Here is a 144179-nt window from a genome sequence, read left to right on the forward strand (position 1 = left end):
ATTCCTCCTAAATTCAGCCATTTAAAGAAAATCTAGTATATTTTCTATCCAATTGAGTATCATTTAAAGAAAATCTAGTATATTTTTCATCAAATTGAAGTGAAAAAAGATTGTGCTCAATTTGATAGAAAATATACTAAAATAAGTATAATTCCTCTTAAAGTCAACACTTTATACTAGAATCGAGTATATTTTTTTATTAAAATTGCTCCTCATATTTTTAGGTACAAATAGTCTAAAAATGAGTATAATTTTTGTTAAATTCAGCACTTTAAACTAGAACTGAATATATTTTCTATTAAATTGAGCACGACTTTTTTCTTGCTTAATATAATTTCTCCTAAATTCAACACCATTTAAAGAAAATCTAATATATTTTCCATCCAATTGAATATTGATCTTGTCCGAAAGTCAAAGAGACGGATGCTAGGGACGTGGTGCTTTTGCTGACCTCTGGTGGACTCGGCTCCCACCTGCAACACAAGCAGTGTCAGTGCCGAGCCAGGGTAGGGGTCCCCGGTGATGACCCTCCGACGCTTAAGTCAATCTCCGGCGAAGCAAGAAGATGCAAAGAGAATTGTAGCGCAATAGAATAAATCGCGAGAAAAGCATACCTCCGCCAATACCTGGACCCCCCCCCCTTTATATAAGGCTCTTGTAGCATGTGTGCACGTTTCTTAAAGCGAGTACGCTATCCCAAGCTTTCCCTGAAGAGACATGTCAGTAAAATATCCCTGGCATAGTACCTTAACGGGTCGAGCATATCTCTAAAGTGACATTGGAAGTTTCCACCGTACGATCTTCTGTCTCTCCATGCCGCCTGTCAGCGGCACTAGCTCCCAAAAGGATGTCGAAGGATATCCCACTGTGTCTATTGCTCGGCTGAGCGGAATGGTTGCTCGGCCAGGATTCCGATATCCTTGCGTCCACTGCCACACCGAACGGGATAATCGCTCAACTGAAGGTCCCTTGTCCAAGTGTCGTCCATTGCTGGGCCGAGCGGGATGACCACTCGGCCGGAAGCCCACTGTCCACATGCTCTATTTCATGGTCGAGCGGGATAGCTGCTCGGCGGTAGTTCACTGTCTGTGTGCTCGACTGATGTCGAGTCTGCTGCTAGGCCGAGCGGATGAGCTGCTCGGCTTGGGTTATGCGCGTCCCATGAGCGTCAGTTTGATTACTACGTGTTGGAGATGGTGGGTTGGTGCTTAACTCACGGTCGGAATATGCCTCGCCCGACCTGCCAAGACCGTCCGTTCGACCGGCCAAGATCATCTTGACTTTGACCTCCATTAACCTCCACCATGGCAACGGGATGAGGCCCCTCATCATCATTGCATCAATTTAAAGAAAATCTAGTATATTTTTCATCCAATTGAGGTGGAAAAAGTATCTTGCTCAATTTGATAGAAAATATACTAAATTCTAATTTAACATACTGAATTTAAGGAGCTATACTTATTTTTAGATTTTTTATATTTAAAATATCATAATTAGGTAAATATATTTGATCCTGTCTGAGTGTAAAATACCGAAAATGGGCGAATAACCATAAGGGAATTTTTTAAAAGTTTTAGAAATTTTTCGAAAATTTTTCGGAGACCATATGGCTTCGATTACGGGGATAAAAATTGAGCCCCGGGAAAGCCTGTTTACGCAACCCCATTTAAGCGAGGAAATGTTTGATTTTTTTCTTTTTATTTTCCTTTTTCTTTTTCTTATTTTTCCTACCCCGAACCCGTGCCCTAGCCCTTGACGTCATCTCCCCTCCTCCCTCCCGTCGTCTCCTCCCTAGTCTTCTGTTCCCTTTCGTAACCGGCGTCGCACACGATGGTTTCCTCCCCTCACGTACAAAATCCATCGGCAAAGGGGATACATGAAGCCTCGCCTCTTCCTTTTTCCCTTTGGCTCCCGCGACGCCGAAACTCCTTGTTCCCTCTGCCTTAGCGTCGACCTTCATCTTGTCGATTCTCCTGTGCTGATGTTGTGCCAAAGCACCGCCGGCCTTGTCTCCCTTTCTCGGAGTCACCCTCTGCACGGAAGAGTCAAGCCCTAGACGAGCCCCTGCCGATCTCCCCAACTCAAGCCTCTGTCGATCTCACGGTAGGTTGTCGGTTGCCGCCGCCTCCATCGCTCCTGCGACCTCTGCTTTGTTGCCCTCTTCCTCTGTAGAGCACCACCGCCGCACGGAACATCGCCGACCGCTAGCTCCTCTGCCGGACTTCACTTCCATATCCTCTCCCGATTGCCACGAGCCACTGTGTTGAACCACTTCTTACAACAGATCTATTCTCGGGGATGTGCCAGATCTTGCTGCACAAATCTATGATGTTTTAGGTCGGAGGACAGCAACCCTAGTTTGCTCCGCCCACTGGTTTCCGACATTTTCCAACAGCAGGCACATCCGACAGTGACTCAACAGTCGAGCATTCAGATTTGGGTGAGTATTTGGATTGAGTCTTTGGGTTAAATGCCTTGATACAGATGCGATGATATTTTTTCGATTTAGGGTTTTTGGGATCTGCTGTGGCAATCTTGCTTCGGCTAAGGACATCAAGGAAGAGGTTGCTGAGATGAGTTTTCATGATAAGCTTTAATCCGAGCTATGAATGAAGTGTGAATTAGGTTTATGTTTATGTGTTGATTAGAGTTTTGCCCTAATTTAGGGTTAGAGATTTTATTTAGCTATTTATACGAATTTAGCTAAATAAAATATATATATATGTATTGTTTGACACAGGACTTTGACTCGAGACGGTGTCTCGACGAGGGATCTATTTCGGATACGATCCTCTTATTGGAGGCGGGTACTTTAACTTATCTTTTTAGATATGTCATTTGATATGCATATTAGTTTTTAACAAGTAGTAATGATTATATTTCATATCTGCATCAGTTTGTCACTATCAGATACCTGTTACATGATTATTTTTGCTTACCTGTTTTGCATTTCATGTTAGTACCCACCTGATTAAATATGCTTATAGGGGTAGTGACATAACCATGCTTTATTATGTTCAAGACCTAGGTTTTTATACCTTATCTGTCCTGTATACCTAGACCATTGATTGGATCTATTTATTCTATGGTACACATTATGTAGAGATGGACATGATCAGGATATTTCCATGTTTAGTGTCATGCACCATCTCGCATGATTGCATGTTGTGCGATAGTCAACTCCATTATTATTGAGCACATCACCAGTTACATAGATCTGCACACACCACCACTCATAGGTTAGTGATATGTCAGGCAGGGTGTGTGGCAGTTCTGCTATTAGGCTCCGCTGGTCCGGTGACTCGGCGTGGTAGCCGGCAGACAGTTCTGTTCTGTTAGGCTCCGCTGGTCTAGTGACGCAGCGTGGTAGCCGGCAAACAGTTTTGTTCTGTTTGGCTCCGTTGGTCCGCTCATGGGTAGTGTGACGCAGCGTGGTAGCCGGCAGGGATCCGTCTTCTGGACTGGCTCAGGGAGATGGGAGCATTGAGCTCCCCCACTTATGATTTGGGGTAAGGAGGATAGGTGTACTCCGACAGCATCCCGTCCACTCGGTCACTCATTAGGAGCAGTCATGGTAGAGTGCACGGTTGTCACAATCCTACCCACTCAGTCTCACCATCGTGTGTGAGACGGCTGACTGGTAGTAGGGGTGACCAAGACATGTCATTGGCATCATACGCATTGATGCATTTATTGCTTGTGTTTGTTGCATTTGTTTGCTACATATTTGGTTGATGCATATACTTGACATGCATACAGAATTTCTAAACCTCTCGGTCTATTATCCGTACACCATGTCCTAGTTAGTACAGTTTTTCTCCTATATGTTTCAGTTTGCATTTATCATTCCTATATCAGGAGACTATACGCATAATTATTGCTACTGGTTATTTTCTTACTATGCATGTTAGTAGTTACCCGCTGAGGAGTTGACTCACCCCGTTAATATTTCTATTTTCAGGTTGAGGCTGTCCGGGGAGTTTCAGTCACTAGTCCCCCTGCAGACCGCGAGGATATTTATTTGGACTTTTGGTTTTCTTATTAGACTATGTTTTAGACTTGTTCTGGTTTTGGCACTTGGATCTTGTATGATCCTTTATTATCGTTGTGATTTGTGTTTTATGTTGGTGCAATCGACCCAAGTTTGATCGGTACGATCATGGTTTTGATGTGTGTGTCAAAGAGTTTAAGTTAGACTTTCATATGTGTTTGATATGTGTGCTTGAGTCTTGCAGGACTTGGTGAAACACACATGAGGAGCTTGGTGCAACTAAGCTTGGGAAGCTCATCCTAGGGCTCGGATCCTTGAGTCGGTGAAGGATGGTGTGGAAGGCATCCGAGGGACCGCTGGACGAGGAGCAACGAAGTGGAGCCGAGGGAAGTGGACTTCAAGGCAACGTGAAGGATGGCATGGAGAGGAGTCGCGGGCTCGGGTGCATCTGAGGGACGAAGGCAGAGGAAGAGGACTTCAAGGGAGACTCCGGAGAGGATAAGTGTGTATGTGCAGTCTTAGCAATCGACTGCGCAGTCGACTGACAGCGAACAGAAGCATTCTGTTCGCTCAGCAAATAACTACCAGTCGACTGCTAGTTTTAGCAGTCGATTGGTAAATGACCGTTGGCAGACCGTTGGTGTTGCAAAGTAGTCGTTGGCTACCTCCAACGGTAGCACCAGTCGACTGATGGTTTTGCCAGTCGACTGGTGTCGAGATGAGTTGATATGATGATCAACTCTCTCCTCTTATTTATAGGAAGCTTTGGGGCTTGAAGGAGGTTACTAATTATTGTTGAATCACTCCTTGTCATTGCCCAAAGCTTCCAAGCCTACTCTCTTCCTCCTAAACCTAAGTTCATCTTGTAAGAGGAAAAAAAACCTTGTGAGAGGTTGTACTCCACCGAGAAGGAGTAAGCTCTAGCCGGAGATTACCGGGGATTGATCCACCGAAGGATCAAGGGTTCGTCCACCTCAAGAACACGCCATGGAGTAGGAGCAAGCAATCTCCGAACCACGTAAAGGATTTGTGTTAGCGTTTGTTCTTTCTTGCTTGTTCTTATTCTTTTTGTTTAGTATATTCCGCTACGCACTAACACCTTGTAGAGAAGAAAACGAATTGAGGGTGACCTAGCTATCCAACCCCCTTCAAGCCGGCCACTGATCCCTTACAAGTGGTATCAGAGCAAGGACGCTTTTCAATAGACTAATCGCCAAAAAGAGCACTTCATCAAAATGACTGGTTCAAATATTCATCCACCTAAATTCGGAGGAGACTTCTCTTGGTGGAAGAAGAAAATGAAGGTATTTTTCAATACCGATTTTGACATTATGCTAATCATGAGAAGTGGTTTTAAAGAGCCCAAGGATGAACACAATGAGATAATCGACATAACAAGATGGACCAAAAGGCAAAAAGAATAGCATCTAGCAAATTTCAAGGCAATCCATCACCTACTACATGTTCTTCCACAACAAGAAGTAACAAGAATTGGAAACTATACAAGTGCCAAAGACTTGTGGGAAAAGCTAGTGACTCCTAAACTATACATGTTCTTCCACTACACCATTCTGTTGGGGTGTACCAAGTGCAGTTAGTTGGGATTGAATCCCGACTTCTGATAAGTGACTCCTAAACTCTCCTAAGAGGTACTCGTCACTACGATCTTACCGTAGTGTCTTGATACTTTTACTTTGATGTTTCTCCACATCAGCCTCGTAATCTTTGAACTAATCAAAGCACTTAGACTTGTGGCGCATCAATTAAACGTATCCGTATCTCGAATAGTTGTCTAAAAAAGACGAAATATTCGAAATCACCTCTTGCCTGGATAGTCATAGGTTCACACAAATCAGAATGAACCAATTCCAACCCATCCTAAGCTCTATACCCCTTAGACTAAAAAGTCCTCTAGGTCATTTTTCCTTCCAAATAAGACTCACAGGTTGGAAAGTTTTCCACCACCAATGAACTCAAAAGTTCATCGGCTATTATCCTTTGAATCCTACTCAAGTTAATATGACCTAGCCTTAGATGCCAAAGATATAATTGGTTCATTTCCGAAGGTAGCTTTCTCTTATTAGATTTAGAAGATGTGTTATTAATTTTCATTTGTGGCATCGTGGGAGTTATTGGATTTTAAATTACCAACCAACGTACCAGAACAGATAACTTTCCTATTTTTCTTGATAACAACTTTGTTATCAAAATAGACAGAATATCTATTCTTTAATAGTTTAGAAACCAAAAAATAAGTTCCTTCTAAACTTGGTACGTAGAGATAATTTCTCAAAATCCATGTTTTATTCCTATTGAAGGATAAGCACCTCCCACTGCAACAGCTGTTACTTTTGCAGCAGTGCCCATATAGACGGTGATTTCTCTTTCATATAGTTGTTGGGTTTCTTGGAACCCTTGCCATGAATTGCAGACATGACCAGCGGCTCCTGTATCTACACACCAGGTACCGGTAGATAACACCACTAAACATGTATCAACTAATGAATAAAGTACACCTCTATTGTTCTCAATTCTGAGAGGACAGTCCACCTTAATGTCCAAGTCTTATTTCCAATCATTATAATTGGAACAACTAAGTCTATTCTATAGTATAACAACTAGGGTATTGACTAATATTTGAAATCCTAAGAATCACAAAAATATTTGGTCAAGACCAACACCTTAAAATTTCCGTGAATTTTGTATGCCACGATAGTGTGGACGTATACAAAAAGGAAGATTTTATCCATTAATTAGTATTTTGTCAACCTATCTTTTTGACAAATAAAATTAATAGTTGGTCTTTCTTTTGATCAAATATTTGGTCAAAACTTTGAATTTAAAATAATATTGATTCCTCAAAACAATATCATTTAAATTCACCAACACCTCAAACACCGTGAATTTTGCATGCCACGATAGTGTGGACGTATACAAAATTGAGCATTTGTAAGAGGAGGGTTATACCCATTAATAATCTTGTCAACCTATCTTTATGACAAATAAAATTACCTCAAATACTGTGAATATTGTATGCCACGATAGTGTGGACGTATACAAATTCAACATTTGTAAGAGGGGGTTTTAATTTTATTATCTTGTCAATTTATCTTTATGACAAATTAATTAATAGTTGGTTTTCTTCAGTCACACAAATAATAGCAGTGACTCCGATGGGGAGGATACTATTAAGTGTGCCTAAATGTATACCATTACTTGATACTTAGTTCATTAAGTAAAATTGTGCCCCTTCCGATGGGGAAGATCACACGCTCCTAAATAATTTCCTATAACCATCCAAATATGGAAGTTTGATCTAGTGATCCACAAACAAACTCATCCGATATGGAGGAAGGCACTTAGAGCCAACACGCAAGCTTGTTGCATCACTTACAAACCAGTAATGGAGACCATGAGATTCATATACTAATCCCTCTCCCACTTAATTATTTATGGTGAGAAATTTTAACCTATGCTAGCATACATCACATGCACACACACATCACAGTAAATAAAAACAATAAATATGGAAATTAATTTTCCAACTATCATGGCTTCTTCCATCACTGCCTATCGCGTGCTGCCAGCCCTCAGGTTCATGTCGTCGGGTCCATCGAGCTTCCTTTTTCCGCTGCACCTCTGGTCCTCCGATAGCACCACGCCTCGCAAGGATACAATCCGCGACAAAAATAGAATTTTTACATATATCGATCCTATATTCCATAAAGGAATGTATATGTAATCTAGATCGAAACAAAAATGTAAAATTCTAATAACTAAAACAGCTCCTGCTGTATTTAATTTTACAATCATGCACACACAATAAAATGCCCTTGACATGTCCAAGGGTCCAATCATACACAATATCTATATGTCATAATAGTTGGAGTCTGCAACCACAAAGTTAGCACATCCTACTATTATCCTGCCTAAATTATATATGACATGTGTATAATCTATTTAAAAACCAAAACACACAGAGGTAAACCCTAGCTCTGATACTAATTGTTGGTTTGTCGTAGGAAGATCGTACCGGTTCCACTGTACAAAAATTTTGTACAAGTGTCGAACCTTTCCTAAACAACCTATTGTTTTCTTTAGAAGTTAAATTAGGAATCGCAAACGAAACTTGACATTATTGATTCCAAATTTAACTTATATGTTCTTAATGGTTTAGATTTGGATCACAAGCGGAACTTAACACTATTTATCCAAATCAACCTATGTTATAAATTCAATTAAATATTAATTTTCAAAATTGGCTTCCGGGACTGCATGGCGAGGCACATGACCTTCTTGGGTATGGGAGCATCCACCATCGCCTAGACAAAGCCTTTAAAGGAAAGCTAATATTTAATTTCCTTATATAACTCTAGGTTTAACCAAAAGGAATAATCGAATCACAAATTCGAAAAATAAAAAACACAAACCCGATTAACAAATGCGAAAAACTAGAATCTAATGCCTCTTGTGTTTGGAATTCTTACAAAGAAAAATAACTAGTATGATGCGGAAAATAATTACTAGTTATACCTTCCTTTGTATGCAACAGCCTCTTGATCTTCTACCGTATTCCTCTTCTTATCCCGGACGTTGTGTGGGCAATGATCTACCGAGATGAGAACCACCAAAGCTCCTTCTTCTCCTTGCAAGATTCGGCCACCACAAGTACTCCAAGAATAGATGAGGTTCGGCCACCACCACCAAGCTCCAAGGGATGCTTCCTTTATCTCCTTCTTCTCCAAGCTAGAATTCGGCCACCTTCAAGCTCCATGAGATTATAAGGTCTGGCCAATGAAGAAGAAAGAAAAGGAAGAAGGAAAAACAATAGGGTCGGCCACCACCAAGGAGGAAAAGAGAGGAAGAAATAGAATAGAGTCGTTCCCCTTGAAGGTACCTCCACCCTCTCTTTATAATCGTTGGTCTTGGCAAATAAGGAAATTTAAATAAAAAACTTTCTTAATTCCTTTTCCATAAAAAGGAAAAAAAATTAATTAAAAAACAATTTCCTCTTCTTAATTATAATGGTCGGCCACCTATAAGCTCTAAACAAGAAGAGTTTTAATTAACACAAGAATTAAAACTTCCTAATTTGTTTCCGAAAATTTATAAAAAAATTTCTCCAATAATTTTTCCCTTCATAGTGGGTTATAAAAGGAAATTTTATAAATTAAAATCTTTCTTTTAAACATGTGGATGATTTCCAAAAAGGAAAGTTTTATCTAAAATTAAAATCTCCTTTCAATCTACAAATAAGGAAAGATATCAAATCTTCTCTTAATCTTTTGTAGATACTTATAAAAGAAAATTTTTAATTTTAAAACTTTTTTTAAAATCATGAACATGGTTACAAAAAAAAAAGTTTTATCAAAATTAAAATCTTCTTTCAATCTACAAATAAGGAAAGATTTCAAATCTTTTCTTAATCTTTTGTAGACACTATAAAAGGAAAGATTTAAATTTTAAACTCTCTTTTATAAAACCATGTTATCCACATAAGAAAAGATTTTAAATAAAATCCTTTTAATTTTATTAGGGTCGGCCACATCATGCTTGGGCTCCAAGCATTGGCCGACCCCTCCATCTTTGTTCAACCCTTTGCTTGGCCGACCTAAGCTTGGTCTCCAAGCTTGCTTGGCCAGCCCCTTTGGGTTGGGTAAGGAGTGGGTATGCGGTGGGTATAAATCTCTATATACAAGAGGCTACGATAGGGACCGAGAGGAGGAATTGGTTTTGGTCTCCCGATGAAATTAAGCTTCCCGTGTTCACCCCGAACACACAACTTAACTTCATCAATAATAATTCATACCACTAAAGAATTATTATTGAACTTCCGCACCAATCCCAAATTACATTTTGGGCTCCTTCTTATTATGAGTGTGTTAGTCTCCCTGTGTTTAAGATGTTGAATGTCCACTAATTAAATGAGTTACCGACAACTCTCTTTAATTAATATCTCAGTCCAAGAGTAGTACCACTCAACCTTATCGTTATATCGGACTAAGTCCACCTGCAGGGTTTAACATGACAATCCTTATGAGCTCCTCTTGGGGACATTATCAACCTAGATTACTAGGACACAGTTTCCTTCTATAATCAACAACACACACTATAAGTAATATCATTTCCCAACTTATCGGGCATTTTGATTTATCAAGCTAAATCTCACCCTTTGATAAGTTAAAGAAATGAATATTAAATATATGTGCTTGTTATTATATTAGGATTAAGAGCACACACTTCTATAATAACTAAGGACTTGTTCTTTTATTAAGTCAGTATAAAAAGAACTTTCCTTAAATGGTCCTGCTCAATACACTTAGAGTGTACTAGTGTAATTTATTAGTCAAGGTAAATTAATACCTAATTACACTACGACTATTCCAATGGTTTGTTCCTTTCCATCTTAGTCGTGAGCTACTGTTTATAATTTATAAAGAACCGATAACACGATCTCCTGTGTGTGACACCACACACCGTGTTATCTACAATATAAATTAATTGAACGACTACATTCAGTATATATAAATATAGATACTTGACCAATGTGATTCTTATTTCTAAATAAATGTTTATACAAAAGCTAGGCTTTTAGTATATACTCTAACAGACTGGTGCCGAGATGAGTTGATATGATGATCAACTCTCTCCTCTTATTTATAGGAAGCTTTGGGGCTTGAAGGAGGTTACTGATTATTGTTGAATCACTCCTTGTCATTGCCCAAAGCTTCTAAGTCTACTCTCTTCCTCCTGAACCTAAGTTCATCTTGTAAGAGGAAGAGAACCTTGTGAGAGGTTGTACTCTACCAAGAAGGAGGAAGCTCTAGTCGGAGATTGTCGGGGATTGATCCACCGAAGGATCAAGGGTTCGCCCACCTCAAGGACACGCCATGGAGTAGGAGCAAGCAATCTCCGAACCACGTAAAGGATTTGTGTTAGCGTTTGTTCTTTCTTGCTTGTTCTTATTCTTTTTATTTAGTATATTTCGCTACGCACTAACACCTTGTAGAGAAAAAAATGAATTGAGGGTGACCTAGCTATCCAACCCCCTTCAAGCCGGCCACCAATCCCTTACAATAGGTGTAGTTGAGTAGGATATAAGATTTGAGCTTTATGGGTGTAGTTGAGTAGGATTTTCAAGATGGTTTTTCCTTATCGTTGCATTAGTTTAGTTTTACTATTAAACTACGTGGGTGTTTGCCTTATTTTTATTATTATTGTTCTGACCGTGTTGGCCGAGGTATATGTGGCCCTGAGAGCATTGTAGAAAGTTTCAAATTGTCACCCGTACAAGGGAGATGTTGCCGAAATTTCTTCTGACAGAGACTCCAACTTATCAGCATCTACTTTCAGCACATGTGCTGGACTACCCCAAATCTGAATATGTCTTAGACTGGGCTCTCATCCATTCCACAATTCTATGGGAGTAGAGGGTACTGATTTAGAAGGTATCAAGTTCAGAATGTGCGTTGTTGTTTCCAAAGCGTACCCCCAAAATGAATTTGGTAATTCTGAATAACTCATCATCGATCTAACCATCTCCATAAGAGTCATATTCCTTCGTTCTGCCACACCATTCTATTAGGGTGTACCAGGTGCGGACAATTGGGATTGAATCCCGGCCTCTGATAAGTAATTCCTAAACTCTCCTAAGAGGTATTCGCCACCACGATCAGACCGTAGTGTTTTGATACTTTTACCATGACGTTTCTCCACATCAGCCTTGTACTCTTTGAACTTATCAAAGTATTCAGACTTGCGGCGCATCAAGTAAATGTATCTGTATCTCGAATAATCGTCTATAAAGGAGATAAAGTATTCGAAACCACCTCTTGCCTGGATAGACATAGGACCACACAAATCAGAATGAACCAGTTCTAACACATCTTTGGCTCTATACCCCTTGGCCTTAAAAGGTCTCTTGGTCATTTTACCTTCCAAGCAAGATTCACAGGTTGGAAAGTTTTCCTCCACTAATAAACCCAAGAGTCCATTAGCTATAAGCCTTTGAATCCTATTTAAGTTAATATGACCAAGTCTTAGATGCTAAAGATATGTTTGGTTCATCTCCGAAGGTTCCTTTCTCTTATTGGAATTAGAAGATGTATTATTAATTTCCATCTGTTGCTTTGTGGAAGAAATTGGATTTAAAGTATATAAATTGCCAACCAATGCACCAGAATAGATAATAACCCTATTTCTCTTTATAACCACATTGTTATTAAAGGAAATAGAATATCCATCCAAATATAATTTAGAAACTGAAATTAAATTCTTTTTAAAATTGGGTGCATAAAGACAATTTCTTAAAACCAAACTTCTATTCCTATCAAAAGATAAGTAGATGTCTCCCACTGCAACAGCCGCCACCTTAGTAGCATTGCCCATGTCAGAGCCACCGCGCAAGTTTGTTTACATCACTTACAAACCAGTAATGGAGAATATAGAATTTTAAAAATCTCTCTCCCACTTAGTTATTTAAGGTGAGAAATTTTAACCTAGCAAGCACACATCACACACATCACAGTAAATAAAAGCAATAAATATGAAAATTAATTTTTCAACTATTATGGTCTTTTCCATCACTGTCCTTCGTGTGCTGCCAGCCCTAGGGTTCATGCCGTCAGGTCCATCGAGCTTCCTTTTACGCTGCGCCTCTGGTCCTCTAATAACACCACGCCTCGCAAGGATATGATCCACGACATAAATGAAATTTTACATACATCGATCCTATATTCCACAAGGGAATATACATCAAGTCTAGATCGAACATAAATGTAAAATCCTAGGATTAATACAACTCCTGCTATATTAGTTAAATACAATCATGCACATACAATAAAATGCCCTTGACATGTCCAAGGGTCCAATCACACACAATAACCATAAGCCATAATAGTTGGAGCCTGCAACGATAAAGTTAGCATATCTTACTATTATCCTGCCTAAATTATGTATGACATGTGCATAATTAAATTGAAAACCAAACACACAGAGGCAAACCCTAGCTCTGATACCAATTGTTGGTTGATCCTAGGAAGATCGTGTTAGAGTGTATACTAAAAGCTTAGCTTTTGTAAACATTTATTTTAGAAATAAAAGAATCACATTGGTCAAATGTGTATATTTATTTGTTAAATATAGTTGTTCAATTAATTTATAAAGTAGATAACATGATGTGTGGTGTCACACACAGAAGTGTTAGAGTGTATACTGAAAGCCTAAGCTTTTGTAGACATTTATTTTGAATAAAGAATCACATTTGGTCAAATTATCTACTTTTATTTGTACTTGTTCAATTAATTTATATTGTAGATAACATAGTATGTGATGTCACATACAGAAGATAATGTTATCAGTACCTTATAAATTATAAACAGTAGCTCACGACCAAGATGGAAAAGAATAAACCATTAGAAGGTCGTAGTGTAATTAGGTATTAGTTTATCTTAACTATATAATTACACTAGTACACTTAGAGTGTATTGAGTAGGACCATTAGAGGTCGTTTCTTTTATACTGACTTTATAAAGGAACAAAGACCTCAGTTATTATGGAAGTATGTGTTCTTAATCCTAATATAATAACAAGCACATATATTTGATATTTATTTCTTTAATTTATCAATGGGTGAGATTTAGTTTGATAAATCAATAAGCCCGATAAGTTGGGAAATGATATCACTTATAGTGTGTGTTGTTGATTATAAAAGGAAACTGTGTCCTAGAAATCTAGGTTGAGAATTCCCCCAAGAGGAGCTCATAAGGATTGTCATGTTAAATCCTGTAGGTGGACTTAGTCCGACATGATGATAAGGTTGAGTGGTACTACTCTTGGACTAAGATATTAATTAAGTGAGTTGTCAGTAACTCATTTAATTAGTGGACATTCATTATCTTAAACACAGGGAGACTAACACACTCATAATAAGAAGGAGCCTAAAAATGTAATTTGGGATTGGTGCGGTAGTTCAATAATAGTTCTCTAGTGGAATGAATTATTATTGATAAAATTAAGTTGTGTGTTCGGGGCGAACACGGGATGCTTAATTTTATCAGGAGACCAAAACCAATTCCTCCTCCCGGCCCCTATCGTAGCCTCTTAATTATAGAGTACTATACCCACCTATACCCACCTTCACACCCACCTAAAGGGGGTCGGCCAAGCTTTGCTTGGAGCTCAAGCAAGGGCCGGCCAAACCATGTTTAGATGGGATTGATTGTGGCCAGCCCAAGCATGGGTTCAACCTATGTGTGGCTGGCCATTAAAAATAGAAAAGGAATTTAAATTTTAAATTTTTTCTTATGTGGAATACATGATTTAAAAGAGAGTTTAAAAATTAAAATATTTCCTTTTATAAGATTCTACAAAAGATTAAGAGAGGAGTTAAATCTCTTTCCTTATTTGTAGATTAAAAGGTTGATTTTAATTTTGGTAAAAACTTTCCTTATTTATAAATCATCCACATGTTGAAAAGATAAATTTTAAAATTATAGAAATTTCCTTTTATATCATCAACCATGAAGGGATTATTAAAGAGAAATTTTATTTTAAAAATTTTCTGGAAGCAAATTAGGAAGCTTTAATTTTTCTAGCGAAAAATTTCCTAGTTTGCTTGTTTGATGTGGCCGGCCATATGCATTAAGAAAAGGATTTTAATTTTAATTAATTAAAATTTTCCTTTTCAATGGCAAAAGAATTAAGGAAGGTTTTATTAAATTTTCCTTATTTGCCAAGGCTAAGGATTATAAAAGAGGGGGTTTGGGTGCTTTCATGAGACACAACCTCTATTCTATTTTCTCCCTCTTTTCTTCCTTGGTGTGGCCGGCTTCTTCAAAGTCTCTCTTCTCCTTGGTGTGGCCGAACCTCTCATCTTTCTTGGAGATCAAGTGGTGGCCGGATCTTAGCTTGGAGAAGAAGGAGAAAAAGCTTGCATCCCTTGGAGCTTGGTTGGTGGAAAAAGTTCTTCATCCTTTGGAGGTTTTGTGCTTGGCCGAAACTTGAAGGAAGAAGAAGAAGGTGCTAGATGGTTCTCGTCTCGGAAGATCGTTGCACACACAACGTCCGAGATTAGAAGAGGAATACGGTAGAAGATCAAGAGGTCATTATTCACAAAGAAAGGTATAACTAATAATTGTTTTTCGCATCATGATTAGTTTTGTTTCTTTGTAAAAATACCAAATACAAGAGGCATGCGATTCTAGTTTTTCGAATTAGTTTTCGAAGTTGTGTTCTTTTGTTTTTTTTCTTTTCCTTATGATTTGATTGTTCTTAGCGATTAACCTAGGGTTACTATAGGAAGGTTAAATATTTAATTTCCTTAAAAGGCTTTGTCTAGTCGGTGGTGGTTGCTCCCATATCCAAGAAGGCCAAGTGTCTCGCCATGCAGTATTGGAAGTCGATTTTGGAAATAGATATTTAATTGTCTTCGTGACCTAGGTGATTTGGATCGAACGTGTTAAGTTCCGCAGGAGATCCAAGTCTAAACCTAAAAGAACAAATAAATTAAACTTAGGATCAAACGTGTTAAGTTCCGCAGGCGATCCAAGTTTAATTTAAAAGAACACATGGTAGCTAGGAAAAGGTTCAGACCTTTGTACAAAATTTTTATACAGTGGAACCATTAGGTTTTCCGAGTAGCAACCAACAAGAAGATCATGTCATCAGCTCTTTATAAATTATAAATAGTTACTCACGACTAAGATGGAAATGAACAAACCATTGCTATAGTCGTAGTGTAATTAGGTATTAGTATATCTTGATTAATAAATTACACTAGTACACTCTAAGTGTATCGAGTAGGACCATTTTAGGTAAGTTCTTTTTATACTGACTTAAGAAAAGAACTAGACCTTAGTTATTATGGAAGTGTGTACTCTTAATCCTAATATAATAATAAGCATATATATTTAGTATTTATTTCTTTAACTTATCAAAGGGTGAGATTTAGCTTGATAAATCAATAGGCCTGATAAGTTGGGAAATAATATTACTTATAGTGTGTGTTGTTGATTATAGAAGGAAATTATGTCCTAGTTATCTAGGTTGAGAATGTTCCCAAGAGGAGCTCATAAGGATTGCTATGTTAAACACCGCAGGTGGACTTAGTCCGACATGACAATGAAGTTGAGTGGTACTACTCTTGGAGCTAGATATTAATTAAGTGAGTTGTCAGTAACTTACTTAATTAGTGGGCATTCGTTATCTTAAACACAGGGAGACTAACACACTCATGATAAGAAGGAGCCCATAAATGTAATTTGGGATTGGTGCGGTAGTACAACAATAACTCTCTAGTGGAATGAGTTATTGTTGATGAACTTGAGTTATGTGTTCGGGGCGAACACGGGATACTCAAGCTCATCGGAAGGCCAAAACCAATTTCTCCTCTAGGTCCCTGTCATAGCCTCATTAGTGCCTTATAAATCACTCATTAAAAGCCCTTCTTGGTGTCCAAGAAAGGAGGTCGGCCCATTGCTTGGTGACCAAGCAATGGTCGGCCATCATCTCCTCTTAAAGGGTCGGCCCTTTGTCCAAGCATGTAGGCATCGGCCACAATAATTCAAATAAGGAGGGGTGTTTTGAATTTTTAAAATCTTCTCTTTGTAGAAATCTACAAGTTGTAAAAGAGAGATTTTAAATTTATAAAACTTTCCTTATTTGAATTAGGCCACATGGTTTAAAAGAAAGTTTAAAAGTTTTAAAACTTTCCTATTTTTAACCATCCTCATGGTTTTAAGAAAAAAGGAAGAGAAGTTTTAAAATTTAAATTTTCAATTTTTCTAACCATGTTAAAAAAGGAAATTTTTAGAAGAGAAATTTTAAATTTTAAAACAAAGTTTTAATTTTTAAAACTTTTCTTTTTAACCTCCGCTTTAGGAAATTAAAAGAGAGCTTGTAAAATTTTATAAGAGCTTATAAAATTTTATAAAAAAAAAAAAAATTATTTCTTTCCTTGATGAGGTGGCCGGCCACCTTTCTTGGTGCCCAAGTAAGGGGCCGACCAAAATAAATAAAATAAATCATCATCCAATTAATATTTGATGATTGATTCAATCAAGAGGAAAGAAAAGGAAAATTAAAAGGGAAAAGGAAAAACAAGAGGAAGATTTTAATTTTTGTAAAAAGTCTTTCCTTATTTGCCTTGGACAAGTAATATAAAAGAAGGGGTGAGGAGGCTTCATGAGACATCAATTCTTATTCTCTTGCTTGGAGATCCTTGTGTGGTCGGCCCTCTCTCCCTCTCTTTTCCCTTTACTCTCTTTCGCTCCTTGGTGGTGATGGTGACCCGATTTTAGAGGAAGAGGAAGAAAGCTTTTGGGTGGTGTTCATCTTGGAGGATCATCGCTCACACGACGTCCAAGGCGAGGTGAGGAATACGGCAGAAGATCTCGAGGTCATTAGCATATAAAGAAAAGGTATAATTACCAATTGTTTTCCGCATCATGCTAGTTATTTCTCTTTGTAAGAATTTCAAACACAAGAGGCATTAAATCTAGTTTTTCGAATTTATTTTTCGAGTTTGTATTTTCTTTGTTTTTCGAATTTGTGATTCGATTGTTCTTTTTGGTTAAACCTAGAGTTATTTAAAGAAATTAAATATTAACTTTCCTTAAAAGGCTTTGTTTAGGTGGTGGTGGTTGCTCCCATATCCAAGAAGGTCATGTGCCTCGCCATGCAGTCCTGGAAGCCAATTTTGGAAATTAATATTTAATGGAATTTATAACATAGGTGGATTTGGATCAATAGTGTTAAGTTCTGCTTGCGATCCAAATCTAAACCATCAAGAACAGATAAGTTAAATTTGGAATCAATGATGTTAAGTTCCGTCTGCAATTCCTAATTTAACTTCTAAAGAACACAATAGGTTGTTTAGGAAAGGTTCGACACTTGTACAAAATTTTTGTACAGTGAAACCAGTACGATCTTCCTAGGACCAACCAACAATTGGTATCAGAGCTAGGGTTTGCCTCTGTGTGTTTTGATTTTCAAATTAATTATGTACAAGTCATACATAATTTAGGCAAGATAATAGTAGGATGTGTTAACTTTGTGGTTGAAAACTCCAACTATTATGACATTTAGATATTGTGTGTGATTGGACCCTTGGACATGTCAAGGGCATTATTTTGTGTGCATGATTGTATGTATCAAATACAGCAGGAGCTGTATTATTTTTAGAATTTTATTTTTATTCGATCTAGAATACATGTACTGTAAGGATCCACGGGCGAAATTAAAGAATTTATTTATGAAATTGTCTAAGGTCACACAAGCACAAGTTAAAGGATTAATTTGCGAAATATTCTATGAATTTTAGAAATTTTTCCAAATTTTAATTGAATTTATATGACATATTTTAAGGGGATATAAATATTAAATTTGATGGAAAGCATATGATACTCGGTTAGGTTGGGAGTTGATTTAGCTTAATTAACTTAAGGGTAGGAATATTAAACTTAGGTATTCACCTCTCGCCCGATTCCTCACAATTTTTCCCAAAGTCGCCGACATCACCTCCGCACGATGCTTCCCACCGTGCCCTAAGCTTCGATCAGGTGCCACTACACGCGGACGAGCTTCTGGAAACGGCTTCTCCGACGACGCTAAAGCCTCGGTGAGAGCTTCGAGCGGTGGTACGAGGGAGAGAAAGGCAAGTACTTACCCTTATGATTTGGCGAGATCCGTAAGGTATGGGGTAGGAATGTAGACGTTGTGAAAGGATCATCTATGGGCGTCAATCGGCGGTATGGTTCTTGACTGGTTTTTCTCCCTGTAGATTGGTGCTCGGATTGATGTCCTGTTGATGTTTTCATTTGAATCGCAGCGCTTCCGTATTTGTTTTGCTGGGATATTCAGTTTTGTTGGAGTCGTTTTCCTTGGAATGTTCTTTCTCGTGGCTTTCTGGTTTATGAATGGGCTGCAATCGAGTGTGGAAGCGAATTCTTCTGGGTTGACGAGGTTTCGAGTTTCAGCGTAACACATGTTTGTATAAATGCATGACTAAGATGTCAACTGGTGGATTGAGTTATGTTTCAAGTTTTCTTGCAAATTTTTAGTTCGGTTTGAAGTCCTGTGAGATTCTTGATTCCATTGGGCTTGGTGACGGAGTTTTAAACACGGTTCTGTGATGGTTTTGACTACATGTAATGGTGTCTGATTCATCTTTCTGTTGCATGGCTCGGGTTGCTTGAATTGTTGATAGTCTGGAGTGTTGGATTTTGGACGACGATATTTTTGTGGTTTTGGAATCACCGATCGAGTTCGAAATTTGGAGTCAAATTGATGTCACTGTGTGTGCCTGTGTATGGCTGTATTTGTTGTTATGCTTCTCATTTAATTGCAGATTTTGGGAATTAATTGAGAGGTCTGTAACGTGAGTCGTTTGTAGATCTGTTGACTTTGGCTAGTTCATGTTTGGTGTAGTGTGTTCTGAATTAAGTTTTTGTTTATTTCGATCATGGTTTCTTACTCAAGTCGGTTGTGAGTTTATGTATAGATTCCGTTTTGCTGTGGATTTCCAAGGTTTTAGGCATGGGTTTTTAGTGCACGTTTGGTGATTTCTTGGACTTACTGATATGTTTGAGTTCTGTGATGAGTTTCAGTTGTCAAGCAATAATCGATTGTAGTAGTTATTGCTTGAGTTTTATAAATGGCTGGGAAATTTGCATGGATTTAATTGAATATCATCGATCTTGTGTGGTGCTTAGTTGAGAATGTTCTGTTTTGGGGAAGGATAAGGGGTGTGATTCCTTTGTATTGTTCTTGGTTTATCTCGGAATTTTCCTTAGAGATCTGGAATTGGGTTGGGTGATTTCGGGCGTTTGATCAAAGCCATTTCATCTTTGCTATAGATTCTGCCTTATTGAAATGTTGCAGATTTCTTTTCCTTCAAACATATAGTAAGCTAGGGATTTGTTTTGTGATGGAGTTCGATTTCCAGTTGCGGATTTGGCGTTTGTGATTGTAATCGTTGTTGTGTTGTCTTTATTGGTTTGGTTTTGTGATCGTTTACAAATTTTGTGTGGTTTCTATTATAAAAGAATAGTTGACTGATTTGGTCTTGGTGGGTTGAAAAACCCTCACGATGAAGTGAGGTTTTTGTGTGAAGCAATAGAATTTAAGTTCTTATATGCTCTTGTTATTGAAATAGTTTTGAAACTGTTACAAAATATTATGAATACGGTTCGATTTTCTATGTTTAGCTATTTGCCTATGGGATAATGTTAATGTTGGTTATGATGCTTTAGTGGCTGTCCGAATTTTGGATAAATATAGAGTGTGATGTGTTGATTTTGATTTGTTCTTATGTGGTTCCGATGACTTTGGAATTTTGAATTTGGATAGATTTCTTTGCTTCTAATTATATTATGTCGCAGTAGGGCAAGTTTCCATGTTAGTTTATAATATCTGTGAACTATTCTATAGTTTTTATTATGCAAAGATGAATTTTGTTTTAGTAGCTCGTCTACCTATGCACGTATTTGGATCTGATAGGGTTTTGTGAATTTAACTGTTTAAGGAATGAATGAACTATACAACTATTATAAGGATGGATATGAAAGGATTGACTGGAAGATGCTATGAAATGAATGACTGGAAATTATTAAAATATAGTATCTATGTAGCTAGAAGGATGAATATGAGCATATGTGGTAGCAGTACGGGGTGGGTGACCCGGGATGAGCTCCGGGGAGGGCCCATCCAAACTTGACTGGTAATTTATTGTTAGCTTCGGCTATATGACTGAATGCATGTTCTCTAGTAGGGACGTCTCTAGGTTCATGGGACTGTTGACTGGCTCTAATTGTGGTTACCGGATATGTGACATATTCACCTTATTAGCTATGTAGGAACACTGTTGCATGTTATATCTCTCTTATATCGTACCTGGTTGTGATATGTTTTCTTTAAAATGCTTCTAGTTGCTATTTCTACTATCTTATGGATATCTTCATCCTCATTTTGGTATGTACTTGCTGGGTCGTAGACTCACCACATTTATATTACAGGTGAGGATGACTTCCAAGATATGCTGGAAGGCCCACGGACGGAGTAGTCGAGGAGGCGGGATGGACGCATAGTTTTGTCCGTTGTCCGGGAGTGCAGTGCATACGAGATCTACTGTGAGAGATTTTCATTTTCTTTGTCATTCGGGTGGGGAATATAAGAGGGGTTATTGTCATTATTGATACACATTTGTTGATATAGTCTTGTCTATTGGTTATGATAGTTCCGTTATGGTTCTACAATGTGATCATTTAAATCGTAGTTGTTGATAGAGATTGGTAAAAAAAAGAAACTTGGGATGTTTCATGTACATTCCTTTATGGAATATAGGATCGATATATGTAAAATTCTATATTTGTCGCGGATCGTATCTTTGTGAGGCGTGGTGCTTTTGGAGGACCAGAGACGCAGCGGAATAAGAAGCAAGATAGATGCGATAACTCGACCCGATGTCGGTGGCTAAAGATGGCAGCAGCTAGGGTTGGAGTATACTGAAGATAGTGATGGAAAAGGCCATAATAATTGGAAAATTAATTTCCAAATTTATTGCTTTTATTTACTGTGATGTATATGTGCATGTGATGTATGCTAGCATAGGTTAAAATCCTCATTTTTAAATAACTAAGTGGGAGAAGAATTTTAATAAATTCCACGGTCTCCATTACTGGTTTGTAAGTGATGCAACAAGTTTGCGTGTTGGCTCTGAGTACCTCCCTCCACAACTGATGGGTTTGTTGCGGATCACTTGATCAAACTCCCTTTATGGATGGTTATAGGAAATTATTTAGGAGCGTCTGATCTTCTCCAACTGAAGGGGCACAATCTTATTTAATGGACTAAGTATCAAGTAATGGTATACACTTAGACGCATTCAATAGTATCCTCCCCAACGGAGTCACTGCTATTGTTTTGTGTGACGAAAGGAAAACCAACTATTAATTTTATTTGTCATAAAGTTAGGATGAAAAGATAATAAAAGTAATGGGTTATACCCTCCTCTTACAAATGTTGAATTTGTATACGTCCACACTAACGTGACATGCAATATTCACGGTGCTTTGAGGTGTTGGTAAATTTAAATAGTATTGTTTGAGGAATCAATATTATTCTAAATTTAGAGTCCTGACCAAAATTTATTTTGTGATTCTTAGGATGACTTTCAACCCACTGGTCATTATTCTAAAAGAGAATAGACTTACTGGTCCAAACTATATTGATTGGAAAAGAAATCTGGATATTATCTTAACTGCTGAAAGTTATAAATTTATACTGTCAGAGGTATGCCCAAATATACCTAATGGTGACTCTACCCCAAAGGAGATTGAGTATCATAAGAAATGGGTAAAAGCAGATGAGATGGCGCGGTGTTATATTCTGGCTTCAATGTCAAATGTATTGCAACATCAGCATCAAGATTTATCAACGGCTTATGATATAATGAATAATCTCAAAAAACTCTTTAGGCACCAGAGTCGGACTGCTAGGCAAGAGGCAATGAGAAAGTTAATGGTAGCCACCATGTCTGAGGGGACACCCGTAAGGGATCATATCCTCAAAATGATGGCTTATCTGAACGAAATACAAGTCCTTGGAGGAGAAATCGATGGGGAAACCTAGGTCGATATAATTCTCCAAATGCTACCCAGAAGTTTTGAGCAGTTCCGCCTGAACTATAACATGGACAAAAGAGAGCATACGTTGGTGGAACTTCTGATAGAACTACAGGCAGCAGAAGGTATATTTCGTCACAGTTCTCAGATTCACTATACTAAAAATGGTTCTACTTCTAAGTCAAAAGGCAAGAAGAAGAAGAAACGGGTCTTTTCAGCAAAGAGAGTGAATAAACCTTAGGGTACAGGACAAAAAGCTCGAATGAAGAAGCTGAAGGGCAAGTGCTTCATCTGCAAGCAGTCAGGACATTGGAAGGCGGACTGTCCTCGTAGGATCAGAACAATAAAGGTATATCTCATGCTCTAGTAGTTGAAACATGTTTAGCGATGTTATCTACCAGCACTTGGTGTGTAGATACAGGAGCCATTGATCATGTCTGCAATTCTTTGCAGGGGTTCCAGGAAACCCGACGACTATTTGAAGGAGAGATAACCGTATATATGGGCAATGCTACTAAGGTGGCGACTGTTGCAGTGGGAGACGTCTGCTTATCTTTTGATAGGAATAGAAGTTTGGTTTTAAGAAATTATCTTTATGTACCCAGTTTTAAAAAGAATTTAATTTCAGTTTCTAAACTGTATATGGATAGATATTCTGTTTCCTTTAGTAACAATGTCGTTATAAAGAGAAATAAGGTGATTATCTGTTCTGGTGCATTGGTTGACAATTTATATACTTTAAATCTAATTTCTCCCACAAAGCAAAATATGGAAATTAATAACACATCTTCTAACTCTAATAAGAGAAAAGAATCTTCGAAAATGAACCAAACCTATCTTTGGCATCTAAGGTTTGGTCATATTAACTTAAGTAGGATTCAAAGGCTTGTAGTCGATGGACTCTTGGGTTCATTAGAGTTGGAAAACTTTCCAACATGTGAATCCTGCTTGGAAGGTAAAATGACCAAGAGACCTTTTAAGGCCATGGGGTATAGAGCCAAAGATGTGTTAGAATTGGTTCATTCTAATTTGTGTAGTCCCATGTCTATCCAGGCAAGAGGTGGTTATGAATACTTCGTCTCCTTTATAGACGATTATTCAAGATACGGATACATTTACCTGATGCACCGCAAGTCTGAATGCTTTGACAAGTTCAAAGAATATAGGGCTGATGTGGAGAAACGTCTTGGTAAAAGTATCAAGACACTACGATCTGACCGTGGTGGTGAATACCTCTTTGGAGAGTTTAGGAATTACTTATCAAAAGTTGGGATTCAATCCCAATTGTCTGCACCTGGTATACCCCAACAGAATGGTGTGGCAGAACGAAGGAATAGAACTCTTATGGAAATGGTTAGATCGATGATGAGTTATTCAGAATTACCAAATTCATTTTGAGGATATGCTTTAGAAACAACAGTGTACATTCTGAATATGGTACCTTCTAAAACAGTTCCTTCTACTCCCATGGAATTATGGAATGGGCGTAAGCCTAGTCTAAATCATATCCAGATATGGGGTAGTCCAGCACATGTGCTGAAGGGAGATACTGACAAGTTGGAATCACGTACAGAAGTTTGTCTGTTTGTGGGATATCCTAAGGGAACGAAAGGTGGTTTGTTTTATAATCCTAAAAATCAGAAGATAATTGTTAGCACCAATGCTTGATTTTTAGAAGAAGATTATGTAATGAACCATAAGCTCATGAGTGAAATAGTTCTAGAAGAAATAAGAGAGGACATGTCTACTATAGTACCAACAGTACAAGACGAAGTACCACAAGAAACTGCAACACGTGTCACACATGATACACAACCAAAGACAGCGTCTCGTCGTAGTGGGAGGGTTGTGAGGCAACCTGAGAGATTCATGTTTTTGGGAGAATCTTCAGATTTGATCCCGGGTAAACATGAACCTGATCCCCGGTCATATGACGAAGCACTTCAAGATATAGATGCAGTATCTTGGCAAAAGACAATGAATTCTGAAATAGAGTCTATGTATTCTAATAAGGTCTAAGAGCTTGTAGAACCACAAGATGGTGTAAAAGTCGTTGGATGCAAATGGATCTACAAAAGGAAAAGAGGGACAGACGGGAAGGTAGAAACTTTCAAAGCAAGACTTGTTGTGAAAGGGTATACTCAAAAAGAGGGAATCGATTATGAGAAGACTTTTTCGCAGGTAGCTATGCTTAAGTCTATCCGGATACTCTTATCCATTGCCGCTCATATAAATTATGAGATTTGGCAAATGGATGTCAAGACAGTTTTCCTTAACGGAAGTCTTGAAGAAAATATCCATATGAAGCAACCAGAGGGATTTATTAAAAAGACAAAGAGCATCTAGTATACAAGCTGAATTGATCCATTTATGGAATGAAACAAGCTTCAAGATCTTGGAACATCCGGTTTAATGAAGTAATTAATCCAGTCATATGGATTTATTTAGTGTCCGGATGAGTCTTGTGTATACAAGAAGTGTAACGGAAACGTGATGGTATTTCTTGTACTATACGTAGATGATATTTTGTTAATTGACAACAATGTCAAGGTATTATTGGACGTAAGGGTATGGTTGTCCAAACAATTTGATATGAAGGACTTAGGAGAATGTGCACACATTCTTGGGATCAAAGTTATAAGGGATCGCAAGAAAAGAATGTTATGTCAAGCTTTATATATAGATACAATCCTTGCTCGTTTTAGCATGCAGAACTCCAAGAAAGATTTCTTACCTTTTAGGCATGGAGTAATCTTATCTAAAGAGATGTCTCCGAAGACATCAAAGGAGATAGAGGATATGAAGGCAGTTCCTTATGCTTTGGCTGTAGGAAGCCTTATGTATGCAATGCTGTGTACGAGACCTGATATCTGTTTTTCTGTAGGCATGGTTAGCAGATATCAGAGTAACCCTGGACAAGAACATTGGACTGCTGTAAAGCATATATTGAAGTACCTGAGAATGACTAGAGATTATATGCTAGTTTAACAAGTAGACGATTTACTCCTTGTGGATTACATGGATTCAGATTTCCAATCAGATAGGGATAACAGTAAGTCTACATCAGGTTATGTGTTTACTTTAGGAGGTGGAGTCATTGCATGGAGGAGTGTTAAGCAGAAATGCGTTTCAGACTCAACTATGGAAGCTGAGTATGTGGCAGCCTCTGAGGCAGCCAAAGAAGCAGTATGACTCAGGAACTTTCTAATGGACTTAGATGTGATTCCTGGTTTGCCCAAAATCATCACAATTTATTGTGATAATAGCGGTGCAGTTACAAACTCAAAGGAACCACGAGCCCATAAGGCGAGTAAGCATATAGAGCGCAAGTACACCTGATATGAGACATCATCAAGCGAGGAGAAGTTGTTGTCGCCAAGATTGCATCAGCAGATAACTTGGCAGATCCTTTCACTAAGGCCTTTCCGGCGAAAGCTTTTGATCGGCATGTGGAGGAGATGGGAATTGGGTGTATAGCAGCAAATATGGCAGCTTAGTCTTTTAATATAAGTGGGAGATTGTTAGAGTGTATACTAAAATCCTAGATTTTGTAAACATTTATTTTAGAAATAAAAGAATCATATTGGTCAAATGTCTATATTTATTTGTTAAATATAATTATTCAATTAATTTATAAAGTAGATAACATGGTGTGTGGTGTCACACACAGAAGATCATGTCGTCAGCTCTTTATAAATTATAAGCAGTTGCTCACGACTAAGATGGAAATGAACAAACCATTGGTATAGTCGTAGTGTAATTAGTTATTAGTTTATCTTGACTAATAAATTACACTAGTATACTCTAAGTATATATCGAGTAGGACCATTTTAGGTAAATTCTTTTTATACTGACTTAATAAAAAAACTAAACCTTAGTTATTATGGAAGTGTGTACTCTTAATCCTAATATAATAACAAACATATATATTTAGTATTTATTTCTTTAACTTATCAAAGGGTGAGATTTAGATCGATAAATCAATAGGCCTGATAAGTTGGGAAATGATATTACTTATAGTATGTGTTGTTGATTATAGAAGGAAACTGCGTCCTAGTTATCTAGGTTGAAAATGTTCCCAAGAGGAGCTCATAAGAATTATCATGTTAAATCCTGTAGGTGGACTTAGTCCGAGATGACAATGAAGTTGAGTGGTACTACTCTTGGAGCTAGATATTAATTAAGTGAGTTGTTAGTAACTTACTTAATTAGTGGACATTCGTTATCTTAAATACAGGAAGACTAACACACTAATGATAAGAAGGAACCCATAAATGTAATTTGGGATTGGTGCGGTAGTACAACAATAACTCTCTAGTGGAATGAGTTATTGTTGATGAACTTGAGTTGTGTGTTCGGGACGAACACGGGATACTCAAGCTCATCGGAAGGCCAAAACCAATTTCTCCTCTAGGTCCCTGTCGTAGCCTCATTAGTGCCTTATAAACCACTCATTAAAAGCCCTTCTTGGTGTCCAAGAAAGGAGGTCGGCCCATTGCTTGGTGACCAAGCAATGGTCGGCCACCATCTCCTCTTAAAGGGTCGGCCCTTTGTCCAAGCATGTAGGTGCCGGCCACAATAATTCAAACAAGGAGGGGTGTTTTGAATTTTTAAAATCTTCTCTTTGTAGAAATCTACAAGTTGTAAAAGAGAAATTTTAAATTTATAAAACTTTCCTTATTTGAATTAGGCCACATGGTTTAAAAGAAAGTTTAAAAGTTTTAAAACTTTCCTTTTTTTAACCATCCTCATGATTTTAAGGAAAAAGGAAGAGAAGTTTAAATTTTTAATTTTTAATTTTTCTAACCATGTTAAAAAAGGAAATTTTTAGAAGAGAAGTTTTAAATTTTAAAATAAGGTTTTAATTTTTAAAACTTTCCTTTTTTAACCTCCGCTTTAGGAAATTAAAAGAGAGCTTATAAAATTTTATAAGAGCTTATAAAATTTTATAAGAGCTTATAAAATTTTATAAAAAAAAAATTATTTCTTTCCTTGATGAGGTGGTCGGCCACCTTGCTTGGTGCCCAAGCAAGGGGCCGACCAAAATAAATAAAATAAATCATCATCCAATTAATATTTGATAATTGATTCAATCAAGAGAAAAGAAAAGGAAAAATAAAAGGGAAAAGGAAAAAGAAGAGGAAGATTTTAATTTTTGTAAAAAGTCTTTCCTTATTTGCCTTGGGCAAGTAATATAAAAGAAGGGGTGAGGAGGCTTCATGAGATATCAATTCTTATTCTCTTGCTTGGAGATCCTTGTGTGGCCGGCCCTCTCTCCCTCTCTTTTCCCTTTGCTCTCTTTCGCTCCTTGGTGGTGGTGATGGCCGGATTTTAGAGGAAGAGGAAGAAAGATTTTGGGTGGTGTTCATCTTGGAGGATCGTCGCCCACACAACGTCCAAGGCGAGGCGAGGAATACGACAGAAGATCTCGAGGTCATTAGCATACAAAGAAAATATATAATTAGCAATTGTTTTCCGCATCATGCTAGTTATTTCTCTTTGTAAGAATTCCAAACACAAGAGGCATTAAATCTAGTTTTTCGAATTTATTTTTTGAGTTTGTGTTTTCTTTATTTTTTGAATTTGTGATTCGATTGTTCTTTATGGTTAAACCTAGAGTTATTTAAGGAAATTAAATATTAACTTTCCTTAAAAGGTTTTGTCTAGGCGGTGGTGGTTGCTCCCATATCCAAGATGGTCATTTGCCTCGCCATATAGTCCTGGAAGCCAATTTTGGAAAATTAATATTTAATGAAATTTATAACATAGGTGGATTTGGATCAATAGTGTTAAGTTCTGCTTGCGATCCAAATCTAAACCATCAAGAACATATAAGTTAAATTTGGAATCAATGATGTTAAGTTCCGTCTGCGATTCCTAATTTAACTTCTAAAGAACACAATAGGTTGTTTAGGAAAGGTTCGACACTTGTACAAAATTTTTGTACAGTGGAACCGGTACGATCTTCCTAGGAGCAACCAACAAATCGTATCGGTTCCACTATACAAAAATGTTGTACAAGTGTCGAACCTTTCCTAACAACCTATTGTGTTCTTTAGAAATTAAATTCGGAATCACAAACGGAACTTAACATTATTTATTCCAAATTTAACCTATCTGTTCTTAATGGTTTAGACTTGGATCGCAAACGATGCTTAACATTATTGATCCAAATCTACCTATGTTACAAATTCAATTAAATATTAATTTCAGAAATCAGCTTCCAGGTTAAACATGGTGAGACACTAGGCCTTCTTGGATATGGGAGCAACCATCACTTCCTAGACAAAGCCTTTCAATGAAATCTAATATTTAATTTCCTTATATAACCCTAGGTTTAACCAAAAAGAACAATCGAATCACAAATTCGAAAAACAAAAAAAAACACAAACTCGAATCACAAATTCGAAACCTAGAATTATATGCCTTTTGTGTTTGGAATTCATACAAAGAAAAACTAGTATGATGCGGAAAATAATTACTAGTTATACTTTTCTTTGTATGCAACGACCTCTTGATCTTCTACCATATTCCTCTTCTTATCTCGGACGTTGTGTGGGCAACGATCTACCGAGATGAGAACCACCCAAACCCTTCTTCTACCTCCTTGCAAGTTTCGGCCAAGCTCCTCTCCTTGAGATGAAGAGTTTTGGCCACTACCATCAAGCTCCAAGGGATGCTAGAAACAAAAACCTGCTTTCTCTCCTTCTTCTCCTAGCTAGAACCGGCCACCAATAAGAGGTCCAAGAGAGAGATGAAACCGGCCACTAAAAAAGAAGAGAAGAGGAGAAGAGCAAAGTCTAGGGCCAACCACCACCAAGGAAGAGAGGGATCGAAGGAAAATAGAATAGAGATGTGTCTCATGAAGGCACCCCTACCCCCTCTTTTATAATCCTTGGTCTTGGCAAATAAGGAAAATTTAAATAAAACCTTCCTTATTTCTTTGCCATGAAAAGGAAAATTTTAATTGATTAAAACCAATTTCCTTTTCTTAAACAATATGGTCGGCCACCTCATAACTCCAAACAAGGAAAGTTTTAACAACACAAGAATTAAAACTTCCTAATTTATTTCTGAAAATTTTTAATAAAAATTTCTCTAATAATTTTTCCCTTCATGGTTGGCTATAAAAGGAAATTTTATAAATTAAAATCTCTCTATTAAAACATATGGATGATTTCCAAAAAGAAAAGTTTTCTACAAAATTAAAATTTTCCTTTTAACTACAAATAAGGAAAGATATCTAATTTTTCTCTTAATCTTTTGTAGAAAGCTATAAAAGGAAATATTTAATTTTTAAACTCTCTTTTAAATCATGACTTCCACATTAGGAAAAATTTTAAAATAAAAATCCTTTTAATTTTTTATATGGCCGACCACCAAGCTTGGGCTCCAAGCTAGGGCTGGCCACTTCCAACTTGGCTCAACCCTTTGCTTGGCCGGCCCAAGCTTGGACTCCAAGCTTACTTGGCCGGCCCTTTAGGTTGAGTAAGGAGGTGGGTATAGGTGGGTATAATTCTCTATATACAAGAGGCTACGATAGGGACCGAGAGGAGGAATTGATTTTGGTCTCCCGATGAAAATAAGCTTCCTGTGTTCGCCCCGAACACCCAACTTAATTTTATCAATAATAATTCATACCACTAAAGAATTATTATTGAACTACCGCACCAATTCCAAATTACATTTTGGGCTCCTTCTTATTATGAGTGTGTTAGTCTCCCTTTGTTTAAGATGTCGAATGTCCACTAATCAAACGAGTTACTGACAATTCAACCTTATCGTCATGTCGGACTAAGTCCACTTGTAGGGTTTAACATGATAATTCTTATGAGCTCCTCTTGGGAACATTATCAACCTAGATTACTATAACACAGTTTCCTATTATAATCAACAACACACACTATATGTAATATCATTTTCCAACTTATCGAGCCTTTTGATTTATCGAGCTAAATCTCACCCTTTGACAAGTTAAAGAAATAAATACTAAATATATGCGCTTGTTATTATATTAGGATTAAGAGCACACACTTCCATAATAACTAAGGTCTTGTTCTTTTACCAAGTCAATATAAAAAGAACTTACCTTAAATGGTCTTACTCAATATACTCAGAGTGTACTAGTGTAATTCATTAGTCAAGATAAACTAATACCTAATTACACTAAGACTATTCCAATGATTTGTTCTTTTCCATCTTAGTCGTGAGCTACTGTTTATAATTTATAAAGAACCGATAACATGATCTTCTGTGTGTGACACCACATACCGTGTTATTTACAATATAAATTAATTGAACAACTACACTTAGCACATAAATGTAGACATTTTTGACCAATGTGATTCTTTATTTCAAAATAAATGTTTACAAAAGCTAGGCTTTTAGTATACACTCTAACATGTGGCACTCCTGTTGACCGTGCGTGAACCTCCGATGAGACTAACCTGCAAGTACAAAATCGTCAGTACCGAGCCAGGGAGTGATTCCTCGACGATGGCCCTCTGATGCTCAAGTCAGATCTCCGGCGAAAGCAGCAAGAAAGCAAAGAAACGAAAGTGACAGCATAACTGTAGCTACAGTAGAATCAGCATACCTTCATCGAAGCTTGGGATCCTTTATATAGGGCTCCCAGGTTGCGTGTGCACGCTCCTCGAGATGTGCACACATCTCAAAACTTTTCCTGATAGGACGTGTCAGAAAAGTGTACCTGACACCATACCTCAACAGCCCGAGCATATCCTGACAAGACAGTGGAAGCTTCTGTCATATGATTCTCTGCCTAATCATGCCGCCAACTATGTTGTCTGTCTGCGGCACGGGTCTCAAGGAGGATACCAGTCGATCCTGCCTTTGTCTGTTAGTGGACCAAGCGGGTGGGCCGCTCGGTAATTCTGCTGTTTGGGCCGAGCGGGGAGGCCGCTCAGCTATTTCCGATGTCTGGGCCGAGCGGGGTGGCCGCTCGGCTACTTCCACTATCTAGGTTTGCTGGGTTGGGTCTGCGCTTCCCTAGCTGTGATATGATCTGTGGCCGATCCGGATGTCCGCCCGACACATGCCCAGCCACTCAGCACATGACTTGTCGGTCGATGCCTGCTTTGGTGATAGTCTTTGAGCGTCGGAAGTTCGGTGCGAGAACGAGCTATAATAACGTCGGACCGACTATTTCTTTGTCCGACCTGCTGATGGAGTCGTCCGGTCGGACGCTAGCTTGGGGTAATTGATCGTCTTGACTTTGACTTTTCACGTGATGTTGACCTCCTATGGAACAAGGTCCGATTTTATCATCGGATCAATATTTAATTAGGGAGTGGAAATATATTTTTTTTCTTGAATAGTGCATGTAAAATTTTATTTATTAATGGACAAAAATACATTGGCATACTAGAGTATGATAATAAATGAGAGAGAAGCGTTGTTCTAAAGATTTCAAAAAAATAAACCTTTTGATTTTTTAATTATTTTTTTATATTCTCTGTTTTTTTTTTGTTCCCTTATATTCTTGCTCTTTTCCATCCCCCAAGTAAATAAATAATGTTTTTTCCATCCTCTTTTTCTTTCCTCTTCTATTTCCCGACGAATGGGACATGGACAAAGCTCGATTCCTAATGGGGCCGCTTCACCACTTCGGTCCACCGCCGACGCGAACGCCGCTCTCTAGCTCCGCTCGTCCTTGTTCCATGATCTTTCGGAGGCTCCTCACCTCCCTTGCTCGATCGCAGACCGCTCCATTCCCCGGTCTTCCTCGGCCTATCTCCCCTCCCGCTATCTCGAGGAACACCGTCCTGAGCCGGTTGGGGTTCTTTGCGAGACGTAGGGAGGGCATTAGGTCTCTTCTCATGTCCTTGTCCTCCCTTGCAGAGGAAGCGAAACGCACTCCCTTTGTTCCTCTTCCGCCTTCCACTGCCGATAAGGTTAGGGTTCTGAGTTTCCTTCGACCCTCGTTCTAGATCCCTTTCACTGTTTTATCTTCTTTTCAGTGTATATTGTACTGTGTACTGACAATTGGCGTTTGGATGATGTTTTTTTTTTGGTGTTATGCGTTTCCTCGTATTGATAAGAAGTGTGTTCTGGATGCCTAGTGTTAGTCTACTGACAAGAGTTTTATAACCTTTGATTGAAGAGTGATTCAGGAAATGGGTTCTGAGGATATAGGTTTATTGGTTGGAGGGCTCAGTGGTCATCATGATGGCAATTCCATCTGCGATCCCAGTTGATTCGTTTGTTCATTTATATCTCTGGTTGAATGTTGGCATAGTTGAAAGATAAAGGGAGGTAGGAAGTTATAATTGTATAATTTCGAAAGAACTATTTGATCTTGCTGATTCTAGGTAGCAATGGCTGGGTTAATCACTCTAGATTAGGAAATTGGCTTGCTTAAACATTCAATTAGAAGCCAATGCATCCCATGCAGGTTTTCCTCCAATTTAGAAAGTTTTCTGTTCTGACTAGTGAATTTGGATAGAAGTTGTAAACAAATTGGGTAATGTGGCTGCTACTAATATCCGATGGTGTATGTTGTAGAATCAACATGCATCAAACTATGTCACTAAACAACAATGAATTATGGAAATTCCTACATATGCTTGTTTAAGGTCATGTGCCGTTCATATTTTTACTTTTATTTCTCTTTCTTGCATGTTTGTTCACATTCTGAAACTGTGATATTAACTCATTGGTAGGCTGGCTTGTTCAAGCGACTTGAAGCCATGCTAGGTTCGCCTTTCAGTTCTGATCCTTTTTCTCCGCCGCCAAATCCCTTAATTCTTGTTATTAGTGGACCAAGTGGTGTTGGTAAAGATGCAGTTATCAAAGTAAGAATCTTCTTTACTTTGTCAACTATAAACAGCGCTTTTGCAATTCATTCTTTAGCTTAAATTTTATGCCGTTATCATAACAGTGCCTCCAATGTCTTATATATTTATGAGCCTGATGCCAAGTATGAGTTTAAGAGTCTAAGAGATCTGGGGAGTTTAGACAAATGATAAGAGTTGGATGGCAGATTCACCAATTTAAAGAATTTGGACTTAAAAAATCAAGACCAATTTTCTATTTATCTCGATAGGGTTGTCAATGGCACTAAGTTTAGTTTCTGTTTAGCTGCTTGTTATGGCAAATTATTATGTGTTGCTTTGGCATAGTGCTATTTTCCATCTTTGTTGGAACATTTAGAGTTAACATTTTCATTATTTTAGTTCAGAAAACATCTTGTTATAACTTTCTGTCCTACTCAGACATAACATGACAAGCATTTTCACAACTAATGACAACTGCATACTTAGAAAAATATCCGCTTCACTTTCTTGGATTTATACTGAATTTAACAACTAATGGTGACAATGTCAGTTGCAAGACATGCATTTGCATAAATATATATCATTTTCACAGATTGAAGTGAACAGCTTATCCCTGAAATCTTTCTAGCAAACCATATAAACAGAAAAGTAGTTGAATCATTAGTTAACATGCTTTTCATAGCTATGAAAATGATAAGAAGAGTTTGGAAGATATATTTAGAATAGTTTTTTTTTTTTTTTTGTATCGATCACTTTTTGCTAAATTTATTTGATTTATGATATAGAAATAATTAGGAATATCTTCTTTTTTTTATGCCTTGTATGGGCCTCTCAATTTTTGTGCTGCAGTTTGAAATCCTAAATATATAATTGAACAAGAAATCCACTTTATTTATTAGGTTGTTTGGTTTAGTTAATCTACTTGGGAAATATAGCAATTTTTAAGATCAATATATTATCAATTTCACAGAGGCTACTTGAAGTTCGGGATGGGCTTCATTTTGTTGTTACAGCAACCAGCCGTCCACAACGACCAGGTGAAGTTGATGGAAAGGACTACTATTTTGTCAGCAAAGAGGAGTTTCTCTCGATGATTGAAAGGGATGAGCTTTTAGAACATGCTATTGTTTATGGCGATTACAAAGGAATTCCTAAGAAGCAGGTGGGCACTTGTTTTGAAGTTCTATCAGCACTGTGTCTTGTGTTGTATACTAAATTATTTTTCACACTGCATTTTAATAACCATTTTTTAGAAAAAAAAAATCCCTGGTTTGGATTAAAGTGCATTATATTCTCATGCAAATCTTACTTCTGTTAATTCGCTGTCAATTTTCAGATTCGCGATTACCTGGCTAAAGGGTTTGACATTGTATTGAGGGTGGATATACAAGGTGCTGCTACATTGAGGTCAGTACTGGGTGATTCAGCAGTGTTCATCTTCCTGGTTGCAGAGAGTGAAGAAGCATTAGTCAAGAGGCTTGTATCTCGTAAGACAGAAACCCCAGAAATGCTTCTTATTAGAGTTGCAACCGCTAGAGAGGAGGTTAGGCATATGAAAGAATTTGACTATGTTGTCACAAATGCTGAAGGGAAGCTCGACAATGCAGTGAAACTTGTAGAGTCTATCATCGATGCTGAGAAGGCTAGAATCCATAGCCGCAACATTAGGATCTAGTTCCAGAGGTTTGGCATCATTTGGTTTGTTTTAAATTTCATTCTCTATTCTGGACTCGATTTTTTCCATCCCATATTTCATCCATGGTATAGATCCCAATGATGTTATTTAACATGAGTGTTCGACTAAGAATTTGACATACTTTTTTTCGTAGTTGATGCGAACAATTACTAGTGATTTGGTTTCTTTTAGCATAATTAAGATGCTCTCACTCTCACTCTCACTCTCACTCTCATTCTCATTCTCATTCATTTCCTATAATTTCTCATGAGTTGACTATGTCCTATAGTGTCAAAGAAGTGATACTTGATAAACAAGTAAATAGCGCACAGACAAACAACATTGCTGAATCAGTATCGAAGGGAACCAATATGGGCAAAATTTAAAAGGTGTCCGTTTTTATTGTTTTATTGGAATCGTAAAACAAAAGATGTCCCTTTTATTGGAATAGAACAAAAAGGCTAAGGATGTCTAATCTTGTCTCTTGGTATTTTTTTTAAAACTTTTCATATTAATATAGTAGCTACAAGATCATAGCCTATACCCAATTATAGTGCTATGGAATTGTAGTTATTATATAATTATTGATGCGGTGATAAGGGGAAGAGGCTCCACTCCGTCGTCATGGTGGAGGTCAAGGTCATGGTAGAGGTCAGAGTCAAGATGGTCAAACGCTCCTATAACATCGGTTGATCGGGTAGCATGCTCGTCCGATCGGGATAAAGAAGACTCGATCCGACATCATAACAGTTCGGTGAGATTCCGAGCTTCCAATGCTCAGAAAGACTGCCTAGGTGTCTGCAAGGGCACGTCGAGCGGCTTCCTCGCTCGGCCTTATATAGAGCTTCGAGAACAGAGCGGATTTACGATCGAGCTATGTAGAAATAGAAGAGCGGCCAAGCGACTTTCTCAAGACAGCGGAAGCGTCGCCCGAGCGGCCTTCCCGCTCGGCCAGATAACACACTCATCCGAGCTGAGCGGTTATCCCTCAAGCGGCTATCCCACTCGGTCCAGTAAAAAACACTGCTAGCTGGATATTATCTTTTTGGGAGCATGTGTCGCTGACAGACGACATGGTCGGTGGTTGGTTCAGACAGAAGATCATACGGCAGAAGCTTCCACTGTCACTTCAAAGATATACTCGGCTCGTTAAGGTATTGTGTCAGAGACACTTTACTGATATATCCTTCCAGGGAAAGCTTCGAGAAACGTGCACACCTTGGGAAGCGTGCACGTGCGCTACAGGAATCTTATATAAAGGAGAGGGGTCCAAGTTTCAACGGAGGTATGCGATAATATACTGTTGCTGCTACTATTCGTTACTTTGCTCTGCTTCCACACATCGTCGGTGACTTACTTGAGCGTCGAAGGGTCATCACCGGGAACCCCTTCCTTGGCTCAGCACTAATGCAGCTGTGGTTGTAGAATCTCTAGGAGTCAATACACGATCAATCGGAGTGTTACATCCCCAGCTTCCGTCACTTCGACTATTGAATAGGATCAATTATAGTAATTATAATTTCATAATTATTACAACTATATAATTTTAACAGTGATGATATCATAACTATTTTAATATAATATTGTAAATGTTATAATATGATATTCAGAAATAATTTTTTTTAGGATTCGTAATTGTTGTAATATGATGTTGATATGTGTTTGATCAATATTGATAAGTGTTGATTTGTGAATTATAGTTTTTACAATATAGTATTATTAATTTGATCAGAATTAGAGTGTTATTATAATATAATATTCATCAGTATTAAGTATTAATAAAAAATAAAGTATTATATTATAATAGCTATGAATTATAATTATTATAATATAATTATAATTACTATAATATAATTTTTTTTATGTTGATTATATTATAATAATTATGAAATCATAATAAAAAAATAATGAAGTTGACTGAGACGTTTTTTATATATGATAAATGAGATATTTTTTTTGATAATAAATTGAAAAAGGATCTTTTAATTTTTGCTCAACTAATATTACATATATCAATTAAGAAAATAAAAAAAAGGTGAGGTTTTAATTTTCTTTTTCTTTTTAAAAAGTTTGTTATCCATAGTCCATACCATTCACATTTGAGATTTTGCATATCTTCCAAATGAAATCGGATCGAATTTATTTGCTAAACGAAAAAACCCAACCGACCCGAACCCGTACCCAGCCCGACAATGATGTGGCCGCTTTCGTTTCGTATCGGTCGGTGGCTTTCAGTACTTATTCGGCCGCTATTTATTCATTCCAACATTGTTCCTTTTCTCCACGCGTAGCAGAGAAGCGAAGACCTCTCTCGTCCTCGTCTCCTCCAATCTACCTACCTTGCTTCCCAGGTGATCCTCATCTCTCCTTTGCCTCTCGATCTTCGTTGTTTTAGTTCACGTTATGCTTGATCTGCTTCTTCCGGCTTACTATATTAGATCGATCTAACTTTTCCCGCAACGACTCTTTGCTCGGAACCAGATTCGTTCAGATCTTGTTTTTTTTCGAAGCCTTCGTCGCCTTGATCTGTATTTTTATTTTTTTTGGGCTTTTGTATCAAGTTTCAACTCCATATCCTATTCTGCTCCATATCTGCTTCCTTTGTTGTTTGATCTTCGATTCGTGTGTTATTGCTTTATTTTACGATTTATTGATTTTTTATTTATTAAATATGATAGGTGAGGAACAATGGGGCTTTCTTTCGCGAAGCTGTTTAGTCGCCTGTTTGCGAAGAAGGAGATGAGAATCCTGATGGTCGGGCTTGATGCTGCCGGTAAGACGACCATCCTGTACAAGCTCAAGCTTGGAGAGATTGTAACCACCATTCCAACAATCGGTGAGCATTATTCCTCATTGCTCGCAGTTATCCTCTTTTCTGTCATATGATTAAGAGGCGGTTGCTAGATTTATTTAGGAACGCGATTGGTCTTTTACCTAATCTTTTTATCCTGTGAAGTATTTACCTAGCGGCTAGAACTTGTGAAGAATAGTATAATGTAGTCGCAACAAAGCAGGACAAATAGGGATATGGAATCCATATCATGAAAATTTAAACAGAATCTAAACAAACAACCTCAATATGAGAGTAAGGAATGAAATATGAACAAAATCCATTGCAATCCTTACATCCATGCTCAAAACATCGCCAACAACTTGAACTAGTGATAAGAGATAAGATGTGTACAGGGTTGCAGTGAATTAACATATTTCATGAACTATTAAACAAGCTGTAAAACATAAATTAAAATGCTGTCAAATGGAGCTTATATCTTGAGTAAAAAGGATGGAGGGGGAATGAGGGATTCGATCACTGGATGAACTCTAGTTAAGGAACTCTCCCCTGGATTTGCCATCCCTTGTCGTGCACAAGGGACCATCTCTTCTGTTTTTAAATTTTAATATTTTTCTGCATTCCCTATATCCATCCCTATTGTAGTATCAATATGTTTATGAGGGAAGATTCAAACTGTTAGTCATTTGATACATCCGCAGCCTCACCAATTGGTGATAGGTAAAACAGCTTCACATCTTAACCTAGCACCATTCCACATTACCAACCTAGTGCAACTTCTTTGAAGGCTGGGAACTTCAGCTCATTCAAAATGTCACTTGGTTGCAGATAAACTTGAGACTTTAAATAAATGGACACCTTGAGCATCAGATTCGTCAATTGATTTCTGCCTAGTGTTTAAAATTTTGTTTCGTGTCAGGCGGAATGAACGAAACTTACCCTTTTGCCCATACACCAAAACCGGCATTGGCGCTCCATAGGTTTCGAGGCCCACGACCAGCATTAGAGGCATCGTGTGAGCCTTGCGGTTGCGGAGGAGGTGTCACGCTAGCCCTGCGGCCATGGCGGCAGAGGACTCGTCACGTGAGCTCCGCGGCTGCGGCGGACTCGTTGCGTGAACCCTGCAGTGGCAGTGAGGCGGCGAGGCGGTGAGGTGGCGAGGAAAAATAAAAATCGGGAGCGGCGGCAGAATCGCGAAGGGAGAGGAAAAGTTAGGATTTATTAAATGTGTTAATTAAAATCATTATATTATATATATATAATATCTAATATCTAATCAATTATTATAATTATATATTATATAAAATAATAAATAATTAGATAAGCTGTTAATTAATTAATATAATTATAATACTTTTTTATTAAAAATTAAAAATTAAAGTAAAAAATAGATAATTTATATAATATATAGTTATATAATTTAAAATAATTTTAAAAATAAACTTTAAATTATTTTTATAAATTAAAAATAGATTAAAATTTTATAAAGATATTTAAAATTTTAAATAAATTTAAAATTTTATAAATAATTCTAAAAAAATAATTGTTAAGTTTTTTTAATAAATATATAAAATTTTTAAATAAATTTGATTATATATATATATAATTTAGAATATTTATAAACTATAATTATATAATTATATATTATATAAATTATGATCTTTATGTTAATTTATATAATTATTATAGATAATATTTTATTTATCTTATAAGCAAGATTTGGAACCTTAAATATTAACATATTTAGCTCTCTACTTTTTAGATTCTTGGTTCCTAATCAAAACACATTTTTGTTGATATGAATGTTTGATATTTACATCTAGGAAATACTTTAGATTACCTATTCTTTATTTCAGAAGTTTTGAGAAAGGAATGTCGTCAAGTTACATAAATTACTACAACAACCAAACCTTATATATATATATATATATATATATATATATATATATATATATATATATCGAAACCCTATCGGCACGATACGATATCGAAACAGTATCACTTTGGTTTAGGACCGAAACTTCGGCATGGGTCGAGATTTTAAACTTTGTTTATGCCTGATATTTTTGCCTTCCAACTACTGCATCGTCTCTTGAAATTGACCCTTGTACATGATATTGGTGCATAATTTCAATCCTAGCATGGAATTAACTAAAGATAAGAGTTAGATAGGTGTAGCAAGTCAAAATCAAATTTAACCAAGCGACAATGTATACTACGTACAATGTCATGATCCCCTTCACAAGCTAGGTTACCCAATACAATCCACTAAAAAGTCAAATCAAATAGGGTTTATCTTCAAACCAATAGGTGTGCATGGCAGGAGCTTCGTGCACCGGGCTGTCCTTTTTTTTTATCTTCTATAATTATTCTTCTAGCTACTTGGAGCATACCTTGAATTTGTGTTTATTAGTTTGTATTGCTACCATCCACTTTTTCCTGCGTATTAGAATGGCTGATTCCCTTTGTGAAAGGAGTACAAGAATTTTATGAGGAAAAGGGTTTTTATGCCAACCATTTTAGTTTTTAATGCTCTTGTTGAAATGAACTCTTAGGGAATTTCTATCAAAAACCAGTAGCAAACTTGGGACATAGACCTAATTTATGGCATATGCTTCCTTCTAGGTGATTTATGGCACTTGTATGAAACAAACTTTTCAAAGTTATTGTTCCAGTTGATCTTATTTCTCTTTTGTTGTACTGTGTCTTTGCCAATATATGAAGAAGCATTGCTGACACCTGTTTGTTTTATTTGATATTTGGTACTTCTAGATTCTGTTATGAGAACTAATAGTTGTTGCTAGTCTACTCATTATGCTTAGTAGTTGCAGTTATTATTGTTATGATTATCTTTTATATTTGAATATCACGTTTTCTTGGTGTCAATTGGAAACTAATCTTTCTACAACTTTTTTGGCAATATCTTGATGATTGATTAGATGATAATTGAGTTCATTAAAAACAAGCTTTATTAATAGGCAGTCAATGTGCAACTAAGGACTGTCATGAAAATACTTGTTTCTATGTATTAATGGCTGTCAATTGTCTAAAAGGTTTTTGTTGTTCTGAGCAGTTTGAGCTTGTTGCTATAACATTGCATTGTTAAAATTAAGCTAATGGTTGTTAATGCAGGGTTCAATGTGGAGACTGTTGAGTACAAGAACATTAGTTTCACTGTATGGGATGTTGGTGGTCAGGACAAGGTACTGACCCATTTACTAGACCATTTCTGATCCAAACAATTTCTTTGCTTTGGATGAGTTTTTCCTTTTGGTGACGACTTCGTTTCATATCCAAATGACTGCTTCACCCAAATGACTGCTTCACGTTTGATGAGTTGTTTTCTTTTGTTGACAACTTTTTTATGATGGTATCTTTATGTCACTTATGGTAATGAGAAAAAAACTTGAGTATTCAATATCCAAGGTTGTGTCACACTAAATATGACCTAGATGTCCTGGGTTTTAGATGCATATGGAACTTGCTTAATTCTCCGTCTATGATTAGTCTGTTAATTGTTACTTGTTTCCCTATTCCTCAATACTTATGATTCTGGTCATCAACAGATTAGACCTCTATGGAGGCATTATTTCCAGAACACACAAGGACTTATTTTTGTTGTTGATAGCAATGATCGTGATCGTGTTGTTGAGGCAAGAGATGAACTACACAGGATGCTTAATGAGGTAAATCTTTTAGTAACCATCCACCTCTCATGATTTATAAAATCTACTGTCTCTGCGTAATAAGATTCTGAAAAAAAGGTAGATTTCATCATTCAACTTCCCATTGTGTTCATAAGATCATTCATTTCTTTGCAATTATCTTTACTTGTATGGATCTACTGGACTCTTTTATAAGGTTTGATTTTTGACAAATAAATAACAAAGATAGAGAAACTTTACTACAACAAAGTACTTTAGTTTTCTTGACTTGCTATGATCCTTTGAATAGTTTGTTTAAAGTAGAAAGCTCCATAGTTGTCTTCATTGCCAAATAAACCTGCAAAAATTCCTTTTTAGAACTTTTTTATCTGATTGGTTGGGGTTCTGTACTGATAGGATGAACTAAGGGATGCTGTCTTGCTCGTGTTTGCTAACAAACAAGACCTTCCAAATGCAATGAATGCTGCTGAAATCACTGATAAGCTTGGCCTTCATTCTCTACGTCAGCGACACTGGTAAAGTGTCTTTGTTCAGCTATTGTTTTCTGAACTACTTTTCTGTTATATAAACAGTAAAATACTATGAATTTTTTAACAATTACTTTGTAGCCATGCGATTCACTCTTCATCTTCTCTTTATCCTTGTCAAATTTTGACAGTTGACATTTAAAATCAGGCACTGATATCTTGCACGTGAAATGTGTACAATTTTTTAGGCAATGAGATTCTGAAAACCTAGGTGCATACCTATGTTGAATGCTTGTAATGAAGTTAAGTAACATTAGGTCGTGTGCTGAATTTTTGAATCATTGAGTTATTGAATAATCTAGGCCTATAGCTTTTAGTGCTCAATTGTCGGAGTTGATTGAACAATACTCTGCTATTAGCGATCAGGATTGGATATTCATTTCACATACCTCATGCTAGATGCACTGTGTTCTCTAGTTGGAGTATCACTTGGATTATTTATCTATTTACGGTTAAAGTATGTTGGATTATTGTCTGTTCAATGTTAAGAAAGTTGGTTTGAAATCTGCTTTACAGAAACGAAGAAACCCAGGTTCGTAATTGGATTAGAAGATTACAAGTTTTTGTTGGTACTTATCGTATCTTCTCAAGTAATCACTGATCGATGAATAGAAAAGAAACAGAGGAAGCACATCATAGCTCCCTTCTTTTGATTCATCTGATCCACTGAAATTTGATGGTAGTGTCAGATATCTAGAATAGGAAGTCCATCTAATGGCAGTTCATTGTCAACCATTGACACTAGAGTACTTGCTATGTCTCTGCATAGGATAGAAGGAAAGTGAGAAGGAAAATCAATTTGATTTGTTAGGGCAGTCTGATGTGAGACAGATTAGCAGAGGTTGATCATTGATGGCCTCTATATAAGCAATAATTTCCAAGTGTCCTAATGCTTATTCTCGTATCCACACCTTGCAGTAACAGGCAAGTCAATTTCCTAGGCTCTCATCCTTTTGCATTTAGCACGTAACGATAAACCAAGTTAATTAACCAGGCTGAATTATAGTTTCAGACGCAAAGGCGCATGTTTCACCTTCTTTATTTGTATTAATGTCTGTATTTTGGATAGAAAGCAGATGCCCAGCATACAGTATCTCACTTGTGAAGTATTTTGATTAATTTTGGTGATATTCTTCAATCTCCGGCTTCAAATAATGCCTTACTGTTTATAAATTGGTTTTCTCCCAAGTTCGAGAAGTTGACTACCTTGATCTTTACAGATGTGTTAATTTTATTGTTCGCCTGAGCATTGTGCTTTGGTTGAAGCTCAGAAGTTTGATGACTCCATAAGATCCATTTGACTTGCTATACTATCTTAGGCATATATCTAGTGTTTATACACACTTGAATCTATATGTGGAGTATTCAACCTTTTGTCATAATTTTAGCACATCACTTCAAATCATACAACCTCGAGCATCAACTTGTTAAATTCCTTGTAACTGTTGCACAGGAAAACTCTATAAACAATCTCGTGCCACTTTTAGTTATACTTTATAACATCGTATAGTTCTCTATATAACCAGCCATATATTCTAGAAATTTGCACTCTTCCTCTACCTCTATACATATGACATCCGGTGACTCATCAGATCACATGTAAAATTTTTGGAAATAACTGCGTCAAACATGTGGGTCCACACCTCGTTGCTTTATCATATCTGGATCCAAGAAACACAGCTATAAAGTGCAATGTCAGGAAGATGTCCAAATAGTTGGTGTATTCATGGTTGACGTGGTTATAGCAGCTGTTTGTACTTGTTTCTAAAAAGATCTCTACTAGATACTTCGCAGATGATTTATAGAAAATAATGAAGTTGTTATTCTGCTGACTGATTTGTGCACTTTTTCCCAGGTACATACAAAGCACCTGCGCTACATCTGGTGAGGGGTTGTATGAAGGGCTTGATTGGCTCTCCAACAACATTGCCAGCAAGGTACCAACCTCGTGCTTTGTTTAACGTTCATAATGCTAAATTGTACTGTGTTTATTATGTTTAAATAAGACTACTTTACACAGAAAAAGTTAGTCGTAGTCTTTTATTGCATGCTTACAAAAAGTGTTTGTCTACAGTAATCAAAGCCTGCTTCGAAGGTTCATATCTTAACATCAGCAGTGTTCGCGTTTGATGCTTTTGTGACAACGGAAGCAAGGAGACTATTAATTTTCCACTTGGGACATCGTTTTCCCCTTTCCCATCTGCATTTAAAAACCTAATACAAGTCTGTAAAACAAATATATGCTTGATTACCCATTTTTCAATGTTTTGACGATGGACGCAGCAAACGACTGAGATTCTCTCGTTATATATTTTTTTTTTCGATATTGATTTTCTGCCTGCGCAGGCTGCAGCCTGCAAAGGTTCCTGTCGTATCCTAAAACATAAATCTTCGAAGCTGACGTTAAATTTTCTAGTTGCGTTGATAGGGCAATGTGGTGTTTGATGGAATACGTCTCAATCAATTTTCAGTGGGGGTAAAAATATTTTAAGTGTGGATTCTCACATGCAAAGGCCACTGTAATAAGGTCAATGTTCCTTATGATTTATCCTATTTCAGATTGTGTGGAATTTAGGGATGGTAATGGGAGGGAGTGGGGGTAGATTTGTCATCTTCACTCTCGAATTATATTGTCGTGTCTTAGAGGAGTTCTTGCTAGAGGAAAATTTGGCAACATCTTCCTTGTACGATTGTACTAAAACACAGAGAAAACAAAAGGAAAATCAAAAACGGAGATTGTTAGTTGGCTAGGTTTGCACAACCATAATAAAACAAATACAATTAAATAGCCACATTGTTAAACACCAATATCATGCCAAAACCATAAAGTATATATGAAAGAAGAATAAGAGCAAGGTAAAACCGTCCTCTGATGTGACGTGAGATCGACAGACAGAATATTTCAAGCGACACGACATATCTATGTGTTAACATGAAAATAACAGGAAAAATAAGGGGTAGTGAGTATAACATACTCAGCGGGTATCGTGCAGATATGCATAGTAAGATATATCTACCAGTAATAATCATGGAGTACAGTCTCCTGAACAATAACAGGTAATGCAAAACTGAAACAAGGGGAGAAGTTGTACTCACCAGGGTCTCCTATCCTGACATAAAGGTGTAAATCTCTCCAACAGATGCAGGGTCATCAGACCAAATACATAATGTATCCTATATGCATGTCAATCATATGCAATCACAAAAATGCAGCATCCAAAATGCAATAATCACAAGCAATAAATGCAATCCATGCATATGATGCAAATGACATAGTCACCCCTGACGCCAGTCAGCCATCTCACACACGATGGTGAGACCGAGTGGGCAGGACTATGACAACTGTGCACTCTGCCATTACTACTCCTGAGTGATCGAGTGAACAGGATGTTGTCGGAGTTCACATATCCTCCTCCCTCAAATCATAAGTGGGGGAGCGCAATGCTCTCATCTCCCTGTATCATAGTCAAGAGGAGGGATCCCTGTCTTGCTACCATGCTGCAATCACATTACCCATGAGCAGACCAACGAAGCCCTGACAGAGCAAACTGCACACATCCTACCTGATATACCACTAACCCATGAGTGGCTGTGTGTGTGCAGATCCATGTAACTGACGATGTGCTCAGCAATAATAGAATCGACAATCGCTCAGCATGCAATCATGTGAGATGGTGCATGACACTAAGCATGTAAATCCTGACAAATACCAACCTCTTCATAATGTGTACCAATAAAGAAACCAAGTCCAAATCAATGATCTAGAGACACATGCTAGATAGTAAACTTAGGTACACATGTCAAGTAATAAACAAGACACACATGCCAAGTAATAAACAAAGTACACATGTCAAGTATAACTAGTAGCTAGACTTGTATCGGTAATGAACTGTATGTCACTACATAAGCACACAATGCAAAAACAAAAGGACATAATCATAAATGCATAACAGATAAAAGTATGGGTATACTACGGGTATCAAGCAGTGATATACCAAACAGATATAAACATAACTATTACTACTAGTTATAACCTACTAAGCATATCAGAATGAAAATATCAAAAAGATAAGTCAAAGGTACCCCGTCTTTATACGTAGATCGTGTTAAATCAATCACATGTCAAGACGCTCGTCTTGAATCAAAGTTCTGCAATTACATAATGTATTTAGCAAATACATATATAGCAAATAGCTAAATAAAATTCTCAACCTAATTAGGGAAAACTCTAATAGAAATAATTAAGCTAATTCATGAATCTAATTAGGTTTAACTCAATCCACAATTTCTTCACTTCAATCCTACTCATGAGTTAATCAATTTAATCATGGTCATCTTCTAAGATCAATACACACTTAATTCGTCAACAACAATTCAATGATCCTAACATCAACCATGCATCCATCTAAATCAATCAACTACCAAATAACCACCATGAATCAAACCAAATTCACCCAAGTTGTATACTTCGTTGTTAATTTGTCGATGGAGCACCCGCTGCCGGAAATTATGGTCGAAGCTAGATAAAACTGATGATCTCCAAATCAAGCATCCTAGATCAAGATCAACACATCCACATTTAAGCATAAACCCCAAATCCAAATCCACAAATGTTAAACAAGAACCCTACCTTCCATTGATCTCTAGGTTCTGGTGGTATCGCTAATACCTGCAAATATTCTAGCCTAGATAGGGATCCCTGATCCAGATCAGTGAAGAGGAAGAAAGACTCGACACCCGGATGCTAGGCATGACGATGGAGTATCTGTGTCGGTGCAGCAACAACGTCGGGATCGAGAAGGCGGTAGCGCTAGAGTGGAGCTAGGGCAGGGCTTCGAGAAGAGTAGCCCGCTCTGGTGGAAGGAGAGGGTGACTTGAATCGGGGCAGTCTAGCAGCCAAGAGGCCTTGATAGTGGGGAGGCAAGCTGGAGGAGAAGGCCCCCATCGACGGTGAGCTCGTGGGCAACTGGCGATCAGGCGATGTCAAGCGATGGTAGGCGAGCGAGTGATGCCGAGAGGTTGCTAGCGATCAGGCGCCAACGGTCGCCTAGTCTGGGCGATCGGCGATTGGGGCTCATCGATGGCGGAGCCCGATGGTCAGCAGCAATGAGCGATCGGGAGAGGTGGCGAGTGAGGGAGAAGAGAAGGGAATCGGAAATGAGGAGGGAGCCGGAGGGATTCGACAAGATTAGGGAAGGAAGAAGAATCAGGATCATCATAAGGACCCGTGAGGGAGAGGATTAGGAACTCGGGAGAATGATATTAGGAAACTTAGGTATTAGGTTTATATACTTAGGTTTACTTTCATTAAACCCTAAGTTGTTTTCCCAAACAACTCCCACTTAATTGGGTATCTCAAACGGGCTTTCTCCTTGCCTATAAATTCATCCCCTCAATATACGCTATACGAGTTTCAAAAAATTCTCAGAAAATTCCTTAAATTTCTAAAAAAACCTGTTAAGGTTATTCATCCATTGAACCTTATTATATTATTATTATTTTGTTCCATATTTTACATATATCCCCATCCTTATCCCCATCTCTAATTATGTTTAATTGGAGAATTCCTATCCCCGACTCCACGGGGATTAAATTCTTATCCCCACTTCTTATCTTCGAAAACAAATCTAAAAGGATATTCATCCTCACTTCTCATTTAACATTTACCGTACTAATCGAAGAATCCATATCCTTGTTCCCATCCCCCTCTCTCATTGTGTCATTTCGGGGCGAATTTAGGGATGAGGATAACATCCTCATACTCGCTCCCATTCAAATGCGGGGATTTAAAAAATCCCCAAACCCGAACCCATGCTCGAAAATACTCTCCAAACCCGTTCTCATTTTGGATTTTCCTCACGGGACCTTGAACCTATGGGGAAAATTATTATCTCTAATGTGTCTGCCCTAGATGAGCTGCTAAAGTGACGGTTTTACGTTTGATGCAATAGTTGATAGGGCAATATGACCCTTCGAGACACAATATGATGGTAAAAGGTATGATGAACTTCTATACAACAAGAGTTCGAAACTCACGCAAGGCACCTTATATTCTCACAGTGTTTGGGATGACTCATGATACTGGGTCATCCACTAAAATTTATCTGTGCTTCTTGTATTTACTCTGATGATCAATGGAATCAGATCGGTCACATCCAAGATTAATTGATTTAAAGAGTTAGAAATCTGGATTAATAAAACAAATTATAGGACAAAATGGATTGGTTGGGTCAAGTTAGCTATGTGGATCGATTAAGTTGGATTGGGTTAGTGATCTAGTTAAGTAATATGGTTTGTCAAACTACTTAAGTTATGAGAATAGATGAAGAATAGGAAGGCAGTGTTCGGTAAAACTTCTGAGAAGCACTTGACTTCTAACTAGCTAGAAGTATTTGTGAATGCTAACTTTAACTTCTATAATTTTTAACCAAAAGCTATGAGCAAGTTTGTGTTACTTTTTTTATACATCTGTTTTTTTCTGCATGCATGCATAAGTTGTTATATTCTACGTTTGCATGCATGCATAATTACAATTTTACATTTCAATCCTATTTTATTAGAAGTATTATTTAAAATAATATTTTACATTTTATATAATTTTTGTTTCTAGAATTTTGTTATACATATTTTTTTAATATATTTATGCAAAATTTGTCATTTTTATATTTTATTTTTATTAATATTATATATATTTTCAAGCATTTTATAAAAACATAAATTAATTTTGATATAATATTTAAAATATAATAATTATTATATAAATATATTGTTAATGATGTATCACAATTTAGATAATTAAAAATTTTAATTTTATATAATTTAAGAATACTTTTATCATTTAACTAAAAATTAAGTTTAAAAGCACTTATTCTCTAAACATTCAAATTTTACATTGTATCAGCTTTTAGCTTACATTTTTAAATAGTCTATACTTTAACTTCTCACCAACTTTAAAATAATCTATATAAAAATTACTTTTAAATAAGAAAAAACTCTCCAAGACACTCTTTAAGTTAATGACTTAATTAAATTTAATAGATTAGGTGAATTAAATGACTATTTCAATGAGTAAACCAACCAAACAATAATTTTATTGGGTTGTTAATTTTAAACGAAGAGCTGTTTTTCCCACCTCTTCTAATATCCTCACCTACCAGTTCCACTTAATTTTTTTATCTTTATACCCTTTTCTGATTCTCACATTCACGTTTTTTTTAAGTTTTGTTTGGTTTTGATTTTTTAATCTGTTTTTTTTTATCAATTTTATTTATTTTTAATAATTTACTTTTTTATTATATGTTTATATTCTTTTATTTATTGTTTAGTTGTAGATTTTAGAAATTATTATTTGTAAGTGAATATAGCAAATGAACATATTTATTGGTTTAGCAAGTGAATTAATTTGTGCTCCACATTCTTATAGGAATATAGTAAATTTAGTGGTATTCTTCATCGACAAGAAATTGACAGGTGCATATTTGTCCTCTACTTTGACTGTCTTATCTATAGTTTCTCATATTACCAATTCATATATACATATATCTCATATTCTTGTGCAGAAATACCTGACTGTTCTGGTGGCTCCCAGTCATTGCTGCCATTAAGTGCCAAGGAAAAAAGATGTACAGAATGGAAATTCAGTAGATGCTACTGATTGGTATGACATATTTGATCAGAAATATTTCTTTCAAATGTACATGTACAGAATTTGTGGCTGCATATATTTGAGATGGGTGATATTTGTATGAGATGTTTATCTTATTTAAAGAAAAAGTCATGGTTAATGTCATTGTATGAGATGTTAATATTACTTTGCCACAGTTTAAAATTAGGAAGTCGTTTGTATAAATTATTTCATTAAATTAAAAATTTTATTACAGTAAAATATATTTTATTACATCTATACTACAATAAAGTAATATAACAAAAAATAGTTTCATCAATCCAAATTATATAAAAGTAAAAAATAAATATTTCCTACACCACAATATAAAAACTATGAAATCGTATCAATAATTTACTTCGTCAATTAATGTAATCTGTGAAGTCATATATGAGTAATTACTTCGGTACTTTTACAGAACTGATGAAGTAATAGAGTCTTTTTACTTCAAAAACGGTCTAGTTTTGAACCGGCGAAAGACTTCGGTACTTTTATGGCGAAGTAATAAACTGACTTTTTTACTTCACGTGCGTCTACTTCAGTAATTATCTGCTTATTACTTCAGATAATATCTGAAGTCTATTGTTTATTTTCACATAGTGTTTTAAACGAAGAGCTGTTTTTCCCACCTCTTCTAATATCCTCACCTCCCAGTTCCACTTAATTTTTTTATCTTTATACCCTTTTCTGATTCTCACATTCACGTTTTTTTTAAGTTTTGTTTGGTTTTGATTTTTTAATCTGTTTTTTTTATCAATTTTATTTATTTTTAATAATTTACTTTTTTATTATATGTTTATATTCTTTTATTTATTGTTTAGTTGTAGATTTTAGAAATTATTATTTGTAAAATTTTTTGAAAGTATAAAAATTTAAAAAAAGGTGTAGTATAGACGGTAGACGCATGGTATCTCTAGCGTAATGGTCAGGGCTCAGGAACTGATAACTTCTGAGGTTTACCCCACCATGCGGATCTACATTTTAAAAGTATAAAAATATGGATCAAAATAAAAATTATATACATTAAACGAATAAAAATATTAACAATTAATAGTAAACATATTTATACCTTACGAATTAAAAGAGATAAAATAAAATTATCAAAATTAACTAGATCAAATTACCAAATCAAATCATATTAGTATGACCAAATATTTTTTGAACATTATATATTATATTGTCCTTAAGGTAAATATCAATAAACAATAGATTTTATTGTTCTCATATTATTTCTTGCTCTCTCCCTATTTTTCTTGTCACATGGTATCAGAGCCATCTCTTTTTTATCTTCCCTCAATTTCTTAAGGCGGAGATCCTATAAACGACGAATTTTAAAATTTTCCCTCGGACCTCTTCTTTTCTCCTATGTGTTTTAATTTTCTTATTCTTCTCTACTTTTCAGAATAAACGAAAAATACTTATTTTCTTCCGCTGCCAACCCCTTTACTTCTCTTTCCTCTTCCTTAATCTCTATTTTTTTCGTCTCCGTGGTTTTTCTCCACTACCACCGGACAAGTTAATTTTTACTTTAGATGTCAAATACTTGACGACATCAAAGAGCCGAAAAGCAAAGCTCAGACCGATATCAGATTTGTCACATCGTTAGTCATACTGAAATATATGCCCTAAAAGACTTGATTGGTCTCGGGTAAAATGTCAAATTTATCTTGGAATTGGATATTTTGGTATTCAATGTTCTAGTCCATTTGACTCAAATTTCATTGGTGGTCTTACAGCCTCAAGACAACCATTTATTTCACAAGTATATCCTAAAGTCTTTTGTCTGTGCCTACTTGTGGTAAAACCCCAGAGTTTTCATCTACTGATTGGTATATTGACATTGGAGCAACTTATCATGTCACATCAGATTATAATATCATTACAGACGTAATGTCATATTATGACTCAGATACGGTGCAAGTAGGCGATGGTTCAGGTTTGCAAATTGCTAATCTTGAAAACATATATGTTCATTTATCTAACGAACTTTTTACATGCGTAATGTTTTTCATGTTTCATCTATCACTAAAATTTTACTTTCCACATATCAGTTTTGTCTTGATAACAATGTTATTTTTGAGTTTCATCATAATCATTATCTTACAAAGGATAGAGGAACAAATGCTATTGTGTTTTATGGGAGAATCAAAAATGACCTCTACTGTCTTCAGAGTTCTTCAATCAAAGCTTTTGTTGGTGAACGCACAAATAAACTAGCTTGATATGCTCGACTTGGTCATCCTTCCCTTCGTATTGTTCAGTCAATCATCAATAGGTATGGTTTAGCTACTTCTATTACCTCCTCTCAATCTCATTCATGTAAGTCATGCATGGAATCTAAAAGTCATAAGCTACCTTTCTCTTCATCTGATCATGTTTCTAATTTTTCACTTGAAATAATTCATTCTGATGTTTGGGGCCTTGCACCTATTTTGTCTAATCAAGGTTTCCAATTTTAATCAATTTAAAGGAGAGGCTCTGACATGTGTCAAGGGTTGGAAGGAGGGTAATTTAAAGGGAGATGGGTGTTTTGATATGTATTAAGGATCGAATGGTTGGTAATATAAAGGGAGGAGAGGTTCTGATATATGTCAGTTGGAGGATATGTAATTTAAAGATAGTGAGAGGTTCTGACATGTCTCATGTGTCAAGAGTTGGAGGGAGATAATTTTAAGGGAGAAGAGGTTTTGACATGTGTTAAGAGTTGGATGAGGATAATTTAAATGTTAAATTACGAAAGATTTAAAAAATAAAATTAAATAAAAATTAAATAAAATTGGAAAAAATAGGAGTATAAAATAAAAAAAAAGATCATAAAAATAATAATAAAATTGATTAAAAATAAAATTAAATAAATTTTTTTAAAAAATATATAAGTAAAGAAGTTAGGGGTATAAAGATTATTTATATGAGAGACAAAATCTGAAAATGGAGGGAGGCTGTGCAGGAGGGTGGGAGAAGAAATTTATAAAATTAAATAAAAAATTAAAAAATATATAAGTATTGATGACAAAAATAATAAACATAATTAATTAAAAAATAGAACTAAATAAAAATTAAATAGAATTAAAAAAATAATAAATAAAATTAATTTAAAAATTAAATTAAATAAAAATAAAATAAAATTAAAAAATATATAAGTATTGATGAAAAAATAATAAATAAAATTAATTTAAAATAAAAATAAATAAAAAAAACAAAAAAATCAAAGAAAAAAAAAAGGATAGAAATGGTATTTGACAGGGAGAGAGAGAGAGAACGGGACAAATGGACCATTTAAGTAAAATTACTTGAAAGAATTAATAAAAAAAACATAAATCAAATTATTTCACTTGTGTCATTCTATTATTATTGCAATTAAGAGGAATAAAAAACATGGAACTGGTTGGAATTTCTTGTGTAGACTATATTCTATTTTCTAATTCTATTTTTCCATTGGATCTGAACAGAATCCGAACCCGTTAAGAAAGGAGTTTGGTGAGGAAGGTCACTGTGTCCGTGTTGGAATACGATTAGGTCAAAGCGTTCTCGCTCCGAACACCGAACCAGCCACCTGTTCCGTCTTCTGATCCCTGATTCCTCCCTCGCCCTCTTTCCTTTTTGCATCGATTCCTTCCAAATTTAGGTTTTTTCCTCCATCCAACATGTCAACGCATCGTGTGGTGGGGTTGATTTGATCGAATCTCGGAGAGGTTGCAATTGGGGGGCGGTGTGAGGGGGGCGATGGAGGGCGGAACTGGCGGCGGCGGCGGCGGAGACGTGGAGTTGGTCTCCAAGACGCTGCAGTTCGAGCACAAGCTCTTTTACTTCGATCTGAAGGAGAACCCAAGGGGAAGGTACTTGAAGATTTCTGAAAAGACATCGGCCACTAGGTCGACAATCATCGTCCCCGTCGATGGCATCGTCTGGTTCCTCGAGTTATTTGGATACTACATCAGCACTGACGAGCAGGACGTCTTCAGCAAGGAGCTTAAGCTCGATTCCAAGGTTTTGTCTTTCCTTTCTCTTCGTTTTCGAAGGTTGGGTTTGAATAATTTAACCGATGGCTATCTCGTTGTTCCTTGGGAAGGCATTCTATTTTGACATTGGGGAGAATAAAAGAGGCCGTTTTTTGAAGGTACGTATGTGCTACGAAATCTCTTACTCTATTTTGGTATCTGCCAATCAAGTTTATAAAAGAAGGCAGAACAGGTAATTGACTTCCTCCGTTGACCTATTTGTTTTTTTTATGATTAGCAATGATTGACTAAGCTTTGATTACTCTAAATTTTGTGCTGAATTTATTGGTTGGAGATTTTCATAAATGACAAGTTTGGGCTGATAGATGGCTTAAGGTTTAGACCAATCGGCCTTCAAGTCTTTATTACTAATCAGTTTGATATGTGTGAAGATTCTTAAATTGAGCATGGGCCAGTGAGTTAGGACAATTGACAAAATTATTGTTTTGTGATAAGAATATTTAATTTTTGGTCTTTGATGAATGGACACATTTATAGCCACATCATATGATAATGAATGTTCGTAACAAATGGAACAAAGATAACTGCACTAATGATTGTGCTTTATAATTAAAGTGAACTACCGCATGCTATAACATATTGACATATTTATAGCTACTGATTTTTGCTTACATATTTTGCATAAGTTGATGCAAAAAAAAACAATTTAAATGGAGAGTTAGGTTGGGTTTTTATAAAATGAATTGGATAATAAAATAACCTTTGCCTATTTATGCAAAAAAGAGGATAAGAAATTTTACAAGGAGAAGATGGGACCCTTAGGTTCTTCTATATGGATCATTGTTAGATAAAGTATTTACAAATTAAATCAGCACACGTATTGGCGATTGGTTTACAATGACCATTTTAGCAATGTTTTTAAAAAAGTATTGTAGGAAGCCACATATTCAATTTGCCTATGTGTATGCAGCAAGCAACCATATTGCTGCTTATAGCATATTTGTCTCGCATATGTGGTTGGCTTTAGCACGCTGGATAAAGTGTTGTATGCAGGCCATATATCCTTATGTGTATGCATGAGACTTCAAAAGTTGAAAGATTTCAAACTTTTGGATTAAATCAAATCAAATAAAAATTCAAATTATTACATGTGCTCGCTCCTTCCCAAATAATTAAAACTTTTATGATGTTTTTTCTCCTCATAGATATTATTTGTTCTTGTGATTGTGAAACATTTTATTTACCTTTCATTTAGTAACCTTTAAGTATTTAGTTACACTTTTTTTTTTGGTACTGGTAAATTATATGCACATTATGTATTCATCAGCTATTCTACATTGTTTTTTTTTTAATACAGAATTATGCATTGTATAGATTGGCTAAACATATTTTATTGTATATATGGTTGATTTTTTTCACTTATGTTAATGAATTAGAATAGGTTAACTGCCTTCCACTTGTATTGTGTTTCCTGAACTTGTGATTGATTGTTGAGGCTAGTCAGTTAAGAATGTTCTTGGAGGAACTGGTTAATTTGTAACTTGAGTATTGGCTAAACTAGACAAGTATAATCAGCCTTGAACTCAATTTAATTTGTCTGATTAGAAATCAACACAGATGCTTCTGCGATCCATGGCATAAGCTGATGGTAACACTTAAGTTGCTTCAGTGTCGATTAACTATTGAGTTGGCTTTTACATTATTGAATGACATTTTAGAAATTAATAAACTGTCCGTTGAGGGAATGAGAAAAAAAAAGCTTGTTGCTTTTAAGTACTTTACTTTCTCCATGAAGTTAATTTTGGCATTTGGGAGTTTCTGTATAATTTAATTTCCTGATGCGTGTTTATATTAGTGAGTTAGAACTATTTTCATGTTACACAAACTTCACACTAGATTATCTTCTGATAACTAATCTGGATTATTAAATACTAAAAATTGTGAGCTAGTACAGTATAAAGTACAATGCATTTCATTAAAAGTGCATACTTTTGTTTGTTATACCTCAGAGACTATACTCATCGTCCCAGGTGAAAAATCATTTCTAGTTATAAAGTCAGCCATCGAGCTGAGGTACCATATGTAGCTCTTATTGGTCCTTTCACTTCTACAAAAAATAAGGAAAAACACATGTACCAATGAGCTTTTATTTATCATCTGTCATACTCATTGTCAACCAGGAAAGATCATAAATGGCAGTTAAAGTTTGCAATTTTAGTGTAAGATTATATTTTCATGGACTATTGGAACTGACAGAATTTGTTGTTATATAGATATCAGAGTCATCTGTTAATAGGAACCGGAGTACAATCATTGTTCCCGCTGGGAGTTCGGGTGAAGAAGGATGGGCAGCCTTTAGGAATGTGTTACAAGAGATACATGAAGAGGTCTCGCGACTTTTCATGGTTGCAAACCAGGTGAAAATTTGCACTACTGTGCCCAGCTTCATGGATGGATCTTGCTAGTAATTTTTTTTTTTTATCGTTCTCCTTTATTGCAACACAACAGCAGCAACATATGGAACCTCCTGAGCGACTCTCAGGTCTTTCAGATGATGTTGGTGCGGGATTCATTTCAGGGCACAGCACTAACTCAGCATCTGGCTCCGAATTGAATGTTGAGCGCCTGGTAGATATGCATGCACATGATGATATTGGAGGTATGGGGGTGTCTAAAGTAATTAGGGTCGATCAGAAGAGGTTCTTCTTTGATTTGGGAAGCAACAATAGAGGTCATTTCTTGAGGATATCTGAGGTAAAATAATGAGGAACAGACTGATATTAATTTAATTTTCCTGCACATGTATAAACCTAACTTCCTCATTGCAGGTTACTGGGGCTGATCGCTCGTCGATCATCCTCCCTCTCTCTGGTCTGAAGCAGTTCCATGAAATGGTAGGCCATTTCGTTGAGATAACAAAGGACAGACTCGAAGGAATGGCCAGCGCAAATGTCCGGACACTGGAGCCATCGCAGAGATGATTGGGCTTGCTCAATTTGAATCTCTGGTGAACTTCGGCCTTGCTGTTTCTATATTTGATATGCTTTCTTATTGTTTTATGGTGAACAATAATCGTTTTCTATGTTCCGTTGTGGGGGAGGGATAGACGGTTGTAAAACCTTTCTTAAGCGAAGAATAATGTAGGTCAAGATTGTAGCATGTATGTCAGTCCGAGCAGCAAAACTGCTGTTTGCGCGTCTCTAGTCAATAATCTCAATGATTGGTGTTATTCCTACAAAACTCTTGCATCAGCTCTGTTTCTTATTGTACTGTCTATTCAGTGTCTTGAATCTCTTGTTATGGGTCGGCATTGAGCTTTATGTTTTGACTGAATGAATGGTGTGTCGGGGCAGACATTACGACGATAGTTCTGTTACTAGATACCAAAAAGTTTGTGATAGTTGAAGCAATGTGGTTCCAAAATGAGGTATTTCAGGCTCATGATGAAGTAATGAAAAAGTCCAACATTTGCTTGTTAACTTGTTGCAATAACATTTGCTGGCTTTTATAATGCTTTGGGATATTCTAATTATAGAAATTTTAGTTAAAATTATAATCATATTGAAATAAGAATAATTTTAGGGATGAAATATTTTTTAATATTCTTTTAAAATAGGAAACCATCTTCATTTTTTTAAATATAAACTACTTCATTGAATCATGTGTTATTCAAGCAGGGATTCATTTTAAATTTTTAAAAAATATTTATAAGTTTAATAAGAATTTTATTGATGATGATTAATTTGTTCATATTTTTTATTTATAAATATTGATAAAATTGACATATATAAATAAATTTATTTATTTAATTTAATAAATTATTAACATTTTTTTTAATTAGCACTATATATCTGATCCTTAGGCCGACTAATTTCAAGATTAATTATCAAGGTAAATTTGCTTCCAGTTAACATTTCAGATTTATCATCCGAAAATACTGTGCATCATTATTATTTTGATGCACTCCCCATTGAAAAAATTTGCATGCAGTTCTCATTAGCAAACATAAGTTTGCATACACTCTCCATTGGAAAAAATCTTTCTTTTCACTCCCTAGTCTAATATACTTACCTAATTGCCCTTGATATTTTAAGTATAAAAAGTCTAAAAATGAGTATAAATCCTCTTAAATTCAGTACAATTAAATTAGAATCTAGTATATTTTCTATCAAATTGAGTACGATTCTTTTTCCACCTCAATTGAATGGAAAATATACTAGATTTTCTTTAAATGATACTCAATTAGATGTAAAATATACTAAATTTTCTTTAAATGATACTCAATTGGATGAAAAATATACTACATTTTTTTCAAATGGTACTTAATTTAGGAAGAATTATATTAAATAGGAAAAAAGTTGTACTAAATTTAATAAAAAATATACTTGATTCTAGTTTAAAATGTTGAATTTAATAGGAATTATACTCATTTTTAGACTATTTATACCTAAAATATATAAAGGATAATTTTAATTAAAAATATACTCGAATATACTAGATTTTCTTTAAATAATACTCAATTGGATAGAAAATATAATAGATTTTCTTTAAATTATACTCATTTTTGGACCTTTTGTACCAAAAAAATCTGAGAGGCAATTAGGTCATAATATTTGCATGAAGGAGTTGAAGCAAATAAAACTTTACATGCAGGGAGTGGAAATAAAGTTTTTTATGAATAGGAATTACATGCAAAATTCAAATTCTGATTGGGGATTTTTCTCTATTTTACTCTTATTTTTTTTTATTTTTTTTAATTGTAAAATAGAATAAATTTTTATTAAATTAAAAACCAAACTTATCTTAACAACTTAAATTATAGCACACGAAATATAATTTATATAATAACTGCTCCGCCCTTCTCCTCACACCCACCATCGTCCACAATGAGCTCTTCGTCGGTGCTCCTACTACCATTACTAGTTTTAGCAACCTTCTCTTTCTCTCCACCTTCGCAAGCGCTCGTCTTCCACCTCCCCTCCGGCCGCGTCAAATGCTTCTCTGAGGATCTCCGCACCGGCGTCGTGTCCCTCGCTAGCTTCCGCGTCGCCGACGACCCTCCCTCCGCCCACAACGTCTCCGCTAGCGTAATCCCTGGTTCGATGATCTGTTTGAACTCGTTGAGAAAATGCTTGATTAATAGGCGCCCTGGATGGTCTGATTCGGCCGCAGGTGATGGATCCGAATGGGGAGACCTTCCGCCGTGCTGATGGAGTTGAAAAGGGGGAGTTCTCCTTTGTGGCGGAGGAGATCGGGAAGTATACGACCTGCTTCTGGTCTTCCCATTTCCAGCTCGAGGCTGTGCTGACGGTGGACTTCGACTGGAAATCGGGGGTTGCCGCCAAGGTTTGGAACTCCGTCGCCAAGAAAGGGAAGATTGATGTAAGCCACTACTCTTACTTCTTCTTTTCTTTCCTTTTTTTCTTTTTCCTTTTTTACACTTTGTACTGTATTTTGATACTGAATTTGGGAAATTTCAAATGCGACCATGATCTGCTAGATCTAAACCTGTGCAATTATTGGGGATTGAGTAGGAAAGAAGTTTATTGATCAAGTTTAGCTCTAGTTTGTGCTGATGATTTGGAGATTTGTTTGATGATTCGTTTGCTGAAGTTGGGGTTTTGATGAAGAACTAGTGAAAAAATCTTTATTCTTATGCATGTTTAAGTAGAAGGAGAGCCTTGGTGTAACGGTAATATCTAGATGTCACGGATTCAAGTCTCTAAAACGACCTCTTGTAAAATAGGGTAAGACTGCATACAATAAATGCTTCCCTAGGAACTCACGTTGGCGGGAGCTTTGTCCACCCGGCTGCCCATGTTTAACTAAGGGTTCATTGCAACAAATGAGTAAAGATGGTGGTATTTAGACTAGGATGATGCACATTGGGACAGATGGTAACATACTGAAATTGTTATTCCTTAAAGCTTGTTGAAATTCTAAGAAGCATCATTGGTTGTGTCCTTAAAACATTGGTTGCCATTTGGTCATACATGTTGAACTGATATACATCAAGTAAACTTGAAAAGCTGATGCTTCCCTTAAATCTAGAGGGGACTTCATTGACTTTTAAAACTGATATTGGTTCCTTAACATAGCATCTCCGGTGATTTGAATGTCACTCTTTTCCGAATCTTGGAAATTCTGGTGCACGAACCTCATTGAATGCGGTGTGGTAAGAGAATTCAGAATCAAAATATGATTCCTAAAAGATGACTAAACAGTTGGGAGTTCAAAGTTGAGACATTATGCCTTATTGTTGTTCCTGTGACTAGAAAATGTGGCTTTAGAAAGTGACATGTTTTGAAATCAGAGTGGCAAATAATGGAAGCCTGACTTTAGCAAGCATTACCATGCTTGTAATGACCATTGTTTCTATATTACCACTTTGATTTTGGAAACTTCTAAGGGAGAGGAAAGTTGGGGAAAGGACAGGAGCAAAGAGGAGCGGAAATGGATTTAATCTGGTTCGAAATGAATTCAAAGATTTACAGTATACAGAAAGAGAGGTTATGTTTCCATCGACATTAAAATGAGTTATTGGTAAGGAAAGCAAATCCTTCTACCTTTTCCTCTAAACAAATTCAGTCGATCCAACAATTGATAGGGTTGAGAGGACAACTTATTTAAAAATATTCATTTTAGTTTGCGGATCGCTAGCCTCACGAGAATGAACTTAACCATAAATATCTAGAATTTAGTAGGAATTGTATGAGTAGCTGAATGTTCAAGTTCAACTACATTAAAATCAATTTCTCTGAGCTATTCCATAAAGTTTCCGCATTTTGCATCTGAAAATAGTGATGATGCTGCTTGCTAACATATTGCAATGTGATTGTGTTACTATAAGCTGCTCTTTAATCTAAATCCTCTAAATCATTTTGACAAGTTTGCCACTGTCCAGGAGATGGAATTGGAGTTGAAAAGAATGGAGGATTCAATCAATTCAATACACGAGGAGATGGTATTCTTGAGAGATCGGTAAGTTTATGTGCTAGAGTTAGTAATGTTATATCATCGTTATAATTTTATGTACCATTGAATTATTTTGGATCAAGGGAGGAGGAAGCAAGGAGTTTCAATGAAACAACAACGGCAAGAATGGGTTCTTTGAGTATTCTTTCATTCATCGTATGCATTGGAGTAGCTGGCGTACAGCTTTGGAATTTAAAGACATTCTTTAAGAGACAAAAAATTCTATAGCAAGGTGATGAAATGCTATGCGACGATCTCGATATCTCAGGTAATATGAACTCGAGCTTTCCTTGCACCATATGCATGCCCTTATGTACTTTAAGCTTCTCAATCACCCAAGCTTTTTTTTCTATTTCATTGGATGTTGTATCACTTCCAAAGATGAATGTGACTTTACTAAGTTTTAATGTGATATCAGATCCTAAATGTCATAATGATAACACGAGTACCAGGGCTCTCCTAAGGATTTGATTACTCTTGACAGAGGGATTCTGTATGCCAACTCTTTCATCATTATTTAAATGGAAATTAGCACCGTTGACGATCTAGTAGGTGAGCTTGTAGTTTTGCAGTTTCTTCAATGCCCTAAGTCATTGCATCAATACCGACAACAATCTTGTGTAGTCTTCAAACATAACTAAAGGTCAAGTCTCAAACTATAAATAGAACACAATAGGGTCCTTTCTAAGTGCGTTGTTACTTTCATCATTAGATAAATTCAGCTCATTGACTAACTCATATAATCACCAAAAAAAAGAGAAAAAAAAATAAGCATCAATAAAACAAAGCATATGTCTCGAAAATTAAAATGCCGATGATACTAGTTATTACATGCCCAAAAGTAACGCGCTGTAAAACAACTGGTAATGTCTGCAAAACTAAGCAGATTATAATAGAGAGAAATATGGAGCCACGAAACATGATGACATTCTTAAGAAGCTTTAGCAACAGCAGACTGTAAGAATGCTCTTCCAGGTTGACGTTTGGAAAGTGTCCCATGGCAGCCAAGTAACTACACAGTCAAAAGACACAAACCATATCATAACTTTCATAAGAACCATTTTATATGAGGATATCGATATTTGCTGATTCAAAGCATATGTAAAAAACATGTCTCTAGAATCGACAATACCTTCGCGTTGACTCCGTCCGGTACGATTCTGTTCTCGCTTTTCCACTTCACATAATCGTTGCGACTAAACTTAGTGAATCCCCTGAAAATGTGTTCATAATGTTAGATTTAGCAGCAACTTATCTGAGGTGAAGAACAAGCGAATTCTCATATAAATTGATACTCACCACTTCCCACTGACAATTATCTTCTGTCGGCCAGGGAACTTGAACTTTGCCCGGCGTAGTGCTTCTTGGGCATTTTGGCTATTGTTATCCTTGCAACGAACAGAGAGAAGCACCTGGCCGATACTTACCCTAGCACAAGTCCCTTGTGGCTTACCAAAGGCACCCCTCATACCAGTCTGGAGTCTATCGGCTCCAGCGCAGGAAAGCATTTTGTTGATTCGAAGGACATGGAATGGGTGGACTCTCACTCGTAGGTGGAAAGCATCCTTCCCGGCAAACTTTGTCATGTACTTGTTACATGCAATTCGGGCAGCCTCCAGAGCTTCACTTGAAACATTTTCCTTTTCCCAGCTCACAAGATGAACACAGAAGGGGAACTCATCAACCCCTTTCTTCTTCATTCCAACATCATAGATCCTAATCTTCGGATCAGGAACACCACGGCAGTAGCGCGATTTGGGATATGGTTTGTTCTTAATCTGGCGATAACAGCGCGCAGGTCCTGGATGAAGAATAACCATTCTAATTGTCATGCGAATTCAAACAATCAAAATTAGAACAGGCATAGGCGATCAACCTAACTTAAAAAGACGCCTTAAGGGATGATCTTACAATTTATTAAAAAAAAAACTAACCGAAAACAAGACGAAGCAAATGAAAACAACCGAATAACAAAGTTGAACTCAGATCCATTTGATTCTATGGTAAGTAAGACGAGAAGTCTACCAAAATCTATCAAATCTCACAGAAAAGCGTCAAAAAAATAAAATCTGACCAGCCACTGAAGGAGATCATGAACAAGACTAGATTCATTCTCATAAAAAAAACAATTGAAGATTAAATCATCGATGGAACGATCATGACACAGCGGAGCATACACAAAGGCATCTGGAAAAGAGACGGAAACGAGAAACTTACGTCGGCCCATTGCTGCAGAGAAGACGAGGCAGGAGATCGACGCCGAAGACCAACGAGGGGAAATGGCGGCTCAGTAGGTTTATATCATAGGAGATTGGAAACCCTAGGGGTTGATTTGGGCCGTGGGCTTAAAAATAGAGAACTTTACTTAATGGGCCATAATGGAAGAGTTAATGCACTCAATGACTGCAATCTAGGGTATGACATGCCAATATACCAGGGATACAAATAAGTTAAGCCGTTCGTACGGTTCAGTCAAAATTTGACTCGAATTCAAAGTTGAACGAGCTCAAACTGACTTAATTAGAAATTGAATTGAGCTTGAGTCAAATTATTACTAGCTCGGTCACTTGTCGAGTCAAACAAATCAGTATAATATATATTTTTATAATATATAATATATTAATTTATCTATTAAAAAATTAAGTTAACTCATAATTAAATATGAAACTTGAGCTCAACTCTACTACTCGAGTTCAACTCTACCTACTCGAGCAAGTTTGAACATGTATAAATCGAGTTGAGCCAAGCTTGAGCCTAGGCTAGCTCAAACTCAACTCAGCTCATTTGCAACCCTTTTGTAATGCAAGGGAAGGGGGTGCTCCAAGTCATAACAAGCTTTCGGATCTGTGTTCCATATGAATCAAATCTACGGGTATCAATAGTCCCTCCTCTAAATCAAACTGAGGAACAAAGTTGAACAAAGTTCAATTTAAAAAACGCAGGGTGCCTAGACTGTTGAGCAATATAAAAGTGATTCAAGAGATCTAATTGAGGAGCCGAGTCACTGAGAATAAGAACATCAGTTTCATCAATCGGGTGAGAGAAGTTTGATCCGAGATCAAAGAGAGAATAAGAAATTAAGAATATCAATCCTATCTCAGGTAGAGAAGCGATCGGGGAGAAAAGCTCTATTGAAACATCATTTCTATCACATATAGATTTGGCCCGAATGAGATTTCATACACTCAGATAGCATCCGGCAACCTTCGTAATAAGACCTACTTTGTTATGGAGAAGGATCATTGAATCTAAGCGTGTAAATGAATCGAATTGATCTGAATATGTAGAAATATTTGAGATTCGAATTCGACTCGAAATAGGTATATCGATTCGAAGTTCGAAAAATTAAAAATGTTGATTCGAATTCGGTTCGAATTAGGGTTTGGATTCGAGTTTGGTTCGAAATATTCAAACATATTCGTGAACTTTTCGAATTATTATTTGAAAATAAGTTCGAAAGGCTCGAAATTTATTTATTTAATATATATTTAACTTATATTAATAAATATCAAGACTCGCAAGCGACTCGAATAATATAATTTGGATTCAAATTCAGCTCGAAAAAAAATTCAAACATGCTCAACTACTATTCGAATTTGATAAATTTAAATACGAATCGAGTATTTTTCAAGTCGGCTCGAAAAACATGTGAACCAGCTCGATTCATTTGCCGCGCTAATCGATTCCTCTAATTGATCCACATTGGATCTAAACCGTCTCTTGATGTGATAACGTCATGTTTTCACATCAAGTCATGTCATAAGAAAATAATGAGCTAAATGAAATTTTCACGAACTGGGGTCATAATTTCAGAACCAGGGCGAACAAAACCCAATTCTTTGGCGACCTACACTTTTAACCCCACTCTATTGGCAAAACGGAGTGGGTCCACTATCGTGTGATCTAATTGTATGGAAGGTAAGTGATAGGGTATTCGTAATATACTAAATTAAGCCGACAAGACCCCATATAGCACTAACCGTTGCCTCTCTCGCCATTCGAATTCAAATCCCCAATTTCCCATCCGACGCTCCCTCCGCGGCCATGGACTCGCCAACAGACGCGCCTCCGCCGCACCGCCACCGCCGGAAGCCTCTCCAGATAAAGGACATCAATGTATCCACAGACGATGCCCTCAAATCGAAGTCCAAACCGATCTCCATGCGCATCCAGCGGCCGATGGGTTTAAGCTTCGGGAAGGAGAACCACTGCCCGATCTCGCCCCGGAAAGAGGAAGCGGAGCTGGAGTACGATCTCGCTCCTAGGGATCCTTCTCTGGCCGAGGAGCTTGCGTCAGTCCGGAAAAGGAGGGAGCGGCTGCGGGAGGAGAGGGAGAAGACGGAGAAGGAGCTGCGGGAGAAGGATCTGACGATGGAGAGGTGGGCCATGGATCTGGAGAAACGAGCAGAGGAGCAGAGGAACATGGAGCTGGAGCTCCGGTTGTTGATCAAACTTCAGGACTTGAGATCTTCTTCCTCTGTGAGGATTGCCTTCTTTTTTTTTTCTTTTTAGATCGAAAGTTATGTTTTCTCGATCAGCTCTGAGCTGTTCTCCTTGGCGAAAATTTACGGTTGCAGGTCCTGTCACCAGTTCAATCTCTACGAGATAAAGAACAAAAGAAGAACATGGAGGTGCAGTCGCAGGTATTTTTTTACAATCAAACTAGAGAGTGGACTCAGATTTACAATCTAAATGGTCTATTCCATCTAAACACATGTTCTGATTTATTGCAGATGTCATCGCCGGTTCAATCTCTTAGAGAGAAGGAACGTCTGAAGTGTGTCGACCTACAGCTGCAGGTATCAAAGCCTTACCAAAAAGTGGATGTTCAATATGATCTTGCTTTGTGGGATGAACAAACATATAAATTTGGCATAATTCTTCAAGATTATCAACATTTTAAATCTTCTATGCATCCTATTTTTCATCCTCACACATAAACTAGGCCATCGGTTCATAATATGCAATTAATCAGAAACATAACAAATGACAGACGCCTAAAATTTCCTCTCATTATGCAGGGACCAGATGATGACGAAGAAACTAATGAAGCCAGTGAACAATCCTCAGATGGAAAGGGCGTAAAATAGTAATTTTTCTTCTCCTTGTAGGCAAGTCTTATGTTATGTGTAACTGGTATTTTCCAATCTAAGGGCAAATTCCTTTTTTGCAATTGGAGTACTCTCTTCGGAAGGGCGCCTTTGTAAACATGTTTTTTTAAAAAAAAAATCGAATTAAATATTTTTGGGTATATTTTCTCCCCTTTGTTTAAAATTAAGTGTTAACTTCTCTGGTCTGTCTCTTTTCTTTTGGTGAGTAAATGAAGCATATCTTTGATAAAAGAATTGCAGCTCCAGAAAAACAAATAATACTAAACTAGCAATTGATATTTACTGAGCTCAGTGGAACATTTATTTCTGAGAGAGATGTGCATGCATTATGATAATTAAAGTCTCACTCCGATTGCCTACAATGATATTTTCTATGAACTTACCAAATATATTTACATATATTGTCATTTTTATCTGCATTACTTGCATCAAGCAACTCTTCTAGTGCACTCTATTTCTTTAACCAAACAACGAAGATATTTTCGACAAATCTCATTCTAGTAATACACTTGATGATCTACGTTGCTTACTATCTTACAACTCAAACTCAGGGGGTGTTTGGTTGGTGGATTTGGGAATGAAGGAATGTAATGATAGTAAAAGATAATATTTGGATTGTGGGTTTGAGAATGATAATTTGGGAATAATTTTAAATTTATGGGAATCAACCAAACTCATACCCATAGTCATTCTCATTATTTAATCAAACGACACCTCAAACTTTTTTCAATATAACCACCTTGAATTCATAGGATATTAGATAGTCCGGTGTGATAGTCGCATACTCTGTGTGATTTAACTGTATCATGAGTCATAACTAATCAATAAATCCCAAGCTCCCAATAAACATAGCAAATTAGTAGTCATACACTTGGCATAAACCAGGTTCCCTCCTAGTTAGAAACTTACATGCTCCATTATTAGCTTATTATATCTCAATAGTAAAGCATGTCTTCTGCTGAAGCTATGATAAGCTGACTTATATATCCCATATTGGAGGAACTTGTGAAGCTTTCCATGAGGTGAGGTCGATCACACAAGGCCATGTTGCTGCTAAAGCTGTTACTTGTAATGTTGTGTGACATCTTACTGAAATACTGAAGTTCACTGCTGAGCTTCATCAGCTGGGCCTTGAGAATGAAATTCTGAGCCTCCAAAGTGGAGTAGCGTCGCGTGGTGATGCTCAAGACTGTTAAGATTTGGCTGTTCTCCTTCTTCAGTTGGTTCACTTCTGCAATCAGATCGGACAGTTTCTTCTGCTTGCGCATCCGGGATCGCCTTGCTGATTCTCGATTCGATAACATTCGCTTCCGTTTCTTCCTGTCCATCACTGCCTGCATAACTGGTTTCGAACCGGAGTTATGGAGTAGGGAGGAGCCAGATGAAGTGCCACTAGTAGAAGCCATCAAAAGTTGTTGTTTTATAACAAATAAAATATTTTCAGCTGTATATTTTGGCAGAATTACAGCTGAATTTTGTAGATAGTTATTATAGTAGAAAACTAGGAGTTGTATGCAAAGATGTACAAGCTCCAGTAATCAATTCTTAGCACAAACCTCTTGGAAAACATAGAACCAGTAAAGGAAGGCCACAGAGAAGGATTGTGCAAGATTGGTCATGCGCAGTAGAGTATCAGTTATCATAAACAAAACAGGAGAATTTTTACTTCTGGGAGGAACAATCAGGAAAAAACATCAAGAGCTAGATGTCAAGCGAAAATCTCTGCACTTAGGATTTGCGACATAGTGAGGTAGGAATTAAGAACTTGAAGCAGAATAGAACCTCAAGAGAACTAAGCAAGAGAAGAGGAAGGGGGGGGAGGGGAAAGGGAATTGTAACATAGAGAATGAGGGTATTTATAGAACAAAATGGGAGCTAACAAGGAGAGAGACAAATAGTATTGGATTGCTGTGAGCACTTGTTTTTGATCATTTAGTAGGAGGTAGGCCAACAGTAGTATTCCACAGAGACTTCTGATTCCACTGGCATGAACTTGTTCTCTCCTCCTCTGCCAGCCTCTCCTTTTTCTTAGAGTTTCTTTTTAAAAAAGAGAAAAAGTAATGGAATCAAACCACTGCATTTGTCAAGTGTTAGCTTCTCGGTTCAAGATGTTATTTGACTAGCACAAGATAAAAGCATTACAATATGCTTCAGGGTGAGCCATCAATTTTAAGCATCCAAGAACAGGTTCACTCACTCAAACAATTCCATATAAAAAGATTGGCAAGGAGAAAGTAGTCCTGGATCAAGCTTTTGATGGATGGCTTAGGTTGGTTCTCTATGCACCACTAAATAAAATATTCTCTAATGTCCGTGACTAATTAATTAGGTGGGCACTAAAGTGGTGTTAGGTTTATTGTCAATTTAAGTGCCCATTCCATTAGCTCTTTTAAATCTGGGCAGTTGTGCAGTGTGTTGTAGCCTATGGACCATTTGGCACTGAAACAACCCCTTGTATCACCATGGATTCTCTTTACATTTCTCTGAAGCATTCCTCTTACATCTCGCCATGGTTCTGATCATATGTTTTGTTTTCCTGTCTTCCTAATTATCTATGCAACTTATCATTCTGAGATTGGACTACAGGCCTCATCATCTGATTACTAGCTAATGAGTAGACTCATGAAGGGTTTATTGCTGTGTTAAGGTAAGGTAAGGTTAAGGCAAGGTAAGGAAAAGTATTACCTATGTTCTAAGGTATTTATGTGGTTAAAATGTTACTCTGTATCAGATTGACAAGTTTTTAATGATGATTGTGTTGTTGAAGATATGGACTTCTGAGGCATTAAAAAAATGGATAGGAACCTAATGTTTCGCCAATGGTAAGAACTACTGAGCTCGGTTGTCAACATGTAGATCATTTTTGCATTAATGTAGCATTTGGAAGTTTCTGCACCACCACACTGATTTGCCCCTTGTCCTTCTCTTGCACTTCAATGCACGATGTGGAATGAGAAAGGAATATGATTCTACAATTCTACTGAAGTGGGGCCAAAATAAAATAAAATAAAGAAAGAAAAACGCCTCCCGACTATGGTGTGCACCCAGGGTTCAGAATTTAGGGAGGCTAAAAAATTCGCCTCTTGCATTATGGATTTATTTTGAAGGTCATTAGAAAATTTGTGTAAGACCGAATCAATTATAGATTGTAAAAATTAGATTAAGAAGTGGTGCTAAAATTAAATTGATATCTTAATATTATTTGGGATTAGGGTATCAAAAATGAACCTGACATACCAATTTAACCCAAGTCGATCTAAAAATATCAGATTCGAGTTGAAGGTTTTCGGATTTGGGTTAGATTTACGTTGAGGGGTTTTCATATTGTGTTAGGATTGGGTTGAATTTAGGATGATCCGGATTGATCTGAATTTAAGATTTAATTTTTTTAGGGTTAAATTAAATTTTATTTTGAAAATTATATATATAAATATCAAGATTAGTTTGATAATAATAAAGTATTGAGATAAAAAATAAAAATTATTAGAAAAATAGAAAAAAAAAAGTTTTAGATAGTCAAATTATCCAAGGCAACTCACCTCATTCTTGCGGCCAAAATTTAGGTCCTGTTGTGTTTATTGTAAGTACCCCCGTGGTAGTTTTGATGTGATCAATCAAGTCAAATTAGATCATGTTGTGTTTTGATCCTTGTGTCTAAGTGTGTAGAAACTTAGGAGGAAAAAAAGTCGAGCAAAAGATGCGACTAACGAAAAGGATGACATAGGAGAGAATTGACAGACTTGGTGCGTCCGAGGGACAAGGTGCTGTGGAAGAATACGCCGATAGACGAGAAAGAAGCATGCGACATTTCCAAGGGATGAGAAGCTGGAGCGGAAGGTTGTTCAAGGAGAAGGTCGGAAATTAGGTTCGGGTGAGTCATATTCTGGATGGTTGAAATCACCCAAGCGATCAGAGCTGCAACGGAGGAGAAATGGGCAATCAACATGTTGTTGACTATCCGAGCGCCTGGAACAAGTCAAGACACCCAGACGGTCCGAGCGCCCTGACGCCCAGGGGTATCCCGAGGTGTCTAGGTGAGGTGCCCCTGTTCAAAGGTGGTCTGGACGCCCGGAGCTGTTCCAAGCACCCGGACCAGATAAAAATTACGAAGAGATAAGATTTGCCACGCTAGGTGCCGGAGAGGCTCCGGGCGCTCGGATCATACCACAACATCAAATAGTCAATTTCAACTAGTGCGTTATAAATAGAGCTATGATCTTCTTCATTTTCGAACAACACATTTTGTACTTCAAGTTTCTTTTTGTTTTTAATTTCCGAGTGTCATTTTCATGTACAAGGCTTCTCTACCTCAGACATTTTGTTTGAGAAGAAGATTTTCTTACTGAGCTAACTTTCTTTGAAATAGTAATCCTCTAATTGGAAAATAAGTAAAAATCTGTGTTTCTCGTACTTTTTTAATTTCATTATATTTTGTTTAAGCATGTAATTGATAAAGTCTGATTGTTTGAAAAAAATATTTGTTATTTTTATATGGGCCAATTTCAGATTTAGGAGTTACGATTGTGTTTGAATTTTGATGGAATTCAAGTTAATTTTTTTTTTTTTTATAAAATCGATCCAAACTCACCTAACCCATCCAAATTAATACTTTGCTTAGGATAGATGGACCGACTAGTGGCTGCTCGTGCTGATCATGTAGGGTAGGTAGCGAGTTGGGTATGCCCGTTGAAGTAACTCAGGATAGATAGATTGGACTAGTTAGATAGTTGAATAGTTGGACATGATTAGTTGACCAACTAAGTTGGGCATGTTATATGGATCAACCAATTTAATGTGTCAAACAGACAGGAAATTGTTTATATTCGTTATATATATATATATATATATATATATATATATATATTACTATTTTATTAAAAATCTTCCCCTTTTACTAACTAATTTTGGCGAAGCCTAAAATGAATTTACGTTACTATCCTTTTTTCTATTCACACTAAAAATAATTCCAAGGTTTATTAGTAATTTTCTTTGGTTGTTTTATATAAAAAATATAGTTCTCTTTAGTCCCACATCTTAGAATTGACAACACTATGATCAAAGAGCTTCTATAAATATTTTAGGTCGACGATGTTAAAAAATATACTTTTCTTAGTTTCTTTTATTAAGATAAGTATAATATTAAATTAAAATAATTTTTTACATAGGGAAACTCATTACAATAGTTTATTGCTGGGATTTTCTAAAGTGACACTAGAAAATCCAAACAATTCGGATCGCAACGCGTGTGTACGATCACACTAGTATATATATATAGTTTTGATCTCCTGCGCTATAGTTTTGATCTCCTGCGCGATGCGCACAATGCGCGCAGGAGATCAATTAATAATTTTTTTTTCATAAAATTAATTAAAAAAAAATTAACATTTCCTTATATAAATTTTTAATATATTAATATATCCCCTCAACATATTATAACACTCAATAAATACTTAAATTAATTTTGTTTTAATATTTTTTTAAAATCAAACACTATAACCTAATTGGGAAGCTTAAACCCTAGAGGTAAAATCTAAAAAAAATAGCTTTGATATTATAACCCAAAGCCTGAACCCTTGAGGTAAAATCTAAAAAAAAATAGCTTTGATACTATAACCCAAAGTCTGAACCCTAGATGTAAAATCTAAAAAAAAAATAACTTTGATACTATAACTCAAAGCCTGAACCCTAAATAACTTTGATACTATAACCCAAAATCTGAACCCTAGAGGTAAAATCTAAAAAAAAAAAAAAATAACTTTGATACTATAATTCAAAGCCTCAACCCTAGAAATAAAATTTTTAAAAAATATTTTAATTATTTTTTTTTAAATTCAAAAATAAAAAATAAAAAAAAACTAAAATCAGTGATATCCTCTGCGCGCGCATAGTCGTGTACTGTACGGGCGCGCAGGATATCAACTTTGTGTATATATATATATATATATAAAAGTTTGGTTTATGAATAAAGTTCATAAAACAATTTATAAATAAATTTATTGATTAACTTGTATAAAATTTAATTGTAAATTTATTTTTTAAAATATTTTTAAGCACATAACAAATATAAATTTATAATTTTATTAATATTAAATTATAAATATATATATATATATATACCATGCATTGGAGGATCATATATATATATATATATATATATATACCATGCATTTTTTTTATTTAAGTTATCGTACCAAATCAAGATTATAAAGAATAAAATATAATTTACGACTTTAACCGCCATAACTTGAGGCTGCCCCTTCCCAGGCATCGACGCGGTCTTGGTGGAGCCCATGAGCATTAGTACCACCTTCTTGAAGGAAGGTCGTCATGTACAATGCCGCCTCACAGGCTTTGGGCATCCCCTTGTTTCAAGCAGCTGGAATAATTTGGGAACATTTCTCTATTAACCTCGGAATCGTCAAAAACATAACATTTCAGTGGTAATCTGATTCTGAGATTTGCTGACGTGGCAGAAATGATTGATTAATTACTTGGGAATCATTCATTACTTAAACTAAATAGGGTCATCAACAATAACCTTGAATCGATAATCAAGGTTATCCACGATAACCCTAACCGAACACACCCTAAATGGCTTAACTGTAAGTAAAAAAATTGGGTGCGTAGTTGTGCACAACTGTGCACTGTGTGTCTCCTAAGTATATATATTGGCTTTGTATCCTACATATCTTGTTTTGCATATTGGATTGATACACACGTGAGAGGGGGATGAATCATGTGGTTTTCAAAAACTTGTTTTCTCATTTTTAAAATCCCAAGTGTGAACGCAGCGGAAAGCAGATAAGAAATTGAAAACAAAAATCACAAGAAAACACAGTCAATTTACTTGGTTCAGAGCCTTCGGCGACTCCTACTTCAAGACCCAGGTCCCGCGGACCTACCGATGGTAATCCAATAAAAATCTCTTTTGGTACCTCCGGAAAAGATAATCGAGTACAAAAAGATTAGAACAAGTGCAACACACTGCACTTGTCCTTTTGCAAAAATTAAATACACAAACAAAATTCATTACCGACACTTAAGGATTGAAATGGGAGCGTTCGTGTGTCGTTGTCGGTCTACCAGCCATGATCAGAAGTCCTCAGAATAGTTGTAGGGCGCAGTAGCTTTGCAGCAGAAGCCTGTAGCAGTCGGAAGCACAAACGGATTTGTAGTAGCTCGTATATCAGCGTTCTTTCAAAGCCTTCTCGAGACTACCTTCAATAGGGCTTGGAAGGTGCCTTTCATAGTTGTTGAAGGTGCCTTCAACCTAGTAAATTTGATCCTGAGCAACCCAACACTTATCCGAGACTGCGTCCAAAATTTATCCTGTGGAAGACGCCTTCCATAGCTATGGAAGGCGCCTTCTATGAATATACAAAGGTGCCTTCACTGCTTGAAGGCGCCTTCAGACACTGTTCATCCGAAGATAAATTTTCTCCTTTATCCTGCAAAATAATGTTAGTTCAAATAACCCGTAACACAAGTATTAGGATAACAATAATTAATAATAAAGAGTAGTAATTAGTGTTGGAACCCCAAGGTTGTTTTGGTGTGATCAACAAGTTAAGTTAGGTCCTGTTTGTTTCTAACCTTGTGTCTAAGTGTGCAGGAGCTTAGGAACACAGGTAGTCGAGCGGAAGACGCAACTAGCGAGAAGGACGACAGTCCGAGGGACGAGGTGCTGCGGAAGAGTACCCCAGTGGACGAGAAGGAAGCGTGCGGTGGTTCCGAGGGACGAAAGTCGAAGCAGAAGATTGCTCGGGGAGCAAGAGACGTAGCTAGCGAGAAGGACGACACGCGGTGCGTCCGAGAGACGAAGACTGCGGATGAGTACGCCGACGGACGAGAAGGAAACACGCAGCGATTCCGAGGGACGAGAAGCCGGAGGGAAGCCTGCTCGAGAAGACCAGAAGTTGGGTTCGGGTGAGCCCTATTCCGGATGGCAGAGATCACCCAAGTAAGCAGATCCGGAACGAAAGACCCGGACCAAGGCGGGACTGAAACGGAGCAGAGGTCCTGGACGAAAAGTCAACCAGAGTTGACTTTCGGGGTCCGGGGCGCCCGGACCAACATTCTTGACCAGAACGCGTCTAATACGTTCTGAACGTTGGGGGATAAAGTTTTATCCCCCACCCCCAGGGCGCCCGGAACCCTTCCAGGCGCCTCGACCAAGGCTATAAATATAGCCTTGGTCCAGAAGCTTTTAAATGAACTCTAAATTGTAATTTCAAACACTTGTGCGCTTCTGTTCTAGTTTAGCTTCTGTTTTTTGCACTTCAATGTTGTACGAGGCTTCTCCGCCTGAAGGAGTTTTTAGTGAGCTTAATCTTCCTTGGATTAACAACCTCCCCGGTTGTAACCAAGTCAAACACGGTGCCTCGTTTCTTTCTTGTATTTCTGCTTAGCTAATTTTATACAAGTGTTAGTTTAAGAGTTCGAGAAGAGTCTTTGTTGTTTTTTTTTGCAGGATATCCAACCCCCCTTCCAGCCGACCCAATGGTTCTACAAGTGGTATCAGAGCTGAGTACGTCTCAGAAGGACAACCGCAGTCTGAAGCAACAAAACGATGGTCGGAGCTAGCGACTACCCACACTACAACAAAAACCTTCATAGACATCGGTTTTCCACCGGTGTCTATTTCATTTTCGACCGATGTCTATGAAGCCGATGTTAAAAGTCTGCCATTTTAGACATCGGGTTAAAACCGGTGTAGTATCACTTAACGACACCGGTTTTCGAATCGGTTATTAACCGGTGTAGTATCACTTAACGACATTGTTTCATCAACGGTGTAAAACCGATGTAATATTAGTTAATAACATCGGTTTTACAGTGGTGGAAAACCGATGTAATATCAGTATTTTTTAACAGTATAAATTTGATTTCCGAAATAGTAACAAAAAAATACACAAATATTAACAAATTACACATATATTCTTCATTCAACATTATCCATAAAATACACAAATATTCACAAATTACATAAATATTCTTCTTACAACAGTATCTATAAAATACACAAATATTCTTTTTACATCAAAAGCTAATAGATATCATAATCAAGGTAGAACATTCTTTTAACAACACATCAAAGTAGAACCGCACTTCAAATGTAATCTAGCATGCATTCAGCCCACTCGAACCGCACTTCATCAATTTTAACTCTGGAGTACTTGAGATTTGTAAACTGTAAAAACACATAAATAATATATTAGTAAACCAAGACCAAAAATCATAGTTGAAAAAGTAGTAAGAGCACCAGGTAACAAGCTGACTAATTTGAATGCTTAAAAAGAGACATATTCATCATTTATCTCAACCATATCAATGCTTACTTCAATGCTTGCAATAAGGATCTTCAGTGGTTCACAAGGTATCAGAAAGTTGAATTTGCAGTTACAAATGAAGTAAAAGAATCATATTCAGCTGTCAAAAGATAACTAGGTCCATGCTCTTAGAGAGAACCATACAAAACAAAATGAAAGGTTTTGAACATAAAAAAAAAATGTTAGTCATGCCAAGACTGAGATCACTCATCTATCTATCATTTCAACCTAATAAATTAGTTACTTTGGTTTTGCAAAGTCTCCCAATTGTGTAGGAAGATCACAGAAGAATATTCCTGATAAAAGTTAACTTTCTTTAGTAGAAACAACCAATAGCGCTATAACAAATCCAGGAACAGCAACCAACCATTAGTCACTAATATATGAAGAGATTGCAAATGGAAGTGAACTTAAAGAAACAAAAAGAGCAAATAAAAATCAACTAGACAGCAATGGATCCAACATAAAAAATTGTGCAAAAACTAATAAATAATAATAAGGGTTACAAATCACTCCTACACAATCAGCACTACACTTGCTTCCAACTAAGAGAGCCTATAATTAAACAATCAAAAGTGTACCAATAATTCTCCTTTCTGATAAATAGCTATAATAATAAATCAAAAGCATAGCATGTTGTGCTCATATAGCTAACAATAAAAGTGAAACAAAAAAATATAGCTCTTGGGAATTAACTGACACGTATGGTAAACATGACCACCAAATCAAAGATGAAGTGTGTGAAAAATACCTTTGGTTTCTCTTCCTCGTTTGGTTTCAGTAGCTCTTCCTTTGAAATAGCTTTCCCTGCAGAAAATAATTCAGTCACTCAGCAGTCAGAAACATGCAAATATAAAACTACAAAACCGGTAGAATCTGGGCTTCCAAATGTACATGAAAAAATTTCAAATTCAATGCTGTGTCAGAGAACTCAAACCTTTTGCATCACGATATACTGGTTCTGCACTTTTACCACTCAAACTAGGATCCAAGGATGCAAATTTGGGACAAAAAAACAAAGAATAGTGAACATATATATACCAGTCGTGAAGGCATACTTAGCCGATGTCGTATCCTTTTCCCAGTCCTTCCATCTGTGTATCTGCCCAAGAGAAGATTATCAATGCAAAGTGGATACTGCAACAGCTAAACTAAATCATCCTCAGGCAATGCTATGGAATTATTCAGAATGATACATAATGTAATCCACTACTCTGTCACTGCAGATTCACCTTTGCTCTTCCAAGGACCATTATAAGAACACTATTTACCACATGAAACACAGCCAAAAAGAAGATCAGAATGTGCAACTGGTGCAAACCTGTGGCAGTAATCAGTTGCACCTTTTCCTACAAGTGATCGCAACTGAACATTTTAGTGAAAGCTTCTTAGATTTTGTTTACAATAGATTATTTTCAACGAAACAATCAGAGAATTGGAAGTTGCTGTGCACTACTCACTGGGGGGCATTCAACCACTGAACCACCAGCAGCTAAAATCCTGCGCTTCAGGTGTGACTCCGTCAGCACCAGCGCGAGCAGCCGCCTTTTATTTCTGCCAGTTGACTCTGCATCAGGGCGACATGGCAGCATAGAATCTGCAACTGCCTTTGGCACGCATATTTTCGCGATCTGGTCCTGACTAAACGTCAACAGCAAGGAGATGAAGCCGAGAATCATCAACTCTGCGAAAACCACAATGGATCACAGAGTTACAGTAATTCATCTATTCCGGATACCATGCACGTCGAAAGAGTGCTCCAATTTAGGTATGAACTTTCTGGTTTTACCGGCTTTCACCTTCTCAAGAACTTCAAAAAGAGTTCTCTTTTGCCTCTTGATAAACCACTGACAACGAAGTCAAAGCAGATGTAACTGTCAGTCATATGAGAAAATGATGCTGATGCAGGACAAGATGGAGTAGCATAATTCCAAGCTAGGAAAAAGATAAGCCATTCAAGGATCTGAAGTATGAAATTATCAGGACAATTTCTTACTTGCAGCCCCAGACATTCCAGAAACTGAAAAATGATTAATCTTTAAGATATAAACTGAGAATTTATAAAACCATGCTTCCTCGTGAAACATGACTGATAACTCGTAAAGAAACCGCTTTCGCTTCATTTAATTTCTTGATGTTACTGATAACTCCCAAAGAAACAACAAAGCAAAACAACTTTTTGTATTCGCAAACCAAGTTCATCCTGATCAAGATAGTTTAGATTTTTTTTCCCAATACATACATACATAGATCAAGATTGAGACAAACGCCTCATAATTTTCCTTTAAAAATTATAGTAAAAAAAATAAATTCCTGAGCAACTTTCCTGTCAAGAAAAATACCCAAACACATATCAGACAAAGTGAAGCTCTGACTCACCTCCCGGACATGATGAAGTCCCTTCTCCAGCAATAGGGAGATGATGATGATGGCCAACTCAAAAATCGAGCAATCAACCTGCCTATCCGTGAGCTACGCCATAGGACTCAAAAATCGGCCCGGCGTCGAAGATAGAACCCTCAAACGCCATGCCTTTCTTAGGGTTAAATCAGCCGCCCATGTCGCCGCTCCACCGCCTGCCTTGAACGTGCATCGCCTCGTACCCCCTCCCCCTCGAACCACCGCTCCCGCTCCAGGTGGTGGCAAAGGGGGAGCCGTCGGAAGGGCGCCCACGAAGGCAAGGTCGTGATTGCCGGAGAGGTAGATCTGGCGCAGAAGGGGAGATAGCGGGAGGGGAGGGATAGGAGGAAGTAAGTCGATGCCCCTTCTGTGTACGAGCTCCTGGATCTCGGTGTTGTTCTCTCTTCCTTCGGATTTCCTCACGTTGCCGACCAACCGTGCCATGGTGGTCGTGGGCGTCCTCTCGCTGTTCGGATCTCGTCGGCCCTTACCTTAGCCGGGAAGGAGGAGGAGGAAGAGAGGATCGGACGAGCTTAGGACCGAAGCAGATGATTTTGATCCTGGGAGAGGAAAGGGCGTCGATCCAGGAAGGGGCGTCGATCGAAGGGGAAGAAGGAAGGGGCGTGGATCGAAGGGGAAGAGGGAGATGAGGCTGAGAGAGATGGTCGGAGGTTTAGGTTTAGGTTTAGGCTGAGAGAAGGGGCGCGATATTGGTTTAGGTTTGGAGGGAATTTTGTGAAGTGTAGCTAGTGGAAAAATTAAATTATTATTTTTGGTTCATTAACACCGGGTTTTAAAAACCGCTGTTAAAACCGGTGTCTATTAAAAAAAGAAAAGGCGCTCATAGACATCAGCTAAAAAACCGATGTCTATGAGCGAAAATCTGCGTTCATAGACACCAGTTTTTGAAAAAACCGGTGTAAAATACTCAAAGACATCGGTTTTTGCTTAAAACCGTTGTTGTTCCACCGATGTCTATGAGGGTTTTTCTTGTAGTGCCACCAGCATTCGAGGGGGAGTTTTCCGTCTGGAAACAAAAAATGGAGGTATATCTAAACTCAGATATTGGTATTTTTCTAATAATGAAATCTGGTTACGAGGAACCGAAGAACGCGAATGGTGAAGAACTCGATTTACGCTTCTGGAACAAGAAGCAACGTGACGAGTCAATGGCAAACGGTCGGGCAACATTTCACATTCTAACCGCAATACCAAATGAAGATTTTGATAGAGTCGACGAATACAATAATGCAAAAGAACTTTGGGAAAAGTTCTTAAAACTCTACGAAGAACTGGTTGAAGCCGTCCCCTCAAAAGACATCGAGCTGCCATCAGAAGAATCCGAGGTGGAAGAAATTATCGAGACAGCCCCAACAGTCGAAGTACATCCCGAGGACACAGAAAACCTTTCTTCGGTGAGCATCAATAAAGGGGGAGAGATATTGGAAGAAAGCAACTCAACACGGGGAGAACCAATGACCGATGAGGTAAGTAAGGTATGGACTCGAACCTCTGATCAATTGGTTCAATCAATCAAAAAATTGCCTGAAGATATTTGCGAACCAGAATTTGAATCATCGAAAGAATTTTTTGAATTACAAAATGTTTTGACGAAAGATTCTTGCAAGCTAGAAATATTATCGAAAGAGTTTTTTGAACTTCAAAATGTTAATTTTGACGAAAGATTCTTGCAAATTACAACTTATTTTGTCAAAAGAATTTTGCAAATCAAAAATATTGCCAAAAGATTCTTGTAAGTTACAAAATATTTGGTCGAACGAATCTTGCAAATTACGAAATATTTTTTCGAACAAAGTTATAGAGATATTATCAAAAGAGTTTTTCGGAATAGAAAATTTATTATCCACAGATTGTTGCAAATTAAAATTTATGCTGACAAAATACTTTTGCAAATTACAAAATATTTTGTCGAACGAAGTTTGCAAATCAGAAGTATTGTCGAAAAATTTTATCAAGTTTATATTATCGAAATATCTTTGCGAATTAGGAATTCAAAATACAATAGAAAATGACATATTACAATTTGTACAAATTTTCACATGTTCAAAGTTTCTTGCTTCAAAGTTAAGAAATTATGATAAATTAAAATGGGAATTTAAAATTTTCTGATAAAAGCATTAGAATATATAAATAAATAAATGCATAGAAAATTTCTTTTAATGTTATCAATTCTCTTAAATTTTCTTGCATAAATTTTTCGGCTTAGAAAGTTTTTAAATTGATGATGAATACTTAGAATTTTTTTTCAAAAGTTATTTCTTGACTTAGAAATTTTCCTTGACTTAGAAATAAATTTTTGTAATGTTTCTAAGTATCAACCCTTAGATTTTTCTTGCAACCCCAATTTTTTATGTGATCAAAGGGGGAGAAGAAAAAATATAAGTCTAGGGGGAGGTAGAAATTGAAAATTAGAATTTTAATTTTTTCTATCATGTTGCATGTTATTGCAATAAAAATTATTTCATTTTTCATATCTATTTTTGTCTCTATCTTAACTTGGGTTGATCACATCAAAAAGAGAGAGATTGTTAGAACCCCAAAGTTATTTTGGTGTGATCAACAAGTTAAGTTAGGTCCTGTTTGTTTCTAACCTTGTGTCTAAGTGTGCAGGAGCTTAGGAACACATGTAGTCGAGCGGAAGACGCAGCTAGCGAGAAGGACGGCAGTCCGAGGGACGAGGTGCTGCGGAAGAGTACCCCGGTGGACGAGAAGGAAGCGTACAGTGGTTCCGAGGGATGAAAGCCGAAGCGGAAGATTGCTCGAGGAGCAAGAGACGCAGCTAGCAAGAAGGACGGCACGCGGTGCGTCTGAGGGACGAAGACTGCTGATGAGTATGCCGGCGGACGAGAAGGAAACACGCAGCGATTCTGAGGGACGAGAAGCCGGAGGGAAGCCTGCTCGAGAAGACCGGAAGTTGGGTTCGGGTGAGCCCTATTCCGAATGGCAGAGATCACCCAAGTAAGCAGATCTGGACCGAAAGACCCGGACCAAGGCGGGACTGAAACGGAGCAGAGGTCTCGGACGAAAAGTCAACCAGAGTTGACTTTCGGGGTCCTGGGCGCCCGGAGCTGACCGGGGCGCCCGGAACCCCTCCGGGCGCCCGGACCAGCATTCTTGATTAGAACGCGTCTAATGCGTTCTGAACGTTGGGGGATAAAGTTTTATCCCCCCTAGGGTGCCCGGAACCCTTCCAGGCGCCCCGACCAAGGTTATAAATATAGCCTTGGTCCAGAAGCTTTTAAATGAACTCTAAATTGTAATTTCAAACACGTGCGCTTCTGTTCTAGTTTAGCTTCTATTTTTTGCACTTCAACGCTGTACGAGGCTTCTCCGCCTGAAGGAGTTTTTAGTGAGCTTAATCTTCCTTGGATTAACAACCACATCGGTTGTAACCAAGTAAACCTTTTGTGCCTCGCTTTTTCTTTATGCTTTTAATTTATCAGCTTACTTTATATATGCAAGTGTTAGTTTAAAGAGTTCAAGGAGGGTTTGTCTTTTTGTGTTTGCAGGATATCCAACCCCCCTTCTAGCTGGCCCAACGGTCCTACAATTAGTTCCTGTCCTCCTAGGATTAGGAACTAGTCAAGGTCTCAGTTTAAGAATCACAAATGAACCTAAACTAGATCGACGCCCACTGTCTCTTAACCGGGACGCGTCCTCACAAAGTCACTCCCCTCCAGTGACTTACCTTAACTTACCAACATGCCAGACATCCGGTCAGCCTGTCGATCTGTCTGGACTTCATGTCAACTATCCGGTCTACCAGTTGACCTAGCTAAACTTCTCGCCAGATATCTAGTCAACCCGTAGACCTATCTGGACTTTGTACCAGTTATTTGGTCGACCTGTTGACCTAACTGGATTTTCTGCCAGATATCCGGTCAACCCGTTGACTTGTCTGGACTTCTCCTGCACACTTAATCAAGTGATTAGATCACAACAAAACTTAACTTAACTTACTTGTCATTTATCAAAATCTGAGTTAGACCGTTAGTGCAAACTGCGCCAACAGTGCAGACTTGCACTGTGGACCTAAGAGTCGGGGCGCTTCAACGCAGCACAGACGTGGAAGCCCGGTCCATGCTATATCAAAGTGTGTGTGTGTGTGTGTACACACACACACACACTTTGATATTCTCTTTATTTATTTAACAAGTTGATAAGAGTTTTGTTCACGAACATTATTCACGAATATTGTTCACGAACGTTGTTCACAAATATTATTCACAAACGTTAACGAGTCGAATATATATGTGTTCAAATTTGTTCATTTAATTGATTGGGTGTATATTGAACGTGTAGGATCAAAACGGATGAGAGGGGGGGGGGGTGAATCTCGTTTTTAAAACTTTATGCCTTTTAAAAACTTTTCAGAAAATATGTACACAACGAAAAAAACAAAATACAAAAGTAAGAACATATTTGTTTTTTACTTGGTTCGTAGTCTCGTGATTGCTACTCTAAGGTCCACAATTCCTAGGATCATTTCGATTGGACAATCCACTAAATTCTCCTCGAAAAACCTTTGGGCAGAAAGGTTAAATACAGAAATGAAGAAAGTGTAACATACTAAACTTTCTTATGCAGCAATAATAAATATGAAGCAACACTTTAAATTTTACCGACACTTGTAGCTCGATGTAGTTGTAGTTCTTGCTGTAGAGGCTTGCTAAAGTGTCAGTTCAGTGTAGTAGAGTCGCTACACAACAGTTGCAAAGAGATGATGTAGTAGAATGAGCTTGAAATCTTGTAAAGAATTGGTGAAGTGAGTTGTGGCCGAACCTCCTTTTATACTGCATTGGGGGCACCTCTAATGTCTCAGGGCGCCTCTATGAATGCTGATTTGAGATTTGCAATCTTTATCCACTTGGGGGCACCTCAATTCGGCTGAGGGTGCCTCGAGTCAGCTTCGAGGTGCATCCAATCAACCCCAAGGTGCCTCCAACTGCTGAAACTTTATCCTTGAAGTTTTTCTTCTTTAGGGTGCTTCCATCCATCTAGAGTGCCTCCAATCCTTCAATCGGGGCGGCTCCAATCAGTTGAGGCGGCTCAAGCACTGTTCATCCGAACTTCATTTTTTTTGTTTTAAGTTTCTGTAAAATATGTTAGTCCAAAATAATAAAAATATTTGCAAAATAGAGTTAGCACACATAATAAAATTATGAATTAGATCTTGTTTGACATGACTAACATCTAGTCTTGGTCTTAATTTAAATTTTTAAAATATATCTAAGTTGGATCAGGGCCTACAGTCCCACTGGACTCTCTTCTCACTGAATCTCTCTTTTCTAGTTGCTTACCTAATTTATCATTTGCAGAATCACTTGACTCAACATCTGACCCATCAGGTCTTCTTGCCAGATGCTCTATCTAGACTTTGAACAATTGTCAAGTCTTTCAATCTTCACATTTGTAAATTTATTAGATCATTAGAAGATTTAACTTTGAACCTTTGACAACATCAAAACCTAGATTCGATTCTGATACTCCATGCACAAACAGAACAAACATAAACAAGCTTTTACCAAACTGAACACTAAGCTTGTTCACAAATATTTAGTTCATTTACAACCCTAGTTACGCCGCATGACCCGTGAGCACCTCAAAAAAAAAAAATTGTTTTAAATTTTTTGTACTTAATACTATAACTCGATCCCTAAACTATAATGGCAAAACCCTAAAAAAATTAAAAAAAAAACTAGGTGATGTGCCATCGCACACAAGTGCGCACTACGCGTCGCCCAGGATCTCTCTCTCTCTCTCTCTCACACACACACATGTGTGTGGATAGGGCCATGTGAGCCCCGCGGGCTGGATCAACCGGTTAAGGCGTGACATCCTTGCACAATGAGTCATAGGGTCGAAGGTCTACGGACGCGCACTGGATGAATAATCTGGGTCGGCTGTGTTAAATTCTGGAGACACCACGCTTTACCCGGGCCAGCATTCACCGTTGATTTACCTCCTCCTAGGATCCCTGAGGGGCCAGGCCTAGGGGGCCGCTGGGCGGCGGGACCCGCCTTTTTTGCACAGTGGATAGGGCCATGTGAACTTGCGCTGTGAACCTGAGAGTTGGGGCTCTTATAAATGATCCTACACATCCAATGGTGCATATTTTGTGAGCATCATATGTAATTTATTTTATTTTTTTTATTTCTATAATTTTAATACTATAACTCAATGTCTAAATTGTAAAGATCAAATCCTAATTCTAAACTATAAAAAAAATAAAGAAAAAATAAAATACACTTGGTACTGATAAAATGTGCAATATTAAGTGGGTAGGCTAATAATGTTGTATATATAAAAAATAAAGTTATGCTGCGCACGCTGCACTATTGTGCGTGACGGTGCGCAGCGTAACTTTTTAATCTATATCCAAATGGTTCTGCGTATGGGTGGGACGGTCAAACCTGGTTCAAGCCCCCGTTATCTTGAATTCAGATGACAGCTCACACATTCACCACTTAACGTATTAGAACGCACTACGTATTATTACTCCACGAAGTACCTTAATCACCTTAGCATATACGAGCCTCCAAAATTCGTCTAATGTGCGGGCCCTGTCGGCCATAGCGGAGTTAGTGAGCGTCAGTTTGCCCGCGGCGATAAACTTGATCCTATCTAAAAATTTCTACTATATAAGGCTCGCGACCCATTCCGAAGGAGTAATCAAGTTTTCGAGTCTCTTCATTTTGAATCGCTAGTGGAGGACTAGGGATGCGGCGACTCTTCTCTACCGGGCGCGCTGCGGGGATCCTTGGGCGGGAGCAATGGAGCAGGCAGAGGGCCTTCTTTTCCAGCTCTCTCCTCTTCGATGACACCCAGAAGCAGGTAAGATTGGGAGCATCTTGTCAAAACGAGAAATTGCTTGTTCTCTGTTTAGGAAGGGATCGGTGTGGTAGGAGATTATGTGGTTTCCGTCTGATTGGTTGACCCATCGCGGTTTTGTAGTTCAAAGAGAGTGTTAGTCAGTTTGCACAAGAAAACATTGCTCCTCATGCAGCCAAAATTGATGCTACGAATCACTTCCCGAAGGTTGTATTGCTCTAGCGTTCTATTTTTCGTTGAAGTTCTAAACTTGGCGTCTACTCTCAATGTAATCTCTTTGCAGGATGTTAACTTGTGGAAACTTATGGGGGGTTTCAATCTCCACGGCGTCACCGTACCAGGTAATGCTATTGTCTGCAGCTTGATCTGTTGCTGTCTCTAATAGTTTAATTGGTGTCCACTAGCTTAGTTGGTATGGCCTTGGACCTCGTCGCCAAAGGCTCGGGTCCGAGACGTGTTTGTTTTCATCTAAACGTGAGTGCTTGAGGGCTATATATTTTTTTAAAAGGCATTTAATCGATTATAAATTCTGTCTTGCTAATGTGATATTTTAACTCCTTTTTTGCATGTTGGAACAAAAAATGACGTTTTTTTTATCTCGTCTGTTATATTTGCTAGAAGGGGAGTCTTGACGCAATAGTAAAGTTGTTGCACGAGTTCGAGCCTTAGAAATAGCCTCATGCAAAGCAGGGTAAGACTGTGTACAATAGATCCTTCTATGAGACTGCACTGGTTTTTTTTTTTTTTTTTTCCTGTTATATTGGCATCAATATGATGATATAAACATGAGACTTTATATAGAGTGCTAATTTAATCAATTAATGGCTGTCTATACTAATGGAAATCCAGGCATCTCCACATAACAAAAAACTAGTTCATGGCAGAAGAATATAGAGGAACTTAGAATTGGTTACTTGTATCACTGTATTGCAATGGACCAAATTAATTGGCTTATAGCAATGAATTGTTTATAGAGGTGGTTTCCCTTGGAGTCAACTTCATATTCGACTAATTATTTAGTGAGATGAAACTGATCCTTGTGAGCTCATGCACTTGAAACTGAAATCAGGCCGAGAGATCAGGAGACCATTCAGAGAGTAGCTACATAGTCCATAATCTATAAAAATAGGTCTTATAATAAAGTCAACCAATATTCTGCTGAAACGTAGGCCAAAGAGACAATAATCCAGATGCAAGAAGGAATTTGCAAGTCCTTACATTTAAGAATACGCTTGCCCGAAAGACTTCACATAGGATGCCACTCTTGTATGATGGGCATTGATTATATCCACGTTTATGAGATGCTAACTTTAATTAATTTACATGGCTACATGAGGAATTTAAGTAGGTTAAATGAAGGTTTAGATGATTAACTTAACTTAGGTAATTTAAGTAGGTCGAATGAGTTTAAAAATTTAAATTTTTATCATGAAATTCAAACTTCAGAAATAGAACAAGTTTTAAATGGAATGCACAATGGAAAGGCCGTTGGACCATATGATATTCTGATAAAGATATGGAAGTGCTTAGGGAAATAAGGTATTGAATGACTTACAAAATTATTTAACATGATATTGAAAACAAAAAAATGCATGAGTAATGACGGGTACGTACTCTAGTTCCCTTATATATAAGAATAAAGGAGACTTAGAAAATTGTACAAATTATAGGGGTATTAAACTAATAAGCCATACCATGAAATTTTGAGAAAGAATAATAGAAAAAAGATTAAGGAAGGAGACCGAAAATCAATTTGAGTTAATGCCTAGAAGAGCAACAATTGAAGCTATGCATCTTCTCAAGCAATTAATTGAAAAGTATCGGAGTAAAAACAAGATCTACATATGGTATTTATTGACTTAGAAAAAGCTTATGATAGAGTCCCAAGAGAAATTGTACAGAGAATTTTAGAAAAGAGAGGTGTTAGCGTAACATATATTGAACTAATTAAGGATATGTATGAGAATTTAACGACTGGAGCGAAGACTTCAAGCAAATTAACTGAAACATTTCCAATAAAGATAGTATTACATTAAGGATCAACTCTAAGTCACTATCTTTTTATACTAATTATGGACGAATTTACTGGACACATTCAAGACACAATACCATGATGTATGTTATTTGCAGATGATATTATTTTGGTAGATAAAACACGTGAAGGAGTAAATGCTAAATTAGAATCTTGGAGGAAAATACTAGAAGTGGAAGGCTTTAGGCTTAGTAGAGTAAAGATAGTATATATGGAATTTAAGTTTAACAATATTAGATGTAATGAGATAATTGTTAAGATAAGAGATAACGAGTTGTCTGAACTGAGAGTTTTAAGTATAAAGTATCATCTTTGCAAAATAATAGAGCGATTGAGAGAGATATCTTACATAGAATACAAACAAAATGGTTGAAATGGAGGAGAGCATCAAGTATTTTATGTGATCGTAAAATACCTCTAAAACTTAAATACCTCAACTTAAAAGGAAGTTCTATAAAACGACAATTAGACTTGCTATGTTATATGACTCAAGCACATGAGTATAGTTGCAGAGATAGGGATGTTAAGGTGAATGTGTGGACGGATAAACAAAATAAAAAATGAGAGCATTAGAAAGAAAGTTTGCATCTATTGAGAAAAAATTCCAAGAGATATATTTAAGATGGCACGAACATGCGACCAATAAATATTCCAGTTAGCCAATGTGAAACTATAACAAATATGCACATCAAACGAGGAAGAGGAAGACCAAAAATAGACTTGATTAGCAACAATAAAATAAGATAAAATTTATTTAAGTATAGATGATGATATAGTAGGGGATAGAGCCCAATAACATAAAAAGATCCACCTAGTCAACCCCACCTAGTGGAAGTTTGGTTGTTGTTATTGTTGTTGTACATGGCTACATGAGGAATATATATTTATGCATCATCCCCTAACTAGAAAAAGGTTGTTTCATAGCAGAAGAATACGGAGGACTTGGTCTTGGTTACTTGTATCATTGTATTGCAATTGAAGAAATTAGTCGTGCTTCTGGGTCTGTTGGCCTCTCCTATGGTGCACACTCCAACCCTTGCATAAACCAACTGGTACAATGGAATTCTGCATCCATTGCTTGTAATATACGTATATGTTAAAATAGTAAATGTGACTAATCCCATGTTAGTTACTTTTGTAGGTGAGGCATGGGACAGCTAAGCAGAAGTATTTGCCAAAGGTTCTTATGTTTTTCCTCTTATTATAGATTCTTTTCCATGTTAGTTTTCTTATCAATCTTGTTATATTTTACACATTTTTTCATTAACCTGTGATAAAATTCGTTTGTAGTCTTTTCATGCTAATTCAATTATTTTGGATGGTGACATTATGATTCTCTTTTCCTTATTGGAAATGTTGGTCATACAATATTCAAATTTTGTGTCATGCTATGATAATAAATTAAACATGCACTCCTAACTTGTAATTTTGTGAATAGACCTTTCTCTTCTCTTCGTGCTGATTATTCTGCTTTAACCTAACGTGAAGCTAATTAGTGGGGAGCATGTTGGGGCGGTGGCAATGAGTGAGCCAAATGGTAGTTAGTCAATCTGATCATTTATCTCTTATTCTTTGGCCAGGATAAAAATTTTCTGCTTTTATGATTCATGACAAGTTTCTTGACAATTTCAGCTGGTTCCGATGTTGTTAGTATGAAGTGCAAAGCTGATTGAGTAGAACATGGTTATGTACTCAATGGCAACCAAATGTGGTGTACCAATGGTCCTGTTGCTCAGACACTGGTAATTTTCTGTGTTATTTTTAATTGAATAGATATATCAGTATGCATAATATTTATGATTTTCTTTATCATTGAGCCTATCTGTATATTAATATGATAACTTTTCCATCATAATAATATGATAATTGTTTGCCTCCAGAGTGTTTATTTCCTTAACTTTCCGATATAGAACCTTATCATCATTACCACAACAAAGAGTTCAATGCTCGTATGCATTTTGTGCAATGTTATGATATGTAATAGTTTATAAAATTCATGATTGCGCCAGTGTATTTGATGTTTTATTTTATTGAAATTTCTGCAGGTTGTTTATGCAAAAACAGATACTAGTGCTGGATCCAAAGGAATTACTGCTTTTATAATTGAGAAGGGGATGCCTGGGTATCTACAGTAGTCTCTTTTTTATATTATTTGAATGCTGATCTATCTTCGCATAAATTGTGATTTCGTCCTTGCAAACTTAAGCATAATACTATAGTATCTTTAGTTTAAGGTGGAGTTAAGAAAGAAGATTATATCAATGCCTTTCCCGATCATCACAAGTTTTGCCTTTTGAAAAATCCCACTTTTAAAAGATGGCATCAACTTTAATCCAGGGGTCAACTCCTTAAAGTCAATCAAATGCTGTGCTATCAAGCTTCTCAATCATTGCACTAGTGTCTTGTCTTCAGCTTCATCATTATGAAATGCCTTAGTTTTATTTTGTCTGTATGTGAGATTTTTTTCTAGTTCATGTTTGAAGCATAGAAACAATCTTTTCTCAAGCAAGAGAGTTTTTGGAGTAATATTTGTTGTTGATTTAGCCTGCTTTGAGTAATATGTCCTTTCAACTGATTTAAAAAAATCTTCTCTACCATTCCGTCTATGTAGTTAAGCACACATTGTAGAGATCTGAGCCATTTTCTATCCGAAATTACTATGGAAACCCTTCTGGTTATTATATGATAAGTTTTAATGCTTTAGTTCAGGTTTCATACTGCTCCAAAGTTGGATAAACTCGGTATGCGAGGAAGTGATACGTATGTTTAACCTCCAAAGTTTATCTGACATTAACAAGGTCAACGATTGTCTGACTGCTATCATGCTTTGCAGATGTGAGCTTGTCTTTGACAAATGCTTTGTTCCAGAAGAAAATGTTCTTGGCCAAGAAGGAAAAGGTGCTAAGTTCTTTAAGTACTCTCGCAACACAAGAATATTAAAGAAAAGGAATTGGAGATTTAGTAATATTTTTATATATTTTATTTCAAGATCAACTATTGAGTAATTGATCTTCCAAATTATTGGCATGGGTATACAAAAAGTTAATTAATGAGTCTAAATAGAAAGAAGCTAATGTTGTTGTGAACCAACCCTGTCTCATCAGAACAGCATGACCAATTATTGAGTTCTGCTGTTGAAACTGAAATATATGATCTATTAATTGATAACATATTTGGAATTTAGGCACTTGAAAAGAGTTGGAGAAGTTTCAAGATTGCACTAATTTTCATGGAGTATGCAATAAAGAAAATTGAGGGAATGCCTATACAATAGTGTTTGCTTAGTGAAACCAAGGATTCTGTGTTACTCTTCCATACCTTTTTTTTAACGCATGCAAAAGCTCTCCATTTTGAGTAGCAAGTATGTGCTTCTGATTAAAGTGCTTTAAGCGAAGCATCTACTTATAGACTTGGACACTAATGCAGGGGTTTATGTCATGATGCCAGGGTTTGATTTCGAAAGGCTTGTATTAGCTGCTGGCCCTCTTGGACTGCAAGCATGCCTTGATGCTGTTATTCCTTATGTTCAGCACAGAGAGCAGTTTGGCCGTGCAATCAGAGAGTTTCAGTTTATACAGCTTGGCAATCTTATTTAATATGCTGTGAAAAAGACGTGTGCTCTGAAGAATTTTTTGGGACTTAACAAATATATCGTCATGAAACTATAGGCGAAGTTGGCTGACATGTATACGTCCTTACAGTCTCCTCTAGGTAATTTTTTAACTTGCTTGATATCCACATTACATATTTAAGGTTTCTAGCAGATGGATGTTAGAGAGAATTGTCATCATCTTTGTTGGGCATTTGTGTATTCTGTTGCTCGAGATTGTGACAACGGAAACATTGACTGAAAGGTAATGCTCCAATTATTGTTTATAATCTTTGTTGCTACTAAAATTGCGAAATACCAATTGTATAGGACTGTGCTGGAGTTATACTTCTGGCTGCCGAAAAAGCTACACAAGTTGCCCTTCAGTTACTGGATGTATAAGTCTTGGATTTCCATTTTTTTTTTTCTTCTGTGAATTACACGTTAAGTTTTCTGTGCAACTACACAAGTTGCATCTTCTGTCTCTTCTATTTGATTCCATTTTCATAACCATCAAATTTTACAAACTTTGTAGTGCATTCATTAGTATGAGAAATTTGCGCTTTTGATTGTGACATTCAGGCCATCCAATGTCTTGGTGGCAACGGGTATGTAGATGAGTACCCCACTGGTCGTCGCCTGAGATATGCAAAATTCTTTGAGATCAGTGCTGGAACTAGTGAAATCAGGAGAATGATCATCGGTCGCGAACTCTTCAAACAAGAGTAGCTGCATATTCAGCTTCTTGGTAGGTTCAACTGCAGTACACTTCCAAGAAATTCCTGCTCAGTACATTCTATTGGAAACAATATCAGAATAGGCAATACTGAGGAAGCTGAGGAAATTGAATTAGTTTTATTAAATGACACAGCAGTCATTTTATCAGGTTGGCAATCTTGACAATAATATTTACTTCAAGAAACATGACTGAGTTGATCGTTGGAGATAAACTTTACTTACAGATGAATTTGAGGCGTGATTTAATCATCCATGTCACAAAAAAAAAAAAAGTGAGTGGATGTCCTAATGATCCTCTTCATTTTTTGTTTCTGCAACAGATAACCAGAGATATTAAATGTACTACAGCACTGTAGTGTTGCGTCCTAATGATCCTCCAACGAGGCAGGACGTTCCTTTATGATTCCAATAAAAAAAAATTGTCCTTTCGATTATTGCCCATATTAAATCTCACAAGGTGTTCAAGCTTTGATATCATGAAAAAACGGAGTATTATAAAATTTTTGGATTCCTTTTGCACCTGAGCAACAAGGTTTTTACATGATCTATCTTACAGTGAAGTTACAAGAATAGCACCAAGAATTTGAACAGATCAATTGTTGTTGATTTGACAAATGACAAAACATCAAACCCTATCTAGCTATTCTGCTTGGTCTTCATTTGCTACTGCTGTTGCCAAGCCTTGTTGAAGTATTCTGTGTTAACAGTTACATCACCACACAACTAAAATTTGATTTTACCTAGTGACATGAAGCTGTTAGATAGTGAGTCCACCAAAAGAAGCAACAAAGAAGAAAAAGATGGATTTCTGAGGAAGCATTTGCATTCGAGGTACCATCATTTAGAGAAGCAATGTCGTGGAACCGCGCTTAAACTTCAGCCTTAAATGCAGATCCCCATTCCATGGCCTCTGCAACTGCTCGTTCACGGCTTAAATCTCTTTTGTGATAAAGCTCCCTTTCATCTGGTCGCATAGGATTCGACTGATTAGACTGGCAGGGCGCATCGACAGCTGCTGTTGCAGCCGTAAGATGGCCCAAGGCCACGACAACATCGCACATGAATGGGCGAGCAGCAGCCTCCTCTTGCACACACATTGCAGCCACTGCAATGGCTTGGTTCAGGTCTCTCTCAGGGTAGTCCTCTCCGAGCAGTGGGTCAGCAAGCTTGCAGTAGTTCCTTTGATCCTTAAACATTGGTTGCGCCTGTACAAACCGAAACCATGTTAAACAGCATCTGAATCAACAAGGTGCATTGGTTCCTCTATCGACTTTTTGGTCATGGAGTTTATATATGAACCATACCCAAGCTACCAAATTCTGTTCGTTCATTGGCTTAGTGGTGTCGAGGGCTCTTCTCCCGGTAACTAGTTCCAGCAATACTACTCCGAAACTGTAAACATCCGACTTCAAAGTGAGTTCGCCGGTGCTAGCATACTCCGGTGCACAATACCCATATGTGCCCATTATCCTCGAGGGACCATGTAATTGATCTCCGACAGGGCCAAGCTTCGCGAGTCCAAAGTCAGATAGCTTTGCGTTGCAATTTTCGTCGAGTAAAATGTTGGAAGACTTTAAATCACGGAAGATGATCGGAGGGTTGGCTTTCTCATGTAAGTATTCCAAACCTTTGGCAGCACCAACAGCGATCTTTATTCTACTATACCAGGTCAATGGCTCCTCATCAGGACCAATGTCTGCAAATATAGTTCAGATTGTTACATTTGAAGCTCAATGCCAAATGCGAGGGTAAGGAAACAAAATGAAGGTTGGAAGAATTAAAGGACATGTGGCAAAAGGTAAAATCGCTCGCCCCCAGCGCCCCCACCGCACCCGACCCAAGACCATCACGAGGGAGGTAAATCAGGAAGAATTAAAGGACATGCTCCATACAAGAGTGATTTAAATTCGATAATTAACTAAAAGATGCACTTAAAGTTATGAAATTTTCAAGAGACACACCTAACTTTCAGATTTCCCAAAGGTGCACTTGTTTCACATTTTACCCTACTTGTTAATCATTATGGTGCTTAGGGCTGTAAACAAGCTGAGCCGAGCCGAGCTTTGGGGTGTTCAAGCTTGTTTGATAAGATAACCGAGTCGAGCCGAACCGAGCTTAAAATGAATCAAGCTTTTGAAATGAGTGTTCAAGCTTGGCTTGGTTTATTTTTTATGAGCTTGAGCTTGTTTGAAGCTTGACTTGAGCTTGGTTCATTTAAATATTATCAAGCTCTCAATTCAAGCTTGGCTTGAGCTTGCTTTGAGCTTGGTTCGTTTAGATGTTATCAAGCTCTCAATTCAAGCTTGTTTGATTGTTTGAAACTTTTAATTGTTTGATTGGTTATTAAGATTGATAATTTAAATTTATTTATTTATTTTATTTTATTTTATTTTATTGTTTATTTAACATATTGAAAAAAATTTTATTAATAAATATTGTTCGTGAACATTGTTCACGAAAGTTGTTTACGAATATTGTTCACGAACGTTAACAAGCTGAACACATATGTGTTCAAGTTTGTTTGTTTAGCTTAACGAGTTGTTCAAGCTTGTTTGTTTAATTAATCTAATATATATTGAACGAACATAAGCAAACTCTTACCAAGCCGAACACCAAACTTGTTCACAAATGCTTGATTCATTTACATCCCTAATGGTGTTACATTTAAAGAACAACACCACTATGGTACTGTATTTCAAAAATCAGCACCATTGGGATATTATATTTAAAAAATCAACACTATTGTGATGCTGCATAAATTCTAAAATCAACGCCACTATTATATTGATTTTTAAAAATCAACACCGCAATGGTGTCGATTTTTTAAATGCAATAACATCGCAGTGATGTTGTTCTTTGAAATTCAACATCAAAATGGTGTTTCTCTTTGAATGTAACACTACAATGGCTAGCAGGAGTGGTAAAATTAGAAACAAATGTGTCATTTGAGAAATCTAAAAGTTATGTACGCCTTTTTTGGAAGCTTCACAACTTTAGTTGTTCAAAATTTGGCAACTAAAGAGTAAAAGCCGTATCAGTAAAGCATCAAATGGCTGTGGTGGATAGAATTACCAAACAGATGATCTTCCACCGAGCCGAGAGGCATGAACTCATAGACCAAGAGCCTCTGAGTTCCATCTGCACAATATCCAATTAGGCTGACCAGGTTTTGATGGTGGAGGAGGCTGAGCATCAAAACCTCAACAAAAAACTCTTCGTGGCCTTGAACTCCACTTCTGTCCAGTTGCTTGACAGCCACAAGCTGATGTGAATGTAGAGAAAGATGACTTCCACATTACATATACAACTTCACTAAGAGAATTCATGACAAAATTAGAAGAGGAATTACCTGACCACCATCCCCAAGGGTACCCTTGTAAACTCTTCCAAACCCGCCTTCGCCGAGTAGGTTATCGGGGCGAAAATTCTTAGTTGCTGATGCTAGCTCACGAAATGTGTATGTTTGGGCAGCAATTTCTCCATTGGCAGCTGCTTTAGGTGTTGAAGCAGTGTTTCCATTGGTGACTTCTTCATGTGTTGTTATTTCAGGTGTGGCAGCTGGTGCAGCACTCTGCGTTGGAACTTCTGCAAATATATGTGATATTCAAATTTAATTCCAAACTCGAATGTATAAGTGATTATGGCACGAACTCGGCTTGAAATGAAATTTGAGCTCGAGTTCGACTCGAGTTGTTAGAACCTTGATTCGAGACTAATTCAATTATATCTTGAAATCAAAATGACTTCAATTCGAGTTTGATTCAAATTATTCAAATTTTGAGCATATTCATATTGAAATTGTGAAAACATAATAGAGTTCGGTTCAACTTCGTTCAAATTTGATTCGAAAAAATTATCGAATATGTTCGAATCTGACTCGAATTCGATAATTTCGATTTGTCAAATCGAATATTTTTCAATCCGGCTCTAAACACTCAGCTCAATTCATTGGCACTTGGCAGCAATAATCTACAGCTCGAGAGAACATATACAAGCCCTAACTTTTACAGATCCATACAAAACTCCAATCATCTTAAGATCCCTAATTGTAACAGTAAGGAAGGTGTTCATACTAGCAACGCTGACCTGGAGTTTTGTGGGGCTCGCTGCCTCTGTCAGGAGGCGGCGATGGTGGTTCTGGATCAGGAGGCCGTACAATTCTTGGTTCATTAAATTTTCCTGATCCCCTTCTCTCCGGCGATGAGAAACAAGAGAAGCACCCCATCTCTACTGTGGCGATCAGTGTAAACTTTTCGGATTCAAACCATCGTCGGGATCCAATGAATCAGTGTATATCTGCAGCAAAGAAAGAACTTTAGGCAGATTCAAGGCGCAAAAACGCTGAAGAAAAGTTCAGCGATTCCAAATGAATTAAACAAAGTGGCAGCGACCTAAAAGACGCCGTTTCTCGCGAGGGACGAACAAAAGAGGAGCGATTTGGTGGCTGTGGATGGAGGAGCCAAAGGCGGGGCCTCATTTCCTGGTCGGGGAGTGGATTTGAGCTCCGGAAACGGCGGGCGGCTAATCGAGGAGGAGAGAGGTGCATCTGATCTCACGGACGATCTGGCGGCGGCGAAGAGCGCGGCGGAGAAGGTGACGGATCTGGCGGCGGCGATGCGATTGTGCATTTTGGTTTAGAATTAGTTTTTTGCCGCTTTTTTTTTATATGAAAATTTCCTATTTTCATTCTAAATAATTTTTATAGTAGTCATTTTCTTTTGTAAAAAGTTAATACTCAACTTATGAAAAAAATTATAATCCACTAAAAATATAATTTAATACTCAACTAGAGTAGTACTTATTCTCCATTTATTTTTTTTTAAAAAAAGTACATAATCAACATTTATTTTTTAAAAATACATAATCAACGAGTATAAGTATTCTAGTTCTCTTGTTAGACGTATAAATTATATAAACTATAAGAATATTAAATTAATAAGTTATACTATGAAATTTAAAAAAAATAATAAAAAAGGATTAAAGAAAAAGATCACGATAATCGAAAATTAATTTTGGTTCATGTTTGAAAGGGTGACAATAGAAGTTATATATCTTCTTAAATAATTAATTGAAAAATATCGGGAGCAAAAACAAGATTTACACATGATATTCATTGACTTAGAAAAAACTTATGATAGAGTTCCAAGAGAAACTATATGGAGAATTCTAGAAAAGAGAGGTGTTAGTGTAACATATATTGAACTAATTAAGAATATATACGAGAATGCAACTGTAGGATCAAAAAGATGCTAAAGGAGGGATGAATAACGTTTGTTGGTTTTTCAATTATAATGAGTTAAAACAAACGCAGCGGAAAGGAGAAAGAACAAAGAACAAGCACTAACATAAGTATTTTTACATGGTTCAGAGCCGTCGATGATTCCTACTCCAAGACTCGCATTCGTTGAATGCTTTCGTTGGGCAATCACTATTAGTTCAAAAATACACTACAACAAAAATATTAAAAGACAACGGTTAAAAACCGTTGTCGTAGGCTCTTTAAAACCGTTGTAATTGGCAGTGTTGTTAAATGTGCGGTAAAAGACAACGGTTTAAAACCGTTGTCTTTGATCACATTAGACAACAGTCATGCAACGGATTTAAAGCGTTGTCTTTTAATACCAATGACAACAGTTCTGCAACATATAAAACCGTTGTAATTGCCAGTTTTGAAATAATTTTGATCGCAGATATGCTTTTGACAACAAATACACTGTTGTCTTTCTTCCAAATTTAGTTTTAAACCATTGTCTTTGCATACTTTTCACAACGGTTAAAAAATTGTTGTCTATGTTGATTAGAAAATACATCACAAATAGATAAAATAATTTTTTTGCACACAAACCTGTACAACATATATACATTCACAAAACCATTGTCAACATATATACATTCAGTTGCGTTTTATACATCTTGTCTCAACCAAAAACTGGTACAACATATATATACATTCACTTAAGTTAAGTTTATAAACTTCTACAATTACTACAAGCTAAGCTATCCAAACATGACCATAATTTCATGACAACCACAAAATTAAGGTTATCAAACCACAACCATGCAAATTAACTTATCCGTTTCTGAATAGATCAAGTGATCAGGATGTGCTAACAATCTTCACATACTGGTCCTTTTTCTGCATACAAAACTTCATAGACTTAGCTTGCAAAGCCAGCTTTATCCCTTTTCTGAAAATAAACGTCCTGAAGATTACTTTCCTTCAGGATGAAAAGAAGAAAAAAATATTAATATGATGTGCTAGATTTCTAAAGAAGAAAGAGGGGTCATTTCTTACCTCCTAATAAGTTGAGACTTAGCCAATATCCATGATCATGATAGAAGTTTGAATACTTAAATTTAGTCCCTCAAGTTTCATTTGAATCAATGAAACCTTTGGTATTTGGTTAAGTACTCACTATGGTCCTTCTCCAGACCGAACCTGGATTCGGAAGCTTAACCCATTATTTCATTGAACTACATGAGTTAAAAAAACAAAAAACACAACAGAAGCTAAAATGTTAAAAGACAACATATTTTATTTATGAATATGCAAAGATATGATAATTTAGGTTTTACCTTTATGTTTTGCATCAGTCGTTGACCTTATGTAGGGCAACACCGAAACAACTTTCAAGTAAATTGCAAGTGCTAACAATGGACAAGGTACAATCTACAATTATAGAAAAAAAATCATTAGATCTTGTAAAAACAATCATATAAATAAAAGAAATGTTTATTAGATCTTGTAAAAGCATGCAAGTTATTTATGATCAAAGGAGACAAGTTTCAAAATCTTGGACAATTCACTTCAGCGGGTTAAAACTGGAACCAGTCACTAATCTTGTCTGGTAGGATTGGATAGACTCTAGTTAACCTAAAATTTTCACAAGTTTAACTTGGAAAGAATAGTCAAACCTTCAAATGAAACCACAGTCCAGATTTTTCAATACAGGGGTCCTAACAATTTATAAGGTAAGGCACAAATCACGAAAAAACTTAAGAGCACTGCCTAACTTATCCACAGATATCGCAGTTGTACTCCTCTTATATTTGTACATTTGGACATAGAATAGGATATCTCAATTACAATATTAATCATTGGAGAACTAAAATATTAGTTACGTTTATATAAACAAGTACTTACACATGAGAAAGGGAATGAACAAGCTCATGTAGGAAATCAGTAATAAATCCATTCTCATCCATTAGCATATGGTAATGAGTGGGTCGGGTTGTACCCTATGAAATTACAAACACCAATATAAGAAAAACTTGAATTACTTATAACTCTTGAAATATTGAATTTATTTAGACAAATGGCAGAATTTAATCCACAAAGCGAGTTCCTGTCAAGAACATTGATAATTTAATTTTGAAAATATACCTAGTAATTCACAAAGCAGGTACTTGTAAAAAAGAAAGCACCCAAATAAAATTCACACCGACCAAGAATGCTAAAGATTTATAAATGTAAAGGCTTTAAATAGAGTACAACTTTTGAAACATAGAGCTTACAATCATGCCAGCATTAGAGCACATGTAGAAGTCATAATTCCTTGGATGACAAATTTGGTTAAAAATAATTGTCCCTGCATTTAAAACTCCATGGGAAAAAAGTAATGTCAAAACATACAATGCGCTTCATATTTGTGCATTTGTGCATGTCATGTATGAGGCTTGAAACATCACGTCGAGCTAAAAAATTAACAACAACCCAACGGGTGATTTGAGACGGCTCCATCAATTTCTGAAAGAGGTATATATTTTAACTACAATAATAAACTCATTGAAAGAAAAAAAAACACCTTTTGGTTAAAATTCCATCTCCCCCTTGATGGAATAAAGTCCTCTCCATTGCCAACTCTGAGCTGCAGCATTTGCTTTTGTCATAAATAACCTCAAATAATACGTAAAAATATAAATACAAAACATAAAACCATACCCGGGGAGGTTGCAATACTATGCCTTCTATTTGAGTAAAAGCAGTGGCAATGCTAACGCTACATGCATGTAGGAGTGGGTGAGCATCATAATTATTGAATCTCAAAGCCTATCTATCATCCAAGGATAAGCATGAAAAAACAGCATACATGTCATACCAACAAAACCAATCTTAAAGATCGACACATACCTCACTGAGGACACTTATTCATTCATAAGGCTTCAGCCTTGACTTTTCCACCAGGGAAGCTTGTTGAAATGTTGACAGTGATTTGGTATATCTTTGCAGTGAAACTAAGGAGCAGAACTGAATAGTTTGCCAAATTTGTCAGGATAAAAATAAAGGTTCTTTCAAAAAATTTTTTAAAAAAGTGAAGTAGAATAAGCTCAAAAACCTCAAGGCGCACATATGATGGTCCTTTTGGTTTTCCAACATTTAAGCAAGGAAAATCAGCAGAGTAACACAATTGAATTCTCTGTTGTCACAAAAAATAATCATAAACAATTACTTCAATTGTATATGAATTTTCATTTCCATTTCTCAAAGGAAGGAAGCAAGACCAATTCCAACCTTGAGGCAGATATAACACCATTATACAAACACTAATGGTTTTCAGAAAGCAAGATTAGTTCCAAACATAAGCAGAGAAAAAGGAGAATTCTACAGTTCTAAGCAGTAAATTCTTATCGCCAAAGGAAGAAACACAGAAGTTGTACAAACTCACATTTATATAAAAGCAACTTCTCCTAGTTCTTAAAATAATGCTTCATTACATATGCTTCAAAAATTCAAAGATTCTTATAAACCAATTGATTGCAAAATGCTGACAAATAATGAAACAACACAACCTGAAAAAACTCACATTTCATCTTTGCAAGCCTTGTCACTTACTCCAATGATTTTAAATATGTTTAATAAAATTATTTTTTTAAAAAAAAAATCACTTTTCCAAACAAAACCTAGGTGAGACATACCTTTTGCTCATCCTCACTGCCTCCATGTTCTTACTCATAATTGCTGCCATCCTCACTGCCTCCATGTCCTAACTCAAGGAAGTAGGAAGCTGGTACACTTTTTAAGGTTAGATGAGACAAGAAGGCTTATTCATTTGTTACAAAGTTGTTCAGCTGTTCCTCTAAAGGAAGGTGAAGCGAAACCATCACAATCAAATGCTTCCTCTGTTTGCATCTATGAATTAATTGTAGCAACTTGAGTAAAAACCTTTCTTGAAAAAACCAAAGAGTTGCTAATCAATTCACAGATCAAATAGAGATCCAAGAAATCTCAGAACTTCTTGTTTTTAAAGCAAACAGAACATGAAGTCAAAGGTTTTCTTTAGTTTTGATTGCAATCTTAGATTAATACGATTGCCTAAGGAAAAGGGAAAACAAAATTGAAATAGGAAGAGGTTGTTTGGCGAGATCAAAGATTATTCGATCTGTGAACATGTACAAAGAACAGCAATAAAGCAATTTGGGGTAGAAAATTTGAGATCGGCATATAATCAAACACCTTTGATGCATCTTGTTAATTACCAGCACTGGTCCATTTCCCACGTCCGCGGCTGGCGTCGGTCGGCGTAGAAGGAATACGACGATCAGGAAGAATGGAACGACCTCCATCTCCGATCGACGACGAGGACCCCTCGATCATACTCGGTGCGCTTGTCCGGGTCGGAGAGCGTCTCGTAGGCCGCGTGGATCCACATGAACTCGTCAGCCGGTCCGCCGCGACCACCGCGTCCGGGTGGCATGCGTCGGCGAGCCTCCAGTAAGCCACCATGATCTCGAGCCCCGATGTGGCAGCGGCGATGCCGAGCACGTCGTACAGAGTGCCGGGGCTGAGGGTGAAGTCGGGGGCACCGAAACGGCAGTGCGAACGGGAATCTGGCGATGGCGATGAGCAGAGGGGGAAAGAGGAGGAGGGAGCCCCTAAAATCCCTCCTCTCACCCCTTCTGAAGGTTTCGGTAGGAAGGTCGGGGGGGGGGGGGGGGGGAGATCGTATGAGGAGAGGGGTTTAGGGTTCGGGAAGGTTAAGGGGGGAAAATAGGGTGTCAAAAAATTTCGGAGGGAATGCAAAACACTGCCACAACAAAAACTGTGAAGGGAAAAACGACGAAAGAAAAAAGTCAAAGACAACAGTTTTAATAAACCGTTGTCTTTGACCCCCTAAGAAAGCGCTTAAAGACAATAGTTTTAGAAAACCGTTGTAAAATGTGTTGTTGATTTTACAAAAAGTCGCTCAACGACAACAGTTTTTACAAAACTGTTGTCTTTTGTTTTTTTTGAAAGCTCAAAGACAACGGTTTTGTCAAAAACTGTTGTCTTTAACCAAATTAACAACACTTCCTTCTAAAACCGTTGTCGTAGGGGTGTTGTCTTTTAACATTTTTGTTGTAGTGATAGGGTTACAAAATTTGAGTACACGAATTGTAAAATAAATATTACCGACAAGAAAGGAATAAAAACACAATTGCTTGATCATCGGTTGTCGGAGCAGCATTTCGACGTCGTCAGAGCCTTCTCTGAGCAACACGCAAGAACGAAAGTCGGAGCAAATTTTTTTGTGGAGCTGTTGATCAATGTCCTTTTTATAGGCCATATTCGGGCACTCAGACCACCCCCAGATGCTTAGAGTATCGACGTGCCTGCACCTCATCGAAAGTTTATCTACGAAACTTTTATCCATCTTTAGGTGTCTAGATCGGTCCAGGGGCTTGCACTTAGCATCTGCCACATCAACGGCCACCCGCTGGGTTCACCCCTTGCCCAGGCGCCTGGATCACCTCCGGATGCCCAAACCTCCAAGTGCCTGGACCAAGTCTGGTGCCTGGAACTCTTTTTTCAACCTTTTGCTTTCTTGTATCATAAAGTTAGCATAACAAGCAATAATATGAGAATGAGTAATATATTTGATAGTCTCCGGACTGTTCGGTCATAACTTTGAGTTTCGTTGAAACCCTAGGTTGGACCGACGCCTACTGTTCCCTCAACTAGGAACTGCCCTCACTGGATCTCTCCTTCAGTTGCTTAACTCCACTTACCAATCGCAGACTTCCTTGATGTTAGGTCTCTTGACCCACCAGGACTTGTAAGATTTCAACCAATCTAAACTTCAGCCAGTTGCTAACCTAGCTAGTTTTCTTCCAACCAGATCTCAACTAATCTGGACTTCATGCCAGCTATCAACCTAGCTGGACTTCAGCTTGGTGTTTCGATCCTTTAGACCCATCAAATGTTGGAGCAATCTAGGCGCCCTAGGTTTTGATGTTTGGGCAAAAGTTTAAGTTATATTTATTGTTATATTTAATATGCATTGTGAGTGTGCAGGATACAGGTACAACAAGGAAATTTCAAGTGTGATCTTGGCAAAGGAGAAAAGTCTAAGGATGAGTCTTGGCGGTGTAAGTCCAAGTATGTAGTCTTGGCAACTTAAGTACAAGTGTGACTTGGCAATGGATGAAGTCCCGGAGGTGATGAGCCTCTTGGCAAAGGAAGACCCGACAATAAGGACAAGGCCGAAGGAAGCTCCAGAAGGCAAAACGTGAAGGATGGGGAGACATCCAAGGGATGCGAGGCTAATGAAGAAGGCTAGAAGGCTAGGTTTAGGTTGGTCGGGTGAGGACGACTATTGAGTGATTGTACTCAGGGCAAAATCCTATGGTTTTAGGATTTACTGTAGCAGCATTATAGCGACACTGTAGTAGTACTGTTGTGACAATGTAGCAGTACTGTTGTGACACTGTAGCCACAATGCAGTAGTCGACTAGTTACTGTAGCAGTCGACTAGTACAATGTAGTAGTCGACTGATACACTGTAGCAGTCAACTGGTAGCCAACCGTTGGGTAATGGTCGACTTCACTTAAAGGACTAGTCGACTGGTGCATACACTAGTCAACTGGTAGCGGGAAAATAACTTAGTGTTTTTCTCTCGAGCTCTATTTAATAGAGCTCGGGGTGCTTGGGCATGGTTGACGAAATTAGTGGTGGTTAACCCTAATTAGAGTCTCCAAGTGTCCAAGTGATCTAGTGTTCTTGTACGAGGTTGTGGTGAGGTTTCTCCACCCACAAGGAGCTACGCGAGCTAGCCGGAAGTTCTCCGGGGAATCATCCACTAACGGATTGGGATCATCCACCTTACGGACAACCGTGGAGTAGGAACTTTGTCTCCGAACCACGTTAAATCAACGTGTTAGGTTTGCTTTCTATTGTTAGTATTTGTTTTTGTATTCTGCTGTCCGTACTAACCATTATTGGAAGCAAACGTTGGGTGAGACGCTATTCACCCCTCTAGCGGGCGTCAAGGTCCCAACATCAAGTTCATATCATGCACACTTGGTAAAAGGATTAGATCACAACATAATCTAACTTTTATTGGGTTGTAATGATTGCAAATAAAGTCCTACATTGAAAACACATGGAAAGGATCATGGACTTATAAGGGAAAAATATCTTCATTGGTATGAGGCTTAGGCTAGGGGTGTCAAAAATGAACCCGACCCGATGACCCAACCCGAGTCGACCCGAAAAAAATCAGGTTCAGGTTGGGCATTTTCGGGTTCGGGTCGGGTTCGGGTTGGAGGGTTGGAGAGTAAAAAAGTTTCGGGTTGGGTCGGGTCGGGTTCGAGTTGACCCGGGTTGACTTAAATATAGGGTTTTGTGGGTTTTTTGGGATTAAATCAAATTTTATTTTAAAAATTTAGATGTTTTTATGTATATTAATATCATGTTTGTATGATAATGATAGAGTATTGAGATAAAAGTGAAGAATTATAGGGAAAATAACCCAAAAAAATCGTTTTGAATAGGATTTTCGGGTTATATGGGTCTGGTTCGGGTTGATCGGGTTGGTCGGGTTCGGGTTCAAGTTGAGGTGTTTTGGGTTGAACTCGGGTTCGGGTCGGGTTCAGGTTGGGTTAAAAAAAAAACTCAACCCGACCCAATCTGACCCGACCCACCCAAATTGACACCCCTAGCTTAGGCCCAAAGTGGACAATATTATACTATTGTGAAAATATCTTAATTCTTTTGGTCCTAACAATTTTAACCTTTGTCATATATCAAAATCTGAGTTTGATTATTAGTGTAACCTGTACCAATAATTTTTTTTCCCTTTTGATGTAATGATAACTTAAATTAAAGTTAGGAAAATAAAGCCCTTTCTGACTAAGTAAAAGACTATGCATTAAGTCCAAAAAATATGCATTAAGTCCTAAACCCTAAGTAAAAGACTATGCGTTAAGTCCACAAGATATGTGATTTGATTTTATTAACTTTAATTCTTACTCTTACTCTCCACCTTTGTCATATATAAAAAAGAATTAAAGAGCCTTTGTCATATATATAAAAAAGAATTAAAGAGAAGTTTAAGTGTTACATTCATAAAACTAATAATAGAGTTGAGTGTAATATATATTTTTGTAAATATATTAAAAATTTGCAAATAAGTATTGAAATTTTGGCATATAAATCTTGTAAACAATTTTTCAAATGAATTTTTAATGTTTAACTTTGCAAAAGTAGTTTCAGGAAAAAAAATTTTCAATACATTTTTCAAAATTTTTGAAGACATTTCAAAATATTTTTAATTGCTTTCAAAATAAAGTTTTTCAATAAATATAAATTTTCTAAAAGATTTTTAAAATATTTTGTAACACAAATTTCAAAGTATTTTTCAAAATAAATAATTTCAAGTAAGGGAATTTAAAAATTTTGAATGTTAAAAATTCTTTTTTAAGCAAATGGTTTTCAAGTAGGATAATTTTTCAAAAATAGATTTAATAAGAATTTTTAAATAAGAGTATTTTTGAAAAATATTTTTCTAAGCAAATACTTTTCCGATATATTCTCCCCCTTTAGTTGACACTACCCCGTAATTTGATATTTGAGTTTATTTAAGGCGTGCTATTTAACTTTCTAAACATATTTTTAAAACACTTTCTCCCCCTTAATTTGATACTAAGGTTTGAGTTTATTTAAGATGTATTAATTAACCTGTTCAACATATTTTCAAAACACTTCATTCCCTTAAGCTAACATTCCCCCTTAACCTGACACCTCTCGTTATCCTTGTTAGCTACAAGGAGCTTACCTAAGTGTATAAGAGACTTAGTGTTGGGAATACTAATTTTTAAAAAATATATTACGTTGAAAAACTAATATTTTTATTCATCCATTCTAATTGTAATAAAAATAATATTGTTTAAATTAATTATTAATCAATTATTTCTAAAAAAATTAGTCTGGGTTAATTAAATTAACATTAAATTTTAGGCTAAATGAAACAATTATTTATTAATGTTTTATTAATTAAGTTAAGAATAAGTTAAGTTTAAATTCTTAAGTTTGAATTAAGTTAATTAAGCTCAAATTCTTAAGTTCATTTAATTTGGATTAACAAATAATTTTATTTTTGAATTGATAGTTTACTTAAAACTAAGTTTGAATGATTATTATCAATATTGATTAACTATTATTTACTTAACTCAATTCAATAATTTAGAACTTATTTGATTAGAGTTAATTAACTTAAATAAAGTTTTAATTAATTTTAATTGAATTAATTTAAGTTTAATTTAAGTCATAATTTAAATTAATTGAAGTAAATTAAGATTAATAATTATTAAATTTCAGATTAATTAAATAATTATTTAGGATTTTATTTTATTTTAATTTATTTCATCATTAAATTTTACTTGAAGATTAACTAATTTAAAGTTTTTATTAAAGGATTTTAAAATGATTTTTAAAAGGATTTAAAATAATTTTTAAAAGGATTTAAAATAACATTTAAAGAGTTTTTATATAATTTTTAAAAGAGTTTTAAAAATAATTTTTTGAAGGATTTTAAAATGATTTTCCAAAAGAGCATTTTAAAATAATTTTTAAAAAGGTAAAATAATTTTTTACAGTGTTTTTTAAAAATAATTTTTAAAAGGTTTTTAAAATATTTTTTTAAGGGTTTTTAGAATACTTTTTAAAAGAGTTTTGAAAATAATTTTTTTAAAAGGGGTTTTTAAATATTTTAAAAATAATTTTTAAAAGTTTTTTTAAATTTTTTTTAAAAGGGTTTATAAAATATTTTTTTTAAAAGGATTTTTAAAATAATTTTTAAAAGGGTTTTTATAATAACATTTTAAAGATTTTTTAAAATAATTTTCCAAAGGTTTTTAAAATAATTTTTTTTTATTTTAAAATAACTTTTAAAAGGGTTTTCAAAATAACTTTTTAATAGTGTTTTTAAAATAATTTTTAAAATGGTTTTATTAATTTTTTTTTCAAAGTGTTTTGAAAATAATTTTTAAAAGGTGTTTTAAAATAATTTTTTAAAGGGTTTATAAAATAATATTTAAAAGAGTTTTAAAAATGGTTTTTTAAAGAGTTTTTAAAAATAATTTTAAAATAATTTTTAAAATGGTTTTAAAAAGAATTTTAAAAATAATTTTTTAAAGTATGTTTAAATATTTTTAAAAGTATTTTTTAAATGATTTTTGAAAGAATTTTTAAAATAGTTTTAAAAGGTATTTTAAATTTTTTTTTGTAAAAAACAAAAATAATTTTTAAAAGGATTTTAGAAAGATGTTTAAAATATTTTTTTGAAAGATTTTTTGAAAAATAATTTAAAATAATTTTTAAAATATGTTAAAAATATTTTTTGAAAAATATTTTTAAAATAATTTGTAAAAATATTTTTTGAGGAATTTTTGAAAATATTTTTAAAAAGATTTTAAAAGAAATGTATTTTAAAAATGGTTTTTTTAAAAAAATTTAATAGATTTGAAAAGAATTTTTAAAAAATATTTTTATAATTAATTTTTAAAAGGATTTTTTAAAGTAGTTTTTTTTAATCTTTATGATTTTAACTTAATTGAATTTTTAATTGAATTTAATTTTTTCTTTGAATTTTTAATTGAATTTTAGTTTTCCTGAATCATCTCAAATGGTCTAATTATTCAACCAAGGTATTTCTATGGTTTGGTGAGATTAGTTATGATAAAATTTTAGTTTGAAAATAATTTGACCTTATGTTGGATTTTGATTTAACCGTCAGTCAATTAATTGTACATTTCAAAAATCATCTTATAGGATGTGGCGAGACACAGGAGTCTTCTTGGGTATCGAAGCAATGACTACTTTTAAAAATGCCTTTTAAAGAAATTAGACATTTTATTTTTCTATTGATAAATCTTGGTCTAACTAGTTTAGGATGTGACAAGGTAGCTTCGTTTAGTTCCACTTAGCTAAGTAGACTAAGCAGGGTAAGCCTTACTACTTGACTCTCTATACTAAGTTTCCTAACGTACTATCATCTTGCCTCATTTTGAATTAGGTTGGATAAGAATCAAATTATCTTTCTAATCTGGTCCTAATTACCCAAATGGGTAAACTATGTTTTAGAGGTGCCAATTAATTTAGAGCCTCCCTCTTAATCATATAATTTTTGTTTTCTTAAGTTTAATTAAGCTTAATTAAATTTTATTTAAGGTTTAATTAATATTTTATTAATTATAATTTAAGTTTAATTTAAGTTTTAATTTTGAATTAATTAAGTTGGTTGAATTATCTTTTTATAAAAGATTATATTTAATATTTAAGTTTTTATTGATTTTTAATTTTGAATTTGTTAAATTGTTTGAATTATCTTTCTTTAAAATATTATATTTAATATTTAAGTTTTTATTAATTTTTAATATCAAATTTGTTAAATTATTTAAATTAACTTTTTTTATGGTTTATCTTTAATATTTAAAATTTTATTAATCTTTAAGTTTGAATATATAAGTGTTGACGGGGCTCATATTTGGATAAAGGTCAATACGATGGATGTCATAGAAGAAAAATCTGTTAAGATTTTTTGTAATAAAATTTTGTTACGATTTTATATAACAGAATTCTGTTATGAGTTTTTATAATAGAATTTTGTTACGATTTTATCGGATTTGGGGTTTATGCACTATTTATAGGGATTATTGTAAACCTATTGGACAATCACAATAATCATTGAATATGATTCAATTGTGTAAAGAGAATTTTAATAAAGCTTCAGTTGTTTTTGTGGAGTAAACATGCTGGCAAACCACGGTAACTCTTCTTCTTCCTCTTCTTCTCTTTTCTCGTGCTTGCTCCTTTTGTGTGTCTTTGTCTTGTTGCTCTGTGCGATCTCTTTCTCTCTTCCTCTTCTTTCACATTAGCGGTTAAGAGGTGTTGCCCCCCTCTTTCCACAACAATTGGTATCAAAGTACAGGTTTTGATGAATTTCTTCAACATGTTGGGATGACTTCTGCGAAGTTTGATATGGTGATGTTTGACGGAATTGGGAACTTCAGATTATAGCAAAGAAAGGTTAAGGACTTGTTAGTACTAGAACTGTCAAACGGGCCAACCGGTGGTGGGGCGGGTCGGCCCGTGGCGAGCCAACCATTTGGCGAGGCGGGGCGGGCCGACCCGCCAACTTGGCGGGTTGGAAAATTTCCAATCCAACCCAACCCAAGGCGAGTTGCGGGTTTGGCGGGCCAACCCGCGGGCCCATCAATTTTTTTAAAAAAATTTAAAAAATATTTCATATCTTTAACATTTTAGTTCGAAAAGGTTTCATCAACCAAATGTATCCATAAACATGTATTTTAAATATAAATGAATACAAATGAGTACTTATATGGGATGAAAAATACTATTTTTATTTCAAAATTATAACAAAGAAAGATAATAAATTGACAAAAACTTAGCTTATATGTGTTTCTCAACCCGCTAGCCAACCCAAGCCTGTTGCGGGCTGACCCGCGCGGGTCGTGGGCCTAGGCGGGTCGGCCCGCAGTGGGCTTGGGTTGATAAAATTCTAACCCAATCTGCTTAAATTGTTTGGCGGGGCAAGCCAACCCGACGGGTCCAACCCAAATTGACGGCTCTAGTTAGTACAACAAGGTATGGTGAAGGCATTAGGCGAAAGAAAATCGGAAAGTATAGAGAGATCAGATTGGGAAGAACTTTAGGCGAAGACAGTGACAATAATCAGGCTTGTCTTACAGATGATGTGATGTATCATGTCATGGATGAGAAGTCACCGGTGGCAGTTTGGCAAAAGCTGGAAAGCTGGTACATGTCAAAGTCATTGACATACAAGCTGTATCTCAAGTAAAAATTATTCAGGCTGAAGATGATAAAAGGAACCGATCTGAGCCATCACATCAATATATTCAACCAGATTGTGAATGATCTGAAGCGGGTTGATGTGAAGATTAAAGATAAAGACAAGGCGTTGATGTTGTTGAATTCTCTACCTTTATCTCCTATATACGAGAATTTGGTTACTACTTTAATGTGGGGTAAGAAAACTCTTAAATTAGAGGAGATCATAGGTGCATTGCTAGGTTTTCGCCAAAGGAAGAAAACAAGCGATGAAGTTTCTCACGGAGAAGGACTTATGGTAAATAGCAACCAAGAATGTGGTAGGAGAAAATCTTGACAAGGATCGGGTAACAACAACAAAGCTCGTTCTAAATCGAGAAGGAAGAAGATGATCACATGCTACAAGTGTGAAGAAAAGGTCATATCAAGAGAAATTGTCTAGAGATAAAAAAACATGTTGCAGAGAACTAAGGTAGTTTGGCAAAGTTTGCAAGCATAATTAAAGAGGAAAATTCAGAGAATCGTGATGGAGATATGCTATTAGTTATGTTGAGTTCAGAGCAGCTGATAGATATTTTAGACTCTGCATGTTCATATCACATGACTCCAAATAAGGATTAGTTTGACACTTATAGAATAGTGGATTTTGGTTCAGTGTTAATGAGAAATGATGCATCATGCAAAGTTATCAGTATAGGGAACGTCAGAATCAAGATTTTTGATGGTGTGATCAGAACCCTATGTGATGTCAGATATATACCAGAGCTAAGGAAGAACTTGATCTCGCTAGGCACACTAGATGATATTGGTTGTAGTTATAAATTAGTGAGCAGGGTGATAAAATTAAGAAATGGAGCTCTAACAGTAATGAAAGGATAAAAGTTAGTAGGGAACATCTATAAGTTGATAGAGACTACAATTGTAGGTGAAGTCGCTTTGGTGGAGTCTGAATCAAATAGTACTATCTTGTGACATGCAACTAGGGCATATGGGTGAGCATGAGATGCTAGAACTTCACAAGAGAGATTTATTGAAGAGTGTCAAGACGTGTAAGCTTGAATTCTGCAAATTCTGTGTTCTTGAGAAATAGAGCAAAGTGAAATTCAAGACGGTAACAAACAAGACGGAGGGGATTTTGGACTACAGACATACGGATCTCTGGGACCAGCCAATGTAGCATCACGTGGAGGACACTTGTATTTTGTGAGTTTTACTGATGATTACTCATAAAAGGTCTGGGTATACTTTATGCGTCACAAGTCAAACACTTTTGTAAAGTTTAAACTGTGAAAAACTAAAGTGGAGAACTAGACTGGAAGGATGATCAAATGCCTTAGGTTAGACAATGGGACTGAGTACACAGATTCAAAGTTTTAGGAATTTTGTGAGCAACATAGGATAATGAGGCATTTCTTGGTTCCCAGGACACCTTAGTAGAACGGGATAGCAGAAAGGTTTAATAGGACAATCATTGAGAAGGCAAGATGTCTTAGGTAGAATGCAGGGCTAGCAAAGAATTTCTAGGTGGAAGTAGTTAACATAGCATGTTATCTCATTAATAGATCACCAAGGGCAACACTAGAAGGTAAAGTATCAGAGGAAGCATGGACAAGAAATCAAGTAGATTACTCTCATCTTTGAGTTTTTGGCTGTCTAGCTTATATGTGCTTATCTAGTGAGGAAAGATCAAAGTTGGATACAAAGTCAAAGTAGTGCATTTTTCTAGGGTATCAGAAAGGAGCTCAAGGCTTCAAGCTTTGAGATCCTAAGGCAAACAAGGTGGTGATCAGTAGAGATGTAATGTTTGACGAGAAGGCTATGTTATAATGTACTTAGGAAGAAGGAAAGGAAACACCACAGAGCAACATGGAGAAAGATATTGTGCAAGTGGAGCTAGAGACTCATGACTCTAATGATTCTAGCTCAGAGCACATGGAGCATCACACTATAGCTGGTGGCAAAACGAGATGAGTCGTAAAACCACCCACTAGATATGGATTCGAAGACTTGGTATCTCATGCACTTATCACTAGTAGCGGAGACCCTACGTTTTATCAGGAGGCGATGCACAACTCTAAGAAGGACAAGTGGACAAGTACTATGGCAGATGAGATGGAGTCGTTGCATAAGAACCAAACATGAGATCTAGTGGAACTTCCTAAAGGAAAGAAAGCTATAGGGTGCAAGTGGATATTCAAGAAGAAAGAAGCAATGTCAGAGGGAAAAGAAGTGAAGTTCAAGGCTCGGTTGGTAGCAAAGGCGTATTCACCGAAAAAGGAGATTGACTATGAAGAAATTTTCTCTCTAGTAGTAAGACATGTTGGAACCCTAAGGTTGTTTTGGTGTGATTAATAAGTTAAGTTAGGTCATGTTTGTTTCTAACCTTGTGTCTAAGTGAGCAGGAGCTTAGGAGCACAGGTACTCAAGCGGAAGACGCAGCTAGCGAGAAGGACGGCACGTGGTGCGTCCGAGGGATGAGGCGCTGCGGAAGAGTACACCGGCGGACGAGAAGGAAGCGTGCGGTGGTTCCGAGGGATGAAAGCCGGAGCGGAAGATTGCTCGGGGAGCAAGAGACGCAGCTAGTGAGAAGGTCGGCACGGGGTGCGACCGAGGGACGAAGACTGCGGATGAGTACGCTGGTGGACGAGAAGGAAGCACGCGGCGACTCCGAGGGACGAGAAGCCGGAGCGGAAGGCTGTTCGAGAAGACCGGAGGGTGGGTTCGGGTGAGCCCTATTCCGGATGGCAGAGATCACCCAAGCGAGCGGATCCGGAGCAGAAGACCCGGACCGAGGCGGGACTGAACCAGAGAAGAGGTCCCGGACAAAAAGTCAACTACTGTTGACTTTTTGCTCCGGGGCGTCCGGAACCATTCCAGGCGCCCGGACCCGACTTTTGACTAGGATCAAGATTTAACTCGATTTGATCATTGGGGGATAAAGTTTATCCCCCCAGAGCGCCCGGAACCCTTCGGGGCGCCCCGACCAAGACTATAAATATAGCCTTGATCCAGAAGCTTGATAACGAACTCATTACTTGTAATTCCAACGCTTGTGCACTTCTAGTTGTAGTTGAGCTTATGTTTTCTGTGCTTCAACACTGTAAGAGGCTTCTCCGCCTGAAGGAGTTTTAGTGCTTAATCTTCCTTGGATTAACAACCACATCAGTTGTAACCAAGTAAATATCTTGTGCCTCGTCTTTTAATGTTTTATTTATTTGCTCTGTTCATTATGCAAGTGTTAGCTTAAAGAGTTCGAGAAGGGTTGTCTTTCTTTTTATTTTTGCAGGATATCTAACCCCCTTTTAAGCCGGCCACAACGGTCCTACAAGTGGTATCAGAGTTGAGATGCCTCAGAAGGACTAACCGTCGTTTGAAGCAACAAAATGATGGCCGGAGCTAGCGACTATCCACCAGCATTCGAGGGGGAGCTCTCTTTATGGAAGCAACAAATGGAGGTATATCTAAACTCTAATTCTCATATTTTTTTCAATAATGAAATTTGGTTATGAAGCACCAAAGAACACGAACGGAGAAAAAATCAACATACGCCTCTAGACCGAGAAGCAACGTGACGAGTCTATGGCAAATGCTCGGGCAGAGTTTCACATTCTAAGTGCAATACCACATGAAGATTTCGACAAAGTCGGAGAATACAAAAGCGCGAAAGAACTTTTTGAAAGTTTCTTGAAACTCTATGAAGAACAAGTCGAGGCTGAATCCAACACCGATCCATCATCTGAAGAGTCCGAAATCAAGATAAGTGCCGCAACAACCTCAATAGTCGAATTCCATCCCGAAGCCACAGAAAGCTCATCCCAGATGAGCATCGATGAAGGGGGAGAGACTTTGGTAGAAAGCAACTCGACAGGGGGAGAATCAACAGCTGACGTGGTAAGTCAGGTATGACCTCCACCTTCTGAACAAATGGTTCAATCAATCGAAAAATTGCCTGAAGATTTTTGCGAAATATTATCGAAAGAATTTTTCGAATTGCAAAATGTTTTGACGAAAGATTCCTACAAATTAGAAATATTCTTGAAAGAGTTTCTCGAATTGCAAAATGTTTTGATGAAAGAGTCTTGCGAATTACAAATTATTTTGATAAAAGAATTTCGTAAGTTAGAAATATTGTCGAAAATTTTCTTCGAATATTCTTTTGAATTACAAATTATGTTATCGAAAGAATTTTGTGAAATAAAATCTATAAAGTTAAAAGAAATAGCTTGCCGATTAAAGTATCTCGACAAACTATTATTAGAAATTGAATCGTCGAAAAAGTTTTTTGGATTAAGAAATCTACTGTCAAAAGAATCATCAAAATTTTTTTTCAAATCAGAATTTTTGTTGTCAAAAAATTCTTGTAAATTACAAAATATTTTGTCGAATGGATTCTGCAAATTAGAAAATATTTTTCTGAAAGAATTTTGCAAAGTAAAGACATTGTCGAAAGAATTTTTACAAATTATATTGTCGAAAAATTTTATTAAGTTAGAATTTATACTATCAAAATATTTTTATGAATTAGGAATTCAAAATACAATAGAAAATGACATGTTACAATTTGTACAAATTTTTACATGTTCAAATTTTCTTGCTTCAAATTTAAGAAATTATGATAAATTAAAATGTAAAAATTTAAAACTTTCTGATAAAAGTATTAGAATAAAATAAATAAATAAATAAATAAATACATAGAATTTTTTTTAATGTTATCAATTTTCTTAAATTTTCTTGCATAAAGTTTTGGGCTTAGAAAAAATTTTTATGGTGAAAACTTAGAAATTTTTCAAAAGTTATTTTTTGACTTAGAAATTTTTTCCTTGACTTGGAAATATTTTTTCCAGAAAATCATTGAAATAGATTTCTATAATTTTTTTAAGTGTCAACCCTTAGATTTTTCTTGCAACCCCAATTTTTTATGTGATCAAAGTGGGAGAAGAAAAAGTATAAGTCTAGGGGGAGGTAGAAAATTTGAATTTTTTGAAATTTAATTTTTTCTATCTTGTTGCATGTTATTGCAATATAAATTATTTCATTATTCATGTCTATTTTTGACCCTAGCTTAACTTGGGTTGATCACATCAAAAAGGGGGAGATTGTTGGAACCCCAAGGTTGTTTTGGTGTGATCAATAAGTTAAGTCCTGTGTATTTCTAACCTTGTGTCTAAGTGTGCAGGAGCTTAGGAGCACAGGTACTCGAGCGGAAGACGCAACTAGCGAGAAGGACGGCACGCGGTGCGTCCGAGGGACGAGGCGCTGCGGAAGAGTATACCGGCGGATGAGAAGGAAGCGTGCGGTGGTTCCGAGGGACGAAAGCGGGAGCGGAAGATTGCTCGGGGAGCAAGAGATGCAGCTAGCGAGAAGGTCAGCACGGGGTGCGACCGAGGGACGAAGACTGCGGATGAGTACGCTGGTGGACGAGAAGGAAGCACACAACGACTCCGAGGGACGAGAAATCGGAGCGGAAGGCTGCTCGAGAAGACCGAAAGTTAGGTTCGGGTGAGCCCTATTCCGGATGGCAGAGATCGCCCAAGCGAGCGGATCCGGAGCAAAAGACCCGGACCGAGGCGGGACTGAACCAGAGAAGAGGTCCCGGACAAAAAGTCAACTACTGTTGACTTTTTGCTCCAGGGCGCCCGGAACAATCCGGGGCGTCCGGAATGCTTCCGAGTGCCTGGACCCGACTTTTGACCAGGATTGAGATTTGACTCGATCTTATCGTTGGGGGATAAAGTTTGTCCCCCCTAGGGCGCCCGGAATCCTTCGGAGCGCCCCGACCAAGGCTATAAATATAGCCTTGGTCCAGAAGCTTGATAACGAACTCATTACTTGTAATTCCAACGCTTGTGCACTTCTAGTTGTAGTTGTGCTTCTGTTTTCTGTGCTTCAACGCTGTAAGAGGCTTCTCCGTCTGAAGGAGTTTTAGTGCTTAATCTTCCTTGGATTAACAACCACATCGGTTGTAACCAAGTAAATATCTTGTGCCTCATCTTTTAATGTTTTATTTATTTGCTTTGTTTATTATGTAAGTGTTAGCTTAAAGAGTTCGAGAAAGGTTGTCTTTCTTTTTATTTTTGCAGGATATCCAACCCCCTTTTAAGCCGGCCGCAACGGTCCTACAAGACATACGTCAATTAGAGTGATGTTGACTTTGGTGGCACATCACGATTTATAGCTGTAGAAAATGAATGTAAAAATGGTATTTCTTTATGGAAATTTTTAGGAGCAGATTTTTATCACAATCTGAGAGATTTAATCAGCTCAGACAAGAGAGGTTGGTTTGCAAGTTAAAGAAATTGCCCTATGGATTGAAACAATCTCCTAGGAAATGGTACAAACGTTTTAATTCATACATGATTCAAAACGGATATAGGAGATGTAAGTATAATTGCTGCATAAATATGAAGAGACTTGAAGATGAATCACTGGTTTTCTTACTACTATGCATAGATGACATGCTCATTGTTGCGAAGAAGATGAAAGAGGTCAACAAATTGAAGAGACTACTGGGCAAGAAATTTGACATGAAAAATTTGAGAGAGGCCAAGAAGATTCTTAGGATGGAGATTCACAGGGATAGAGCTGTAGGGAGATTATGTTTGTCTCAATGTATCTATGTGGAGAAGGTGCTCGATAGGTTCAACATGAAGAATGTAAAGTTGGTGAGCACACCCTTAGTGCATCACTTCAAGTTATCCAGTACACAGTGTCCAAAGATGACTGACGAGCTTCAAGAAATGTCAAAGGTTCCTTATGTCAGTGCAATTGGTTGTCTGATGTATGCTATGGTTTGCACGAGATTAGATTTGGCACAAGCAGTTAGTATGGTGAGCAAGTTTCTTTCAAATCTTGGTCGACCACATTAGGATGTAGTGAAATGAATTTTTAGATACTTGAGAAATACAACTGATTATGATATCATGTTCAGTAGACAATAGGAAGATCTTTCAGTTGTTGGTATGTAAAGCTAGAGGATTAAGTTAAAAGCGAATCCAGACTCGTGTCTAATCCAACATAGAAATCTATTGAATTATAAGATTATAATAATTTACCAAAACACCTATGTCATTAGAGAATTAAATAATGTGCATGATAATTTAGATAATTACAAAATTAACCCTAGTATGGAGTATGATAATCTAGATTTGCATAAATTAAATTTAATTAATAATTTAGAAAATAAAATTATTAATTTTAAAAATTTGATTAATTCTGAAAATTCTTAAAATTTAGAAATAATTAATAATTCTAACATTAAGATAAATTTAAATTTGAAACTTAAAAATGATAAATTAAATATAGATAAAATTAATAAATACTTTAATAAAATATTTGATAATATAGATAACGTGAATTTAGAAATTTCTATCCAAAACAAAGATAATTTAATTAACATAATTTAAATCTTAAGGATAATAATGTAAATAAAACTAATCTAACAAATTCAATTAATAATATAAACTTAAAAGACAAAGAAAATATGAATTTAAGGATAAATTCAAACACTAGAATAAAATCAAAACCAAATCTTATTATTGCACAAAAAGGGGGGCAACACCTCTCAATCTCTAATGCGGAAGAAGAGGAATAGAGAAAGAGTTTGCGTAGAGCAACAAGACAAAGGTGCACAAAAGGAGCAAGCATGAGGAAAGAGAATAAGAAGAGAAAGAAGAAGAGTTACCATGGTTCGACAGCATGCCTACTCTATAAAAATGACCGAAACTTTATTAGAATTTTCTCTATACAATTGAATCATATTCAATGATTCTTGTGATTGTCTAATAGATTTACAATGATCTTTATAAATAGTACATAAACCCTAGACCCGGTAAAATTATAACAAAATTCTGTTATGAAAAATCATAACATAATCCTATTACATAAAATCGTAACAGAATTTTATTAAGAAAATTCTTAATAGATTTTTCTTCTATGACATCCATTGCATTGACCTTCATCCAAATATGAACCACCTGTCAATAATATCTACCTCGGCGAATATTTAACCCTTCGAAGAACACGAATATCTGAACAAAACTCCATCTGGATCTCTGGGTCTGGGCTTCCTTCCTTTAACATCTAGAGATATTGATCAAGTTCAAGCAATGCTTGAACCTCTCTATGGTCACTGACTTTTTCAGCATATCTGTAACATTGTCTGTAGTGTGAACTTTCTCAAGTTGAATTTCCTGTAGTAGATTATGACAGGAGGTCTACGGCCATGTACTTAGATAACCAATAAATGCTCCAGTTGGGCGATGTGAAACTATGACAAACACACATATCAAATGAGTAAGAGAAAGACCAAAAAAGACTTAGTTAGTAACAATAAAATAAGATAAAGTTTATTTAAGTATAAATGATGATATAGTAGGAGATAGAACTCAATAACATAAAAAGATTTTTATCGATATAAGACTTGGTTGTCGTTGTATCATATGAGTTTTTAATATAATTTTACATTATATATTGTGATTGAGTGCTTATGTAATTTAATAAAAATACTAAAATTTATATTAGTGAATTTTTGTTTGGGATAATGCAGGTGTTTAAATTGACTAATCTTGAAAAATAAACAGTATTCTTCTAATTCATATATTCCATAAAATTTATACAGGCTTAAAAGAGTCGACCTTAAAAATATTTTTGGAGAGCTTTAAAAAATTCGTGTCTTCATTTAAATATTGGCATTTAAAACTAGATTGAGCTCTCTCTTGGGCAAAGCAATGGGTCATGATCAGACATTAATAGCTATTGTGTTATTCATATCAAACAATCTTAACAATTATAAAACTCAACACGAAATTACATTACATGAGTGGTGGTGTCCTACACATTCTCCTCTCTCCTTCCTTGAGACTACAGTGGTGTCGGTCCTCTGATGTGTCTACTCTCGGTATCCTACAAAACAAAATTCATTAGTCGGGGATTGGCATTGGTAATGTGACCCCTCCGACGATCAAGTTAACGATGGCATGAGGTAAGAGGCTCGCGTGCATGTGCGAGAGAGCGAAAGAGCTCAAAAAAGACGAAGCGAGTTGCCTTTGTGTGTGAAAAGAAAACCATGCCTTACACCTACCGTCACTTAGCCTTATGTCGAAGATGACTCATATCTGAGTTGACACGGGGCACAGATGTGTCGAGAAGCACGACCAAGTTGTGTCAGCTACTTGGGATTTGACGAGCGTGTTGAAAAATTCTGTCACACAACCGTGTCCCTTAACACTGGCAGGCTCTGTTCAGATGTGTAGGAATAGGTACACCCGTGGCATGGGCGTGCCCAGAAGCATGGCCTGATCGTGCTTCATCTGGAGGTATCGGGATTTATAGGATTGTCGTTATTATTTGGTATTTTTAGTTCAAAATATTATGTATAGCTTGGGATGCATAAATAGGATCATTGTAACTTTAAAACAAATAAAGAGAATTCTAATACACTATTCTTGGTCTTTTCGTGGAGTAGACACATCTTTGAACCATGTTAAATTTTGTGTTCTCTCTTTGCTCATTTTATTTTGATTTCTTCATGATTGTTGCAGCGCAATCACAACAACTAGTATTCGAGTGCAAGTTCAGCATGTCTGGGATCTCTTCTGTGAAATTTGATATGGTAAAGTTCGATGGAACTAAAAATTTCAGATTATGGCAAAGGAAAGTTAGAGATAAAATTTCAGATTATGACAAAGGAAAGTTAAAGATCTATTGGTGCAACAAGACATAATGAAAACGTTAGACCAAAATAAATTAGATGGTATGGAGAAGTCAAATTTAGACGAACTACAAGCGAAGGCAGTGATAATGATCACGTTTTGTCTAAAGTTGTTTGTTTATGTTTATAAAATTCTCATGATTATATCCATGTATTAAAAACAATTTTAGAGTCAATATATTTTGATTTGTGAATTTTTAAACTCGAATTATATTTTTCAGACATATTGGTATTTGAAAATCACTGAGAAAAATATATTGGGTAAAAAAAATTATTTAAGGACATTTATAGAATCAGGAGAACAAGATAACTCATAGGAACTTGTTTCATCTCATTCTAAGCTCTTTAGTTCCATTAATCGTCTTCGGACATCTATATTTTTAAAAAAACTTTTGCAACGAATTTTAAAATTCCTTGCAAAGATTTCCATCGAATCCTCAAATTTGTTAGAAATTTCCAACGAATCTTCAGATTCATTGGAAAACTTTGCAATGAATCTGTGAATTTGTTGCAAATTTTCAACGAATCTGAGGATTCGTTAGAAAGTTTATAATTTTTTAAAAATCTGGTTGATGGACTTAAAGAGCTTGGAATGTGACGAAACTAATTCCTATAGGTTCGTCTTGTTCTCTTGATTCTATAAATATCCTCCAATAATTTTTACCTAATATATTTTTCTCAGTGATTTTTCAAACACCAATGTGTCCAAAAAATATAATTCGGGTTTAAAAATTCATAGATCAAAATATATTCGTTCTAAAATTGTTTTTAATATATGGATATAATCATGAGAACTTTACAAACACAAACAAATAGATTGTGTATCATTTTAAGCACTTTGAACATTATTTTGCAACTTTAACAAATTAAACTAGTTAAATTTACTTTAAAACTCTAACATTTTCAACTTACACTTTAAATTCATCTAATTCACCTAGATGTGAAAAAAATTATACTAGGTCCAAAAAAAATATATTTGATCAAATTTATAGAATCACGAGAACAAGAAGAACTCATAAGAACTAGTTTCATCTTATTTTGAGCTCTCTAGATCCATCAACCATCTTTGGACATGTATATTAGAAAAAAACTTTTGTAATGAATTTTAAAATTTGCTACAAATTTCCAACGAATTCTTAGATTCGTTGCAAATTTCTAACGTATTTGTAGATTCAGTCTAAATTTGCAACGAATTGTAGATTCGTTGCAATTTTGCAACGAATTTATAGATTCGTTGCAATTTTGCAACGAATTCACGGTTTCGTTGCAAATTCTCAATAAAAATCCATGTAAAAAGACTCTGCAATGAATTTAATATTTGTTGCAAAACTGCGACGAATTATAGATTCATTGGGAAATCCTAATGAATAATATTTTCGTCGTAATTTTTGCGAAAGTTTTATTCATTGTAGAATTTTCAACAAAAATTATTTTTTGTCGCTAAATTGCAACAAAACTAGCAACACAATAATTTTTGTTGCTAATTTGCGACGAATAATTTTCGTTGCTAATTTGCAACAATTTAATTTTTTTGTCGCAAAATTTGTTGAAAATTTTGGGATGAAAAAAAATTCATCGTAAATCTTCGTCCTTTGTTGTGAAGGATGATGTAATGTATCAAGTTATGGATGAGTAACCATCGGTGGTAGTTTGGCAAAAATTAGAAAACTAATACATGCCCAAGTCGTTGGCAAACAAGCTATATCTTAAACATAAATTGTTTGGGAAGATGTCATATAGCATAGATCTAAGCCAATATAACAACATATTACATATTTAATCAGATTGTAAGTGATTTAAAATGGAATGATGTGAAGATCGAAGATAAAGATAACACACTAATATTGTTGAATTCTCTACTATCATCTCCTACATATGATAATTTGGTTACGACTCTAATGTGGGGAAAGGAAAATCTTAAGCTAAAGGAAGTCACAAGTGCTTTGTTGGATTTTCGTCAGCGGAAGAAAGCTAGCGATGATAATTCACAAAGTGAAGGGCTTGTGGTGATTGGTAACCAGGAACGTGATAGGAGCAAGACTTGATATGGGCCTAATCTAATCGAGAAAGAAGGATATCACGTACTACAAGTGCAAAGTCATCACATCAAGAGAAATTATCCAAAATGCAGAGAGTAAAGATGGTTCATCGAAGTTTGCAAACATAGTGAAAGAAGAAAATTCAGAGAGCAAGGATGGTGATATGTTTTATGTTCAGAGCCATTGACAGATTCTTGGATCTTGGATTTAACATGTTCTTATCACATGACGTGTAATAAGGATTGGCTCAACACCTATAGGTTGATTAAAAGAGCTGTCAATTTAGGTTGGCTCACCCCGCCAAATAATTTAAATGGATTGGATTAAAATTTTATCAATTTATTTTCAGATGGATCTAGGCGGCTAGCTAGCCTAGGCCCACGACCGCGCAGGTCGGCTCATGGTGGGCTCGGGTTGGCCCGTAGGTTGAGAATTTTTTTATTCTAAAATTTAAAACTAAAGTCGAAAACTTAATGGGCTCGTGGGATTAACGAGATTTCCTAGCCCGCCAAGATGGCGGGCGGGCCTACTCCACCCCGATTTGCATATGATGGGTTTTTGGTGGGTGTGCCTTGCCATGGATAGACTCATTTGACTGCACTATTAGTTAATTCTGGTCTTGTTCTGATGGGTAATAATGCATTCTATAGAGTCCTTTGAATAGAAAATGCTAGAATTAAGATGTTTGATGGTATGGTCAGAATATTTTATGATATTAGACATGTATCGGATCTAAGAAAGAACCTGATTTGATTGGGCACACTAGATAATAGCGGTTGTTGCTATAAATCTGGATGTAGATTAAGGAAATTAAAGTCAGTAAAGGTGCTCTAATGATGATGAAAAGATAGAAACTAATAATGAGCATCTATAAATTGATATGTACCACAATTCTAGGTGGAACTGCCGCTATAGAATCAGAATCAGATAATACAATCTTGTGACATATGCAACTGGGTCATCTAGGTGAGCGTGGAATGTTTGAGCTTCATAATGATGTTTATTGAAGGACGCCAAAACATGCAAACTCGATTTTTGCAAGCATTGTGTTCTTGGAAAACAAAGTAAAGTGCAGTTTAATACAACCACACACAAGATGGAGGAAATTCTGGACTATATTCATATAGATCTCTAGGGACCAACCAGTGTACTATCATGTGGAGAACATATGAATTTTGTGAATGCCATCGACGATTACTCATAGAAGGTCTAGGTGTACTTCATGTGTCATAAGTCGGAAATTTTTTCAAAGGTTAAGATATGGAAAACTGAAGTAGAGAATCAGACTTGAAAAAAATTTAAATGCATAAGATTAGATAATGGTACTAAGTACACCAATTCATTGTTCCAAGAATTTTATAAGCAACATGGTATCAAGAGACACTTCATAGTTCGTGGGACACCACAACAAAATGTTGTAGTGGAAAGGATGAACATGACGATAATCAAGAAATCTAGATGTCTTTGATTGATTTCAGGACTTGCAAAGAAATTTTGAACAGAGATAGTAAACATGACATGTTTCTTGATCAATAGATTGCCGAGCGCAGCACTAGATGATAAAATATGGCAGATAATCCAATTGATTAGTCTGAGAGTGTTTGGATATCTAACCTGCATGCATATTTCTAGTGAAGACAGATTAAATATGGATATAAAGTCTAGATAGTATATATTTTTTTTTGTTTTCAGAAAGGGGTGAAAAATTTTAAACTTTGGGATTCTAAGGTAAACAAGGTGGTGATTAGTAGAAATGTAATTTTTAATAAAAAAAAACCATGTTACAGCATACTCGAGAAAAATAAAATGATGGTGTCGCTTTTCGCTCGCTCAGATCTCTTCCTTCTTTTCTCCTCTTTAGTTGGCAGTTACAAGGGATCCTCGTACAAATGAGGCCTTGATGAAAATCAATGTATGCTAGTCGATGGCCGGCATTGTTGTCATTTCCCTTCTAATGGTCAAATCAGTAAAGAGACAAAGAGAAGCATGAAGAGCTCGAAAGAGAAAGATAGAAAGAAGTAGTCTTTGCAAGTTTCTAAAAAACATCATAGCTTCACTTACCTGCATGAAAGTTTATAAAGCCTCAGCCGAAGAGGATCCACGTCGACTACCACACTAGCCCGGGATGGGTTATGTGGACTACTACATGGTCGAAGCACAACCCATGACCGACGACACGAGTGAAACTTCTTATCTGTGATGACATCCATTAGGGGGTTTCCTGGGTGGCATTTGTGCAGGTGGAGTTAGAAACCTATAATTTTGATGATGCTAGGTCAAAGCACATGGTATTTCATACTATAGCCACAGAAAAGACCCGACGTACAATCAAACTACCAATTATGTATGGTTTTGAGCAATTGATTTCTTATGTACTTATCATATATAGTGGAGATCTTACTATTTTTAAGGAGGCAATACATAGCTCAGAGAAGGACAAATAGATGAGTACTATGGAGGAGATAGAGTCTTTGGATAAGAACCAAACATGAGATCTGATAGAGCTTTTTGAAAGAAAAAGAACTATATGATGCAAATGAGTATACAAGAAGAAAGAAGCCATCTCAAGTCTAATGTCATGAAACCCAATAACATGGAAATCAATCTGTTGGAATTATCCTATGAAACAAAGACAAATATGCCCCCTCCTAGCACTCATAAACTAGTACATTGTGCTAGTGTTTCTCATGTCACTGCTGAGATTTTTGAAAATTTAAAGGAGGCTAATGAGAGTATTTTAGCTGAATCATCAACAATTCAAGAAGGGATGTCTACTAAAATCAAGGAAACTAAGAATTCGGCAAAGTCTTCTAGGTCATCTGAGATTGAGGAAGTGAAGGAGGATCATGCATCATCTGCAGATCGTTGCTCATCAATTGTTTGTGCTGAACAAGTTGTTGTCGCTAGACTTGAACTTGTTCTGAATGAAGGAATTCTTGTGGACGAAGGATACCAAGGGAAGGAAATGAACAAATTTAGACAAGATGTTAAGATGACTCGGGAAGGGGTTTCTTCAGACGGCATCAAGCTTGTTGATTTGTTTGCGGAGAAGCTCGGAGGTATTGCCGCTGGAAGGTCTTGGACTGTTCGAGAATGGAAATTCTATATTGCTTTTTCTTTGTTCCGTGGCACATTTATTTATGCAAGTGTATACCATAGTTGGATTTAGGGTAATGCTTCAGGTGGTGAGCGAGCTCAGTATTCTGGAAAGCTAGTCAATGCCTTAATTGATTCTGCATTGGAATTTATTAATTTAGAATCTATTCTTCCTGATATCTCTCCCTGTGGAATTTTGAGTCCCAAGATAGCTGTGTCATTAGAAGAGGAGACTCAATACTCCATGATGGAGCAGGGAGTAATTATGGTCACTCAAAAGGTTTTGAACCTTAGGAAGAAGTTATTGAAATTTTTGCAAGAACAAATATACCCGAGAGAAAGTGAGTTTTACAGTATGGCACAATCAAGTAGCCGTTGGACTGTTCATCTAGAAGATGAAAAGTTAAAATTGTTAGCCACGAAGGAAGGCTTTTGGAATTATGGATTCCATATGACAGTGCTGGTATAGAAAACTACTTGAAGGAGAAGGGCACGTTTCTGGTGGAGCTTGGACTAACAACTTACTAGGTGCTGGGCTTTCCAACCTTGAGTATGAATATCTGTGTGAGATTATGGGTCGTTTGATTTGGACACCGTAAATTTTCAACTATGGTGCGCACTAGACATGGAATATGGAGGTTTTGTTGAGGTATGGCAACAAGGAGCAACTAAAAGAGTGGTTGATTCCTTTGCTAGAACGAAACATTCGATCTGGATTTGCAATGACTGAGCCACAAGTTGCATCTTCGGATGCAACCAACATTGAATGTTCAATAACTAGCCAAGATGACTTCTACATCATAAATGGAAAGAAGTGATGGACAAGTGGAGCAATGGATCCTAGATGCAAAGTCCTCATAGTGATGGGACAAACAATTTTTTTTTGTTGCTTTGCCTAAGCAACAATCAATTATCTTAGTGGATGTCAATACTTCTAGGGTGTGGATAAAAAGACTCTCGTTTTTGGTTTTGATGATGCACATCATGGCTGATCCCGTCCCGAAGCTGAGTCAGATGAAGGCGGACCTTGATGTACTGGAAGTTGAAGAAAAGTCGCTGCGACGTTGGATCTACCTGGTACCTCCCTTGAAAGGTTCGCACGGGCGGTTGACGAAGGAAGATGACCAGGACGATGACACTGCGGCTCTACGCACACTCATACGAGCCCACGAGTCGTTAGAGACCAGAAACCAGGGAAAAAATCCCCGGGTCAGGCCCTCCGACGCTCAAGTCAGGTACTTTTTCCCCAGAACGCACAGAGAAAGGACGAAAAGTAAAGACTAGTGAGAAATGACGAGTGAGCTTACCTGCATAAGGGACAAAGCATCCCTTTTTATACTGCAACGGATGTTTCTGGGACCTGGCGGGTGTCAGGGAATGCCGGCTGTCAGGCTTTGTCTGGCGGTGAATGACACGTGGCTTCTCCTGATAGGCTGGCGACAGAACCAAAAGGGGAATGAACCCCGACTGTTAGCATATTCCCTGACACACTGATTATTCTCTGACATTCTTTGACGAGCAGTTACGATTCCCTGGCTTGTTTGTCCTGTAGTGCCTGGACGCTAGGTCTGCATCCCGACCTACTTTGATCCGCTGCTATCCATGGCTTGTACGTTCCGACCTGCACGACCGGTCTGTTCCCCGACCTGCTTATGCCCGCTGTTATCCATGGCATGTACGTTCCGACTTGCACGACCGGTCTGTTTCCCGACCTGCACTTGTCTACTGTTATCCATGGCAGGTATGTCCCGGCCTGTACGCTAGGTCTGTTTCCCGACTTACATTTGTCTACTGTTATCCATGGCTTGTACGTCCCGACCTGTACGCCAGATCTGTTTCCTGACATGCATTTGCTTACTGTTATCCATGGCTTGTACGTCCCGACCTGTACGCCAGGTCTGTATCCCGACCTGCATCTGTTCTACTATTATCCGTGGCTTGTATGTCCCGACCTGTACGCCAGGTCTATTTCCTGACCTGCATTTGCCTACTGTTATCCATGGCTTGTACGTCCCGACCTGTACGCCAGGTCTGTATCCCCGACCTGCTTATGCCCGCTGTTATCCATGGCATGTACGTTCCGACCTACACGACCGGTCTATTTCCCGACTTGCACTTGTCTATTGTTATCCATGGCTGGTATGTCCCGACCTGTACGCCAGGTCTGTATCCTGACCCACTTCAGAGGCCTTCTTTGCCTAGCCTTTGCGTGGCTTGTGGGCTCCGTCCTCAGCTGTGCCTGACCTATGGGCCCAGTTCTTGATCGCTATCGAGGCTGGTTTTTGTTCTGCTTGTGATCCTCTCCTTTGACTGCCCTGTCAGCTGAGACTTTGACCCTGGCCACATAAGCTAGACTTCTGACCCCCACGTATCTGCCCCCCCAGGTAAGCTTGACTCCTGACCAGCCACATAAGCTTGACTTCTGACCAGCCACATAAGCTTGACTTTTGACCAGCCATGGAGGTTGGACTTCTGACCTCCACGTAAGCTTGACTTCTGACCATCCTGTGGTCTTGACTCCTAACCACATCATCTTACTGACCCCACAATCATGCACCGTATCAATGGCCATACTGAAATGGTTTTTGAAAACGTCCATCAAGCACTTGTGAAGAATATTCTTCTTGGGGAAGGCTGGGTGATGCGGTGGTAAAAAGGGCATACCAAAGATAAATCAAAGATATGAAATGCGGTTGACATACAGGTTAAAGTCAAGGCAGCTAAAGGAAGGAAACTGTTGCCTCACCAAAGGCAGCCGACCGGGTGGCAACGTGCTGAGTGGGCATGAAGGATCCGATCAACCAGAAGGCTCATCTGAGCAGATCACTTATCCGGCCGAGATGACCATATAGAGAGGATATTAGATGCTCACAACCGTGACCAAGTGAATGCTAGTCCGACCGGACCGCCTGTCCAGCTGGGCAAGGGACAATCTATTGAGCCGAGTGACTACGGAGAAGAACAACCCTGAGCGATCGAACGGAGAATCCTGGCCGAGCGGCTCCCCTACTCGACCCAACAATGGGATAGCTCATCATATCCTTCTGGGAGTTAGTGTCGCTGACAACAGGACATGGTCAATAGACAAATAGTACGACGGAAGCTCTTACTGTCATGTCAAGGATTTGTACGTCCTGTTAAGGAATGGTGTCAAAGACACTTTTCTGGTATGTCTTTTCATAAGACAGTTGGGAAAACATGCATGCAACTTGAAAAACATGCACGTCTGCTATTGGAGCACTTTATAAAAGGGGCTCATGCACCGGCGGATGTATGCGTTATTTATGCTTGAGCTCTCGTTGTTGCTACATTTCTTTGCAGTCTTTCTATTATTCTGGTGACTCACTTAAGTGTCGGAAGGTCAATACCGGGACCCCTTCCCTGGCCCGACATTGACATTTTTTGTGTTGCAGAGTCAAACGGAGTCTTCACACTGTCGACCGAGGAGCCACATCCCTAGCCAGCCGTCTTCACTGTTTTTGGATAGGATTATATTAGCACCGTCTGTGGGAACTCAACCTATATCCGAGATGTGAAGATGGAGGATGCTCGATGACTCATGACTGTGACACTGACGAAGGAGGAGTTGGACATGCTGATACAAGTCCGAATGGCCAAGATGATGGAGCAGCAACAGCAGGCGATGGCCAAGCTCCAAGAAAATGAACCTACGGCATTAGCAACGAGACAATAGGCTGGCTACAGAGACCAAGCAAAAAATATATCCATTTAGGGGCAAAATAAGAAGCTAATCGGCATATATGAAGATGCACCAAATGCGTCGATCCCCTTTTATTGGGTGTTGTTCCACACTCTTTCAGAGGAACAAGGACGAGCGGATAGAGGGCAAGGATCCTCCTCGGACGATGCACCTATTCGAGACGGATGGAATGGAAAGGCACCAAGGATCGACGATTCTCCTGAATGGGTCAACCAATAATTCTCTCAGGGGATCCTGGACGACCCATTACTGCGACACTACACTCCATCAACGATCAGGGAGTACAATGGGACAATCGACCAGGAGGACCATCTGATCAAGTTTGATAACACGACCACGCTCCATCAATACACTGATAGAGTGAAGTACCGAGTCTTCCTCACCACCCTTTCCGGATCAACACAGAGATGGTTTAGATCGTTGCCGATCGGATCAATCGACAACTTCAATGACTTCCGAGCGGCATTTTTACATCATTTTGCCAGCAGCCACCATTACTAGAAGACGAACATTAACTTGTTCACTGTGAAGCAAAGGCCCAAGGAGGCATTGAGAGCCTACATCAAGAGGTTCAATCAAGTGACTATGGATATCCCATCGGTCACCCCAAAGATATTGGTGAGCGCCTTCTCGTAAGGGCTTATCGAAGGCGAATTCTTTAGCCCACTCATCTGGAAACTGCCAAAAAACTTTGATCACCTGCTCAGGCGCACCACCAAATACATCAACATGGAGGAGGCCCAAGCGACACAAAGGAAGAAAGGAAGTTCCCATTGAACATACTGCTCCCTCTGAACGACGACCGACCAATAACCATCAACCACTAAAGGGCCCTCGATTGGGAGCAACGCAGCCACATCAAGAGCCTCGAGCCCATGCAGTGTAGCATGTGGAGGTAGAGCGATTGAAGGCTGTGAATGGCAGACAGTGGACACCATTGTTATGCTCCTACCATCGCTCGACGACGCACAATACCTGGGACTTCTACTACTTAAGGCCAGTTTCAAGTCTACTGGTTCCTCCAAGATATCGCCGTCGTTCACCCTCTCCCGATCAGCATCATCGACGCCAATCTGACAGGGGAAGGGAAGAAGAGAGACCGGCGACCGAGCAGCATCAACATTAGCCTCAACGAAGAGGAAATGCAAGTCCTGCCTGAGCTTCGACTGAGCGAGCTCGACCTTCAGCTCGGGAGGAAGAAAATCGAAGTAATGCGGCTCAGGGGGAAATCAGAATGATGGTCGAAGGGCCGATTGATGGTGATTCCAATAGAGTAAGGAAATCGCATGCCCGACGACTAGAGATGTTGTAGGATGCAGCAAGAGAAGGTCGAGGGACCAGAGATCAGCTTGGTCCCCATGATCTGGAGGGTGTGGAGTGTTAGAATGTATACTAAAAGCCTAGATTTTTGTATAAACATTTACTTAGAAATAAGAATCATATTGGTCAAATATCTACATTTATAAGTTAAGTGTAGTTGTTCGATTAATTTATATTGTAGATAACATGGTGTGTGGTGTCACACATAGAAGATCATGTTATCAATTCCTTATAAATTATAAATAGTAGCTCATGACTGAGATGGAAAGGAACAAACCATTGGAATAGTCGTAGTGTAATTAGGTATTAGTTTATCTTGACTAATAAATTACACTAGTACACTCTAAGTGTATTGAGCAGGACCATTTAAGGTAAGTTCTTTTTTTATACTGACTTAATAAAAGAACAAGACCTTAGTTATTATGGAAGTATGTGCTCTTAATCCAAATATAATAACAAGCACATATATTTAGTATTTATTTTTTTAACTTATCAAAGGGTGAAATTTAGCTCGATAAATCAAAAGACCTGATAAGTTGGGAAATAATATTACTTATAGTGTGTGTTGTTGATTATAGAAGGAAATTGTGTCCTAGTAATCTAGGTTGATAATGTCGCCAAGAGGAGCTCATAAGGATTGTCATGTTAAACCCTGCAGGTAGACTTAGTCCGACATGACGATAAGGTTGAGTGGTACTACTCTTGGACTAAGATATTAATTGAAATGAGTTGTCAGTAACTCATTTAATTAGTGGGCATTCGACATCTTAAACACAGGGAGATTAACACACTCATAATAAGAAGGAGCCCAAAATAAAATTTGGGATTGGTGCGGTAGTTCAATAATAATTTTTTAGTGGAATAAATTATTATTGATGAAATTAAGTTGGGTGTTCGGGGCGAACACGAGAAGCTTAATTTCATCGGGAGACCAAAACCAATTCCTCCTCTCGGTTCCTATCGTAGCATCTTATTTATAAAGTATTATATCCACCTTTATACCCATCCTAAGGTGGCCAGCCAAGCAAGCTTGGAACCCAAGCTTGGGCCGGCCAAGCAAATAGGATGAGCCAAGTTGTGTGGCCGACCCTAGCTTGAACCCAAGCTTGGTGTGACCGACCACATCAAATTAAAAGGATTTTAATTTTTTAAAATTTTTCTTATGTGGATTCCATGGTTTTGAAAGAGAGTTTTAAAATTATAAATCTTTTCTTTTATAACTTTTTACAAAAGATTAAGAAAAGATTTGATATCTTTCCTTATTTGTAGATTGAAAAGAAGATTTTAATTTTGAGAAAACTTTCCTTTTTTGTAACCATGTTCATGATTTAAAAGAGATTTTTAAAATTATAAATTTTTTTCTTTTATAAGTTTCTACAAAAGATTAAGAAAAGATTTGATATCTTTCCTTATTTGTAGATTGAGAGGAAGATTTTAATTTTAAAAGATAACTTTTCTTTTTGGAAATCATCCACATGTTTTAATAGAGAGATTTTAATTTATATAATTTCTTTTATAACCAACCATGAAGGGAAAAATTATTAGAGAAATCTTTATTTTAAAATTTCCGAAAACAAATTAAGAAGTTTTAATTTTGTGTTAAAACTTTCCTTGTTTGGAGCAATGAGGTGGCCGACCATGATATTTAGGAAAAGGAAATTGGTTTTAATCAATTAAAATTTTTCTTTTCATGGCAAAGAAAATAAGGAAGTTTTTATTTAAATTTTCATTATTTACCAAGATCAAGGATTATAAAAGAGGGGGTAAGGGTGTCTTCATGGGTGACAACTCTATTCTATTCTCCTCCCTCTCTTCCTTGGTGGTGGCCGGCCCTAGACCTTGCTCTTCTCCTCTTCTCTTCTTCTCTTCTTCTTTAGTGGCCGGTTTCATCCCTCTCTTGGAGCTCTTGTTGGTGGCCAGTTCTAGCTTGGAGAAGAAGGAGAGAAAGGAGGCTTTGTTTCTAGCATCCCTTGGAGCTTGATGGTAGTGGCCGAAAATCTTCATCTCAAGGAGGAGTGCTTGGCCAAAACTTGCAAGTAGGAAGAAGAAGGGTTTGGGTGGTTCTCATCTCGGTAGATCGTTGCCCACACAACGTCCGAGATAAGAAGAGGAATATGGTAGAAGATCAAGAGATTGTTGCTTACAAAGAAAGGTATAACTAGTAATTGTTTTCCGCATCATACTAGTTTTTCTTTGTATGAATTCCAAACACAAGAGACATATAATTCTAGGTTTCGAATTTATGATTCGAGTTTGTGTTTTTTTTTTATTTTTCGAATTTGTGATTCAATTATTCCTTTTGGTTAAACCTAGGGTTATATAAGGAAATTAAATATTGAATTTCATTAAGAGGTTTTGTCGATACAGTGGTGGATGTTCCCATACCCAAGAAGGTCAAGTGCCTCGCCATGTTTGACCTGTGAACCGATTTTCGAAATTAATATTTTATTGAATTTGTAACATGGGTGGATTTGGATCAATAATATTAAGTATCGTTTGCGATCCAAGTCTAAATCTAAAAGAACAGATAAGTTAAATTTGGAATATAATCAACAATGTTAAGTTCCGTTTGCGATTCCGAATTTAATTTCTAAGAACACAATAGGTTGTTAGGAAAGGTTCGACACTTGTACAAAATTTTTGTACAGTGAAACCGACACGATCTTCCTAGGACCAACCAACATGGAGATCCCTCACGATGACGTATTGATCATCCGAGCGATAATAGCTAATTATACTATTTACTGAACTTTCATGGATACAGGGTAGCTCAGTGAATATCATCTTCAAGAAGGCGTTTGACCAGCTGTAAATCGACCCGAGTGACTTGCAGCCCATGATGATCCCGTTGTACTGGTTCACGGGTAATGAAATATTACCAATCGGCAAAACTCGGCTAGCCATATCACTCAAAGAGGAGCCTCTCAAGAGGAGCAGGACCACAAATTTCATTATGATAGATGCGACATCTGCCTACAATGTCATATTGGGCCAACCAGTCCTAAACGAGTTCTGAGTCATAGTGTCCACTTTCTGTCAGAAGATCAAGTTTCTAGTGACAATACAGTAAGCGAAGTCAAAGGCGATCAATTGGCCGCTAGGCAGTGCTACATCGAGATGGTTAACTCAGAGGCAAGGGCCGCTCAGAAGACTCAGCATTTGGAGGTGAACATAATCATAGAGGAACCGCTTGCGCTGGTCTACAATGAAAAAAAAGGAAGTTTAGATCTATCCTAGCCGGTCGGAAGCCACAACATTATGGCCACCGACCTGACAAAAAAGAAGAAGGCAGAGATGGTCGCCTGCCTTAGGCAAAACCACGATGTATTTGCCTGGTCAACTTATGGGCTCCCAGTCATCTCGCTGAGCATTGCGCAGCACGAGCTTCACATCCGACTAGATGCTCAGTCGGTGAAACAGAGAAAGAGGGACTTAAGTTTAGAGCAAAATCAAATCATCTGAGCAAAAATAGAAAAATTGCTGGAGGCTGATCACATCCACGAGTTTCAATTTCTGATCTGGCTGGCCAACGTTGTGCTAGTCTCCAAGTGGGGCAACAAGTGGCGAGTTCGCATCAACTTCTGCGACTTAAACAAAGCTTGCCCAAAGGACTTCTATCTCCTGCCTTGTATAGATCAAATGGTGGATTCCACGGTGGGCTGGAAGCTGATGTAACACCCCAAATTTCACGATTTGGAGTCCTAAAAGACCTTATTAAAATCTAGAAATGCTTTAGAAAAATTCTAGAGATTTTTAGGAATTTATAGAATATTTTTATGTAATTTTTGGAGGTCGTTTGGTATTTTTACTAAACGAAAGAAGTTTCGACAAAAAAATGTCCAAGCTGAGGCTTGAACCTGCAACCCCTGACCCGAGCAAAACCCGGCTAACCAACTGAGCTAGCAGTTATTACTTAATCAATTAAGGGTCGAATTGTATTTAAGTAATAAATAGTTAATAGCAAAATAAAAGGAGAATAAAAGGCTCGGCTGGGGATTTGAACCTGCGGCCTTTGGCTCGGTCAAAACCCGGCTGACCAAGTGATCTAGCCACCGGTTCTGTTTAGAAAAGGTAGGAAATTTTATTTAAGGAAGTTAATGGAATCCGGGAATTTAAAAGAGAAACTTAAGGCTTAATTTTCCCGTGACCTAAACCTAATCCTTTTCCCTCCCGATCCCTTCCTCTCTCGCGCGACAAAGGCAGCTCGGGCGGAAACAAGCCGCGGCTAGGGCACGATTCCGGCGGCCGGTGGGTGGCTAACTCGGGGTGGTTCTTCACCGTCGTGATTCTTGCGTCGAGGAGGAACCGTAAGCACGAAGGAGTCGAAGCTTGCAATTTTCGCAAGCCCTAGAAGTTGTTTTGGTTGTAGGTTTAAGAAGAGGTAAGTCGCTTACTCACCTGTGGTAAGAGGGGTTCCGGATCTGGTTCTCTTGGAATGCGATGTATATTGTAAATTTTGGTCTTGAGATTTCTACCGTGTGCTTCAATGAAAGGAAATGGGGTTTGCTTGTTTGTTTGTTTAGCTTGTAGTTTGCTTGCTTCGGATTTTTGCTGTTCTTGGCAGTGAGCATGAGAAACAATGCAGATTTTGGGATTCTAGTAGCAATTCCCTTTGTTTCTGCCGTGCATTAACAGTGGTCCTTTAGGGCTGCTATATTTTCAGTAGAGCAATTATATTAATGATCTTAATTAGCTTCTATAATCTGGTGAAGGTTGGAAATTTTATAGCTTAGAAGGTTGGCTTATTTCCTGGTCATGATATCATGTTTGAGTTAAATGAATTGTGCATGATTTTAATTATGTTAATACTCTTAATTAGTTTCTATAATTTTGTGAATTTGGTAATTCTACAGCTTGTAAGGTTAGATTGATTTCTTATCATGATATCATGTTTTGGTTCTATATAAATTGTGCATGTTCTAAACTAATTTATATAATATTCAGTTCATATAATAATGTTTAGGAATGGCAAACCTAACCATGTTTAAGAGATAAATTAGTAGGTTATGTTAGTTTTGGTTCTATGCTTTTGCATGCTACAAACTCAATGCATGTTTTATTGGTAACGATTATGCATTTCTCTTCTTGTTCATGCGAGAATTTGACTAACAGAATTTTAGTCCTCTTTTAGCATCTAGTTCCTTTGCTATTGGAATAACATGAGCAGATTTATTCAAGTGAGCATTTATATTCATTCAAGTAGAAGTAGGCATGAACAGATTCATTCAAGTGTGCATTTATATATTCATTCAGTTCCTTTGCTATTTAGATATTAGTAAATAACATGAACATGTGCAGATTTAGGTTTCTAGTTCCTTTGCTATTGGAATAACATGAGCAGATTTCTAGTTTCTTATGTTATTAGATGTGCATGAGTAGCCTTCCTTCTAAAACAATCAGTTTCTAGTATCTTTAGAGCTTAATATGCAGAATTGTGTCAGCTTAATATGCAGCATGTTAGTGTGCAGATTTTTATTAAGTATTAGTGTGCAGAATTCATTTACCCTTAGCTGAACATGTGCAGATTTTTATAAGCATAGCATGCAGATTTTTTATAAGTATAGTATGCAGATTTTAATATGCAGAATTTTATTAGCATAGTAGGCAGATTTTTGGATTAAGCATTTCAAAGTTAGATTTTGCTTAAACATTTCAGTTTCTTTTAAAGAAGTATTCTTTTAGAAGTATTAACAAGTATAAGAAAGATAAAGAAAAGAAAGAAAAAGGCCAAGGCCTTAAGTAGATCCCAAAGTCAAGACTTTAGGGATTTTGGCACACAAGGTGCTAAAGAAAATGCCGAGGCATTATATAGAAGTATTAAAAGATCACAAGTATTTTACTTTTATCAGTGACACTGTGCTGGACTCTCAGTTGTCCTTGGGTTGGGCTCCCATAGTCGTCCCTAGGTTTAGATAACCTAGTAGTAACGGCACGGCCGACGGTCGACGGTCGACGACCCGAGGGTCGCCAAATGGGCCGCCAAATGGGTCGGGTCGTTACAAAAGTAAAAGCACAGTTGCCGGGCCCAAGGAGAAGTTGATTATTATTTTGAAGTATTATAAGTATAAGTTTTTGAATAAGTAAAACGAGTTTTACATAAACATAAAGTATTAAAGATTAAGTTAGAACAAATGAAATAAGTTTCATATAGTTCTGAAAATCAGTAAGTTTAGTTCTTTATTCTACCATGTTTATCTAGTGGATGAGTAGTTTTCATGTTTACCTATTAGATGAGTAGCATGATTAGCTATTAGAATTACATGAGTAGATTCCTTAGCTTTTCTTTGCTATTAGTTTGACATGAGAAGTTATGTTTATGCTTTATTTCTTTTTAGAGCATAAAGTTTCTAGTTCTTTTCGTATACATGCACATTCGTGATTTTGTGAGTTAGATAGCACTTACTAAGCAAATTTTGCTTATAGATTGCACTTCCTCTTACTGCAGATACAGGAAAGGAAAAGATATAGAAAGGAAGGCGACAAGGAGGTGTTCGAAGGATGTGTGATGCCAGGACTATGGAAGCCTTGGGACTAGGAAAGAAGTTTTAATTTTAGTTTCCACATTTTAGTTATTGTAAACATTTGAGTTGTATTTTAAGTTCATGTCATTTGAGATTATTCTGTTTAGATTGCATGTAGGATGAGTCCAGTTTAGTAAGTAGATATTTGTGTGTTTGATACTTATTTAACTGCGTGGTTGATTGATATGTGTTCCAGCCGCTTGTGGCTGAGTATATATTGCATGTATTGTTGAATATGGTCACCGGTACAGGGGAGGTTCTGCCAAAATTTTTCGGTAGGGTTTCCATGTACTTTTTAATCATACCGGTTAAGTAGAGTTAGTAGTTAAGTAACGGTCATCCTTAGAGTGTAGTAGTAGTAAGAAGGGTGGTCGTTACAGCTGATCTGCATGTTTGATACATACCAAGGCTACCATCAAGTGCCGCTCGACAAGGAAGACAAAGAGAAGGTCTGCTTCATTACAACCGAGCCACTGACCTTTGCGCAGATATCGAAAAAACTTGCTGAGCCCTGAGGACGTATGAGATCAAACTGAACCTGAACAAGTGCCTGTTTGGGGGTGAAGAGTGGCCACTTCCTCAGTTATATCATGATCGAGTGGGGAATCGAGGCAAATCCGAGCAAAGTGAAGGTGCTGCAGGATATGCCCCCACCCCACAACTTAAAGGAGGCCCAATGGCTGACTGGACGGATCACCGCATTATTAAGATTCATCTCCAAATTGTCCAACCGGAGTCACCCGTTCTTCAAGATACTGCATCGTGTGATGAAATTCTAGTGGGACTCAGAATGCGACAAGGCGCTAGAAGAACTTAAGAAATAACTTACTTCCCTACCTGTACTAGAAAAGCCCATCACCAGCGAGTCACTCTGGTATATTTGTCGTCCATAAAGCATGCGGTTGGCTCGACGCTGGTGCAACAGACGGCTCTGAACAACAGCCAGTATATTTCTTAAATCATATATTGGAAGATGTAGTGTCCCGCTACACCTGTCTCGGTGTTCGGACTAGTACTCGCCGCTTAGAGGCTTCATCCATACTTTCTCTCACATCCCATCGTGGTGCTAACTAAAAGTGTGCTAGGAAGGGTCATCCTTAACCTGGAGGCATCCGGACGGCTGATTAAGTGGACCACCGAGCTAAGTGAGTTTGACGTACAATATCAACCCCGAACGACAATCAAGGCCTAAACCTTAGCTAATTTTGTCACTGAGTACAGCACGTCGAGCTGAACGTGACTTGGAAGATATATGTTGACGGCTCATCCACTTGGCAAGGTAGTGGAATAGGCATCCTATTAATATCACTGCGTGAGGATAAGATGTAGTTGTCCATGTGGCTGGATTATCAAGACACAAATAATGAGGCAGAATATGAGGCCGTGATAGCTGGTTTGCAAGCAGCTCGGCATGTGGGAGCCACAAGAGTCCTCTTCCATTCGGATTCTCAGCTGACAACTGAGCAACTGTCGAGAATGTTCGAGATAAATAACACCCGACTTAAGCTGTATGCCGAAGCTTTCGAGAAATTGAAGATAAGTTTCCAAGAAGTCATTGTACAAAAGATCCCCCAGTCGAACAACCAGTATGCTGACGAGCTGGCCAAGTTAGCAAGTTCTTTATCTCCGATTGCCATAGATAAGTTAGTCGATTAGGTTCTACTGGTGGCACATATCGATAGGATAGCTAGAATGGACTCCCCAAGTGATTGGAGGATGCAGCTGATTGAGTTCCTCCGAGCGAGGGCCACACCGGTTGACCGGGAGGAAGCTCGTTTGTTAAAAAAGAGGGCTCAACGGTTCACCCTAATTGGAAATCAGTTATATAAAAGAGCTTTCTCAAGGCTATTGCTCAAGTGCATTGGATTGGATGACTTTGAGTATATCCTGCAAGAAGTTCACCAAGACTCCTGCAGTAGTCATCCAGATGGCAGATCATTGGCTCGCAAGATCCTACTGACTGGATACTTCTAGCCCACATTGTAACATGACGCCGCTCGGGCGGTGACCACTTGCTTATCTTGCCAGAAGTACCAGAACATCCCATACCGACCTATTGAAGAGTTGAAAGCATCCACCATATCCTATCCATTCGACTAGTAGGGCATGGACGTCGTTGGACTATTTCCTAGGTGACCAGGTTACGAAGATTTCTACTCATGGCAGTAGATTATTTCTCAAAGTGAGTGGAGGCTGAGCCGCTCGACAAGATAACCGAGCACATGGTTATCAAATTTATATGGTAAAACATCCTGTGTCGGTTCGGCATCCCTCGCAAACTCGTCTCGGACAATGGAAGACGGTTCTCAGGGTGAAGGCTTAGAGAATGGTGTATGGGCTATGACATCTTGCAGATCTTCACGTCAATGGCCTACCCTCAAAGTAACGACCAGGCGGAAGTCACCAATAAAGAAATCCTCAGAGGACTTCGGGGTCGGCTTGACCATGCCAAGGGTAGCTAGGCCGACGAACTCCCAAGTGTATTGTGGGTTTATCGCACCATACCAAGAGAGACGACCGACATAACCCCATTCCATCTAGTGTACGGGTACGAGGCAGTGGTTCACCCACTACGACAGTTCTAAACCCATGGCAGAAAGTAGCTTCAACGTTCACCATAGCCGAGTGGTAGCTCTAAACCCACGTCAGTAAGATGTAGCTGAGCGGTGGCTCTAAAGCCTAGAATGTCCGATCGGCCTTGGAGGTCACCGAAGACACTACTCATTCAGTCAGTAAGGCTTACAACCTCCTTTGACTAGACTTGAGGGGAAGACTTGTGATGCAGTGGTAAAAAGGGCATACCAAAGACGAGTCAAAGGTGCAAAATGCGGCCGACATAGAGATCAAAGTTAAGGTGGTCAAAGGAAGGAAACCATTGACTCACCAAAGTTGGCCGACCGGGTGGCAACGTGCCGAGCGGGCATGAAGGATCTGATCGACGAAGGTTCATCTGAACATATCGCTCATCTGGCCGGGATGACCATATAGAGAGGATATTAGATGCTTACAACCGTGACCAAGTGAATGCTAGTCCGACCGAACCGCCTGTCCGGCCGTTCAAGGGATGACCTACTGAGCCGAGCAACTATGGAGAAGAACAGCCTTGAGCGACCAGATAGAGAATGTTAGCCGAGCAGCTCCCCCGCTCGGTCCAACAGTGAGACAACTCATGATATCCTTCTGGGAGTTAATGTCGCTGACAACAAAGCATGGTCAATAAACAAATCGTATGACGGAAGCTTCTACTGTCATGTCAAGGATTTGTGTGCCTTGTTAAGGAATGATGTCAGAGACATTTTTCTGGCGTGTCTTTTCATAGGACAGTTGGGAAAATGTGCATGCACCTTAAGAAGCGTGCACGTCTGCTACTAGAGTACTATATAAAGAGGGTCAGGGTTCATGCATCGGCGGAGGTATGCGTTATTTATGCTCGTCCTCTCGTTGTTGCTACATTTCTCCGTCGTCTTTCTATTATTCCGGTGACTGACTTGAGCGTCGGAGGGCCAACGTCAGGGACCCCTTTCCTAATCTAACACTGACATTCTTTATGTTACAGAGTGGAGCGGAGTCTTTACACAATCAATTGAGGAGCCACATTCCTAGCTAGTTTTCTTCACCGTTTTCGAACGGGATCACTTGGAATTTGAGATTGCCCAAGGTAGACTTGGACCAGGCAAATTACATCATTGCATGAGACTTGTAGGAACTGCAGAACGTGGTAATGGCAGTTGAAAGAGCACTCAAGAGGAGAGTCTTGTGTCGCATTGAATTGGAGAAGCTTGAGGAAATCTGAGCCATTGTTGGGTTTGGAGATGGTGGTCCCGTCAAGGTAGATGAGGATGATTTGGAGAAGGATCTTGTCCCTTTAGGTTTCCATAGCATGCACATAATAATGAATAATGACCTTGCAACTATTCCTTTACACTGTCTTGACGACTGCATAGAAGTCATTGGCTTATACCGTGCTCAGAACAAGAAGATAAATATAAGTTTTATAACCATTGGTCTGCTATGGAATGAAACAGACTTCATTGCCAAAGGATTGGGAGAGACTTTTGATTTTGATTCAACTACATCAACAGAGATAACGAGAGCATTTGTTGTATATTGCTCTGTATCTAAATATGTTAGTTTATATCAAGTATATATCTAGTATATATCTATCCACAATAAATACTTGGCAAATTGATACCAGATAATCTTTCTATTAGGTTCTCATCTAATACTATTCTAAATTTTAGGATGAATTTTTTCTAAAATGATTAATACATGAGGATTCAAAGTTTTTTATTATTATTTTTGATAATTTTTATTTTTATATAATTTTTATTTTTTTTATATTTAAGATATTTTTGATCATTTTTATTTTTTTTAATTTTGGGATTTAGAGTTTGTTTATGATTTTAAGATTATGGGTGTTTTTTCTTTCTTTTTATATATTTTTTTATTTACCTCTTAGGGTTTGGAGTCTTTATAAATAATTATTTAATTCATGTTAATTTTTTTTATTAATAATATTTTTCGACTGCCGTTATTTTTCTATTTCCTAATATTCTTCTTGAAATAGGTGATAAAAGATTAATTAGGTAGGATAATTACTATCTCACCCAACTTCAACACTTCTAAAACGCTACAGATATGTTGACAAATGACAAAGTTAATTACTGCACAGATCAATTTCTCTAATTGCTAAAGGGGCGCAACCCAAACTCGGCATTCTAGGTGGAAGTCTTCACATATGTTCATATTTCTCCTGAAATGTGGATCGCCGAGGTGCAAATTGTTAAAGATAGCTCATATCTGAGCTGACACGGGGCCAGGCTACGTTTGGATCTGTGGGAACAGGCACGCCTATGGCACGGGAGTACCAAAAAGCATGGCCTGGTATGGCCTAGCCGTGTTTCATCTGCATATCATACAATGACTGTGGTCGTCAGGAATTGTCAAAGGTTGAGGTTAAAAACCAGGCCTTCTCAGTAAGGATCCATTGTGCACCCGAGAGGGATGGAGAGGATGGGACCAAGTGGAGCCCAGAGAGGACGTTGGGCCTGTGCTGCCATGCAGGGAATGTAGTATTGGTTGACGGCCTGATAGGATTTACCGGGGCGGCATCAAACGGAAAATTGCTCATGAAATTAACAGGACTGCTGTAAAATCTTCCATTTTGCCTTCTGTGGCTCTGTGAACCTCTCTCTTGCATGCATGTTGCTGAAGCCAATGCCCTGCCCCCCAAACTAGCTGCTGTGACTAGAGACTGCATGCATGGGCACTCCAACCAATGAATTCCTAGGCTACTATTAGCCCTAAAATAACTTCTTCCAGTTAACTATTGATATCCTCCTCATTAATTCGATGAATATATATGCAACAGTGAATCTGCTTGTGTTTCTAAAGTTTGTCAACTCATTGAGTTTATTAGAGCAGTTTGCTATAAGTCTCATTGATCAGAAGCTAGTAATCATGAACATTCTCTACTAACTAGACTCTTGAAATGTTCAAGATATCTTGGAGTCTCAGATCACCTTTGATAAAATTAAAAAACTAGGATACGATCTCATAGTAATTAAATTGCCCAATTAAGAAAAACATTGTGCCAGTATATATATTGTCTTAATTTTGCAACAGAGCTATATATTGCATGCCCTGGAACCCTTAAAGGCTTGATATCTACAGTCATCGAAGTACTACTCTCTTCCTGCTGCCTTGGCAGCTTTTAGGGTCAACCCAATGCAGACACAATTAATATCCAGAAAAAAAAAATATCTAAAGCAAGATCCAGAAAAGCATCCGTCTGCGTTCACAGAATCAGAAGCCCTCTGCCCTAAGCCCAGCACCAATGGTTACATCAACAAATTGATAAAATAGTGCATGCAGATGGCTAGTTCCATGTACTGATCAATGTCAGACAATTACAGTGTGATATCTCTTCTCTCTACATGGAGTCATGGAGAGCAAAATCTCTCTCTATATATTATCGAGCGCAACTACTGTGTTGTTTTACTGATCGATGGTGCTTTTTGTAGGGAATAAATCAAGTATCTTGGGAGGATTGAAACATAGATTATTGGTGCAGTACTATACAAGGCTATAAGCTTCGCTGCTGTTTGTTAGTTCTTTCCCTTCCGTTTCCAACTTGCGCAAAGAAAAATAAAGAACAGAGAGCTTCAAAAATCTTAATTTTAGTTATAAAGACTAATATATTTATAGGTATATTATATAACTCAAATAACACTACTAACTCCATGTTTATCTCCCCACTAACTCCATTAACACATATACTATTACCAATAATACCTCATCTATCCACTACTTGTCACCTCATCACCCACTAACTCAATCTCTATCAAAAAACCAAGTTTAATTTTCAACACCCCTTATAAACTTGATTTTACAACCCCAAGTAAATTTCGCATCTTGATAAAATCTTCAAATTTAAATGACTTGGTAAAGATATCAATAACTTGATCTTGAAACTTTGTGTATTCCACTTGCATCTCTTTTCTTATAATGCATTATTTGATATAGTGATAGCATGTATCTATATGCTTGCTTCTATTGTGGAAGACTGAATTCTTTACTAGTGTTATTGCAGATTTGTTATCAACTCGAATCTTGGTTGTCTCTTCTTGTGGTAAACTTTGCTCCTTTAATAAATCTTCGAGTCAAATAACATGACAAACACATGAAGTCGCAGCAACGTACTCCGCTTCACAAGTAGATAGTGTGATAATAGGTTGTTTATTAGACATCCAAGCGAAAATTGTATCTCTCATAAAGAACACAAATTTTGTAGTACTCTTCCTATATCTCCACCCCAATCACTCTCGCTATATCCTTTAAGTTTGAAATTGATAGATGATGAATAAAGCAATCCAAAATTTGTTGTACCTTTGATATAGCACAAAATCCTCTTAGCGATTGTAAAGTAGGTCGTAGTTGGAGCCTTCATGTAGCGGCTAAGAAGTACAACAACATAAAGGATATCAGGTCTTGTGCATGTCAAAGATTGTAAGCTTCCAACCAAACTCTTAACAAGTGTTGGATCAACTTTTTCTCCATCATTCTTTGATAACTTGACTCCGCATTCTACTGGAGTATTTATGGGCTTACTGTTATTCATCTTGAACTTCTTTACTATCTCTCTTGCATAACCTTGTGAAATAAAGATTTCATCTTCCCTTTGATTCACTTCGATGCCCAAATAGTATGTCATGAGCCTAATATTAGTCATCTCAAACTTATTAGTCATCATTTCTTTGAATTCTACAAACATACTTGGATCGTTTCCCGTGAAGATCAAGTCATTGACATATAAGCAGACTATCAAAACATCTTTTTCCTTATTCTGAATATATAATGTATGTTCATAAGGATATTTGACGAAACCTTTCTCTTGCAAGTACTTATTTATCTAACTATTCCATATCCTTGGTGCTTGCTTAAGCCCGTAGAGAGTCCTCTTCAATTTTAGAACTCCGTCTTTTTTTCCTTTGACTTCATAACCTGATGACTACCGAATATCGACTTTGTTTTCGAGAATTCCATTTAAGAAAATAGATTTTAATCCATATGATGTATTCTCTAGTTTTTTGGGTTGCTAAAGAAATGATTAATCTGACATTTTCTAATCGAGATGGGAGTGAATACCTCATCATAGTCAATGTCAGATCTTTAATTGTAGTTTTTTTCTACTAATCTTGCTTTATATCTTTCAACTTCTCCTTTGACATGCTTTTTTATTTTGTATACCCACTTTACACCAATAGTCTTATGTCCATCAGGAAGTAGAGTTAACTCCCATATACCATTCTTCTCAATTGCATTGATTTCTTCATCCATTGCATCTTTCTATTTTTTTACTCTTTATATCTTCTTGGAAATCCATCGGCTTGCAATCGACAAAGAGAAAAAAGTAGAGTAAGATTATCTTGATTCTCAGTTACCTCATAAAGGTCTCATAAGCTCCTGAAGCATAATACTCTTTTGCTTGAATTTTCACTTAGAAGTTGATGCAAATGAATTTTCTTGTGTACTTGATGTCAGTGTTATTAGTGGAGCAGTAGACTCCTCTGTTGTTTGCTCCACTCTTGGTTGCTCCACATCTCCTTCTTTAAAGTATGGGGAAAAGTTGTAATCTTCATTTTGAGATTTCCAATTCTATTCTCTCTTTTCATCAAATATGATATCTCGGCTGATGATTATCTTCCTAGTATTTGGATTGCATAGCTTACACTCTTTTGAGTCAGTATTATAGCCAATAAAAATGAATTTCTTATTTTTATTATTCAATTTGCTTCTTGCTTTATTAGACACATGAACATGAGTTGTACTCCCTAAAACTCTTAGATGAGAAATCTCAGGTTTCCTTCCGCTCCATGTTTCTTGTGGTGTTTTGCCCCACACCTTGTCGATGATTGATTGGATAAGTATCCAATATTACACATGCAACCGCTTTTGTCCAAAGTTCCTTTGGTAGCCTCTTGTTTTTTAGAATGCTCCTTGCCATGTCCAAAATAGTTTGATTCTTTCATTCTGTCACTCTATTTTGTTAAGGGGATCTTGGAACTATCGAAGGTTGTCGTATTCTATTGTCTTCACAGAATTCTTGAAATTCTTTTGAGGTAAATTCTACTCCTCAATTAGATCACATAGTTTTGATCTCAAGATCACTCTCCTTTTCTACAGTAGCTTTAAATTTCTTGAATATGCCGAAGACCTCTGATTTTTTGCTTCAAGAAATACACCCAAGTTTTCTGAGAAAAGTTATCCATGAAAAAGAATGAAATAATTACTCTTGCCAAGATATTGGTGTGTATAAGTTCAAATGGCTTTTGGGCTCTTGAACTTGACTCCTTTTGAAAATCTTTTCTAAATTGATTCCCACGTAGACATGCTTGACATAATTGATCAAGATGTTTGATGTAAGGTAATCATCTCACTATCTCCTTCTTCAAAAGCAATTCTAGTCCTCCGAAATTGAGATGTCCAAATC

The 144179-nt window shown here is 37.1% G+C and overlaps 8 protein-coding genes, 2 long non-coding RNA genes and 2 pseudogenes across 14 annotated transcripts; 8 read left to right on the forward strand and 4 right to left on the reverse strand.

Annotated features, from left to right (window-relative positions):
- Positions 1–32161: 32161 nt before the first annotated feature.
- On the forward strand, positions 32162–35279 carry LOC121971681 (guanylate kinase 2, chloroplastic/mitochondrial-like). The gene is made up of 4 exons (XM_042523062.1): positions 32162–32525; positions 33294–33425; positions 34378–34569; positions 34744–35279. The coding sequence occupies exons 1-4, from the start codon at positions 32199–32201 to the stop codon at positions 35080–35082; spliced, it is 990 nt and encodes a 329-aa protein (XP_042378996.1). The 5' UTR covers positions 32162–32198; the 3' UTR covers positions 35083–35279.
- Positions 35280–37297: 2018 nt separating this feature from the next.
- LOC121971682 (ADP-ribosylation factor 2-B) lies at positions 37298–44389 on the forward strand. Its single transcript, XM_042523063.1, has 7 exons — positions 37298–37433; positions 37761–37918; positions 41006–41076; positions 41440–41559; positions 41935–42053; positions 43921–44002; positions 44140–44389. Exons 2-7 carry the CDS (start codon positions 37771–37773, stop codon positions 44140–44142), a joined length of 543 nt encoding a protein of 180 aa, XP_042378997.1. The 5' UTR covers positions 37298–37433; positions 37761–37770; the 3' UTR covers positions 44143–44389.
- An 8830-nt stretch (positions 44390–53219) lies between these two features.
- Positions 53220–56961, forward strand: LOC121971683 (transcription factor Pur-alpha 1-like). 2 transcript variants are annotated; one of them, XM_042523065.1, is made up of 5 exons: positions 53220–53715; positions 53798–53845; positions 55961–56104; positions 56199–56441; positions 56516–56961. In XM_042523065.1, exons 1-5 carry the CDS (start codon positions 53452–53454, stop codon positions 56666–56668), a joined length of 852 nt encoding a protein of 283 aa, XP_042378999.1. In that variant the 5' UTR covers positions 53220–53451; the 3' UTR covers positions 56669–56961. The 2 variants fall into 2 exon arrangements, with proteins under 2 accessions (XP_042378999.1, XP_042378998.1); XM_042523064.1 differs by having other exon boundaries at positions 53221–53715; positions 56196–56441.
- Positions 56962–58540: 1579 nt separating this feature from the next.
- LOC121973790 (transmembrane emp24 domain-containing protein p24delta10-like) lies at positions 58541–61196 on the forward strand. 2 transcript variants are annotated; one of them, XM_042525145.1, is made up of 5 exons: positions 58541–58774; positions 58860–59069; positions 60592–60668; positions 60746–60930; positions 61081–61180. In XM_042525145.1, the coding sequence occupies exons 1-4, from the start codon at positions 58574–58576 to the stop codon at positions 60888–60890; spliced, it is 633 nt and encodes a 210-aa protein (XP_042381079.1). In that variant the 5' UTR covers positions 58541–58573; the 3' UTR covers positions 60891–60930; positions 61081–61180. The 2 variants fall into 2 exon arrangements, with proteins under 2 accessions (XP_042381079.1, XP_042381078.1); XM_042525144.1 differs by having other exon boundaries at positions 60746–61196.
- A 244-nt stretch (positions 61197–61440) lies between these two features.
- Positions 61441–62991, reverse strand: LOC121971684 (60S ribosomal protein L10-like). The gene is made up of 4 exons (XM_042523066.1): positions 62880–62991; positions 61962–62463; positions 61795–61876; positions 61441–61674 (listed from the first exon to the last, which is right to left on the reverse strand). The coding sequence occupies exons 1-4, from the start codon at positions 62887–62889 to the stop codon at positions 61594–61596; spliced, it is 675 nt and encodes a 224-aa protein (XP_042379000.1). The 5' UTR covers positions 62890–62991; the 3' UTR covers positions 61441–61593.
- Positions 62992–64661: 1670 nt separating this feature from the next.
- LOC121971685 lies at positions 64662–65913 on the forward strand. The gene is made up of 4 exons (XM_042523067.1): positions 64662–65141; positions 65240–65305; positions 65396–65461; positions 65684–65913. Exons 1-4 carry the CDS (start codon positions 64707–64709, stop codon positions 65750–65752), a joined length of 636 nt encoding a protein of 211 aa, XP_042379001.1. The 5' UTR covers positions 64662–64706; the 3' UTR covers positions 65753–65913.
- Positions 65914–66584: 671 nt separating this feature from the next.
- Positions 66585–67776, reverse strand: LOC121971687 (bZIP transcription factor 11-like). 3 transcript variants are annotated; one of them, XR_006109192.1, is made up of 2 exons: positions 67330–67776; positions 66585–67115 (listed from the first exon to the last, which is right to left on the reverse strand). XR_006109192.1 is itself a non-coding variant. In XM_042523068.1 (2 exons), exons 1-2 carry the CDS (start codon positions 67414–67416, stop codon positions 66709–66711), a joined length of 486 nt encoding a protein of 161 aa, XP_042379002.1. In that variant the 5' UTR covers positions 67417–67678; the 3' UTR covers positions 66585–66708. The 3 variants fall into 3 exon arrangements, 2 of the variants coding, with proteins under 2 accessions (XP_042379002.1, XP_042379003.1); XM_042523068.1 differs by having other exon boundaries at positions 66585–67107; positions 67330–67678; XM_042523069.1 differs by having other exon boundaries at positions 66585–67165; positions 67330–67678.
- A 394-nt stretch (positions 67777–68170) lies between these two features.
- Positions 68171–68533, forward strand: LOC121973791. The gene is made up of 2 exons (XR_006109760.1): positions 68171–68285; positions 68360–68533. It is a non-coding gene; the product is annotated as an uncharacterized LOC121973791 (long non-coding RNA).
- Positions 68534–74936: 6403 nt separating this feature from the next.
- On the reverse strand, positions 74937–76356 carry LOC121973792. Its single transcript, XR_006109761.1, has 3 exons — positions 76040–76356; positions 75854–75909; positions 74937–74963 (listed from the first exon to the last, which is right to left on the reverse strand). It is a non-coding gene; the product is annotated as an uncharacterized LOC121973792 (long non-coding RNA).
- Positions 76357–84243: 7887 nt separating this feature from the next.
- Positions 84244–90897, forward strand: LOC121972930 (annotated as a pseudogene).
- Positions 90898–91200: 303 nt separating this feature from the next.
- On the reverse strand, positions 91201–94938 carry LOC121972932 (probable serine/threonine-protein kinase PBL25). The gene is made up of 5 exons (XM_042524543.1): positions 94800–94938; positions 94063–94298; positions 93786–93975; positions 92018–92409; positions 91201–91918 (listed from the first exon to the last, which is right to left on the reverse strand). Exons 1-5 carry the CDS (start codon positions 94936–94938, stop codon positions 91583–91585), a joined length of 1293 nt encoding a protein of 430 aa, XP_042380477.1. The 3' UTR covers positions 91201–91582.
- Positions 94939–123122: 28184 nt separating this feature from the next.
- LOC121972933 lies at positions 123123–138980 on the forward strand (annotated as a pseudogene).
- Positions 138981–144179: the final 5199 nt, after the last annotated feature.

The sequence above is a fragment of the Zingiber officinale genome, chromosome 4A (assembly GCF_018446385.1).
Source record: "Zingiber officinale cultivar Zhangliang chromosome 4A, Zo_v1.1, whole genome shotgun sequence".
Lineage (NCBI taxonomy): Eukaryota > Viridiplantae > Streptophyta > Magnoliopsida > Zingiberales > Zingiberaceae > Zingiber > Zingiber officinale.

What these genes read in the sequence shown, in the direction of transcription:
- LOC121971687 (XM_042523068.1), bottom strand. Translation starts at nt 67,416, where the DNA reads ATGATAACTGATACTCTACTGCGCATGACCAATCTTGCACAATCCTTC. An exon ending in GGTTCTATGTTTTCCAAGAG is followed by an intron (nt 67,108 to 67,329) that starts GTTTGTGCTAAG and finishes CCAGTTATGCAG; the next exon opens with GCAGTGATGGACAGGAAGAA.
- LOC121971685 (XM_042523067.1), top strand. Translation starts at nt 64,707, where the DNA reads ATGGACTCGCCAACAGACGCGCCTCCGCCGCACCGCCACCGCCGGAAG. An exon ending in ACTTGAGATCTTCTTCCTCT is followed by an intron (nt 65,142 to 65,239) that starts GTGAGGATTGCC and finishes TTACGGTTGCAG; the next exon opens with GTCCTGTCACCAGTTCAATC. An exon ending in ACATGGAGGTGCAGTCGCAG is followed by an intron (nt 65,306 to 65,395) that starts GTATTTTTTTAC and finishes GATTTATTGCAG; the next exon opens with ATGTCATCGCCGGTTCAATC.
- LOC121973790 (XM_042525144.1), top strand. Translation starts at nt 58,574, where the DNA reads ATGAGCTCTTCGTCGGTGCTCCTACTACCATTACTAGTTTTAGCAACC. An exon ending in CCCACAACGTCTCCGCTAGC is followed by an intron (nt 58,775 to 58,859) that starts GTAATCCCTGGT and finishes ATTCGGCCGCAG; the next exon opens with GTGATGGATCCGAATGGGGA. An exon ending in CCAAGAAAGGGAAGATTGAT is followed by an intron (nt 59,070 to 60,591) that starts GTAAGCCACTAC and finishes GCCACTGTCCAG; the next exon opens with GAGATGGAATTGGAGTTGAA.
- LOC121971684 (XM_042523066.1), bottom strand. An exon ending in ATAATTGTCAGTGGGAAGTG is followed by an intron (nt 61,877 to 61,961) that starts GTGAGTATCAAT and finishes ACACATTTTCAG; the next exon opens with GGGATTCACTAAGTTTAGTC. An exon ending in CGGACGGAGTCAACGCGAAG is followed by an intron (nt 61,675 to 61,794) that starts GTATTGTCGATT and finishes TTGACTGTGTAG; the next exon opens with TTACTTGGCTGCCATGGGAC.
- LOC121971683 (XM_042523064.1), top strand. Translation starts at nt 53,452, where the DNA reads ATGGAGGGCGGAACTGGCGGCGGCGGCGGCGGAGACGTGGAGTTGGTC. An exon ending in AGCTTAAGCTCGATTCCAAG is followed by an intron (nt 53,716 to 53,797) that starts GTTTTGTCTTTC and finishes TTCCTTGGGAAG; the next exon opens with GCATTCTATTTTGACATTGG. An exon ending in ATTTCTTGAGGATATCTGAG is followed by an intron (nt 56,442 to 56,515) that starts GTAAAATAATGA and finishes TCCTCATTGCAG; the next exon opens with GTTACTGGGGCTGATCGCTC.
- LOC121971681 (XM_042523062.1), top strand. Translation starts at nt 32,199, where the DNA reads ATGGACAAAGCTCGATTCCTAATGGGGCCGCTTCACCACTTCGGTCCA. An exon ending in CGCCTTCCACTGCCGATAAG is followed by an intron (nt 32,526 to 33,293) that starts GTTAGGGTTCTG and finishes ACTCATTGGTAG; the next exon opens with GCTGGCTTGTTCAAGCGACT. An exon ending in AAGGAATTCCTAAGAAGCAG is followed by an intron (nt 34,570 to 34,743) that starts GTGGGCACTTGT and finishes GTCAATTTTCAG; the next exon opens with ATTCGCGATTACCTGGCTAA.
- LOC121972932 (XM_042524543.1), bottom strand. Translation starts at nt 94,938, where the DNA reads ATGGGGTGCTTCTCTTGTTTCTCATCGCCGGAGAGAAGGGGATCAGGA. An exon ending in CGAGCCCCACAAAACTCCAG is followed by an intron (nt 94,299 to 94,799) that starts GTCAGCGTTGCT and finishes ATATATTTGCAG; the next exon opens with AAGTTCCAACGCAGAGTGCT. An exon ending in AACAGAATTTGGTAGCTTGG is followed by an intron (nt 91,919 to 92,017) that starts GTATGGTTCATA and finishes CGGTTTGTACAG; the next exon opens with GCGCAACCAATGTTTAAGGA.
- LOC121971682 (XM_042523063.1), top strand. Translation starts at nt 37,771, where the DNA reads ATGGGGCTTTCTTTCGCGAAGCTGTTTAGTCGCCTGTTTGCGAAGAAG. An exon ending in AACCACCATTCCAACAATCG is followed by an intron (nt 37,919 to 41,005) that starts GTGAGCATTATT and finishes TTGTTAATGCAG; the next exon opens with GGTTCAATGTGGAGACTGTT. An exon ending in TCTCTACGTCAGCGACACTG is followed by an intron (nt 42,054 to 43,920) that starts GTAAAGTGTCTT and finishes ACTTTTTCCCAG; the next exon opens with GTACATACAAAGCACCTGCG.